Consider the following 106,658-nt stretch of genomic DNA (forward strand, 5'->3'; position numbering starts at 1 on the left):
CCAGCTCTAGCTTCCAGCTTGACCAGGGGTCAGGGTCTTGGGAGAAAGAGGAGGAAGCAGCTCCACAGAGTGGGTGGGGCTCCTGAAAATGTCCTGTTTTTGCATTTTGAAAAGGTGGTGCAAAACCATGCTCTGAAATGTTCCTAGTCTCTATTTACCAGCAGCTGGGAATGAGCGACAGGGGAAGGATCACTTGATGATTACCTGTTCTGTTCATTCCCTCTGAATCACCTGGCATTGGCCACTGTCAGAATACAGGATACCGGGCTAGATGGACCTTTGATCTGACCCAGTATGGCTGTCCTTACGTTTTTATGTGATCACCCTAGGTCAGAGCCTGATGGAGTGGGTGGGCTCGGGCTCCCCTACCATTGCCCCAAGAGTGAACAGACATTAACCACTAGGAAGCTTTGCCCTCCAAGGACCCCCATTATGGGTGAGTTCCTCAGTGGGCAGTGCAGATCCTTTGCAAACTCTGTCGTTAGTGGTGATGTTGGGAAAGGCACCTCGCTAGCTGGCCCCGCCCTCATTTTATCTCCTCCATTTAGATTTGTGTCCTGACAAGACCCTGGCCTTGAAAAGAAGGCAACCTTTGTTACCCAAATAAGAAGATCCCAGGAATGTCACTCTGTGAGTCACTCTGAAGCCTAGGATGTGTGCTGAGTCAGCGTGAAATGCTGCGACAAGCTACAAGCCTGGCTGAGAGTTCCTCTGGTTCAAAATATCACTAGGTTCAGTCATCACTGGGATTTGTGGACACTTACCACCCAACTTTTAAGTTATAAGCCACTTCCAACTCTTAGAGTTTCCCTTATTCCAAATTGCGCCATCTCCTGTCACTGTCACTGGGGCTGAAGCCAGTGAGATGCCGCCATCTCCCTACAGTCTGTCGGCATGTGGGAGTGAGGCCGCCCTGAGTAAAGTTGGCTGCCCCACTGTTTTCAAGGAGACTGAAGCCCACAGGGAACATGGCTGTTCCTGTATGGCTCAGGGGGCTGGAGAGGACCCAGGGAGTCTGAGTGGCAGCAGAGTCCCTGTGAAAGGATGATGGGGAGAGTGCGGTGAGCAGGATACTGGGGGCAAGAGGCAGATTTAGGAATTACAGGGGAATGAGGTGTAGGAGGATATGGGGTCCAAACAGGAGGCTGAAGGGGGTGCAGAGCACAGTGATGGGGGTGGGCGAGATATGGAATTAGGTGGCATCTCCCCAACCTGGAAGTGATGGTGGGAGATGGAGGTCCCCTCCAAGCAGCACAAAAAGTCAGTGTTCCAGTGTTTCCAGTTGTTGCAAGCTGATCACATGTCATGGGATTTTGGTAGATTTTGGAAGAGCAGGTGTGATGACACGAGAAGCTCCTCTGATCCTCCAGTTTTCAGGGCTGGACTGAGCTCTGTGCAGGATCCTTGGGACTGAGGACACAGACCTTCCCTGACACTGAGCCCTGCCTTCATGTATGTCCCTAGAGCAGAGAGAGGGTCCCGGGGCAGCAAGAGGCAAGGGAGGATGAAGTTGGGAAAGTGTTCCTGCTGGGAACCAGACAGAGGACAAGCCGCTGGCTCCAGGAGGCGGGGGAGTGGGGAGTCAGGGAAGTGATGTAGCTGGGTTCTAGGTGGTGTCCCAGGGCAGCAGGAGGCAGGGAAGTCTTGCGATGGGTGAAGAGGGAATGAAGGGCAGTTCCCTCTTCTCAGGGGTGAGAGGAGGGAAAGTGCAGTCTCCAGCTGAGCAGCCAGGGAGAGGGGTGTTTTGTGTGTGCATTACAGGGTTGACTTTCCAACCTGCAATTATCACACACTCACACTGGCAGGGGAATAGAGGGCAGTTAAAAATTCCAAGACAGAGTAGGGTGAAAACATACTTTAGCAATAAATACAGTATTGGTACAGTGATAGACTCAGCATGATTAAAGGCACCTTCATAATAAGTAAGTTTCACATTCAAATAAAACAAGTTGTCAACCATTTGTCTTTCAACATTAATGAAACGTGTGGTTCCAAATTTTGTGAAAACATCGACAAAGTAATTCAAAAAACAACTGGGAGGGAGGTGGGTATATCTGAGTTAGATGATATGAGCAAAAGCTGTCATATACATACACTAGACTTTGACAATGTACATGTTTTGCATTCATATTCTTTCTGGTTCTTTTGCTTAATATTTTCTTCCAGCAATCACTGTTGCTTCACAGGACTTTACAAATTACACCCATGCAATAGCATGAGCTTCCAGCTAGTCTGTAATAATCAGATCCCTAATAATGGGTGGCACAAAGCCAACCCCCACTGCAGGGCAATAACGTAAAAGTAGCCACAACTGCTACAATTCTTTCAAGTATGTTTTAAAATAACACCACCTGGCCCCTACATAGCACTATGCATTTAAGTGCCTGAAAGCACTTTACACTAATGAAGTTAAGCCTCACACCCACTCGCTGAGGTAGCAGTTTATTGTTATCTCCATTTTACAGATGGGAAACTGAGGCACAAGGCATTATTGAATACAGAACCAGACCTGGAAATAAAACCCATGCCTCCTGGTTTATGGTTCTGTGCTCTGATCACTAAACCCTGCCTCTTCCCCTTACAGATGTATCTGAGTGGGGAGGAGAGTGCTCAGCACTGGAGAACATGGATCCCTAGTGGAGGATAAGGGAAATCAGAGCTCTGCTGCGACCCTATCCTTATAGCAGGAGAAAGGTAAATAGAACTATCCCCATTTATTGGAGATACTTGAAATAGAGTAAGGAATATGAGACAGATAATGGGATTCACACCATCTCTTCTTGGTTCCCCCTGGGTGGTAGGAAAGTGGAGCCACCCTTTGCAGCAGACAGGAATCCTTTGGAGCAACTTGGAAACATGTAAAGTTTTCTGGGACATGGGTTCACGTGAGGGATATGTGGATGTGGGAGAAAAGAGACTGAGAGGCCCAGCTGTAGGGTCTATGGTAGTGGTTCATCAGTTTGAATTCTTACCTGACCACAATACGCCAATCATTAGCGTGGGAGCATGTGTCATTGGGACGGGACATCCTGGGACATTTCTGAAGGAGAGACTCATTCCCCACACAGTGGAACTCTTCCTTCCAGATCAGATCATGTCCTTTTCCAAAGTGAGCTGTTCCCAAGGTGGCTACAGCCTGTCCACACCCTAATTCATTGCAGATAACAGAAGCGGTGTTGAAATCCAAGTGTGAATCACAGACAGTCTCCCATGTATTTCCATGTTTAACTTCAATACGTCCTGATCAGGCAGTGTCCCCTCCAACCAGATCAATGAGACCGAGAGAGTCAATACATCCATCAGAGAGTGTTGGCTGTGCTCCTAACAGTAAAGACTGTTAAATAAGCAGCAGCCCTTTACCCCGTATGCCAGTTCCTGTGTTCCAGTGGTGAGAGAAAGTTTGAATAAAAGGGCAAAGTGTGACACTGCTGGGGCGTGGGGGTGGCCAACAACATAATTCTCAGGAGTGAACAGGTTGACACAAAGCAGAGTGTGTGACTGTGTCTGCAAGTGGGACTGAATAGGGCTGATGAGTGTTTACATGGTCTTAGTACATCCTCCGCTGGAATATTGTATTTCTGTCCCTTTAGTATAGGAAGACTATTGAAAAACTGGAGAAAGGTCAAAGAAAGGAAACTATTCAATGATGAGGCCTGGAGGCTTGAACATGAGACTGGGGAGTAAAGGAGAATAAGGGGCAAGGGATGGCAAAGGCAGGTGTCTCCACAGGGGTGAGAACCAGGAGGGTAGGTGCTTATTCATATAATCTGAAAATACAAAAATAATGGCTGAGAGTTCAGAAGGGAAAAGCAAATGGCAGAGAGGAGGAATAATTCCCCAGCAGTGGAAAGAGTAGAGCGTGGGATAGACACAAATGGGAAGTAACCGAGTCACTGTGATTGAAGATAGTCTAGAACAGACCAGATACAATACTAGTGGGAATGAAGCAGGGGAATGTGCTGTACAGTGCCAGAGACCAGAGCTGCTCTGACTGCTTGGAATTAGGATCTCGTGTGTTGGCCTCATGCCAACAGAGCCTGATACCTGGAACACCAGTTCCAGTGTGAAGCCCTTCTCAATTACCCTTATGGCTTGTCTACAGGGGTTGTTACATCACATTAACTGTAATTAGCGCGCCTTAAATTCTTTGTGTCACATGAACCCTGTTCTCAGAGCAATTTATTTGGTGTCTTAGGTTGCCGTAACCATAACTAACCTTCATTGGAGAAGGAATAGCTCCACTTCACAATCAGTTTGCCCACTGTAAGATTCCTGTGAAATAATTCCTAATGCTAATGCTGCTGACAGTCCTCCAGCTAGTGTCCCACCCTGCATTGCTCCATACCTGCATGAATCTGCTTGTGTGTGCTCTACTGCTCTGAGGTCATCTTGACCAGAGATACCCTCTCTGGTTAAATGCTGGCAGGCAGCCAAGAGAGGTCTTCTCATTACCAGGTAGTGGTGAGTTCACATACCCATAGCAAACATGGCCCCTCTGCTTCCACCTGGACCCATGTAGAGGCCCTGGACTTGATTGGCCTGTCTGGAGACAAGCATGTCCAGTTCCCTCTAGATAAGAGTCGCCAGAATGCAGATGTCTACAGGGCACTGTCAGAGAAAATGAAGGTGAGGGGGCGCTGGATTCAGTGCCAAGTCAGCGAAGGCGCTCCATCAGGTTAGTAACTGCACGTGCATGTCTGCAAGCTCTCCCAAGTACAGCTGAGTTTATTACTAAAATTTCTCCTGGCCCTGCCCCAAATTGGTTCTTTCTGAAATGTCTTTTCAAAAATCACATTTCAAATCCTTCATTAGAGGACAAAGAATTTTTTAAATATTTTGTTTCTACAAGAAACAAAAACATGCAGTTCTGGCCCTAAATGAATCAGTTCTTTTTCAGATTTTGTTGGTTTGGCCACTGAACTGAAAAATCAAGTATTCACTGAGCTGTAGTCAGAAAAGCCTGCAGAAGGGCACATGTAGTCACTAACCTGCTCCTGCCACTCCTCCACCCACCCTAGAAAAGAAAAGAGTCATCCATCCACCCTCCTACAGCTCCAAACCAGACAAATTTTAAAAACACTCAGACACCCATAAAACCCACACCAAGGGAATAAAATACAGAGGATCTGTAGCATAGGTGTAAGGAGTTGAGATCTAGGACCCAAGTCTGCAGAACCTGGGTGTGACGGGTTGGATCACAGAAACCCCCTTGGGGCTGCCAACTGATGTGGCAAGACTACTTCTGCCCCTGCCTTCCTTGCCAGCTTGGGACTCCAGCACCTTGCCTGATTGTGCCAGACACACTTGCCGGCCACAAACACAGACCCAGGCCTGAACCATGTCCCACAAACTGCAAGCTTAACTGAAAGCAGCTTAAGAAGTGTTCCTGTCTTTAACACTCAGATGCCCAACTCCCAGTGGGGTCCAAACCCCAAATAAATCCATTTTACCCTGTATAAAGTTTATACAGGGTAAACTCATAAATTGTTGGCCCTCTATAACACTGATAGAGAGATATGCACAGCTGGTTCCCCCCCGCAGATATTAATGCATACTCTGGGTTAAATAATAAGTAAAAAGTGATTTTATTAAATGCAGAAAGTAGGATTTAAGTGGTTCCAAGTAGTAACAGACAGAACAAAGTGAATTACCAAGCAAAATAAAATAGAACATGCAAGTCTATGTCTAATACAGTAAGAAAACTGAATACAGATAAAACCTCACCCTCAGAGGTGTTCCAGTAAGCTTCCTTTTACAGACTAGTCTCCTTCTAGTCTGGGTCTAGCAATCACTCACACCCCCTGTAGTAACGGTCCTTTGTCCCAGTTTCTTTCAGGTATCCTTTGGGGGTGGAGAGGCTATCTCTTGAGCCAGCTGAAGACAAAATGGAGGGGTCTGCCAGGGGGTTAAATAGACTCTCTCTTGTGGGTGGATACCCCTCCCTCCCCCTGTGTAGAATCCCAGCTACAAGATGGAGTTTTGGAGTCACATGGGCAAGTCACATGTCCATGCATGACTCAGAACTTACAGGTAGCAGCCATGGTTCACATGCTACCTTGAATGTCCTCAAGTAGACTTCTTATATGGACTGGAGCCTTCCAAGATCCATTGTCTGTTAAGTGTTTCTTGACTGGGCACTTAATTTGCACATTCCTTTCTCAAGAAGCTGACCAAATGCTTTACTAAGGTTACTTAAAATCAAGAAAGTACACAGCCAATATTCCTAATTTCGAGTACAAAAAATGGCATATGCATACAAATAGGATGAATAAATTCAGTAGATCATAACCTTTACAGAGATATGTTACATGGCACATGTAGCATAAAACACATTCCAGTTATGTCATATATACAGTCATATATAAGGTGGGTAGAAAGCACTATAAGGTGGGTAGAAAGCTGGCTAAATTGTCGGGCTCAACGGGTAGTGATCAATGGCTCCATGTCTAGTTGGCAGCCGGTATCAAGTGGAGTGCCCCAAGGGTCGGTCCTGGGGCCGGTTTTATTCAATATCTTCATAAATGATCTGGAGGATGGTGTGGATTGCACTCTCAGCAAATTTGCGGATGATACTAAACTGGGAGGAGTGGTAGATACGCTGGAGGGGAGGGATAGGATACAGAAGGACCTAGACCAATTGGAAGATTGGGCCAAAAGGAATCTGATGAGGTTCAATAAGGATAAGTGCAGGGTCCTGCACTTAGGACGGAAGAACCCAATGCACAGCTACAGACTAGGGACCGAATGGCTAGGCAGCAGTTCTGCAGAAAAGGACCTAGGGGTGACAGTGGACGAGAAGCTGGATATGAGTCAGCAGTGTGCCCTTGTTGCCAAGAAGGCCAATGGCATTTTGGGATGTATAAGTAGGGGCATAGCGAGCAGATCGAGGGACGTGATCGTTCCCCTCTATTCGACATTGGTGAGGCCTCATCTGGAGTATTGTGTCCAGTTTTGGGCCCCACACTTCAAGAAGGATGTGGATAAATTGGAGAGAGTCCAGCGAAGGGCAACAAAAATGATTACGGGACTGGAACACATGAGTTATGAGGAGAGGCTGAGGGAGCTGGGATTGTTTAGCCTGCAGAAGAGAAGAATGAGGGGGGATTTGATAGCTGCTTTCAACTACCTGAAAGGGGGTTCCAAAGAGGATGGCTCTAGACTGTTCTCAATGGTAGCAGATGACAGAACGAGGAGTAATGGTCTCAAGTTGCAGTGGGGGAGGTTTAGATTGGATATTAGGAAAAACTTTTTCACTAAGAGGGTGGTGAAACACTGGAATGCGTTACCTAGGGAGGTGGTAGAATCTCCTTCCTTAGAGGTTTTTAAGGTCAGGCTTGACAAAGCCCTGGCTGGGATGATTTAACTGGGAATTGGTCCTGCTTTGAGCAGGGGGTTGGACTAGATGACCTTCTGGGGTCCCTTCCAACCCTGATATTCTATGATTCTATGATTCTATGATAAGCATATTTCCACAAGGCATTATGGGATGCAACATCATACCAGGACAGTTGATATTCCTACAGTACTGTAAGGAGGCCATTCACTGGGATATCCAGGGAGCACTATGGAGAGCAGGCACCATAGGAACTGCAGCCCAAGAGACCAAGAGTAACAGTACCCTGTGGGCCTCTGATTGTCAAAGTCCCCTATTTAATCCCCCAGGGTTTCCTCAGGAAGTTGTCTGGGCAGCCATGCAGACTCCTGCCTGCTGCAGTGCTAGACTCTACTTGATTGCCAGCCCCTGATTCTGACCCTGATTCCTGCCTTTGATTCTAACCTGGTATTGCCTCTGACCGCTGGTCTTTGACCCTGGCTTGACTCTGACTCTTGGTTCTAGAACCTGATTCTTGCAATTCCTTCATTCCTGCCCAGTGACCACCTTTCCCTGCTGGGCAGACCTCAGCCTAGGTGTGACTGGTAGGCAAGACTGCCTATGCCTTGGTCCATTACAATGGGAAAATGAACTGTGTAACATATTACTGTCACAAAGGAAACCACAGAGTGGTAAGAGAAGATGGGAATGACATTCTGAAATTGTGGGAAAAGGAACATTTTATCATTGTTGGCATGGATACTATGAGGAGTGGGACAATAAATTATTTCTTTTTTTTATTTCCCTGCACATGTGTAACTGTGTGAAGAAGGGAGTTTTAGCCTGCCGAGAGGCTGTCAGATCTCAAGCCAAAAAGAAAAGCTAAAGATGATCTGTTTCATGGAGTACACAGTTAATCCCCAGAGAGGGCCCTGAAGGCAGACATGTGGAGGGAAGTTTTCCTGAATGCATAAAAGGTCGAAATGGAGTGAAAGGCCCTTGGGAGGGGCTTTATGCAGTCAATGCAGAGACAAACAGCTATGATAAAGCACCTTTTGCTGCAAAAGCACCTGGGAGCCCTTCTTATAGTCCAGGACTCCATTGTGCTAGGCGCTGTATAAACACAGAAGAGAAAGACAGTTACTGCCCCAAGGAACTTACAATCTAAGGGTAGGTCTTCACTACCCACTGGATCAGCAGGTAGTGATCGATCTATCAGGGATCGATTTATTGCATCTCATCTAGACGCGATAAAATTGATCCCTGAACGCACTCCCCGTCGACTCTGGAACTCCAGCTCGCGAGAGGCAGAAGCGGAGTCGATCGGGGACCAGCAGTGGTCAACTTGCTGCCGTCCTCATGGCCAGGTAAGCTGACCTAAGATATGCCGACTTCAGCTATGCATATCTTAGGTCGACCCTCCCCACCCAAGTGTAGACCAGAGCTAAGTAGAAGACAAGAAACAACAGATGGATACAAACAGACAGAGGAGTACATGGTCAGCATGGCAGATTGTGGTCTCAGCACATCAGCAACCTAACCATTGTCAAGTTTTCACCTGGGTCAAATTTCAACTGTTGTCACCTCTGATGACATTTGTCCCAACCCTGACCCTCCCTTCATCCCCACTGTGATGAATTGGGGGTGCAATCCAAACCAGTGAGAGGTTGTGTCTGTTTGCCCTGCAACCCTGGGTGACTTACAATTCTTTGCTGCTGTAGCTCCCAGCCTGGGACTCTCCTGCCAGCCCACAAGCATATAGGTCACATCCTGAGTGTCTGTGCACTTGACAGCCCTGGTTCAGCAGCTCTGACCCTAGCAGTTCTGTGTACAACCCCACCACCCCACTCTAGCTTCCACCAGAATTGGTTACAAACAGCAAGGTGACCCCAACACACTCCCAGGCTCAGATTTCTACAAAACTGTCTCCCCTGAAATGTCCAGCTCTCCCCTGGAACATTCAGAGATGTATAAAGGTTTGTTGCTCCCATAAAGAGTGGAGTCAGCAGTCACTTCAAGTCAAACACAGCACTGAGTTGGTTTATAGTAAAAATAAAGCACATTTATTAACAGGACATAAGTGATGCCAAGTAAAAGGAATAATGTTAGAAAAGGTTACATGCAAATAAATGTGAAAACACACACCTAAAAGTCTAAACCTTAATTTAGCAAGGTACAGGCTTTGTTCAAGATGGTTTCTTGAACTTATATTCAGTTCCCAGAGACTTCAACTACCCCTTGGTTTGAAGGACCCGTCTTTATCAGCTTGCAAGAGCTCTGGCCTCTTGTGTCTCTCTAGTGATGAATGCCAAATATGGCTTCTGCCCTTGCTTATAAGTTCCAAAGTTCAATGACCTTGTTTCCAGAGGCAGGATGACCTTATGCTGTTCTTCCCTTCCTGTGGATTTTCAATCCCTCTGCTGATTTTCATGTAAATGGGGCTTCCATTGTTTTGATCACAACTTGCTTAATTTAATTGGGGACAGGTAGATAGCTGCCTTCCCTCCTGTCTGGAAGAGAGCTGTTTCTCCGTGTGTTTGGACAAACACTTTAAACCATGTTACCAATGAGAATCTACAATTCCTTATAGTGTTAATACAGACATTTCATTATTATATTAATCACCAGCATGTCATAGACTTTCATAAAATATTTCACTCAATACACTTTCAGAATATAGTAATATTGTGTAGACTCAGTTCATTCAATTGCTTATTGCTTGAGATTCAGCTCCCCTATCTTTATAGTCCAGTAAACCTTTTCAATGTACTCTTTGAGAAGTAAAACCCAAACCAAGCTTCTCTCACCTGCTGGGTGTAAATGCCATTCTATCTCCTCCTTCACTTGTTAGATTAATAGTTTTGTTTACCTAATATGTAAATGGACTTTTGTTGTCTCTGCCTCAGGACCTGGCTAGTCAGAGAGGCAAACAAATTCCTTTGTGTGGGGTAGACTCTAACTTTAACTCTCTATTTCATGCCTGGTTTAAACACATTTTAGTCATAATTCCAGCCTATTATGTACACACTTCACACATGCAAGAATATCAATGATCAGTGAATTATTAGTTTTCCAATATTGTGCATACCACCTAGCAGAGAAAGGTTATGACAGCTGTAAATTGGGGTACACTGAACTGATCAGGGCAGCTGAAACATTACTTGTGAGCCTCCTGCCCTTTGGCATTGGGATTCTCTTAGTGTCACACAACCCTCTCCACCTCCACACCCATCCTCACCACCGCCTCTGTCCCTCTCGTGTCACCACTCCTAGCTACAGCCAGGCCAGTAATTGTTGTTTCGGTTCAGACAACAAACTGAGAAATCAGAAAAAAAAATTGGTTCGGCCCTGAAACTGTTTGAGACTTGTCAGCAAATCAGAAGTGTCCATTGTGGGTCATACAGAAACAGTGTGTGCTCCCCCTTGTAACCGTTAGCCCCGTGATTAGGACACTTGTCTGGGGCATGGGAGATCCTGGTTTGAGTCCCTGCTCAGAAGCAGGGGCTTGAATTCAGGTAGTCCATCCCTGTGCCACAGGCAAGTGCACTAATCACCAGACCGTGAACTATTCCAGGTGGGAATGCTCTCAGTGTCTCCTGTTGAAGCTGTTCCACTTTACATGTTCCAATTCTGAAATCATGGAAATGACTAGTGAAGGTACATGCCACTATTGGGTGGGGGGTGGGGGGCAGCAGTTTGTAGGGGGATGGACTGAGTTGACCTGGGGCATGGCTGGGGAAGCGTGGCTGAAGCAGGGGCAGGAGTCCCAACTGGGAGTGGGTAGTGGGAGTGAGGGGCCAAGCTCAGTGTGCAGCTTGAGTTTCATAACCAAGGTACGGTGCAGCCCTCCAGTGATATTTATGCAGCAGCATAGGGTAGGAGACAGCAAGGAGCAACTTCTTACATGCTCGAGTCTGAACATTTCTCCATCTATGATGGCTATGCCCTCCTCAGAGACACTTCAGAAGGAATCCTCCCTTTGCTGTTTGACCTGCAAGTTGGATGACCCCCAATAGCTTCCCCACACCTGTCAGCTCTTGTTTGGAGTCCTAGGGGTACATGTCTCAGCAGGGTCATTCGCTTTACATAGGCAACAATCCTGACTCCCCCCACCCCTATGTAAGTCTCATCTCCCGTGTCCCATTTCTCTACGATAAGAACAGACCTTCATCCTCAAAAAGAAAGAGGTCCTGTCATAAATATAAAGGGAAGGCTAACCATCTTTAAATCCCTCCTGGCCAGAGGAAAAAAAACCCTTTCACCTGTAAAGGGTTAAGAAGCTAGGAGAACTTCACTGGCACCTGACCAAAATGACCAATGAGGAGACAAGATACTTTCAAAAGCTGGGAAGAGGGAGAACATCAAAGGGTGTGTGTCTGTCTGGGTGAGGCTTTTGCCAGGGACAGAACAGGAATGGAGTCTTAGAACTTAGTGATTAATCTAGCTAGATATGCGTTAGATTATGATTTATTTAAATGGCTGAGAAAATAAGTTGTGCTGAATAGAATGAATATTCCTGTCTGTGTGTCTTTTTGTAACCTAAGGTTTTGCCTAGAGGGATTCTCTATGTTTTGAATCTAATTACCCTGTAAGGTATTTACCATCCTGATCTTACAGAGGCAATCCTTTTCTTTTTATTATTTCTTCTATTAAAATGTTTCTTTTCAAGAACTGAACGCTTTTTTTCATTGTTCTAAGATCCAAGGGCTTGGGTCTGTGGTCACCTATGCAAATTGGTGAGGATTTTTACCAAACCTTCCCCAAGAAGTAGGGTGAAAGGGTTGCGAGGATTTTGGGGGGGAAAGATGTTTCCAAACAACGCTTTCTCAGGAACCCAGAGAAACGTTTGGCGGTGGCAGTGGAAAACCAAGGGCAAAGGGTAAAATAGTTTGTGCCTTGGGGAAATTTTAACCTAAGCTGGTAAAAGTAAGCTTAGGAGGTTTTCATGCAGGTCCCCACATTTGTACCCTAGAGTTAAAAGTGGGGAAGGAACCTTGACAGGTCCCCTAGGGTCTGTTCAGCTCCTCTAGTTGCCTCGATTTGGCCCTTCAACAGGGCCTTCAGCAGTGTCTTAAAGTGGGGACAGGCCAGCTATAACAGAACTGGATACGGCAATTTACATGCTAGATGTACTGTGATGTGGTCTGTTGGTCCACCTGCTGTCAGACAGACCTTCACAAAGGGATAGCCCTTCACATCCCCATGGAGGCACGTCAGGGGCATGGTGCCTTACAAACGAACCTTTGCCTCCCTCAGCAGGTCTTCTCTCACTAGGGTCTGCTCGCATCCTGAGTCCACCAAGGCTGGCTCCTCCTGGTCATTGATGTGCACCACGGTGGTCAATTTGGGTTGTCTGGCATTTTAATTGAGTCTGGGGAAGGTCAAGCTGCCCCCATAATTACACTTTATGGTCTCACAATCCCTCCTGATATGTTCTTCTTGCCCACATACGAAACAGATCACTCTCACCAGTGGGCCCAGTAATGGTGTATTATTCAGGGTTTTGGCCTTCCCGGATTTTCTTGTCTTGGCCTTCAGAGAATGGGATGGGTAGTAAGTTGGGTCCAATCTCTGGCATGAGGACTTATCTCCTGGAGGTGAGGCTGCCATCCACCCTGTGGCCTCAGAATGACTGTTCCCTCTCTCTCCTACTCTACTTGACTTCGGGGAGGCAAGCTCTGCCCTCCCAGGTCGAATCAGTGGGATGTCAGCTTGAGATAGGTCTTTGCTAGTCTCACTGCTTCTTCCAGCGCCTCTGGATGGTGCTCTGTACCCATTCATGCATGGGCTTGGGCAGGGCGCCGGGGGCAGTGCAGAGGAACTAGGTCAGCTACTTGCCTGCTTGTCCTGGCCTCAGGCCTTAACCACTTGCAGCTGACATCCTTGAGCCTCAGCAACAGGGTGTGAGGCCACATAGACAGGCTTAATCATTCTCGAAATGGTAGTGGTAAGTCTCTTCAATTAATTGCAGTCTGTTGAATATGGCTGCCTTCACCGTTGGCTAGTTCAGGGCAGATGGGTGGTTGAAGGCCCTATAATGGGCTTGCACCTACCCAGTCAAGACAGGCATGAGGTGGATGTCCAGCATTCACTAGCCCGATTGTTGAGTTGTGGCCTGGACCTCCTGCTGTTGCTGCTGGGTGGCTGCTGGCAGCTCATTTTGCTGTTGCTGGGCCTGCAACAGCTGTAGTGTCTAGGCTTATGTCAGGGTTCCCTCCCCACTCTGAACACTAGGGTACTAACATGGGGACCCGCATGAAAGACCCCCTAAGCTTATTTTTACCAGCTTAGGTTAAAAACTCCCCAGGAACAAATTTTCCCTTGTACCTTGGGTTTAAGTAACGCTGCCATCACCAAGTGATTTAACAAAGAACTATGGAAAAGGACCACTTGGAGTTCCTTTTCCCACAGCAATCCCCCCAAGCCCTTACACCCCCTTTCCTGGGGAGGCTTGAGAATAATATCCTAACCAATTGGTTACAAAATGATCAAAGACCCAAACCCCTGGGTCTTGGAACAATGGAAAAAATCAGTCAGCTTCTTAAAAGAAGGATTTTATTTAAAGGAAAGGTAAAAGAATCACCTCTGTAAAATCAGGATGGTAAATACTTTACAGAGTCATCAGATTCAAAACACAGAGGATTCCCCTCTGGGCAAAACCTTGAAGTTACGGAAAACAGGAATAAACCTCCCTCTTAGCACAGGGAAAATTCACAAGCAAAACAAAAGATAAACTAATCCGCCTTGCCTGGCTTACCTATACTGGTTGCGATATTGGAGACTTGGATGAGAATGGGTTGGAGAAGATGGATTTCTGTCTAGCCCGTCTCAGTCCCAAGAGAGAACACACACACAAATAAAAAGCACAAAAAAACCCTTTCTCCCCCCCGCCAAGATTTGAAAGTATCTTCTTTCCCCATTGGTCCTGTTGGTCAGGTGCTAACCCGGTTATCTGAGCTACTTAACCCCTTACAGGTAAGGAGGAATTCTAGGCTACCCTTAGCTGTATGTTTATGACAGCTTTTATCTGCTGCAGCTGATCATGGGCAATGGGTTGCTGGTCTAAGACAGTGGCCTGCTGCTGGCCAAGTAACCATACAGCCTCCTCCATCTTGGGCCCTATTGGGTTTCAATATATATGTTTCAGTTCTGTGGGGCTGGGATACAGTGAGAAATCCCACTTCTTATATCACATGTGAGTCGGTGCACCAGTCCAACAGTGCCCCTCCTGGCCAAGCAGGGCATGGCACTAGCTCCCTCAGCTCAGCAGGGCCATCAATCTATTCCTGCTACCCAGAAATCTGAAAAACCCTCTCTGATCTCAGGTCTGTAAGGGGGTTGGTAGGGAAACCCAGACCCACTCACTCCACTGGGTCCCAGCTCAGGACCCTCAAGCTAGACATGCCGGATGTGGATTTGCCGACTCTGACAGTGCCCTGAGCACCTTCCTACCTTCCCCAAGGCCTCTGCAGGCTCATCAGTCTGTTGGTCCTTTTGTCCCTTGCTGGGGTGTTGTCCCTGGGCTGCTCTTTAGCAGTTTGCTGACAGGAATTACTTTCTCCAGTCTGCTCACTCCTCTGGTAGCCTGCCCACCCCTCTGCTTGCCAGCCCTTTTATCCTACCAGCTGCTGTGAGACTGCCAATCAGCAGTGGCTGGCAGTGTCTGTATTAACCTTTTGGTTGCTGGGTGAGTGTGGAGTACATACACCTGATGACAGGCACCTAGGATTCTACTGGAGTCCATTTGGATGTGCCCACTCTTCCAAAGACTGCAAAACGTAATCAGCCCCCATGGGGTTCAGAGAACCTGGTCTCGCTGCTTCTGAACATGAGCTTGAAAAGATGAACTCAGACTGCCCATGGGGCAAACTGAACTGGGCTAAGGGCACCCCAAACTGTGCCCCTGAGGCTCCAGAATTTTCCCTAGACAAGGGAGCCCCAAATGACACCTAAATTTAGCTCATGCCATGTGAACAAGATAGACATGCCTAGGCCCACTGGCCTCTTCATGGATCCAGTGGTAGTCAGGAGCCAAGGCTCCATGGGAATCTCAGCCTCCAGATGGGATCCTGTGTTTACAGCAGATCACATCAGATTGGTCAGAAACCTGATTGAAAGTTGTTGGGACAGGGACTTAGAAAGTGCTCTGACACTTATTACTCTGCCCAGGATTTCAGCTGAGTTATGGATGTCTGAGCTCTTAGCTCTGCCTTAAAGCTTGTTTATTGCCCATGAAATGTTGGTCATCCCTGATTAGGATGTCACGGTCACTGAGTTTTGTGTCCATTCTCATTACTTGACTCTGGCCTATTAACTGTCCTCTGTTCCTGGTGACTAAAAATCACATTAAAAAGGGAAAGAAAATGTGTTTGGTGAATGTGACACATGTCAGACAAAGAAAAAGTTATTTAATAAATTGATTCAAACAAGAATATTGAATGGGTGGGGAAATGCCATATTTCCTCCCTTGCTCAGAGTCGCTGTGTGCAGTTGATTGTTCCTTCCTAAATGGAGCACTTTGCATTTGTCCTTCTTGAATTCAAATTTTAACAAAAATAACAAAAATAACAAAAATTGAAAACTTTAAAATTTCCCCCTGCCCTATCTTCCTTGACACTTGGGGATCTCTGTGGAAGGAGAGAATGGAGCCATTTCAAGGCAGCACCCTGCACCCCAGCCATAGCATGTAGACCAGCCACAAAACAAATGTCAAGGATGACAGAAGCTGATGGCAGATCTAAGAGAGCCAGCACAGCTAGGAGGAGATCATCAACAAATGAAATCAGATCAGTTTCCGTGCCATGCCCAGGATTTGTCCTGACCAAGACAACTCAGGTACAGCAGGAGACCTCAGGTGACATCAGAGTAGCTTCCTTGCAACCTGCTCAATGAAATTATCAGAACATGGAGAGTAAAGGCAGGGCAATGAGAACTTGAAGTCATGGCTTCTTGTGCATTGACCTAACAATGGATCATTTGAGTGAGGATGGCTCTGTGCTCTTCCATACCAAGGCGTTAATGGTCTTAGCCAGTAGTGGACACAATGACCCCACCCTTGCATAATAGGTTTTGGTCTAACATGGAAGTTGCAGGCTATAGATCCCCATAACAGCCAGTGCCATCATGAGCTGTAGTAATCAAAACCCATGGGGATCTGTGCCATGTCAGGGGCTTTTGCCCCCTGCTGACATGGCATAGATCCCCATGGATTCAGCCAAACAAGTCTGGAGCCCATCAGCCATGTCTCTGAAGTACTAGGTGGATGTTTCTCATTATGAGAACCATCCAAATCTGCTGCTGAGGGCAAATAGTCTGGGTTCACGTGGATCCACCACCCCGAGCAATTCCTCAGGCAAGGATATCTCAGAAATGGTGGTGGAAAAAATTACAGATTTTGTCTCCTTAGTCCCAGCCTTGGCATAACAGGGTATCAAATGCTCCTCACTTCCCTACAGCCACAGAAGACTGTACAACTCTCAGTTGGGAAAGATAAGAGGTTTTCTTCCCACGGCTATGGGGAATGTAGGTCAGTGCCTAATTTGTAGAGTGCAGTCATTGATTAGACATGCTCGTAGGTGCCACACTTGGTTTTGTCTTGCTTGGGGCAACCAAGTCTCCTCCTCAACGCTTAGCCAGACCGTCAGCAGTTGTGATCATTTACCATTTGGAAAAACAAGAGCAAATGATTATCCCAGGAACTACCTCTTCCCACTGGGACGAGACGGAGGCGCAGTAATGCGACCCTTTCCCTGGTCTACCAGTAATGGCTTCATGCTGTGCGACCTGAGCCATTGAGTCTTTGTCGGCGACTTCCTTTGCCTTGGGTAGCGAGGTGCAGCTGCTGCCCTGCATCTTCATCACCTGTGTCAGCCATCATTGGATTTGCCCACCTCGCATAATGCCCAAGGTGATATTTCAGACAAGTCTTCATTGCTGATGGCATAGCTCCAACGAGCAGTCCCTTACTTCAGATTTTACACGCGCTCCACCACAATGAGGTACATGTCAGACTCGGTCTGCTCTAAGATATTAGGTATTTGGGACCAAGCAGGCTGGCTGGGAGTGCTAACAAGCCTTTCTACCAAAGCAGCAGCTGGTGTGCATTGTGGGCAGCATTTCTAACCATCACACGGAAATGTGGTCTGATTCCATTTACAGCAGAAGCTTTGCTCTCTCCACCCAAAATCCACTTGAAGTCTGGAGGGTATGTGTCACTGGCCATTGGGATTGTGCAAATCCTGTTTGGTGGCTACCTTCCTACCATTATCTGTTGTGCAGCAGTGGATTCTATTGCAGCACTGATTGACAAGTGATCTCCTACACACAGGGAGAGGTTACTTGGCTTCAATCTGCTTTTGAAACTGTCTGTTGTTAGCAGGAATGAATTGGAGAGATCTTTGGCTCTAGGGTCAATCACATGGAGAAGGTGCTGATAGGGCTGTGTCGTCACCCACAGATACTTGGTTTATTTGATTTTTCTATCCTTCACACAGTCACGCGTATGCTAAAGTCTGTGTTAGTCTCATTGGTCCTTCAACATACATACCCTGGGACATCTCACTTGCTATAGTGCAGTGCCTATACCTAGACTAGAAGCACGCAATTACCCATGTGCTTACAAAACTGCATCAGGTACATTAAACCATGTGCTTGTGAAGCCTTTGAATATTATTGCAAGTCTGCAGTGATTTGGCTGGATTTCATCTGCAAAGCACAGGATCCAGGTAAAAGCTGATCAGTCAGAGCAGTCTCAGCCATTCTACAGAGACACATGACCTCCACAGCTGCCTTTTTGAAAGTGCCTCCAGTGATGTGGGTCACGTTGGGATATTGTACCTGGCAGGACAGAATAGGAGTGTTTGGGATGAACCCCAGTTACATCCTAGGCACGATGCAGGCCCCTGTCGTGTGTCTGCTGGGCTCCTGCAAACAGAACTCTAGGGTGGGTTCCAAGAATATGTTGTGTCTGTTCATTACCGGTGTCCTCACTGCTGTGTGGGGGAATCTTGGGGTGTTTGTCTGCTAGCGGACTTCGGCCATGTCTTCTCTTTCTGCCCTCCCCACCCCCAACAGATTCTGTGCCAATGCCTCAGACACCCCTGGGGAAATGTGCTTGCAGTTATATGGGGTGACACACAGGCCCCTTGGTGGTTCACATCTCTGTTTTAACAACTCTTGTCAGGTCTGACACACTCACTACACCTGACACACTGTTATAATTTGGATCTGAAGGTGTCATGTAAGATATCATATACAAGCTGGTAACATTCTGGTTCCAAAAATAATTGTGTGATATATGTATGGGCTGCGTATACAGAGTTATGGATATGTGCTAGTGATCTAGTCTTTTGTTCTTAACGTGTTTGGCAAGCAATACATAAGCCCAGTCTGCCCTAGACAAAGGAATGTGTATTTGCTTGTCTGACAAGCCTGGTTGTCAGGCTGAGACAATGGAGGTACATTTCATAGAATATCAGGGTTGGAAGGGACCTCGGGAGGTCATCTAGTCCAACCCCCTGCTCAAAGCAGGACCAATCCCCAACTGAATCATCCCAGCCAGGGCTTTGTCAAGCCTGACCTTAAAAACCTCTAAGGAAGGAGATTCCACCACCTCCCTAGGTAACCTATTCCAGTGCTTCACCACCCTCCTAGTGGAAAAAGTTTTTCCTAATATCCAACCTAAACCTCCCCCACTGCAACTTGAGACCATTACTCCTCGTTCTGTCATCTGCTACCACTGAGAACAGTCTAGATCCATCCTCTTTGGAACCCCCTTTCAGGTAATTGAAAGCAGCTATCAAATCCCCCCTCATTCTTCTCTTCCGTAGACTAAACATCCCCAGTTCCCTCAACCTCTCCTCATAAGTCATGTGTTCCAGTCCCCTAATCATTTTTGTTGCCCTCCGCTGGACTCTCTCCAATTTATCCACATCCTTCTTGTAGTGCGGGGCTCAAAACTGGACACAGTACTGCAGATGAGGCCTCACCAATGTCGAATAGAGGGGAATGATCATGTCCCTTGATCTGCTGGCAATGCCCCTACTTATACATCCCAAAATGCCATTGGCCTTCTTGGCAACAAGGGCACACTGTTGACTCATATCCAGCTTCTTGTCCACTGTAACCCCTAGGTCCTTTTCTGCAGAACTGCTGCCAAGCCATTCGGTCCCTAATCTGTAGTGGTGCATGGGATTCTTCCGTCCTAAGTGCAGGACTCTGCACTTGTCCTTGTTGAACCTCATCAGATTTCTTTTGGCCCAATCCTCCAATTTGTCTAGGTCCCTCTGTATCCTATCCCTACCCTCCAGCATATCTACCTCTCCTCCCAGTTTAGTGTCATCTGCAAACTTGCTGAGGGTGCAATCCACACCATCCTCCAGATCATTTATAAGATATTGAACAAAACCGGCCCCAGGACCGACCCTTGGGGCACTCCACTTGATACCGGCTGCCAACTAGACATGGAGCCATTGATCACTACCCGTTGAGCCTGATAATCTAGCTAGCTTTCTATCCACCTTAGAGTCCATTCATCCAGCCCATACTTCTTTAACTTGCTGGCAAGAATACTGTGGGAGACCGTGTCAAAAGCTTTGCTAAAGTCAAGGAACAACACGTCCACTGCTTTCTCTTCATCGACAGAACCAGTTATCTCGTCATAGAAGGCAATTAGATTAGTCAGGCATGACTTGCCCTTGGTGAATCCATCTAAATCCATTTACATGTAAGATAAACAAAGCTAGAAGTAAGGATCAGCATGACTTGAAGTCTGGGCGGTAGGGCTAGCAGGCAACCAACATCCCATGCTCCCACCCAGCAGCAGCAGCTGTAATTGGGCTACTTCCTGTGATCCACAATCTGCAGAGGCTGAACACCACAGGAAATTCCACCTTAAGTGATCTGACTGACGGTGGTTTTAGCAATCCCTTATTAGGGCATTGATCCTATATAAACCCCTGGGATAGAGAATAAGACGGAGAATATCTTATTGCCCTATATAAATCCATGGTACGCCCACATCTTGAATACTGCGTATAGATGTGGTCTCCTCATCTAAAAAAAGATATACTGGCATTAGAAGAGGTTCAGAGATGGGCAACTAAAATGATTAGGGGTTTGGAATAGGTCCCATATGAGGAGAGATTAAAGAGGCGAGGACTTTTCAGCTTGGAAAAGAGGAGACTAAGGGGGGATATGATAGAGGTATATAAAATCATGAGTGGTGTGGAGAAAGTGAATAAGGAAAAGTTATTTACTTGTTCCCATAATATAAGAACTAGGGGCCACCAAATGAAATTAATGGGCAGCAGGTTTAGAACAAATAAAAGGAAGTTCTTCTTCACACAGCGCACAATCAACCTGTGGAACTCCTTGCCTGAGGAGGTTGTGAAGGCTAGAACTTTAACAGGGTTTAAAAGAGAACTAGATAATTTCATAGAGGTTAAGTCCATTAATGGCTATTAGCCAGGATAGGTAAGGAATGGTGTCCCTAGCATCTGTTTGTCAGAGGATGGAGATGGATGGCAGGAGAGAGATCACTTGATCATTACCTGTTAGGTTCACTCCCTCTGAGGCACCTGGCATTGGCCACTGTCAGCAGACAGAATACTGGGCTGGATGGACCTTTGGTCTGACCCAGTATGGCCATTCTTACGTTCTTGTGTTCTTATGGCATACCAGGAAGTGTCCAGGCAGGAAGGTGGAGATTTAGCTAGCTGTCATAACTTGCTTCTCTGTTCCTCAACCCGTGGAACTGACCTTGACTCTGAATTGGATTCTGACTCCTAATTGACCCATGGGTTCCCAACCTGGGCCCTGATACCTGGTATTGACCCTCAGCATGATTCCTGACTCTGACTCCAGTTTGACTCTTGACACCGATACTGGCTCTGACCCCTGGCTTCAGTTCTGAGATCCCAAGCTCCTGTCATTAGTCCTGTCTATCTTTGCCCAGGATCCTGAGACTATCAAGCTAACCAGTATATCGTCTACAACCAGCAGGGGAAATTAACTCTATTTGGGGATATACTTCAGATGAATACATATCAAAGGCTTATTAGACTATAAAGAGAAGAGGAGAGAACCCCTAAGTTATTCGAGAGTGCTCATCCGAGAGTGCTGAAGGAATTGGCGGCTGTGATTGCAGAGCCACTGGCCATTATCTTTGAAAACTCGTGGCGAACCGGGGAAGTCCCGGATGACTGGAAAAAGGCTAATGTAGTGCCAATCTTTAAAAAAGGGAAGAAGGAAGATCCTGGGAACTACAGGCCAGTCAGCCTCACCTCAGTCCCTGGAAAAATCATGGAGCAGGTCCTCAAAGAATCAATCCTGAAGCACTTGCATGAGAGGAAAGTGATCAGGAACAGCCAGCATGGATTCACCAAGGGAAGGTCATGCCTGACTAATCTAATCGCCTTTTATGATGAGATTACTGGTTCTGTGGATGAAGGGAAAGCAGTGGATGTATTGTTTCTTGACTTTAGCAAAGCTTTTGACACGGTCTCCCATAGTATTCTTGTCAGCAAGTTAAGGAAGTATGGGCTGGATGAATGCACTATAAGGTGGGTAGAAAGCTGGCTAGATTGTCGGGCTCAACGGGTAGTGATCAATGGCTCCATGTCTAGTTGGCAGCCGGTATCAAGTGGAGTGCCCCAAGGGTCGGTCCTGGGGCCGGTTTTATTCAATATCTTCATAAATGATCTGGAGGATGGTGTGGATTGCACTCTCAGCAAATTTGCGGATGATACTAAACTGGGAGGAGTGGTAGATACGCTGGAGGGGAGGGATAGGATACAGAAGGACCTAGACCAATTGGAAGATTGGGCCAAAAGGAATCTGATGAGGTTCAATAAGGATAAGTGCAGGGTCCTGCACTTAGGACGGAAGAACCCAATGCACAGCTACAGACTAGGGACCGAATGGCTAGGCAGCAGTTCTGCGGAAAAGGACCTAGGGGTGACAGTGGACGAGAAGCTGGATATGAGTCAGCAGTGTGCCCTTGTTGCCAAGAAGGCCAATGGCATTTTGGGATGTATAAGTAGGGGCATAGCGAGCAGATCGAGGGACGTGATCGTTCCCCTCTATTCGACATTGGTGAGGCCTCATCTGGAGTACTGTGTCCAGTTTTGGGCCCCACACTTCAAGAAGGATGTGGATAAATTGGAGAGAGTCCAGCGAAGGGCAACAAAAATGATTAGGGGACTGGAACACGAGTTATGAGGAGAGGCTGAGGGAGCTGGGATTGTTTAGCCTGCAGAAGAGAAGAATGAGGGGGGATTTGATAGCTGCTTTCAACTACCTGAAAGGGGGTTCCAAAGAGGATGGCTCTAGACTGTTCTCAATGGTAGCAGATGACAGAACGAGGAGTAATGGTCTCAAGTTGCAGTGGGGGAGGTTTAGATTGGATATTAGGAAAAACTTTTTCACTAAGAGGGTGGTGAAACACTGGAATGCGTTACCTAGGGAGGTGGTAGAATCTCCTTCCTTAGAGGTTTTTAAGGTCAGGCTTGACAAAGCCCTGGCTGGGATGATTTAACTGGGAATTGGTCCTGCTTTGAGCAGGGGGTTGGACTAGATGACCTTCTGGGGTCCCTTCCAACCCTGATATTCTTATGATTCTATGATTCTATTCCTCACCTGAACAGTCAAAGAAACCAAGCACTTTCAGCTCTGTGTGTTGGACCCTGGCTAAAGAATGAGTCAGTCATACTGGAGGAGTGTGGTGAGAAAAACTTCTTTGAACAAGACACTCAAGTTTCTTAAGATAAGTTTTAGTCTTCGAAGTGTCTTTCTACTTTCATTTGCTTGTAACTGTTTCTCTCCTTATTCCTTATACTTGGTATCACTTAAACCTATGTCATTTTGTTATTTTACTCTGCCCATAAACCATCTCAGTGCTTTGATTGAAGGGGAGAGTTTGTCAAGCCCAGTTAACTTGATAAGCTCTTGTGTACTGTCTCTTTAAAAGGAACAGCAAACCTGACAAGGTTTTGTAGGTGCTCCAGTAAGAGGGGCTGAGCAGTACATAGAGAAAGGTTTTATGGGGAGAACTGGGGGCTGGGAGCATTGTTGAGGTCACCCTGCAAAGAGTAACTGGGTGGAGCAAGGCAGGGTGTGAACTTCAGGCTTGTCTGCTGGCTGTTGGTTTCAGGGCTGTGAGCCAAAGCAGCAAACATTTAAGGAACCCAGAGATGCAAGGCAGGTGTTGATTGAACCCCTTACTGGCCTGGGTGAACCCTGAAGCATCACATATGGCTAAGTTACCCATTTCTCTGTGGCTCAGCTCGTCACCTGTACACTGGGGATAGTGACATTTATGTGACTCACAGGGTTGTTGTGAGGGAAAACTGATGAATGTCTGGGAGGTGCTCAGATATTACAGTGACGGTGGCCATAAGAGTACCTAGATAGTTCAGTTGCTTGATATTTTAAAATGTAGCCAGGATGCTTATTTACTTGTGTATATTTCTGTTGAGGGTGTGTGTACCTTGATGGGTTATCTCACAAGAGAGATTCATATTTGACTTTCAAGGCTTAGAAAGGACGATTATGATCATCTAGTCTGACCTCCTGAATAGCACAGATTTCACCCAGTAATTCTGACATCAAGCCCATCATTTCTGGCCCAGCTAAAGCGTATCTTTTAGAAAGAGAACCAGGAAAGCTAGTTGCATTTTTTTCCAATGGAATGGTTTTTTTTCCCCATCAGAAAATTGAAACACTTTGAAGGAAGTATTGATTTTGTGAACATTTCTGAGAGGAAATTATTAAAATGTTTCATTTTACATTTTTTACTTTTAAATTGCACCACACAACATATCATATCCACAGTCACACATAGACACCCAACACAATCCTTTACCACACATCATCCACATCACACCAAACACATACACAACATACAAACACCTCACCATCAGACACATGCACCATCACATGCAACACCCCACCATCACAGATCCCATACAAAACACATAACACACCACCACCACGCAGATACCAACACACACCACCACGATGTGCCACACCCACAATGCACCATGCAACATAAGAGTGAAAATGGTACAAAGATGCCTTCTTTAAACAAAGGTGAGAAAATCTAACCTTATCTAAAACAAAGCATTTCAAACTTCTCTTAGAATATCACGTCTCAGTCCTTAACTTCAAGGCACTTAGGCCCAGGTCTGCAGAGGTATTTAAGTTCCATTGAAATCAATGGACGTTAGGGCGCCTAAATGCCTCTGAAGATCTGAGCCTTTAGGATTTGGGCCTGTGACAAAGGAAAGAAAGATTGTCCCTCAGGCATAGTGGAGCTGTCTCCTGCCAGAGGAAGCTCATTTGTTCAGGAGACAGTTTTCTCGGTGGTTGATCCGAGACTCTGGACCCAACTCCGACAGGATCACAAAATCACCTGAACCCTCTTTCTGTTCCACGTGAAAATGACCTTCTAAAACCTGCCTTCACTAATGTAAGCTCATAGCAGGTCATAAAATAAAACCACAAATAACCCTCCATAAAAATCCATATGCACATTTTTCCCAGGGGGAGGGATGGAGAACGAACCACATGTGATGGAAGAAAATTATGCCACTTAATGCATCTCTTTAAGACGCTCTGGTGCCACAGTGATGGGTATAGTATCAGAATTTGTAGGGCAGAGAAGAGGTTAGGAGCTCTTTTCACTAATCGTGCGTACTTGTGTGTGTGTGCGCGTGCACGTGCATTAAGGTACCTGTAAATAACCTCCCATTTATCCTCCTGGATTTCAGAGGAAAGTCTGGAGTCTGGATTGGGGGTTAGGGCCCTCTCTGGAGTTAGGAATATTTTGTTGCTGGGTTTCTCACTGTTACCGCACCCCTGACAGAACATTCACTCTCAGTGCAGTGCCCCATCCTAGAGCCCGCGATACCTGAGAAGTGACATTTTAACATTATTACGTTTTGGTGATTCAGTCTCCATCCTCTCTCCCTGCTGGTCCCCATGGAGCCACCCAACAGATCTCACGAGAGAAACATCAGCCCTGGAACAGATCTTCAAAAAGGGTTTAATAAGAAAAAGCAAAAATTCACAATGAAGAAATGTTAGGAACAAAAAAGCAGGGAAGTTCCAGACTGACTGATCAATGGGAAGTTACAGGGGAAATCACAGCCCCTGTCTCAGTCACACTTACATGTCTTGCATCTAAACCAAATGCAATAAAAAAAGCTGATTGAAGTAGTTCCCAGGCAGGGATTTTCTCTGATACCCCCCATGGGTGAATGAACATTTGGGACAGAAAGAGTCTAACCATACAGCATTTACATCCTCACAGGATATTTGATCTGAACTCAGCCATTCTTATATTCATGTCCCAGAGGTGCCAATATCAACGTCATCATAACCCAGGTCATGAGGAGGTGGGGACAGGGCATCCCTCTCAGCCCCAGAGGCCCCTTCACTTCTTAGCGAGTGCAGACTCCAGCCTGAAAATAGCAAAGAGGTCACATTATAGTCAATGTATCCATTCTCCACCCATGTGCATTCACATAATGGGTGGGCAACGTACAGTATGGGCTGTGAATCAGCCCCTGCCCCCAGTTCCTCTGAGTGGGCCTCTGACAAGTTTAATCCATTATCTCTCTCTCTGTTCTTCAAAGAAAACACGTGGGAACAGATTCTCTCTGTGCTGAGACCTCCCCGGTGCAGGAGAAGTGTGGGGATGGCAGTGAGCTGGTGACAACTCCCTGATAGACCAGTAGGTGCTGCTGTAACTGCTGACAGCTGATATAGTCCCTAAGGGACCACACGCCAGCAGAGACCTCGTGGCTGGAGTAGGTTGGGGGCCCTATCCCAAAGGACATGCCTGGACCTCATAGATCTCATCTTCCCACACAATGCTTGTTTGCATGTTATTGCCATCAAGACCAAATAAATGCACATTTCATCCCTGGGCCCCAGGTCTGATCCTATCCTAAAAGGAATATTTACATATAGAAGAAAGTGATTTCAAACCTGAAGCTGGGCCAGTAACCAACCCCACAGCAGGGCCCTGCTCTTCCCATTTCTATCCAGGGCACTGATACCTGGTTTGGGGAAAGGAACTTTGGTTGTGATCCTGCCAGTGGTCACATGTAACTCTGCTGATTTGGACAGTCCCACTAAAGTCAGTGAGACTATTCATATGAGTAGAGTAACAGATGGGATCTAGTATTTGTAGGATTAGGGACCTTATCTAGGAAATCTTCTCTCTTTCTTGGTTTAAGTCCATTTAACTCTGCTTAGTAAAGGTCAGGGTGGGGATACACCTGGGAGTTTACCAATAACTGTATTTCAGTGCAGTGACAGTGACCTCTAGTGGCCAGTAGAGGCTCTTCCAGGTGAGTAACCACAACAGAGATCCCAATACACAGGCCCAACAATCCCATCTGGAATTTCTATCTCAAACGTGTCTGCTTACAGAGACAGGGAGAAGAGACTCCTCACAACCATCGCTTTGGCCAGGGTCGCTTCCTTGCTGCATAACACACATTCCCACCTGGAGATTGTTCCTGTGGATCAATCACTGGGAAACATAGACCTTTCCAGCATTGCCAACCCCAAGTGTTCAGAAATGAGTGGTCAGGCCTCAAATATCTTGAGTTTGGCTTACAAATAATGAGATTTAAACAATTTTTTGGTTCGTTTCTCAGTTTTGTCTTGTGGTTTCTGAGTCTTTAAGTTAAACTCTAGAAACTGAAACTTTTAGAAAAACAAACATCATGGGGCTAATGAAAAAAATTGTGACAATTGGCAACATTGCATTTCCCCACTCACCAGTCTGATCATCTCTGTTCCTGTCACTGTCCTCATGGGCCCCAGTGACTTCCTGGGCACTCGGTCCAGAAGCAGGGTCATCTTCAGTGTTAGAAACTTCTCTGGCTTCATCATAACCGTCCCATGGGGCACCTCCAGGCAGGGCAGGGACCTCTAAAATAAAGATGGTAATTAATCATAATGAAAAGGGGCTTTCCACTGAATAGAGAAATAAACTAGATGCGAGGTGTGGAGAACAAGGGATTTATGTATATTATTTCTTATGAATGTAATATACACCTCAGTTTACCTGTTTGATATTATCCTGCCAGACTGCTTAGAGTTAAAAGAGTGCAAGGGACTATTTCATCAGGCCCTGGTGACTGGAAGACATCTAACTTGTCTAAGTAATTTTTTACTTGTACTTTCCCTATTTTAGCCTCTCATCCTACCTCATTTTCACTGGCATTTACTATTCATAGAATCATAGAATATCAGGATTGGAAGGGACCTCAGGAGATCATCTAGTCCAACCCCCTGCTCAAAGCAGGACCAATCCCCAATTTATGCCACAAATCCCTAAATGGCCCCCTTAGGGATTGAACTCACAACCCTGGGTTTAGCAGGCCAATACTCAAACCACTGAGCTATGTTAGATGTCCATTTGGAACTAAACTTTTTGGTGAAAACTGAAACAAAAAAGTCATTTAGCACTTCAGCCATTTCCACATTTTCTATTATTGTCCCCCCCCCGCCCCCATTGAGTAATGGGCCTACCCTGTCCTTGGTCTTCCTCTTGTTCCTAATATATTTGTATAACATTGTCTTGTTACCCTTTATGTCTCTAGTTAATTTAATCTCATTTTGTGCCTTGGGCTCTCTAATTTTGCCCCTACATACTTGTGTTATTTGAGGGGAGCTGTTAATTGTGGAATGCCCATCTCTGGCTCCAGCCAGGCTAGTCTGGTTAATTCTTCCCAGCCCTGAGCTCAGGATCAAAGAGCAGACTAGAAAATGAAGGGGGGTGGAGCAGCAGTAGCCATGGAGTAATGTTTTCAGGAGCTGGATTCACTGCTCACCTTGACCGTCTGGAGTCCGGGGAATGTCGCTTAATGCAGGTTCCTCCACATTATCGTAATCCAACTGAGAACCACCAGGGAAAGCTCCCTCTGGAACAGCAAACAGCACACTCAGCATCTCCTGAACACACCCATTTCCCCAGTAGGTTTTTAGTTCCCCATTAAAGACCTGTTGCCTTGGAGTTTGGGCTGTTTATCATGGAGTTTGTAGGAGAAGTCACAGGGTGAGCCAGGGTCAAAGTCATGGACAGTGTATGAAACAGGAATTTTGCCACCTTTAGTTCCTCATAAATAAGAAGGGCCCAGCCCTGTCCTACTGTATCCAATAGCAACTTTGTCATGCGCTTCAATGGGATCCAGATCTGTGCTGGTGAGGCACTAACCCTGGACATATTGGAAGACAGAAGCTGCCACACCAGACACAACAGTTGTGAATCAAACTGAACTCTATAAAGACATGCTTTAAAGTCTCTGCTCCTGGGGTAATTCTGTGCTCCTGCGAGCGTGCAGAAAAACACCCCCACAGATTCTCTTTACTTTCTGCAGAAAATGGTTTCTGTGGGGAAGCAATGAGAAACTGCACCAGTGTTCACTCACTTCTCCGCAGCAGAGCTCAGGCTTGTCTCTTCAGTCAGCTGTCAGAGAGGCAAATCACTTTGGGGGTGGGGGGTGTGTCTGGGGATTCCACGGCCGACCAGGGATGTTAGTCCCAGCTGGGTGGCGGGGAGAGGAGGAGGAGGACGAAGGAGATGGAGTTCTACCTCCCTTTCCCCTACATGGAGCAGCTGGAGCTGGGTCAGATCAACCCCCAGAAACTTCCCCTGGCTGCAGAAAACTGCACCGTGGTTGGAGGTGGGACTTGGAGGGGAGGGGTCTAGATGCAGGAGATGAAGCTGGGTGGGGTGGGGGGTCCAGGTGTGGGGGGGAATGAGGTTCAGTGTGTGTGTTGGGGTATTGGTTGCAGGGGGGATGGGCAGATGAGTGGGATGGGAGGACGGGGGAGCAACTCCCTGTATAGTGACCCCTCCCCCCTGCACCCAGAACCCCCCAACCAAGCCCCTGAAAGCAAATCCACACCCCCCAAGCCTCACCCCCTGCATCAAGAGCCCCCCCTCACACAGACCTCCCTTCACCCAGAATCCCCCATTGAGCCCCCTCTGCACCCAAATCCCCACCCCCTCTGAGCCTCATCCCCTGCACTGGGAGCCCATTGCTTCTTGTCCTATCCACACCCGGACCCTCATCCCACTGAGCCCCAACCAGTTGCACCTGGACCCCCCCACCCCACCAAGCCCCACTCCCCCATCACCCAGACCCCCGCTCCACTGAGCCCTAACCATCTTCATTGGGACTCCCCTGCAGAGTCCCATTACCCCTACACCCAGAACCCCACACCAAGCCTCTGTGCATCTAGATCGCACTCAGACCCCCCACCAAGCTGCTTGCATCCAGATTGCGCAACACAGAACCCTGATACTCTTGAGGGAACTATGCACCAAAAAAAAAATTAAAATTGTGTAAAGTTCATATTTTATTTGTCAAAATAACACAGTAACACAATAACAATATAATCACATGCTTTTCAATTACTTTGGTAATTTATTTCGAAATATTTGTCAGCATATAATTTAAATGGTGTGATTATATTGTGTTACTTTGACAAATAAAATATGCAGAATTTTGCAGAATTTTAAAATATTGTGTGCATAATTTTTAATCTTTTGGCGCAGAATTCCCACAGGAGTAAGTCTCTTACCTTATAAGGGGCAGAATGTGACATGGGCTACATGCTCATGCTGGAGAGGCAGAGGGCTAAGATCATGGGGCACAGATCAGGAACTGTTTAGTGATAGGTGCCAGCTGTTAAATTCAGATTCTTACATGCCAAGTGAATATTTCTCTGTCCTATTCTCTTCAGTTTCTACCCTGGGGGAGGGCACCATGAGCTATGCAGAGAAAGGGTCAGGATTTGATCATACATTTCCATTAAGAGTTTGGACACAAATCTTTGATGTGGAATTTAAATTCCCCACCTAGATGTGGGTGTCTGTCTTTGTATTCACCCCCCTCCCTTGTTACCTTCTTCTGATGCAGAATCTTTTTCCCCCTCACTATCCCCGGTGTAATACTGCAGCTTCGCCACTGAATCATCTGAAAAGGAGACTGGAGAGATGGTAAATGGGATGTTATCACAGTGACAGCAGAGAAATTGGCTGATGGGCAATGCTTCCAGGTCCTGGAGCAGGATTTATGGTCTTGGTATTTTGCTCCTTCTAGAGAAGATGTTGAATTCACAGCAACTGGTGCTGACTTTCCAAGAGAAATATCCATTTTTTTTGTGGGAAATGTGGCTTTGGGGTGGATAAAATCAGACTGGGAAGATGCTGGGAACAGCCATATTGACCTCATGAGGCGAGGGAGGGACTGAGTGAGCGCTTTAACATGGGATCCTCAACTGCTGTGGGTTTCATTTGAATCACTCTCATTAACTGGGGAGCCTGTTTTCATTCACACTCAGGCTGTAAGAATCTGTTTAGAGAGGAATGTTTTTTTCCCTCCTCCTGAATGTTGCTACTTCATGGCCTGGTCCAGCAGAAAATCATGGCTGAGGCTGCTGGTCTTTGGAAGGTCCAGACCTCCACAGCCATGGACGTGACTCCCACTTTGTTAAGCAAGATATTTCCCCTCCCCTGCCTTGCTGCCAGAGTAGACCATGTCCCTCCAAGGGTCAAAGCCTGTGGTCTACTCCCGCTCTTAGTAAATAGAAGAATATGGATCTCAGAAGTAGCCTCAAGGAGACACACTGACCATGCTCAGAGAGCCTGACAATGTGCTAAACTAAGAGCAGAATCTTCCCAATTGATTGATATTGAGTCAAAATGGTGTAAACAGACAGGTTGCTGACCCATAACTAGTTACCCTTCAAGGCTATAGGATGTACAGATGGGACCGACTGTCCTCAGAATGGGGCTAGAAGAGTCTGCTTGGGAGGAAACTCATTCGAGTCCAGTAACTGGCAGATCTCTCCACAGACTCAGTGCCTGCAGCCATCCAGGACTCACAGGGTGGAAGGCTGCAGATATTTATCTCTGAGTCAAGAGTATTAGGATGGAAAGTGCATTGGAGATTTGCTCCCTGTTAGGAATGACACACAGACCTGAGCGACCGAATATCTGCTTCTTTCTCATCAGGTTATAATCAATTTCCTCATACACAGCCTCAGAGAAAGGGTCCAGGGATCTTCTGGAGTCTGAAAACAAAGGGCAGGGTCCACACAGAGTTAGAAACTAGGGATGGGAAACCCTATGAGATCATCCAGCCCCTCCTCCTGGGCCCAGCGCAGGACTGGTCCCTACAGCACATTCCCACTGCTCTGTCCAATCTAGATTTGAACTTCCCAGATGACAGGGACTATGCCCCTTTGATGTTTGTTCCATTGGGTATTTCACTGTCATTAATTTTATTTTGATATTCAGCCTTTATGGTCCCTTGATAAATTTGTCCTGCAACTCCTAGTACCACCCAAAATCATACCTCTTCCATCCTGGTGCTTACACCTATGGGCAAAACAGTACTTACATATTTATGTACTGCCTAGAGACTATCTGGGGAATAATTAGCTACTATTGTGCAGTGCTTTAACAATGCAAAGTGCTATCTACATAAGGGTTCATCCACACTGCAATCTGGAGGTGTGATTGCAGCACTGCATGAGTAAACACACCTGAGCAAGCAGCTTTCACTGCTAATTGTTATGCCACCTAGGTTTCAGGTACTAGCATGACTGGCTACAGAGCTTCCCTTCCAGAGAGATACTCGCTGCTTGTGTACATCATAAGATCTTTTAATACTCTGACAGATATAGCTGATGATAGCTGAAACAACTTATGTTACACACAGTGCCACCTAGTGTTTGAACAGTATAATACAGTTAAATATACCTTTAAGTATTCCACTTTAAGCCCTGGTCTACACTAGAGGGCAGGATCGATCTAAGTTACACAACTTCAGCTATGTGAATAAGGTAGCTGAAGACGACATACTTAGATTGACTTACCGTGGTGTCTTCACCGCGGTGAGTCGACTGCTGCTGCTCCCCCATCGACTCTGCCTGTGCCTCTCGCGGCAGTGGAGTACAGGAGTTAATGGGAGAGCGCTTGGGAGTTGATTTATCACGTCTAGTCTAGACCCGATAAATTGATCCCTACTGGATCAATCGCTGCCCGCCGATCCGGTGGGTAGTGTAGACATACCCTAAGTTCTACATTCCTACCATTTACAAAATTTAAACTGTCATGCTATCATTGTAGGTCAGTATGAATCAGTCTATTAAGTGTCTCTCAATCGTACTTGTTTTCTAATTACCCGACCCAAGCACATAACAGCATGGTCATCCGGCTGTACATTAGTTGCAATAACTGGCTACAGTTGGCTTGGAATCCTTGAATCTTCTTCTTGTTATGCATCCACCATCTGTAGAGTTTGGTTTGTTGATTGTTGTTTCTGAAGAATAAACTGTAGGTATTGATGGTTTCTGTTGAACTCTCCACTGTTGGTCACAATCACATGTGATTTGGGTACCAAATTATTTTTCTTTGAGACAGCTGGAGTTGTCCATTCTTTTCCTCCACCCAATTTGGCATGAACACAGTCACCAGATTCTAGACTCCACAATTCTCTAACATCTGTTTTAAGAGTGTTCCTAAGCTCTTTTTGTCTTTTTATCCAATTTGGCTACTCTCTTCATGGCTGAACACTTTGGAGATAGATTCTTTTCTAAAGTTGGAACTGTAGCTCTGAGTTTTCTTCCCATCATGAGTTGTACTGGACCACATCCAACAGCTGCTATCCCCATATTGACTGGGTAAATGCCACCATAGGCTGGGATGCAGAGACAAAGTTTCTTAACACTTTAAATGACTGCTTCTTGGAGCAGCTAGTCCTGGAACCCACAAGGGGAGGGGCACTTTTTTATTTAGCCCTAAGTGGAGCACTGGTCCAAGAGGTGAATATAGCTGGACTGCTTGGTCCATAGTGACCATAATATAATTAAATTAAATATCCCTTTGGTGGAGAAAACATCACAGCAGCCCAGCATGGTAGCATTTATTTTCAGAAAGCGGGATTATACAAAAATGAGGAAGTTAGTTAAGCAGAAATTAAAAGGTACGGCACCAAAAGTGAAATCCCTGCAAGCTGCATGGCAACTTTTTAAAGACACCATAATAGAGGCTCAATTTAAATGCATACCCCAAATTAAGAAACAAAGTAAGAGAACCAAAAAAATGCCACCATGGCTAAACAAAGTAAAAGAAGCAGTGAGAGGCGAAAAGGCATCCTTGAGAAAGTAGAAGTTAAATTCTAGTGAGAAAAATAGAAAGGAGCATAAACTCTGCAAGTGAAATGTAAAAATACAAGTAGGCAGGCCAAAAAAGAATGTGAAGAACAGGTAGCCAAAGACTCAAAAAGTAACAGCAACATTTTTTTAAAGTACATCAGAAGCAGGAAGCCTGCTGAACAACCAGTGGGGGCCACTGAACAATTGAGATGCTAGAGGAACACTCAAGGATGATAAGGCCATTGTGGAGAAACTAAATAAAATCTTTGCGTCGGTCTTCATGGCTGAGGATGTGAGGGAGATTCCCAAACCTGAGCCATTCTTTTTAGGTGACAAATCTGAGGAACTGTCCCAGGTTGAGGTGTCATTAGAGGAGGTTTTGGAACAAATTGATAAACTAAACAGTAATAAATCACCAGGACCAGGTAGTATTCACCCAAGAGTTCTAAAGAAACTCAAATGTGAAATTGTGAACTGTTAACAGGGCTATGTAACCTATCATTTAAATCAGCTTCTGCACCAGATGACTGAAGGATAGCTAATGTGAGACCAATTTTTTTGAAAGGCTCCAGAGGTGATCCTGGCAATTACAGGCCTAACTTCAGTACTGGGCAAACTGGTTGAAATGTTAGTAAAGAACAGAATTATCAGACACAGATGATTTGTTGGGGAAGAGTCAAAATGTTTTTTCTAAAGGGCAATCATGCCTCACGAATCTACTAGAATTCTTTGAGAGCGTCAACAAGCATGTGGACAAGGTGGATTCAGTGGTTATAGTGTACTTAGATTTTCAGAAAGCCTTTGACAAGGTCCCTCACCAAAGGCTCATAAGCAAAGTAAGCTGTCATGACATAAGAGGGAAGGTCCTCTCGTGGATCGGTAACTGGTTAAAAGAAACGAAACAAAAAGGTAGGAATAAATGGTCAGTTTTCAGAATGGAGAGAGGTAAATAGTGCTGTCCCCAGGGGTCTGTACTGGGACTAGTACTATTCAACATATTCATAAATGATTTGGAAAAAGGGGTAAATGGTGAGGTGGCAAAATTTGAGGAGGATACAAAACTATTCAAGATAGTTAAGTCCAAAGAGGACTGCGAAGAGCTCACAAAACTGGGTGACTGGGCAACAAAATGGCAGATGAAATTCAATGTTGATAAATGCAAAGTAAGGCACATTGGAAAACATACTCCCCACTATACGTATACAATGATGGGGTCTAAATTAGCTGATAGCACACAAGAAAGATCTTGGATTCATTGTGGATAGTTCTCTGAAAACATCCACCCAATGTGCAGTGGCAGTCAAAAAAGCAAACAGAATTTTAGGAATTATTAAGAAAGGGGTAGATAATAAGACAGAAAATATCATATTGCCTCTATATAAATCCATGGTATCCCCACATCTTGACTACGGTGTGCAGATGCGGTCACCCCATCTCAAAAAGGATATATTGGAATTGGAAAAGGTACAGAAAAGGGTAACAAAAATTATTATGGCTACGGAACAGCTGCCATATGAAGAGAGATTAATAAGACTGGGACTTTTCAGCTTGGAAAAGAGATAACTAAGTGGGAGATATGATTGAGGTCTATAAAATCATGACTGGTGTGGAGAAAGTAAATAAGGAAGTGTTACTTAGTTCTTCTCATAACTCAAGAACTTGGGGTCATCAAATGAAGTTTATAGGCAGCAGGTTTAAAACAAACAAAGGGAAGTATTTCTTCACACAACTCACAGTCAACCTGTGGAACTCTTTGCCAGAGGATGTTGTGAAGGCCAAGTCTATAACAGGGTTCCAAAAAGAACTAGATAAATTCCATGGGCAAGGATGGTGTCCCTAGCCTCTGTTTGCCAGAGGCTGGGAGTGCGCATCAGGGGATTGATCACTTGGTTGCCTGTTCCGTTCATTCCCTCTGGGGCACCTAGCATTGGACACTGTTGGAAGACAGGATACTGGACTAGATGGACCTTTGGTTGATCCATTATAGCCATTCTTATGTTCTTATGGCACAAAATTGTCACCAGTTTCTAGACACAGTAGTTCTCTTACTGAGTGACAACTGTTGTAAAAGTGTTGTTAAGCTCTTTTTTTACTTTTTTAATCCAATTGGCTATGCTGTTCACGTCTGGCCACTTTGGAGATAGATTCCTTTCTAAACTTGAAACAGTAGTTCTGAGTTGTCTTCCAATCAGGAGTTGTTCTGGACCAGATCCAGTAGCTGCTATTTATGCTGATCTGTAACTCAGAAGAGCAAGGAATGGCTCTTCCTATTGCAGGATTTTTTGGCTGTCTGTACAGCTCTTTCAGCCTCTGTATTTGCTTGTGGGTAATGTGGACTGCTAGTAATATGATCATACTCATATTTTGTTTAGAATGAATTTTCCTGAAGTGAATTGTGGTCCATTGTTTATCACTAGTTGTTCTGGAATACCGAAATAAACAAAAGTGAATTGTAGTTTTTCGATAACACTGTGAAATGTTTTGTCTTTCAAGTACATTATTTCTATATACTGGGAAAAATAGTCCACTACAATCAAGGAATGATGTCCTTTGAATTTGCATAAACCTGCAGCTAGCTTCTTCCAAGTTCTGTCTGATATTTGTACACTGTATAGTTCAGCATTGTCTCCTGAGTTTATTTCTACTGGATCGCCTTTCAAAAATCCAGTATCAACAAATCCTTTGTGAAGCTCTTCCACCTTTCTCACTAGGCCCATCATGGCTGCCACACTGAGGCGGAGATGGTTGTTGACCTTTGATACTTTGATCACATGCACTCTGAATGCAAAGCTTTTGTATTGGTAAGTTGTTTCTGTGGTAAACTGTCCCATGCAATCAGAATGCCTCCAAGGCTAGTCAGAGCTGTGTCAGGTTACTTCAGCTCTGGGATGGGCTGAAGGTTATTTTAAGTTCCTTCTGAGATGACTGTGGCATTTGCTCTTGAGTCAATTTTAAAGTCAACAGCCTTTCTCTGAATATTCAGTTTCACTCTCCAGACAGGCTCCATATCTTCACACATGATTAGGGCCCTACCAAATTCAAGGTCTATTTTGATAAATTTCATGGCCACAGGGTTTTCAAATTGGTCAATTTCTCATTTTCAGCTGTTTACATCTGAAATTTTATGGTGTTGTAATCATGGGGGACCGAACCCAAAAGATACCTTGAAGTGGGTCTGATCTCCCTTGCTCCCCCCAGCCCCAGAGCTGCCATGCAAGGGAAGGACAAGTCCTGTCCCTCCCCAGCCTAGCATGGACTTGCAGCTAGGAGTCCCCCGATTGGGGCACTCTCAGGAGCAGGGGGATATTGGATCCACCTCTACAAGTCTCCTCCAGCTGCAGGAACCTCCAGAACTGGAGCTTCCTGCAGTAGGAGGAAACACTCCGAGGTGGGTCTGATCTGCCCCTGAGAGAGAGAGAGCGGATGTGCAGGGGAAGGACAAGTCGTCTCCCTCCCAGCCCAGCGAGGGTGCTGGGGTGCTCTCAGCTGCAAGGGGGAGATCAGATTTCATGGGGAAGGGTTTATTTCACGGTCTGTGACACATTTTTCACAGCCGTGAAATTGGTAGGGCCCTACACATTATAGATCTCAGAAACAATGGCTCTTGATTGTAATACGAATCAACTCCCTGACTACTTTGATGCAGCAAACAACAGCAAAATGTGCATGTTTTGTGCATTTATTATACCCTGAGCCTTTGGGTGGACATTCCTCATCTCTTGGGATATGAATTTGTCCTTATCTCATGCATTTGGGCTATAAGGCTTTTGTAATTGCTTAGATTTCAACCTTCTTAGCCTGGGAGTTCTGTCTCCTTACCTAAGCAGTCTTATGGTAATTACTTGCATTTATTAACAGCTTCTAAGCTAGTTTCTTGTTTTTCAAGTTTGGCAAGTTGCTCTGGGTTTTGCTGTCTAATCAGCTCAGACTGCTTTTCTTTTTGAATAGCAGTGTGTAGGGTGAAGTCTGTTTTTAACTGTAGCTGCTGTGAAAGATTTTTATCTGTTAACCCAATAACCACTACTAGCCTGTCTCTGATATTTTCATATTTTGCTGTTCCAAAATCACAGTTTTCAGCCAATGCATGCAGAGCTCTAATAAACCATTCAACATTTTCCCCTAGTCCTTGAATTCTCTGGTGAAAACATGCACTTTCATAAACCACATTTCTCTGAGGTATAAAGTATGCATTAAACTTATCCAAAACCCTTTCATGGTTGTCTTCATGGCTGTCTTGATTAAAATCATAGGATTTAAAGTTATGCTCTGCCTGCTTCCTCATAGCATAAATTAAAGAGTATACTTGTATACCTTCAGTTTCCTTACAGAATTTTGTAGCAATTTGAAATCTTGCAAAATGCTGCTTCTCATCTGTCCACTGTGAAGGTTTATCTAAGCTGAAGTTGTCTGGGGCAATGAAGAGAGGGATATTGATGAGATCCTGCAACCTCTGTTCTTTTTTTTTTTTCTGTCTGCAACTTTTGTTGCTGTTCCTTCTGCATGTAACTTCTGTTGCTGTTTTCCATCTGTTCTTGTTCTACTCTGGAACTGCTGAACTTTGGACACCATGTCATGTACACCCTTTACAAGTAGGTGGCAGGGCTGCTATTAGCTGGTCAGGCTTCTGTACCACTGATGGACCGGCTATAGAGCTTCCTTCCTAGATAGATTCACGCCAGATGTGTTCTCTATAAGATCCCTTTAATTCTCTTCATGGCATGGCTGAGGTTAGTTTAAATAAATTGCGACACACAGCGCCACCTTGTAGCCGAACAGTATAATACAGTTTAGCCTTCCATTACACTGCCAACGCCCCACCCCCCATAGGCACAGCTCCGCCTGCTATTTCAGAGGCATTTCACACAGTGACACCAAGCAGGACCCACCTCTGCGCTCTGCCCTGGCACTTCGCACCTGCGCCCCCAGGATGATTAAGACCAGGCAGAGCAGGGCCCCCAGGATAATGCAGATGACCACGGGCACCGTGACTCTCCCACTGTTGGTTGGAGGGCGGCGCGGGGGAGCTGGATGGAAATGAACATGCAACAGAGAGAGATTATCATGAGAGTCAGGGGAGGCCCCAGGGAGCTCCCCAGTCACTCATTGCATGGCTCATGAGACCAGGGTAACAGGCTGGGATACAGTCTGTGTGCCATGGGGGCAGCTCACAGACTGCTGTTTAAATCATGGGCTCTGCCCTGTCAGCTGGAGTCCTGCCCAGCACCCGGGTATCATTCACCCATAGATTTCACAGGCCGTGGAAAGGAACTCCTTTCCTCAGGCTGCAGCTTGCAGTTCCTCCTCTGTGACCCAGCACCAGGTAAATTTAACCCTTGATAAGGAAGGGGATAGATGTTTTACCTGTTCTAGTCAGTGAATCTGTCGTCTCTGTCACACCTGTAAAGGAAAAGGGAGGAGAGTTAGAGTCTGGAGTAAGGGGGAGGTGACGTGTTTGTTACCAGGAGAATGGGCCCTCTGAGAGTCCCTGGGGGGTCTCCAGCTGTGACCTGTTCTGATTCCCAGAAACTCCTGCACAGGAGCATAGGGCCTGTATGACAGAGATTTTGGGCCCAACTTAAGTCCCCTGTGCTGAGAACACTAGTAACAAACCAGCACATTGGGACCTATGATGGATACAAGGGCTATGTGGGCTGATGCCTTAGCCAATCTTACCCAACAAAGATTCCACCTCACAGAATCCATGATGCTCCTGCACACAGGAGATGGGAGGGCCTGCCCTGTGACCAAGGCGGGGAGGCAGTTGTATCCATCCCTTCTGCGAAAATTACAGCATGAAGCAGAACCATCTCCTGTCACTCACCTGAACAATTAACAGCAGCATCTTCCTTATGATCACAGTTACTCTCACCCCAGGGCTTGGCAGGACAGTCCCAGAGAGATGACTCTGTCCCTCTGCAATTCAACTTCTCCACCCAGATGGGACCAGTCCCCTCACCGAATGCAGCCTCGCCCAGGGCAGATACAGCAGATCCACAGCCCAGTTGTTCACACACAACTTTAGCATCTGCCATGTCCCAGGAGTCATCACAAACTGTTCCCCAGGAGCCATGGTACCAAACCTCCACTCTCCCTGAGCATCTGTCCTCTCCTCCCACGACGTGTAACTTCTCCTGGTCTGGAAATGCAGAAACCTCACATGTTACTGGGACAGCTGGGAAAGTCCTTCGGGACCAAGAGTGAGACAGTGAGAAGCAGAGATACCTGTGCAGCTTGTAGAGTTCGGGCATTCGCTAAACAGGGTCTGAGGTGATTTTTCTTTTATTCCTATGGATAGAAAATTATGACATGAACAGACTGAGAAGTGTGTGGGATGTAGGAGAGAGTAGGGTTATCGGTATATTAAACCTCTAAATTACAGCAATTTCATAAGCTTAAATCTAAATCCCCAGGAGGAGGTAGTGGGAAAGCTGGTCGACACAGAGAACAAAGAGATAGCAAGAATATTAGGCAAGTGCTTAGGGAAATGCAGCAAAGTACGGAATGACTGCTGACTAGAGGGTCCCTCAGCCAGAGCCCAGAGTAGAGCCGGGGCCCAGATTCCCCAACCAGCCACTGGGGAAGTGGCACCATAGGAAGACTGGCTAAGCCTGTTTGGGAGAAGAGACTCCCCTCGCCCAGAAGTGCAAACCACAATAGTGACCCAGCTGGAGGGCTGAGTCACAAAGAGACCACAGCGGCTCCTGGATCAAGAGAGCAGCTGCAGACAGAGAGACAAGATGGAGGGATGGTTTGCAAGCATGGGGAGAGGCGCTGACCTGGCAAGCAGGACAACCAGGAGGAGGCACCATATTGTGGTGAATAGAGCACCCCCATCATACCTACACACAGACACACTTTTGGGGAATTCTGATCCTGACCCAGATGTCACAGGCAGAGTTTCAGGAATCAGCACCTGAAGCAGAGCAGTCTCCAGGCAGCCTAACAAGTGCAGCTGGCCTGTAGTGGGTTGCCTGATTGGTGGGAAGGGTCTGCAGCGCAGCTCTTGAATCCAGCAGCCACAGTAGCCATTCAGTGACTGCTCAAAGCATTTCCCACAGCTGCAATACCTTGTGCTCCTGCCTTGGTCCCAGCCTTGCTCTTGCTCTCACTGCAGACTTATCCCGGCCTTGCCTTGCTCCAGGTAACCCAGTCCTGACTCTCACCTCTGATTCCTGACTTCTGACTTTGGCTCTGACCCTTGGCTCCGAGTTCCGACTACCAGCTCCTGCTCTACCCATTGTACCTGACTCCTGCTCCAACCACTCACCACAACCGCCTATGTCCTGGTCACTGACACTGGGCCCATCTCTGATTCTTTAGCCCCAAAGGATAACCACAGAGATTACCAAATGATGCTAGCTAATAGGAGGCATTTGTGAGCTCTCACTAGGTGATTACACTGTGTACCACACAGCTTGTATAAATAACTAATTCCCCAGTTTGTTTTCCATGGGCCTCATTCTCATTCCTAGAATGGACAATGAAAATATGTCTGTGTCACTGCTGAGAATGTAAAACTGTCTATTCTGAAAAGTAATCACACACTTTCAATGAATTAAACACGTAGAGGGTGCATGTGTGCGTGCGTGCAGACAGTTTCAAAATTACCACTGCAAGAAATATGGGTCTCTTCTGCTCGGTTATCACAGGAGTGCTGTTTCCACAGGCCTGACGGGCACTGCCAAAGGGACCTGTGCTGCTCACTGCATGAAACATGGTCCAGCCATGTGGGACCAGAACCTGCTCCATATGCCAAGTCTCTTGCAAGCTGCCCTTCATCCCCACAGTTCAGCTGTTTGCAGACAATTGCTGGGGTGACTCTAGACATTTGATTGGAGCAAACACTGCCCCACGTCCCATTGTAGAAAACCTCCAGTCGCCCAGCACAGTCACTGTCGCTCACCAGCCTCAAATCCGTGAATTCTAGAAGGAAATGCACAAAAAGGGAATTTAAATAATCTGTTTCTGAAAAGAACTGGGGTGTAAAGAGTGAAATCCCAGAGATTCCTAACAATCCTGTGCATTATTTTGCAGATTCAAGTGCCAGAAACAATCACTCCAAGAATCAGAAACTCTTCTGGACACCACAAGCCCATTAGAAATAGAAGATCCCCTCTTGAAAGTCACCATTTCCCAGCAGTTACACACACAGATGCCTGCAATACAGCAGTGACTGCCCTCCCACCACTAGAGAAATGTTTTGATATTTCCAATACCCCTGGGTGGGAACCGATGGGAAATGGTGACTTTTTAATCATGATCCCTGTAGGTTGGGAGGAGAGACAGCAAGGGAGAGTCTCAATCATTCTCAGCTCTCTCCTCAAATATCTTCCCCCTCCATTAAATAGCCTGGTAACCAGGTTCACAAGAGCATTCCCAGACCAGACCTGAACAGAGAATTCCCGCATCCTCTTTGTGTCTGCAGTTGTGCTGGCCCCAGCCTCTGGAAGGACATGCCCAGAGATCGGATTCATTCCCAGAGCAGTTCACATCATCCAGCCAGATCTGCCCGGATCCTTCCCCATAATGAGCAGAGACAGTTGCATTGATGGCATGTCCACATCCCAGTTGTTTGCAAATGACATTGGAGTCTGACAGATCCCAGGCATCATCACAGACCGTCCCCCAGCTGCCACTGTAATAAATCTCCACTCTCCCAGCACAGCGACCTGCCCCATTCACCAGTCTGATCCGCCTGCTTCCTGCAAGGATGAATCCCAGTTGTTAACATGCAATATAATAATAGCTGAACAGCTTCCAGTCAAATTAATGATGATAGTGTAATGGCTGAGATACTGAAATACATTTAAAAATCTGTCTTTGCAAGAAACACAGAAAAGAAAAGAAGCCTGTAATGTAAGGAAATGAGGAAGATTTTTACAGAGCAGTTTTGATAAACACCAAGTGAGTGTAAGGGCCTAATTCTGAACTCTTTACTCATCTGAGTAACCCTTATAGGTATTGACTTACCAAATTCAGGGTCTATTTTGGTCAATTACATGGTCATAGGATTTTAAAAATAATAAATTTCATTATTTCAGCTATTTAAATCTGAAATTTCACAGTGCTGTAACTACAGGGGTCCTGACCCAAAAAGGAGTTGGGGCGGAGGGGGGGGTGGTGGTGGTGGTTTGCAAGTACTGCTACCCTTACTTTTGCACTGCTGCTGGCGGCGGCGCTGCCTTCAGAGCTGGGTGGCTGGAGAGCGGCGGCTGCTGGCCGGGAGCCCAGCTCTGAAGGCAGAGCCGCCGCCAGCAGCAGCGCAGAAGTAAGGATGTCATGGTGTGGTTTTGCCACCCTTATTTCTGCGCTGCTGCCTGCAGAGCTGAGCCCTCAGTCAGCAGCCACTCTCCAGCCACCCAGCTTTGAAGGCAGCAGCACAGAAGTAATGGTGGCCTGGTCTGGTATTGCCAGTCTTACTTCTGCACTGCTGCTGGTGGGGTGCTGCCTTCAGAGCTGGGCACACGGCCAACAGCTGCTGCTCTGGGGCTGCCCAGCTCTGACGGCAGCACAGAAATAAGGGGAGCGATACCACCCTCCCCCCCAAAATAACCTTGAGCCCCCCCTGCAACTCCCTTTTGGTTCAGGACCCCCAATTTGAAAAACGCTGGTCTCCCCCATGAAAGCTGTATAGTATTGGGTAAACACACACAAAAAGACCAGATTTTACAGGGGGAGACCAGATTTCACAATCCGTGACACGTTTTTCATAGCTGTGAATTTGGTAGGGCCTATCTTATGGGACTCATCACATGGGTAAGAGGTACTAGTGAAACTAAGGGTATGCAGAATCACCCCTTACTGGAAAGTTTGAATATTTTCAAACTGCTCTTAAAGGATAAGCATCAAGTTGTTCAAGGAATTATTAGGCAATAAATTTAACAAAAAACAAATAGTCTTTTAAATTGTTATAGAATTGGGGAGACACCAGAGGATTAAAAAAAGCAGACATCATAACAATTTATTTCAGAAATACAGGGAAAGAAAGGCAATTGGATGCATGAGTCTACAATAAAGTCCCCGACACTTAGGGCCCAAATCTACCCTGCTGAAATTAACTGTGAAGTCCCCACTGACACAATTGGAGCAGGAATGGACCCTTAATGTGCCATAGTTACCCTGCAGTTGGAATGGGCATGAAAAATGATTTCAGTGCAGTAACATACAGTACATGATATAGGGATATGTTACTTGAAGGATACCAGGGATACCAGTGGTATGGTCCTATGTTTACTTTTATTGTGGAGTCTTTAAATAATATACCATCAAAAATAATAATAGAATTCTCTTGTACAATTGTCATCTACAACCAAGAACAATGAAAAAATCCCATCACAGATTCCTTTTTTCCCCTTTTAAATGAAGGAAAATTGCACAGTTATAAGATTAGGACTTAACAATGTCACATTATAACAGCAACTTTGATGTACTTCCTAAGTGACAGAGGCTTAGATCCACAAAGGTACATAGATACCTAACTGCCTCTTTATAAATACATAATGTATAAATCGTTACGTATTTATTGAAGCAGGGAATTGAGTCTCCCCCATTCCAGGCAAGTGCCCTGGCCACCAGGCTAGAGTCACTCTCTTGCTTTTTCTCTGATTCAGTGACCAATTATTTGTACAAAGTGGAACATTTCCAACAGGAGAGACCCACCCCAGCATACCCTATAGTCTGTCGTAACTAGAGCACTCACCTGTGTTCATGTCCCTGCTCCAAATCAGGAAGAGCAGGGATTTGAACATGGATTTCCCACATTGAGTGCTTTCCCACCAGTTGAGTGCTTTAACCACTGGGTTATGGATAAAATTGGGAGATGAGAGAGCTGACCTGACTTACATGAGTGAGTTTGTGGTTGAGAGTCCTGAGCAAAGATGGGTGCCTATCTCTGACCTGTATGTCAGGTGCCTAAGGCTTAGATCAATGGCAGTTAGGCATCTAAATAACTCTGTGTATCTAGGCCCTACTCCTTTCCTTGGCATCTCACAGCTGGCAAATTTAGGTGGTTCCCTGTTCAGCTTTCTGGCTTCTGAGGTGTCTAACTCTCCCCATGCTTGTACGGGAAGCTGGGCGCGTGACTCATGGCTGAGGATCTCATTGGGTAGAAAGACACCTAGGAGTCAGGCCTTGCAACGCTCAAGTCCTTTGGGGATCTAGCCCAGAGCTACTATCCATGGCACTCTTGGTCAAAACAGGTTGCATATGACTTCCTTTTCTTACTATTGTTTTCTGATTCAAGACAGCATGTTTTTTTAAGACTTTAACATAAAGAAGCCACTAGATACACTAGAACTGCTTGGGAAATTCATTCTTTATTCCCCACAAAATATTTAGATGACTATGAATATTTTTTTCTTTTCTGCAACTAAATTTAGATTTTTCAAACAAAAATCTGAACATTTTCAATGAAATCAGACATTCTGTGAAAATCAGTAATCTTATTGTGAAGATTTTTCATCAAAATTTTTTTATTAGCTCCAATACATAAAAATATACAACAGAGAGACAGGACTGGGGGAGCTCGCTGCATTTTATTAAACCTATAATGTGGCTATGCTTTTTCTGTATATAATATGATATTTTTACTATAAATCGGCGAAAGTTTGAACCTCAGATCCACATCGCTTCAAGGACTGCTGAGATCACAGCACAGGTGGGGTGGAGGCAGGCCCTGGGGTGCGTTATGTTCCCATTGAACAAGGACAGGATATTTATAAGATTTTCACACTAAGTCACCTGAGCAAACAACACCGACATCCTCAGCAATTCCTGCCTGGGCTGTCTCAGACGTGGAGTTGTCACAGAGAGTCAGACGAGTCTCATTTCCTGCACACTGCACCCTTCTCAGCCCCACGGGGCCCCTTCCTCGCTGAGACTTAGCGGGGTTATAAGCTTTCTCAGCGACTCCGCACTGGAGCTGTCTGCACACCACGCTGGCATCGTCCATGTCCCACTGGTCATCCAACACTCTGCCCCACACACCATGGAGGGAAATCTCAACTCTGCCATCACACCGGCTCTCTCCATTCAACAGCCTGAGCGACTCAGAATGACCTGGGCTCGGAGAGATAGGAAATACACTGAATAAAACTCCCCGCTGGTACTGCATTATAAATAATGCACAGGTGTGTTGTGAAACACAGTTTTCTCTGGCAAGTGGAAGGTAACCCTCACTGCTATGCAGTGATACAGGGAACAACCTATCTCAAGGGCTCCATTTATTTCTCTACTCAGAAATGCAGGGGGTGATGGTGGGAAAGGCTTCCCGAGCTCTGAGGCCATATCCTGTGAGGAGCTGGGCCCCTTCTGTACAATGCAGAGTGCTCTCACTTCTCTCTGGAGTTAATGTGAGTAGAAGGTGCTCAGGAACACCTGGCAGATCAGGTCCCTGGTTATCAAAGTGCCCAGTGCAAAAGGCCCCCATGCCCACACAATGCACTGATATCGGCAGCACTTTGAGATAGCTGTGATTTACAACAGGAGTCTGGGTATTGGCCTATGTCACTGCTACAATTCCCAGATCCAGCACTGCCAGGACATGTGGTTCCTTTAAAGAAAGCCCTGCCCTGTTTTCACTGTTCAATGTACATTGGTGAACTGTGATCACTGCATCAACTCCAAACTCATAAGCAGCTGTCAAGGTTCCTTCCCCACTCTGAACTCTATTCTTACCAGCTTAGGTTAAAACGTCCCCAAGGTACAAACTTTCCCTTGTCCTTGAACCGTATGCCGCCACCACCAAGTGTGTTAAACAAAGAATAGGGAAAGAGCCCACTTGGAGACATCTTCCCCCAAAATATCCTCTCAAGCCCTACACCCCCTTTCCTGGGGAAGGCTTGATAAGAATCCTCACCAAATTGTACAGGTGAACACAGATCCAAGCCCTTGGATCTTAAGAACAATGAAAAATCAATCAGGTTCTTAAAAGAAGAATTTTAATTAAAGAAAAGGTAAAAGAATCACCTATGTAAAATCAGAATGGTAAATGCCTTACAGGGTAATCAGATTAAAAACACAGAGAAACCTTCTAGGCAAGACCTTAAGTTACAAAAAGACACAAAAACAGGAATATACATTCCATCCAGCACAGCTTATTTTATCAGCCATTAAACAAAAGGAAATTGAATGCATTTCTAGCTAGATTACTTACTAACTTTACAGGAGTTGGAAGGCTGCATTCCTGATCTGTTCCTGGCAAAAGCATCACACAGACAGCCCAAACCCTTTGTCCCCCCCATCTCCAGATTTGAAAAAATCTTGTCCCCTCATTGGCCATTTTGGGTCAGGTGCCAGCAGGGTTACCTTAGCTTCTTAACCCTTTACATATGAAAGGGTTGTGCCTCTGGCCAGGAGGGATTTTACAGCACTGTATACAGAAAGGTGGTTACCCTTCCCTTTATATTTATGACAGGAGCTAACACAATAAAGGTTTTTCTGCACCCGGCAGGCCAGGTCTGCAACTCTCAACTCTAGCTATTGGCTTGGCTGGAGATGATGCTTGGAGGGGTGAGTGACCTCTGGGCAATGGGGAAAAATGTCCCATTTTTTTCTAAACATATATGTATACATATATATTTCATTTTAAAAGTTTGTTCACTGTGAGCACATAAAGTTGTTGAAGTTCCTTGTGGGAGAAGCCAAAACCCTTTCAGGTGTTTACTGCCATTGGAGATTTTTTTTATACAGTGTATATGGCACCTTGCATTTCAAAGGAGCCAATGTGCTCCCAAAACATGATTTGTAAGCCAGTTAAAACTTCCTAAATAAATATATATATACACACAGGTCAGTAGTGATTCATAGCTCAGGATTGGCTTAAAGTTGCACATAAGACAGGGAGTCAACTACTCTTTTCTATTAAAGTTACATAGAATCATAGAATATTAGGGTTGGAAGAGACCTCAGGAGGTCACCTACTGCAAACCCCTGCTCAAAACAGGACCAACATCAACTAAATCATCCTAGCCAAGGCTTTGTCAAGCCAGGCCTTAAAAACCTCCACCACCTTCCAAGGTTACCCATTCCAGTGCTTCACCACCCTCCTAGTGAAATAGTGTTTCCTAATATCCAACCTAGACCTCCCCCACTGCAACTTGAGACCATTGCTTCTTGTTCTGTCATCTGCCTCCACTGAGAACAGCCGAGCTCCATCCTCTTTGGAACCCCCCTTCAGGTAGTTGAAGGCTGCTATCAAATCCCGTCTCACTCTTCTCTTCTGCAGACTAAATCTTCTCTTCTGCAGTCTAAGTTACGTATGGTCTGATTCTCCCACTAAGGCTCCTTTATATTGAGTAGCTGGGGTTAGTGAGAACTGGACCCAGTGTACTCTCCCCTCACTTACAGCACAGAATCTCTGGGTCAATGTGACCCACATGCTTTGCACTGCAGCATTTGACTTTTTTTCTCCATCAGGAAGGGAGAGACGCATTGGGGAGGGGACATGGATTGTAGCTGGATACTCTGCGCCTCTGTTACATTGTGGGCAATCAACCTGGCAGGTCACACCCTAGTCACCCTCTGAGGGCTGAGCCAATAGAGTGTAGGAGAAGAGTTATAAATAGCGGAATTAAAGGGCTTGTCCTCACTTGAAAGGTTACAGCGGCACAGCTGCAACTATACCTCTGTAGTCCTTCAGTGTAGACACTACCTAGGCCAACAGCAGGGGTTCTCGCATTGTTGTAGTTAATCCACTTTCCCAAGACACAGTAGCTAGCTTTATGGAAGAATTCTTTTGTCAACCTAGTGCTCTCTTTACCAAGGGTTAGGTCGGCTTAACCTATGTAAGATTTTTCACACCCCTGAGAGATGTAGCTTGGTCAACCTCATTTTTTGGTATCAAATGCAGCCCTGTGGACTCAGCAGCTGATAGATGAAGGACTGAGAGATCTGTCTGCTGTGAGAGCTGTTTCCAATCCCTGTACCACATTGAATACAGGCTACAGATTTCTGTTTCACCAGCAACTGAGAGCCAGTGAGCTCTTAACCCAAGGGCTGGAACTCTGCTAGCTGCTGAGATCCCTAGACTGATTGGTTGCTGACCAAGTTCTGAAGTGTTTGAAACGGAGGTGCTGCCATTTGTCAAACTCAGAAGAATGCAGGTGACACATACAACATGTTATGACTGCACTGCGAAGCCTGAGAAATCACCTCTGAGAGAAGATCAGTGAGGAATGTGTTTGGATGTGTGGGCTGAAGTACAGAACATGATGATAAGTTGAAACCTTATACTTGAATGTTTGTAACAGAAACAAAAGGGGGGAAGGCTGTACAAGGAAAACCAGTAGACTTACTGTCTAATAGATTTTTTTTAAAGTTATTCATAGTACTCCAAATACTATTTACAATATTTTCGGTGGGCATTAAATGTTTGGTTTACTAAGGCCATGTCCGTACTACAGGTGCTACAGTGACACAGCTACAGCATGCCACCTATGACGCTGTATCACCGCACTGCGGATGCTTCTTGGAGTGACAGAAGGGGTTTTACTATTGCTGTGGGTAATCCGCCTCTCTGAGAGGTGCTAGCTTGGTCAATGGAAGAATTCTTCTATTGCTGTCTACACTGGGGGTTAGGTTGACACAGCTACAATGCTCAGGGATGTGAAGCCTATGGATCCTATTGATTAAGGCTGGTCAGTGCCTAAATCCTTTTAGAAAATGAGAGTTAGGCTCCTAAATCAGTGCAGCAATGCCTAAATACATTTAAAAATCTTGGCCTATGCCACTCTGGGTAGCCCTCAGATAACTTGCCATCTATCAGCCACGGTCGTTCTCCGATGTGTCATGAGGAAGTTTTTGAAGTTGGATGAGGGAAAATCTTTGGAGAAGCCTGCAGGAAAAAGGACCCCTGCAGTATTTGTATTGCATTGTAGAGGAGGATCTTCATCAAAGCACCAGCTGCTCTCATGAAGAGCAGGATCTTTGTGAAAATTCCCAGCTGGTTCAGGAGCCAAGCTCTGGAGCCATCTGAACACTTTCCTGAAAACTGGGATCTTTGGCAAAGAAATGACTATTTCTATGAAGTGTTGTGAGGAATTAAAGATTTATCAATCTACACACCCACTGAGCAAGCTCTGTAGGTGAGGGCTGCAGCCCACCAGCACACAACCGGGGTGGGCAATGGAGGGCATTTTGGCCAGGAACACGAGGGCAAACACCTACTTTCCCAGAGTGAAGTGGGATTGTAATGGCCCCACAGTTTGGATGAGATCTCTGCATATAAGTTGCTTCTGCAACACCAACCTCAACCTGATGAAGGGCTGAGTCAGCCCGGCTGGGACTGAGGGAATCTGTGAATCACAAACCCCAGGTTTATAGAACAGAGCCATTCTCTTTGGTTCACTCTAGTGTAGAGGTAGGATCCACCTCGCCACCCCTCACTGCACCTGGAGATTCTCTGATCTGGGGAACTTAAACAAAGAGAGCAACACTCCAATACCCCTACTTACCTTGAGTACTGTAGTCAATGGGACTACTCATGATGATCCTAAGCTGGGCAGTACACTGCACTGTAACTGACATATACATGTCTATATTAAACTTACCTGAGCAAATAACACTGGCCGAGTCTCTGGGGGAGCAGGCTGGGTTGCCCAGGGCCATGCGAAAACAATCCCACAGACAGGGTTCAGTCCCTTCACAATGAAAAATGTCGCTCCATACGGTTCCGTTCCCTTCCCCGAAATGGGCTCCTCCCAGGATCGACTCGGCGTATCCACAATTCAGCTGATGGCAGAGGACGTTGGCATCTTGCAAATCCCAGTGGGAGGCACAGAGGCTTCCCCATGTGTCTCCATGTCGGATCTCCACTCTCCCGGAGCACTCGGTGCCGTTCACTAACCTGCCACCCGGGCACCCTGAGCACAAGAGAAAGTGAGTGTCGAGGTGGCGCAGTGATCAGTGTTAATGGCAATGGCAGGGCGGGGAGTGGGGAACAGGAAGGGATTCTTACTCTTATTCAATGCTCGCAGTTACCCTGTGGGGGCTGTGGGACTATTCTGCACCTGCATATTCACAAACTGATACTCAATCCACGTCAGTTAGTGCGAAGGGAGGACCAGGGACCAGAATTTGGTTTCTTTGATACATTCCATACTCAAGGCACCACAAGCATTTCACAGAGGGATCAGTTCCAGCAGACTTGGCTGGTGCAGGGACAGGGGGCCAAATTATGGGCCAGGTCCCCACCTGGTGTAAATCGGCATAGCCTCACTGAACCCAATGGAGCTTGGCAGATTGCCACACTGTGAAGATCTGGCTGAGGATGTTCCCCAATCCCCAATTTTTTTCTTTCCCCCTGCAGCTGCTCACCTGAACACACCACATTGGCTTCGCTCCCAGGGGGACACTCAGCTGTGCCCAGTGCAGTAACAGGACAGTCCCTCAGGCGGGATTCATTCCTCTCACAGCCAAACGTGCCGTTCCAGACAGGCCCCTCTCCTGTGCCAAAGAGCTGCCCTGCTGGCATCGACAGGGCAAATCCACAGTCAAGCTGCTGGCAGAGGGCGTGGGCAGCCTGTAAATCCCACTGGGAGTCACAGAGGGTTCCCCAGGCGCCTCCGTGGAGAAGCTCCACTCTCCCCGAACACGCTGTGCTGCCGTTTGTCAGCCTGTACCCACCGTACCCTGAGAAGAAGGAGAAGGGAGATCAGAGGAGAGAGTGCTTTCCTATGGAAATAATAGTAAGTGAGCACATAATTGAAAACTGTATTGTAATCTACACACACATAGGGATTGCCCAGGCCACATTAACTCTGGCATTTCCTAATTTTCAAGTGCTCAACTTGTAACCTAAGTTAATTTCTTTTAACACAGTATTTGGGGGGAGAGGCTGTTTGTAAATAGAATATACAGGACACCAACAAGGGTTAAAAAAAATAAATGTGGATCAAGAAGTCCAGTTAGCCACTGGGTCCCTGTGTGCACCCCTCCAGCTATGATTCTTCCGAAAAGCCTGAGCTTGAGGCTGACCACCATCTTCCTCCTCCCTCCCAGGGCAAGGCAACACATCCTGGCTGCACGGGGTTTGAAAGTGAACTTTCACTGCCCGATCTAACTCTCTGGCTGGTGTCACTTCACTTTTGTTTTTTCTCCAGATCTGCACCATCTAACTTGCCTTCTCTCCCATTGGATGCCCCTTCTCCTGTGTCACCTGACTGAGCTCACAGCCTGGTCTACCTACCCTGGCCCAGTAACTGAACTCACCCTCCTCACTTCAGTCCTTCTCTTGATGTTCCAAAGCCCTGCAGAGCTGCTGCCATCTTCCCCTGACTCCTGCAGCTAAATCCTTCAACACCTTCTGTGACTGTGAAGATCATCCAGCTCCTGCTTTTGCTTAACAGCCACATGAGTGTCTCAGGGCAACAGCTCTGACTGTGTACTGGCTGCTACTGTCCCACTCGCCTGACTGTTCACTACGTCTTCACTTTCAATCTAAATAAACAATTTCCATGTTCCCAAACTGAAATGTTTCCTTTCAGTTTGTCAAACTGACCCCAAGTGTTTTGTTTTGAGTCAGTTCAACATTAAACTTCATTTCTCTCTGATGCCTCTGTTTTACCTTATGGGCCAGATTCCCTGACCAGACTAAATCTCCCACCATGCACCTACAGACATGTGGCTATCATGAGGCAATTGTGCCACCAGTTAGAGGGAAGACTGCACTTTATAAGGGGAGATGTTGTCTGGCCAGGGAGCCCAGCCCTTAGAAGAGAACAGGAGCCTGAACTACAACTCCCATAAGGCAATGTGCCACAACAGGGAAATGAAGATTAATGTTGAACTGACTGGAAATGAAACGTTTTGGGTCAGTTCTACAATCTGAAATATTCCTACCAGGGTTGAACCCAGCCCAAATGAAACATTTCATTTCTATTTTCCCAAAACAAAATTGAAAAAAAAAAATTAGCAAAATTGAAAGTTTCCCAGGGAAAGTTTTGATTTTGAGGAAACAGCATTTTCAGTTAAACAAAAATTCTGATGAAAAATTCCTGACCATCTCTAGGAATAACTAACTCACTACTAACTAACTCACCTCACATTTCATCTCATTGCTTATTGATTCACTACTACTGATTTAACTGGATTCCATTTATTATTTCACTGTTCACTTGCTCACTAACCATGTTCATCTGTCTCTTGCCCATAGCTCTTATCACACCTTTTTGTGCATCACAGATCTTCCCTCTTCCTCCCCCAACCCTAAACTCCCCCCACTGGCTCCATTTCCCCATTCTATTACCTTCACCCCTCACAGGTCCCACCAGCTCTACCCGCTTCTCTTCCATTCTGATCTCTATCCCCTTCCCAGCTAGATCCCACATCCTCCTCTGCCTCCTCCTCTTGGTTTCTGGTTACAACTTCTCCAAACCTGGACCCCCCTTCATTCCCATGGTCTCCAACTTCCACGCTCATCCCCATCATCCCCTCTCATGCCATCATTCCTAACCTCATGTCCAGCCCCCCTCCTCCTCTTGCTGTCCCTAGAATGCACACTGCATCACTAAAAAGATCACAGACATCCACAACCTTTTCATCACTCACTCCCTCCAGCTCCTGTCTCTCATGGAGACCTGCATCCCTTCATCTGACATTGTTGCTGCAGCTGCTCTGTCTTACAGAGGCCTCTCCTCCTCTCACAATCCCGGCCCTGAATCATCCGCAAAGGAACAAGCTGAGTGTGTTGGACTTCTCTGCTCTCACATTTTCTCCTCCTTTGAGAAGCACTCCAACCTATTCTTCTCTCCTCTCCCCCTCTATGTTACTGCCAGCTACTGCCAACCCAGCTTCTCCCTGTCAGCCTTCCTCTGTGATTTCAGCTCCTGGATCTCTCTCTTCCTCTTATCACAATCTTCTACACTCATCCCTGGAGACTTTATCACCCATGTTAATGGCCCATCTGACTAGAGCTTGAAGGGAAACAATTTTCCTGTTGTGCACAAATGTTTGAGATTTTGATAAATTTTCCCATACTGAACTGGAATGCAACGCTGATATTTCAAAAAAATTCACAAACTGAAAATCCATAATTTTTTTGGATCAGGTCAATTGAAACATTTTTTGGATCAGTTTTCATAATGTCTAAATGTTTAGTTATGATTTACACATTTTAAATTTAAAAAGGCACTATAAATTCACTTTCAAAACAAAAAATCATTTGACACAAAAACTTGAATTTTCCATTTCAAAAATATCAAAATGGGACATTTCAACAATTTTGAAACTTTTTTCAAAAAATTTGCCAAAACCAACTTTTCCCGCAGTTTGAGTTTTGACAAATTAGTATTTTCCAATGAAAGAAGGATATGTTAAAAAATTTGAAACAAGCTCAATTTCTAACCTCTTAGCTACCCGTCTCCTCGCCCTCCCCTCTGCATTGACCTACAGGCCTGGATCAGCTCTCCCACTCCCCTAATGTGACGTTCACTCGACCCGGTCTTCAACTAGCATAGCTCTCTTTTGCATATTGCTGTTGCTGACTTCCCCTGCTTTGGCCATCACCTGGTCATTTCTAGCATTGCCCATCAGTTTCCTCCCTCTTGCCACATTGTCTGGTCCTTCCTTGATTTCCAGTCCATCAATGTCAATGACCTGCTTAGTTTCTCCTCTCTTTTCTTTCCTGCAGCGACATGGTGGCTGTTTCCTGCACCTTTGACTCTTTAGCCCCACTCTCCCACTGCAAGGTCCGGCCTGCCAACCCCAGCCCAGCCTCACCCCAAACACTCCTAGTCACCTGCAGTAGAGTGTCTCTGGTGGAAATCCTATAGCCAGTCTGACTTCCTTCACTACACATTCATGCTCTGCTCCTTCAAATCTGCCATTTTCTTAGCCAAGCAACTCTCCTTCTCCACTTTGATTAATTCCCCCACCTGCAATCCCAGCAACCTTTTTGCCATCTTTCACTCACTGCTCAAAGCCTTACAGTCCTGTCTGCACAGGAACTTGCTGATTTGCATTTGGTCAATAGTTTCAGCAAAAAGAAAAAGAAAAAGTCCAAATGGTTCATTTCATCCATTTTGAAATGAAAAAAAAATTGACTTCTCACTTCAAAATGACATTTTGCTTAGAAATTTAGCTACATTTGTTTTAAAAACCCACAAAAGGGTGAAAAAATTGAAAAATGAAACTAAACCAAAAACTGAAATAAAATTATTTGGGGACGAACAAAATGTTTCATTTGACCAAAAACAATTTTTTTAAATTTGACTTTGTTTAGTTTTCAGGTGTTTATTTTTGGTCTTTGAACTGAACAAATCAATTATCTGCTTAACTCTACTTATCAAGCTGTTAACTCCCACCATTGCTCTGCCAGTGAAGGCAGCCTTCATTGCTTGCTTCTCCCTTAAACATCTCTGTATGTTCCTCCCTTGCGTAGGAAGAACTCCCAGTCAAAAGCCATAACAGCATCATCTAATCCTCCTTCAAGTCCCTCCTCAAAACTCACCTCTTCCATAAATTCATAGAGCAACAGGCAACCTGACAATGGTAAGGCAGCTGGTGAGTTGTCATCACTGTCCTATAACACGGGCTGCAGAATGCCATTAAAGTGTGTGTGCAGGAAACACAGATTTGCCCGCTTCCCCACCTGACCCTTCTCTTCCACTGTCTAATGCCCCTCACCTATCAGCAGACTGGCCCATGAGCCCCTATACTCACACCCTCCTAATGTGAGTGAATGGCATTGCAACCTGCCACGCAGGGTCACAGCACCACTCAGGTATGGCCTGGCCAAAAAGTGGTCAGATCATGGCCTGGGTGGTCCCCCTGGCTCCACAGCCTATGAATAATGGTAAAAAATTGTGCACACACTATTTTTATTAGCATCTCCTCCCACTCCTACCTTGACCAGTTTGCTTGTCTCATCCCCCTGTTATGTCTTGGAGTGTGAGCTCTTTGTGCCAGGGATTGTTATTTTCTCTATGTCTTTGTAGTGTCTAGCACAATGGGGCCTCGACCTGGTTGTGGCTTCTAGATATTACTGCAACATAACTAGGGCCCTACCAAACTCACGGTCCATTTTGGTCAATGTCACAGTCACAGGATTTTAAAAATCATAAATGTCATGACTTCAGCTATTTAAATCTGAAGTTTCACAGTGTTGTAATTGTAGGGATCCTGACCCAAAAAGGAGTTGTGTGGGTGGGGTGGGGGGTCGCAAGGTTATTGTAGCAGTACTGCTACCCTTATTTCTGCGCTGCTGCTGGCGGCGGCGCTGCCTTCGGAGCTGGGCGGCTGGAGAGCGGTGGCTGCTGGCTGGGATCTCAGCTCTGAAGGCAGAGCCGCTGCCAGCAGCAGCGCAGAAGTAAGGATGGCCTGGTGTGGTATTGTCACCCTTACTTCTGCGCTGCTTCCTGCAGAGCTGCGCCCTCAGTCAGCAGCCGCCACTCTCCAGCCGCTCAGCTCTGAAGGCAGCAGTGCAGAAGCAAGGTTGGCTTGGTATAGTATTGCCACCCTTACTTCTATGCTACTGCTGGCGGGGTGCTGACTTTAGAGCTGGGCGCCTGGCAAACAGCCACTGCTCTCTGGCCTCCCAGCTCTGAAGGCAGCACAGAAGTAAGGGTGGCTATACCATGACACTCCTCAAATGACCTTGCCACCCCCACTGCAAGTCCCTTTTGGGTCAATATAGTATAGTATAGGTTAAAAGCACACAAAAGACCAGATTTCACAGGGAGAGACCAGATTTTATGGTCTGTGACATGTTTTTCATGGCTGTGAATTTGGTAGGGCCCTAAACCTAACTGTTAAATAACAATAATAATATGGGAATGTTATAGGAGCCAGGTGAGTTTATAAAGCACAAAGGTGTGAGAGAAAGGAACAAGACGCACAATAGATGAGGCAAGATAGCATGGGAAATAGCAGCATGTGATCATGTAATTAAAGATTATATGATAAAGCATAAGGGGCCAGAGTTGAGATTGCACGAGCAACCCTACTGTTAGCATTTCCTGCAATTTTGGATGCAAAAATCTTAATTTTTGGTAGACTTTTTGTACACAATTATTCCTAATATTTACATCAGTATCAATCGGTAGTACAGACAGTTACATAGAATCATAGAATATCAGGGTTGGAAGGGACTTCAGGAGGTCATCGAGTCCAACCCCCTGCTCAAAGCAGGAGCAATCCCCAATTTTTGCCCCAGATCCCTAAATGGCCCCTTCAAGGATTGAACTCACAAGCCTGGGTTTAGCAGGCCAATGCTCAAACCACTGAGCTATAGCAAATAAAGGTGACTGCAACTAGGAACTCTATCATGCAAGTTCTAAAAATAATAATACTTTGTGCTTCTCTGGCACCTTATGTCCAAGGATTTCAAAGCTCTTTATAAACATTAATGGATTAAAACTTACAACGGGGTAGAGAGGGGGAAGTGTTATTATCCCCATTTTACATATGAGTAAACTGCAACAAAGATTGAGTGACAGAGTCAGTGTCAGAGTGGGAAATAAATCAGGTTTCCCAATTCTTGGTTTTCTGTTTTGACCTTTACACGATACCACTCCCTTTAGAAACATGTCAGAGTAGGGCATGCTTAGCATCCAAGAAGCCCTGAATAACATGCAAATTGTGGCAGGGGGGAGGGGACAGGAAGAGAGAGTGTGAGTGAGAGTGCTACTGGAGAGCAGAACTGTTCCACTTCAACACAAGGACAAGGGATCGAGACAATAATGCTCTTCTTGATCCTCTCCTGGTAACTAGAGCACTGGGAGAGGAAGAGAGAGTGGAGTCATCTCTCCTAGCAGTCAGGAACCTGTTGAAGTATCACTGTAACCAGTAGTGCAAAGGCTTGTAGGTTCACAGGGGAAAAATGTGGATGAATATGGTGATCTGTGTAGAGAGATGCTGAGCAACCCAGCTGTAAGACACATTATAAATATTTTAAAGTTATCACTTTGAATCCTTACCAGAGCATACAATGCTGGCATCACTTGAGTGTGAACATGTCTCATTAGGATGCAATGTTCTGGGACAGTACACAAGCTGTGATTCATTCCCCAAGCAATGGATCTTCTCAGACCAGATTGACCCATATCCTTCACTGAAGTGTGATCCTCCTGGGGTGGATACAACTGTTCCACAGTCTAATTCATTACAGATAACACTGGCGGCTTGAAGGTCCAAGTGTGAATCACAGACTGTGGTCCATGTGTCTCCATGTCTTATTTCAACACGTCCTGAGCAGGCAGTATTCCCTCCAATCAGCTGGGGCTCAAGGCGTCCTAGACCGTCAGTAAATCCATCAGTGTTAGTTACATTGACATCCCATAATCTCCCTCGCACTTGACTAAAATTAAGTTGACTTTCTTGTACCAGCACTAAGATATTTTCAAACAGGCAGGAGACCTTTATCTGCTATGGCAGTTCCTGTTTTTCTGTGAAGGTACAGCTGTATAGGTGGGTAGAGTTCACTGCTGGGGTAGCAGCCATTGGCATTCTTAACAGTGTGTATAACTTGTGCCTCTAGTTATACCCAATGTTGACTAAGCATTTTGCATCCTAAAGCCCTTGTTCTGTTGCTTATAGTGTTGTTAAACTTTTGACCTGAAATTTTCCAGGTCTGTCCTCTGTCAAATGTGAATCTTTAAAAAAAGATGGAGCTAGGTATTTCAACCACTTTTGGGAAAGACAGCAGTGAAATAAGTACATTTTTGAGCGTGTCGAACAGTTCTAGCATCTCAGTGGAATAGGACAAACACTTGAAATTTGGAGAGAAGATACTTGCTATATAGGGTGATGATCCACTCTGATTTGGCTGAGTTATAAGGCTATGGAAATGTATTTTGCTCATGTGCACTGTCATAAATATAAAGGGAAGGGTAAACCTCTTTAAAATCCCTCCTGGCCAGAGGAAAAATCCTCTTACCTGTAAAGGGTTAAGAAGCTAAAGGTAACCTCGCTGGCACCTGATCAAAATGACCAATGAGGAGACAAGATACTTTCAAAAGCTGGGAGGAGGGAGAAAAACAAAGGGTCTGTGTCTGTCTGGGTGATGCTTTGGCCGGGAACAGAACAGGAATGGAGTCTTAGAACTTAGTAAGTAATCTAACTAGGTATGTGTTAGATTATGATTTCTTTAAATGGCTGAGAAAATAGCTGTGCTGAATAGAATGACTATTCCTGTCTGTGTGTCTTTTTTGTAACTTAAGGTTTTGCCTAGAGGGATTCTCTATGTTTTGAATCTAATTACCCTGTAAGGAATCTACCATCTTGATTTTACAGAGGTGATTCCTTTACTTCTATTAAAAGTCTTGTAAGAAAACTGAATGCTTTTTCATTGTTCTAAGATCCAAGGGTTTGGGTCTGTGGTCACCTATGCAAATTGGTGAGGATTTTTACTAAACCTTCCCCAGGAAGTGGGGTGCAAGGGTTGGGAGGATTTTGGGGGGAAAGACGTGTCCAAACTACGTTTCCCAGTAAACCCAGATAAAGTTTGGTGGTGGCAGTGGAAATCCAAGGGCAAAGGGTAAAATTAATTTGTACCTTGGGGAAGTTTTAACCTAAGCTGGTAAAAGTAAGCTTAGGAGGTTTTCATGCAGGTCCCCACATCTGTACCCTAGAGTTCAGAGTGGGGAAGGAACCTTGACATGCACTAATATTTTAATAATGATAAAGATGTTTTTAATAATCTCCAATATTTTATCATCACTGTATCTGCATATGTAACAACATGGAACTGTACTAATCATTTTTTAAAAACTCCATCTAATTCAATGTATAGATGCATTTGGAATGGGGCAGGGCTCTGAAGGAATCCTTGCTCCATTGACAGAAATTTATTCAAGCAAACTATGTTAAAAGAACTCTTTCTTTTCAAGCGTCCTCTGTGGTTGGACCATAAGGGACCAATGGACCTCCCTTCTCCACAGAGATCACATATGCTATCCCGCTGCAGCGGTTGTGGGTTAGCGCTGTCACTCTTGCTCTTCAACCGGGTCAAACCCATTGCCTCTGATGCTGCTACCCTAAAGCTCTTTGGGGAGAAGCAGGGATTAGAATGGAGGGAGCCTCCAGCCTGCCATTACTCTTCCACTTACTGGAGTAGAGGGCCCGGTGTATGGCACCTCCCATGTCCCAGAGCAAAGGGCTGTGTCAGGTGACTGTGTGTGGTTCACACACACAGAGTCCTGTCCCGGATTGGTGGGGACCTGAGACCACCTTCGTCCTGGACCAGACCCCAGCCTACCTGAAGAGAGGGAGCAGGGAATGAGGGAGGTTCTGGCCAGCCTGATGCCCTGGTGGCAATGGCAGGGGCCCACAGTCTCTTTAGAAAGCTCTTGCATACTTGACTCTTTCTACTACCACCACACACAGAGAGTGGTACTGCTTCAGAGGCAGATGAGCCTAGGCTCCTGTATTAGGTTAATCCAGCCCTAGCAAGGAGGGAACCCCTGAGGGGAACAGCAGGGCAGCAAAGGGCAATTGCTCAGTACTTCATCTCTGCCTGTGTGAGCGGCAGCTGAGCTCTTCCTTGATTACTTGCTCACACTGACAGAGGAATGCTTAGCTCTCCCGGATCCAGGCCTCCTATGGAGCCTGCAAATGGACTGTTTTACCTGTGTACACCCAATATGAGTCAAGTGGCTTAAACTTCAGTCAATCAAATGGAAATGTAGGACAAACAGCTTATCCAGATAAAGGAGAATGATTTGACTCCATTCTTCTTTCCCTGCATTTCTACTTTCCTCCTACTTTCTACTCTTTCATCTGTCTTCCACTCTCCCCCTCCCTTGGTACCCTCCTCTTTCATACTTCCTTCCTTCCTGATGTGTCCATTAATCTCACTCCTCGGGGCAGGGAGTAGTCCCATATAATTTCTACAAGGAGTTCTCATCTCTATTCCTCTGTGCTCTGAAGAGAGATGAAGAACATGTGTGGGGTGGGGGAAGAGAAAACAAGACCTTCAGGGCAGGGAGAGCAGTCAGAGGGAGGGACTTGAAGAGACAGAGATATATATCCCATACACAGGAAGAGGAGAAGAGGGAGAACAGAATAGGGAGGCACAAATGAGGACACCTAGGGGAAAGAGTAGAGCTGCTCAAAATTTTTATGATGGAACAGATTTCCATCTGAAAAAGCTGGTTTTGACAAAATCAAAACGTTCTGCAGAAATAGACTAATTTTGTCAAACTTCAGATGCAAAGTTATCAAAAAGATTTGATAAAATCAAAATATTTCATTTCAGCCTTAGAACATTTAACTTAAACTTTTTATTTTATGTATAATACAGAATAGTTGAACATATAAAGTCCAAACAAATATGTTTCCATAAGGTTGAAATTAAATTTCAGCATTCTTGTTACACAGAAATTCTGAAATTCTAAATTCTTGTTCCAAATCAGAATTATTTATTATTTATTATTATTACTACTACTACTTTTGTAATTTCCCTTGCAACAGGAGTTTCAGGTTTTGACATGCTCAAGGAAGGAGAGCAGGGAGGGGAAGTATAGTACCAGGTGGGCATCTGTTGAAGAAGGTAAAGATGGGGATTCCAATGCGAGGGAGAATAAAAGGGGAAGGGAGAGAGGGGGGACACTATTAAGGGGGTAGAGGGAAGTCCTACTTTCTTATATTTTTCCTCCAGTTCCCATCAATGGAGCTTAATGGGAAATAGGGGAAATCTGATCCTGCAGCTATAAATATGTGGGGGTAGGGAGAGGGCCATTAGCTGCCCCTTCACCCCAAGATCATGTGGTTGCCTTTCATCCTGTCCCTGCTCTCAGTTTCTAGGAATCAGTCACAGTGCCCTGTAGAGCAGGCAGCACTGGACCTGACTAAGTGAACTGCATCACAAAGATGTTCAGCCCTGCAGAGCAGAGAAGTTGCCAGACAGATCAGGGTCTTCTCCTTGTGAGGACCCCCAGGTCCATGGTTCAGCCTCCTGCAGTTGGACTAAACACCCCTCTGCCACCATTAAAAGGAAAATGAAAGACATGGTACTGAAACTATGAAGACTGGGATAATGAAAACCCTTCAGAGATAGGAATTCTCATTTGATAGGAATCCCCCAAGGTTTTTATACTATCCAGTAAGATGGATAATAATTACAGAATTTACTCTCGTTTTTATTCATTTCTCATTAGGGTCACAGGCCCATGATGCCTCTGGGTTCAAGCCTTTTTCTCTCAAAGGATTTGCTTGTAGGACTGAATTGGCCAATTCCTTACCTGAACAGGTCACTCCAGCGTCCTCTCCATGCCTGCAGTCATGCTCACCCCAACTGTTGTGTTCACATTCCCAGACAGCAGACTCGGTACCACGACAGACAGTGTTATCCAGCCATATCTGTCCAGATCCTTCTCCAAAATGAGCATAATGATGGGCACTGAGAGCAACTCCACATCCCAACTGCTTACAGACAACCCCAGCAGCTGCCATGTCCCAGTTATCATCACACACCGTCCCCCACTGATCCTGGTGTTTAACCTCCACTCTCCCGGCACAGGGGCTGCTTCCATTGACCAGCCTCAGCTCATCAGCACCTATGAGAGACAGAACAGAATTACAAAGAGCACTGAGCTCCACCCCCATTGCTATTACCAGCAGAGTCAGTGCCCAGCAGCAGAGGATCTGCATTGAGAGCAATGACTGGACAGTCTCAAAGTAGCCCAATCACACAACATTATCATGAGTCTCGCAAACCTATGTGCTTTTTTTTTTTTAAAGCTGCTGTGTTCCCAGGAAAATCTGGGGCCCTCTCATGGCTTTTGCTTTTATGAAAAAATGGCCACTATCTCCCATTTTCCTCTGCAGGACAGAAGCTACCAGCTGATCTCAGCCAAAATGCCTTTGCATGTAGACACAAGACTGTTCCCAGTGGGATGGAAGCCAGGCTGCCCACAGTGAGGATGGGAATCCCCTTATCCAGCAGATGTGATCCAAGCAGGAGACGGCTATGGCATGCTGTATGTGGCTAATAGGAAATGCAAGAAATGGTAAGAGGAGGGGGAGTGGCTTGGACAGACACAAAACCAAAGAATTTAGGGACTGTAATAAGGATTGGCTGCCTCCTGAGTGCCCCCTCATGGCTAGAGGTCAGTCTGCTGTACCTTGCCTCTGTTCCCCTCTTCAGATCCCTTTAATAACTCACTCAGTCCAAAGGTAATTAAAACATTTGACTCCTAGGGTCCTTACATACTAGCCCTCTGGGCCTAAACCCCAGTTCAGTCTCTCTCACTACTTAGGTAGGGAGTTCCCAGCCCTTTTCCCCAAAGTTGGGAAAGTGTTTCAGCTCCCTCTATTCCCCCCTCCCCAACTCAAGCAGAAGTTTGGCCTTGCAGGCCCCAAGCCTCATTCACCTTATGATCTGCTTAATGTCGTCTATTGGCAATCTCCCAAAAGAAGAAGGAATCCATCTATGACTTAGACTCTGCACACAGATCAGTTGCAGTCAGGTTGGAAGGCAAGAGTGGTAGAAAGATGGCAATCCCCAATTTACCCAAATACCTTCACAAATCCTTTTCTCTTGACCGCACAGTTGTATCCTCAAACAAGCGGCAAGTCTAAGGCTTCAGGCCTTTCATTTAACCATTATATTAACAAAATAACAGCAGGAACTGGATTAAGAGATTCCTTGAAACAGGGTGGCTTGCCTTTAAGGGCTGGAGGCCTGGGGCCAGCCAATCCTGATTAGTGAGGGAGCCACCCATGCTGCCTTAACAGCCTTAATGGGGCCTGATGGAAGACAGATGATTCCCCAGTAAAGTGCAGCAGGAAGCTGGAGATAGTGGGGGGAAACTCAAGAAGCTGTGGCAGAGACTGAGGAAAGAATCCTGCAGGGAAGACCCTGATATCAGGGGACTTACCTGGCTAGGAGGATTGGGAGTAGCCTGCTAAGGCAGGAGGAGAAGTCAGAACCAGGCTGAATTCCAACCAAGTCAAGCCTGGGAGTAACTGTTGAATTTGGACCTACTGCTTGGAAGGAGGTGCCTTTAGATGGTTATGCTATTCCATATAAAACATAGTATATGAACTGTGCAAATTCAGACAGAGAATGCAAATGGCTGTCAAATCCATCCACCCCTATGTAAATATATTGAGGGAATTAGCGAAGTCTTGTCATTTTTGACACATTTGAATCAGATGTAATTAGAGATTAACTCGCTGGGAAGTGTGCTCGCAAAACATTACAGGGAAAATTCTAGCAACGGTTGAGTTTAAACATAGAAAATAGTAGTGGCAATGGCAGGACTGTCTGAGTCAGCACCTGCAGAATCTAGAATTCTTTCTCTTGTGTCTGCAGATCAGAGCATTTACACAGTGCAGGCTCACAGCTAACAGTTGTTTTAATAAACAAAATAAATCTTCAGCATATGCACAAAATGCACGGTACACGATAATGGCATTTGTTAGTATCGTGGCCAGTCTATGCATTCACAAGATAAATGTGGGAAAAGGAGTGCTAAATGTACAGACAGTAAAAAAACATAGTGGGACACCGTGCTAAAGTTCGCAGAAAGGAATAAAATAAAGAAACTCTTAAGTAAAAGAGTCCCCAGATTGATGTGGGAAAGTGTGAGCTCTCTTATAGCATTGACTCAGAGGCAGAGGAGCTTATTTTATGAGCTCAGATGTAGGAGGGTGTGACAGAATGTACCCGTGTCCGCACCCTACACACTTTTGTAATAATCTCTGTACAAAGTATGTCTTGTATGGTATCATCTGAAAATTCATAATTTGTTGGTCAATATTTCCTGGTAAAATGGGTGTGTCAACATTGTAAGTGAAGTTATAAGATTCCACTGCATGGTGATCTTAATACATGTTCCAAACTGAGGTTGGCAAACATCTGTTTCAAACAAAGGAATATGTGCTTTGCTTAATTTGCATTTAAGCAGTAAACAGAGTCATCAAGCAGGAAGGGTGGACAAAGAAACCTCAAATAGGTGAGGAAAAATAGCAGGAAACATCCTTTCCTGGAGACTTTCTGTTTCCTGAATCTCAGCTGGAAATAGAAAAGGAGGACTTGTGGCACCTTAGAGACTAACCAATTTATTAGAGCATAAGCTTTCGGGAGCTACAGCTCACTTCATCGGATGCATTCAGTGGAAAATACAGTGGGGAGATTTATATACACAGAGAACATGAAACAATGGTGTTACCATACACACTGTAATGAGAGTGATCAGGTAAGGTGAGCTATTACCAGCAGGAGAGCCGGGGGGGGGGGCCTTTTGTAGTGATAATCAAGGTGGGCTATTTCCAGCAGTTGACAAGAACGTCTCAGGAACAGTGGGGGGAGGGGGATGGATAAACATGGGGAAATAGTTTTACTTTGTGTAATGACCCATCCATTCCCAGTCTTTATTCAAGCCTAAGTTAATTGTATCCAGTTTGCAAATTAATTCCAATTCAGCAGTCTCTCGTTGGAGTCTGTTTTTGAAGTTTTTTTGTTGAAGAATTGCCACTTTTAGGTCTGTAATCGAGTGACCAAAGAGATTAAAGTGTTCTCCAACTGGTTTTTGAACTATATTATTCTTGACGTCTGATTTGTGTCCATTTATTCTTTTACGTAGAGACTGGAAATGTTTTCCAAGAGGGGGACTGATACTATAAAAATGAGCGACAAGCACTCCATGCCCCCCCTCCTCCTGTCTTACTCTCTCTGCCCACTGATTCACTGCACCAGAAGGAACAAAGGAAGCAGCCATTAAACAGAAGAAAGGGTCCTGGCCTAAGAAGTTTGGCCAGTAAGACTGTTAGAGCCTTTGATGAGAAAAACTTGGCTTTGAATTTAACATAGTTTGTTAAGTTAGGCAGTAGTTGTGTTTTATCTTTATTTGTCTTGTAACCATTTCTGACTGTTCTGCCTCATTACTTGTATTTACTTAAAATCTATCTCTTTGTAATTAATTAACTTGTTTTATTATGTGAATGGAAGTTTGTTTTGGAAACAAGATTTGTGCATATCATTTCTATTAATAAAATTGACTTTTTATCAGTTTGTATTGTTCAGGAGAGGGCTGGGCAGTACCGGACATACCTTCAGTCTGGGATCTTCCCCCAGAAATGTATGTTGGAGTCACCCGGCAATATACCCAATGCTGGTGAGAGCCAAGGTATGTCTGACTGGCAGCAGCCCACACACAGACATATAGGGTTGCCAACTTTCTAATCACAAAAACCTGAACACCCTTTCCCCACCCCTTGCCCTGCCTTTTCCCCGAGACAACGCCCCTGCCCCGCTCCTTCTCTGAGGCCATACCACCACTCACTCCATCCCCCCTCCCTCTGTCTCTTGCTCTCCCGCATCCTCACTCACTGTCACCGGGCTGGGGTAGGGGGTTGGGGTGCAGGAGGGGCTGAGGCTCTGGTTGGGGATGCGGGCTCTGGGGTGTGGCTGGGGATGAGGGGTTTGTGGTGCAGAAGGCGGTGAGGGGTGCGGGCTCCGGCCAGGCGGTGCTTACCTCGAGCGGCTCCCGGAAGCAACCAACATGTCTGGCTCCTAGGCTCAGGGTTTGGCCAGGCAACTCTGTGCACTGCCCTTGCCTGCAGGCAGCAACCCCGCAGCTCCCCATAGGAAGGGGACAGAATGGGCATCAGAAATGATAATGAAGAGATCAGACTTTGAGAAGACCAAATTTAAGAAAACTTAATAAACTTGTGGTTAGAGAGCATCACTCTGTACTTACAAAAGATAAATAATGTTCCATGCCATGAACCACTGAAACGTTTTTGTTAAACTTGATGCTGGGAAGGCGTCTGGCAAGTTGTGTAATGACCTGACTCCAGGAATCCACCATTTTAATTCACTGTGTTTGTTACAGAGTCTTTAAAATTCATTTTGGACCTTACAGTGCTCCTGAGGCCTATATAAAGGATTCAGTACTGTAGTAGGAAGAAGGCCTGAAACATAAGCCCTTGTATCAGAAGACTGGTATGAGGCCTGAGGCCAGGGCTAAATTAGTGGTCAAAGCTTTGCTGATATAAAGCAAAGTTAAATTGTGAGCAAGAGGCAAGCCCTGCTCACAGAATCTGTGAAGAACAGGGCTGATATGCAAAATGCAAAAATGCATATTTCTAAGAGGATGATTGTATCTCGATTCAAAATGCCAGGCTTCTGAGACATGTTCCCTCAGGTCCTAGCTGACACCTCAGAAGTGAACCCCTAATTCCAAGGCAAAAGAAGAGAACACAGAGGTGAAAGGAAATTCATTCTGTCACTAATTCTGAAGCTACGTCTCAAGTTCCAGGTACAGAAGAAGATACTCATTTTTGGGCTACTGCTAAAAGTGGAAGAGTTGTGAAAAGGTATGTTAGAGTTAATGACACTGTGTAAAAAGGAGGTGGGCCCCACAGCTCACTTGTGTTGGAGCTGCTGAGGGAGACAGACGCTTCTCCCCCACTGCGCTGCCAGAGCAGGATGCCAAAGAGGACCTCTGCCACCCTGAAGACTTGCCTGAGTTTCCAGAGCTGCCAGTCACTCCAGAGACTGAGGAGCTGCTGGGACTACCACTGGCCATATATCCCGGTGAGATGAAGTACAGGATCCAGGGACAGCCTAAGGGGAGGGGAGGAAGAAGCCCAGGGACAACTGACTGTAGTCTGGCTGTGTTGCTGCCTGAAGCCAGGTCAGCATGTTGTGGCTGGATCCCTGCTGCCCCAGTGGTGGATTGATCCACCACTGTTAGGGCCCTGGACTGGGACCCGGTGGAGTAGGGTGGATCCAGGTCTCCCTACCCCACTTCTACCAACCCCACCCCTCGGGTGGCAGCCTCCCCACCTTAGGCTAGGAGGCCTGCATTTATCTGCCATCTGTCAGAGCCAGGATGTCAGAGCCCCTTTGACTATTTGGTGTCCCATCCTGCTTGAGGGCCTGGGTTCCTAGACCCTTTTCTGATCTGCCCCAACCAAAAGGCAGAGCCCCTAAGACTGTTGGGCGCTCTGCCCTACCTGAGGGCCTGGGTTCCTAGACCCTTTGCTGTCCTTCCCTGAACAAAGGCCAGAGCCCTATAGGCTTTTTGCAGCAAAGTTAAAGCTACAAAGCGTCAGTGTAGACGCTGCCCTTCATTATGTCACCATAACTGGCCTATCCCAGTATCCCATAATGCCTGCCCTGACCACTCTTCTCACAGTTTTGAAGTCTGCTGCCCTGCATCTCGCTACGCGGGCATGCACCGCTCCCCTTTCAAAGCTCTGGGAAGCTTTGACATTCCTCAGCGTGGAAAGCTGACAGAGCTGCTGAGGATGCTGCTCCTGGCAGTTGAGGAGGCTGTGGGAGAACTCAGAAGGAACCATTAATGTGGAATCCTGCTCTCCCTGGCACTAGGAACACAGCGGCAGGCAGAGAAGACAGGCACAGTGGCCTTCTGTTGCGGGGAGGAAGGGGGAAAGACAGCTGTCCTTTGCAGAGCCCGGGGACTGATGTGTGGCAGGGTGTCCCTCTCCCTCTACCTCAGAATTGGTTGCTCAAGCTGCTGCCTGAACTTAAAGAGACAGTATGCTGACACACTCTCCCCCAACACACACACTCCCCCAACACACACACTGTCTCTCTCACATATACAATCCCCCTCACACAATCTCTCACAAACTTCCACACACAGACTCTGTCTCTGTCTCCTGCCAAACACTCTCCCCTATTCCCCTGACACACTTCAGTTGAAAAGTGATTGGAAGTCTAGTAGGATGCCCATGGAACAATGGGATTGAGAAACCTGCATCATGTGAGTCTGTATCTGCCCCATGAGGCACTGCAAACCCTTCCCAAAGCACCCTGCAGCCAGTTGCACAGTGGGATAGCTACTCACAGTGCACTGCTCTGTGTCTCTGCAAGAGCTGGTAGTGTGGATTCACTCTGCCAACACAAGGAGCATAGTGTAGATGTAACCCTTCTGCCAGGTGGAGCCAGCAGCAACAAGGGCTGGGTTCAGTATCTAGGGGTTCCTTTTCAATAACACAACACAAAACCGGCTCAAGCCCCGACCCAGTGACCTGGGTCAATTACACACCACCCCCTGGGCACCTCTAAGAGGCAATACTTCCCCTCTTGCCAGCACAGAGTCTGAGTGTAGCAAAAACACTTTAATGAAAGGAGGGAATTAACTCAGCATTAATTTGGGAAAACACTGCAACTAGGGTTCGTAAACAAAAAACATAAGCAAAAGACCCACCCCCAAGGAAGTGGGGCAGTGTCCTTTTCCCCTCAAGATCTTAAGTCCAGCAACCCAAAAGTCCCTTTAACGTGCCCGTCCCTTCTGTGTACCACACTCACAGTTGCTGTCCTTGGCCAGTGCAGCCCCAGGGTTCAGAGGTTCATCCTCAGAGTTCACCTCCCACCCTGTGTCTAAGGCAGGGGTGGGGGTAAGGAGGCACCTTACACGCTACACTGCTCGGGTACTCGCTCATTGCCTCAATGGCCAATTGCCATGCCCCTGTGGAGCTCTGCTCTGGCAGTCTCCACCAGCCTCTCTGCCACCCGCCCTGCTAGCCGCTTGCCACACCCCTTGCCACACCAGTTTGCCAAGATGTCTTCATCCCCCTCCCCCCGCAACCTTAACACAGCTCTCAGTGATTTCAGCTGTTAGTGGGGAGCCTCACTGCTGGTGCATGCTGGGCAGTCTCTTGCAATAGAGACACTGTCCGAAAATAGGTCTAATACTTAGACCTAGGTATTTAGAAATACTATGGTACAGTTTGATTCATTAAAGGTTTTCTTCTGTACTACTCTATACTGTCTTTTACATATAGTGCCACTCCCCCACCATCATGATTTACTCTGTCATTTGGGTATGTTTTGTACCCTGGGATTACCGTGTCCCATGATTATCATTGTTCCACCAAGTTTCTGTGATGCCTGTTACATCAATATCCCCATTTAACACCAGGCTCTCAAGTTTACCCATCTTAGTATTCAGACTTCAAGCATTCATATACAAGCACTTATAAAATGTGTCACTTTTTTGCTGTCTGTCATTACGTGATGCAATTGACTGGGACTCTTTTTCATTTGACTGTTTCTCTTCTGTTCCTACCTGTACTGTATCACCTTCTATCTATGGTCATCGGTTTTCCCAGATTACTGAGTGGGGACTTGAGCAGGTTCTGTTCTGTATTATTAAGAGGAACCCGTAGATGTTGCTGCTGACTCGAGGGTTACATATGCATAACATTTTAAACTCAATCCTAATATACAAAATGGGCAATTCCGGTGAAAGTTTAATTTCTCTGCCTAAAGAAAAACTCTGGTGCAACCTTAACTATCATGCTACTGCCATTTCAAATTAATAGGCAGCAGATTTAAAACAAACAAAAGGAAGTATTTCTTCACTCAGTCCACAGTCAACCCGTGAAACTTGTTGAGAAGGCCAAAAGTATAACTGGCTGAGAATTAGCTATATTCAAGGAGGACAGGTCCATCAAAGGCTATTAGCCAAAATGGTCAAAGATGCAATTCCATGCTCTGGGTTTCCTTAAACCTCCAACTGCCAGAAGCTGGATTGAACAACAGGTGATGGATCACTGGAAATTGCCCTGTGCTGTTCATTCCCTCTGAAACATCTGGCTCTGTCCACTATCAGAGACAGGATACTGGGCTACATAGACCATTGATCTGACCCAGTATGGCTGTTCTTATGTTCTAATGGTGTTTATGTAAGAGATGGAGCTAACAGCGTTTACACTGGGGAGAGGAAAGAATGACATTGCCTGAGATAAAAAGAGTAGTGGGAGAATAATCCCGTCCTTCCTCACTCAGGCCCTGCTGAAGGGAGTTTGAGTCTCATATAGTTAAGCTGCTGTTAGGGGAGAGATGGTTGAAAATTTTCTAATGAAAAAAATACGACTCACAATTGCTGGTTTGAATGAAGTGAATTTGAAAGAAATTTCCTTTCTGTGACAAAAATTTCAGATACAAAAATGTTGCTGTCCTTTTTTAATTTTTATTTAAAAATATTGTTGGGTTTTGTTTAATATTTCAATCTTTTTTGGTCTCCCTGTTCCTTCTGTTTGTTGACTGAATTTTGTCCCATGTTGCCAGGTAGTGTTCCATGATTGGTAAAAATTCCTGTACATACCAGGAAAGTGTGGGATCGGCTAAGCTGACCTGCATGTCACACCAGGGTGAACTGTTGCTCTGTGATGAAGATTGGGGCTAGACCAACACACAGTACATGCCTGGCTATCTGTTTTTGGGATTCCAGCAAAGCAGAATCCCTCTCTTCCTACAATCTTTGGGCAGAAGGAAAAAAAAATTGGGCTGGTGATTGTCTCACTGACCATTGCAAGCTGCAACTGCTTGCCTGGACTTTACATTACGTAGGGGTACTGGGCAGGCCTTATTCACTGGGGAGCAGAGCGTCTGATAGCAAGGTTCCTTGCAGGGCTGATGGGCCAGACCCCAACATCCTCTCCTCGTCTTCCTCTCCCTACTCCCCTTTCTTCTCTCCCACTCTTCCTCCTTCCTCCCACTCTTTCACAACCATGGGGGCTATGTTGGTAATATTTGTTTTGTAGGTTTTGTTGTTCTTATGTCTATAAACATATACACGCATTGAGCAAGCTCTGCAGCTGTGGGCTTCAGCCTACTAGCACACAACCCGTGGTGGGCAACGGGCAGGGAGGGGAATGGGGAGAGGCATTTTGGCCAGGAACACCAGGGCAAACACCTACTTTTCCAGAGAGTGAAATGGGATTGTAATGGCCCCACAGCATGGATGAGATCTCTGCGTATAGGTTGCTTCTGCAACACCAACCTCAACCTGATGAAGGGCTGAGTCAGCCCTGCTGAGACTGAGGGAATCTGTGAATCACAAACCCCAGGTTTATAGCACAGAGCCATTCTCTCCGGTTCACTCTAGCGTAGTGCTAGGATCCACCTCACCACCCCTCACGGTGTCTCTGATCTGGGGAACTTAAACCAAGACAGCAACACTCTGATACCCCTACTTACTTTGAGGACTGTAGTCAATGGGAGTACTCATGAAAATCCTAATCTGGGCAGCACACTGCACTGTAACTAACATATTCATGTCTGTACTAAACTTACCTGAGCAAATAACCCTGGCCATTCCTCTTGCGAAGCAGGCTGGGTTGGGCCAGACCCGCACCTGGTGTAAATCAGCATAGCCTCACTGATCCGACAGGATGTTCCCCAATCCCCAATTTTTTTCTTTCCCCCTGCAGCTGCTCACCTGAACACACCACGCTGGCTTCGCTCCCAGGGGGACACTCAGTTGTACCCAGCGCAGTAACAGGACAGTCTCTCAGGCGGGATTCGTTCCTCTCACAGCCAAACGTGCCGTTCCAGACAGGCCCCTCTCCTGTGCCAAAGAGCTGCCCTGCTGGCATCGACAGGGCGAATCCACAGTCAAGCTGCTGGCAGAGGGCGTGGGCAGCCTGTAAATCCCACTGGGAGTCACAGAGGGTTCCCCAGGCGCCTCCGTGGAGAAGCTCCACTCTCCCCAAACACCCTGTGCTGCCATTTGCCAGCCTGTACCCGCCGTACCCTGAGAAGAAGGAGAAGGGAGATAGAAGGACATTTCTCTTGCACAGTTGTATCTAAAGACGTGACGAAGGAGCCCTAGTGACATCAGATAATTAATTAATAATTATTTCCTAGTTTACTGGGCACTTTGTTTAATCAGGATGTTCAGACGTGATGATCAGGCTCTTACAGTGCAGGTGCTATTGCTCATGTCTGCCTTGTGTGAGGGGTCACACAGCACCCACCAAACTCTGCACCAGCATGTGCCGCTCTTGGGTCAGTGTCGTTCCTGGGATGGATTATCACGGGGCAGGGGCAATCTCCTCTCTGGTGGTTTCAAAGGAGACTGCAGGGGCTGGCATTCAAGAAGCGGGTCTTTACATGTCATGGTTGTTGTGTCCTAGGTTATTAGGAGCTCACTGAATCAGAACAGTAGCATTGAGGGATCTGATTGGGAAAAAACTACAGAGTAGTGATATTAAAACCAAGACTTAACTTTAGCCAGAGCTGCCCGGAGCTCTGCACTGGTAAATATTTTCAAAACTGAAGGGAGTGTGCTGCAGGGTAGAAGCTCCTAGCCGCAGCACGCTCTGTGGGACTGAAGCCCCAAGACCCCACCCCGCCCTGGAGCCTCAAATGGAGAGAAATTGGGGGGTCTGGGAAATACTATATGATAATTTAAGCCCTGATTATAGCATAATGACAGCTCTGAAATAGTTACATTTGAGACCAGTTTCTCTTTAAAGCTGAACTGTTCCATAGTTGATTGGATTGCCTTGAAAATTGGCATGTCACCTAGGAGCACAGGGTTGTAGTAGTGATCCAAACTTGGGGCCATTTGCCCAGGGGACTCTTGAGCTAGAGCTCCCAGAAAAAAAAACACATCCAGTTGCCTTAAAGTTGACAGATGCTGGCAATTTATTTTTGCTCACAGATAGAGATCAAACCAGTGCTCTGAACATTGCACCAGGGTCTCAGACACTCGAGGGTTACCCCCAACAGAGAATATGGCACCCACCAGCCCTTTGGAGGAAATCCAATTAAAATGTTATTTCAAAAAGAGATTGCTTCTCCAGTTAGGTGCTTGTGAAGGCTTGTGCGCCTACATGCACACTTGATGGACTACAATGAGCATGTGCAGTGAAAGAAGCTAGCTATCTGGAAAAGTGCCACTCAGGTATGAGATGTGGGTGGTTTTGAGGGTAAATTGTAGTCCTTACAGTTAGGCACCCCCACCCCTGTCACTGTGAGTGCAACTCCAGCCCAGAAAAGGAAAGTGGTGTTAAAAAAGGAGGTTAATTGCTCCAATTTGCCTGTCTCCAAGGGGGATTTTGTTTTGGGGGAATTATAACCTGAGTGCAGCAGAAAACTCAGAAGATGCTGAAACTGCTTTTGGAAAGAAAACAACTTCCATATGTGAATGCTCAGGGGAGGGATGAATCAGGGGTGCAAGAGTAGGTGGTAACAGGAGAAGATGGGTTTCGGTTTGCAGCCAGGGAAGTGTTTGTTATGGAGAGGAAGACAAATGGGAATGGCTGGTAGTGGAGAGAAGTGTCCGGCGGGCTGAGCCAAGGGGGGGAGAGTGAGGATTGAGAGAGGAGGAGGGGAGAAGACAGGAGGGCTTGGAGACTGAAAGGGGTAGCTGAGGAAATTGGAGGGTTGAGAGTGGGCACATAAACCATGAATTCTCCCCTTCCATGTGTGTGCTGCAATCTAGGGGAAGCCCACCCCTTTGCAGGCCCTGGAAACAACTATACAACAGCCATTATTCCCATGACATTGTAACAAAATGTATAGGATGGGGAGGAGCACTGAGGAATCACATAGCAACCTTGTGGCCTAGTGGAAACACCACTGGACTGGGACTATCCCCAGCTCTGCCACTGGCCTGCTGGCTGACCTTGGGCAAGTCTGAGGTTCTGAGCCCCAGAAGGGGGTCAGAGGCAGACCAGCGGAAAGCCTCTGGGCAAAGATCAAAGTAGGAAAAACAGGGGTGATGTCATGGTAGGGGTCTACTATAGATCACCCAATCAGGGTGGCATTATTAGAACATATAATAGAAATATTCAAAACACAAGACCTGAGAGTAACAGGGCACTTTATCTACCCAGACATCTGTTGGAAAAGTAATATGGCAAAATATCCAATAATTTCTTGGAATGTGTTGGGGATAACTTTTTGTTCCAGAAAGTGGAAGAAGTAACCAAGGGGACCATGAAAAAATAGCTTTTATGATTCTGAGGAGAGAAAGGAGTGAGAGCAGCAGAATGAAGACAATGGACTTAAAAAAAAAAAGCAGACTTTAACAAACATGGGAACTGGTTTGTAAGGTGCCAAGGGAAGAAAATCTTAGGGAAAAAAGGAGATCAGAAGACCTGGCAGTTTCTGGAGTAGACACTATTAAAGACACAACTGCAAACTATGCTGATGCAAAAGAAAGACAGAATCGCAAGAGACTAATATGTGTCCATCAGGAGCTCTTTAATGACCCAAAAATCTAAAAGGAATCCTACAGAAAGTGGAAATGTGAACCGCTTGCTAAGGAAGAGTACAAAACCTCAACACCAGCATGTAGGGACTAAATCAGTGAGGCTAAGGCACAAAATGAGTTACACTCAGAAAGAGACATAAAAGGGAATAAGAAGTTGTTTTATAAATACTTTAGGGAGCAAGAGGAAGACAAAGGAAAGTGCAGGTCCTCTGCTTAGTGCAAAGAAGAGCTAATAGGGATGATATCAAGAAGGCTGAGGTGTTTAATGCCTATTTTGCTTTAGTCTTCACTAAATAGGTTAATGGTGAGCAGATACTCAACACAATTAATAGTAACAACATGGGGGAAGGAACACAAGCCAAAACTAGGGAAGAACATATTAAAGAATATTTAGATAAGTTAGATGTATTTGAGTCCCAGGTCCTGATAAAAAGAAAAGGAATACTTGTGGTACCTTAGAGACTAACAAATTTATAAAAGCATAAGTTTTCGTGAGCTACAGCTCACTCTGAAACCAGGTCCTGATGAAATTCATCTGAGTTGTGATGCTCTCTCGGAGCATCCAGTACCAGAAGCCTCTGTGTTACCCCTCTGACTCAGCTAGAGTGAGCTTTGCTGGAGCTTAAACTGTGTGTCGGCTCCCTGCCCCACCAATCTGTCTGCCTCACCAGCAAACTCCTTGAAATTCTGCCTCTCTACACCATCTTGCCTTGAAGGTAATGGTCAATGAACCCAGAGGTCCCAAGTTCCCCTGAGATGTCTCCCTGTAGTTTCCAATGCCTCTCACTCATCACTCACAGAAATTATTAACTCCACTGTCTCCAAAGAGACAGTACACGCACACATACTAACCTGTTTGCCCAGCAGAGGACACACTCTTTACCTTAACAAACAGCACTGAGCTGAGTAAGAATACATTTATTAATAAAGAACATAGATCATACTAAGCAGTGATAACAGAAGCAGAAAATGCTTACAAACAAAACAAAATATTGCACACTTTCTAGTGTCTAAGGCTTAACTTTAGCAAGCCACAATCTTTGCTTCAACAGCTTTCTCTCTTACATCAAGCTACCAGCATTTCCATATCTTCTAGCAGGAGGATCCAACATTCACAGAATCCTCTTTGCCCCTTAAATGATAGATAACTAAGGCATTTTCTGTCCTTGTTTTTATAGTTCAGTAAATTTTTGAAACATGCTTGTCTAAAGTGCATCCCCAGATAAACTTCTTCTCCCCTGCATTTTGACGCTACCTGTTGACTTCCCATCCCCCTGGTGAATCATATGTAATGTAACTTCCACTCTCTCTGGCATCATCATGCCCAGTTTACATTGGAGACACAGGCAAAATGATATGCTTTTCCCCAGGAAAAACTTGTTTATCAAGTCTGTTCCCAAAACATATTTTAGGAACATATTTCCATCACACAGACATAACTCTTTACTCACAATCTGTATATTCCTTGCACAACAATTTCCATAACCAACATGTCACCAGTGTTTATATGATATCTTACTCCATACACTGTTATAGTACAATAATACTGTAGACAAACTGTTGTTTCCCTGAGCTCAAACACTGAGCCCACCCCATGAGACCACACCACACTTGCAAATTCAACAACCACTTCATACCCTTTTACAGCCCTGTAACTGATCCACACAAGGTATCACCTAAACCTACTTTCCCCCATCCATCATTAAATCCACAGACAGCTCTCATGTCCCAGCTCACAATACCCATTGCAAGATGAATCCAGTGCCCTGCTCCTGACACAGCCTACACAAATGATGCCGACTGGAACCTCAAGGTCCATATGCACATCTTCCCTTTGATAACACGCATGGGGGCGTTCAGGCCCAGATCTCCTCGTATCACATTCACAGCTCTCTGATGCTCCTCAAACTAATCCCCAGATCTCCTCATATTACAACCACAGCTCTCCCAAGCTGCTCCAGCGTATTCTTCCACCATTCAGTACAGCTACACCCAATGCAGTGACTGTAGATGGAGAGCAGATAAGCCCTGTGGTTATTGCCATCTCCAGGGGGATCATTTCCCTTGGTGAAGAGCTGCTTGGGGCTTCCATTGATGTAAATGAAACAGTAGCTCTAAGAGTTGTGAACTACCTCAGTCAATCCAACAGTGCTCAATATGCGACTTTCTGATGACAATTAAAAAGCAAATACTGGTGACTATCTCCCTGCCTCAAGCTGTAGCGCTGTTCTGAGATTGTGGGTAGAATTGGGGATTCAAAGCAGATTTTTAGTAGAATTAAATGGTAAAAACTTAATTAATGCAGAGTTAAGGTTGCCTGCGGATAGCCTGGGACATTACAGAACATGGAGTTCAGCAAGGGACAGCCCCTCAAGTACAGGACACAATCCCACAAGGTGCTGAGAGGATCCTGTGAGGGGCTGAGTGCCCTCAGCTGCCACTGCTGGATCAGGACCAAAGTGAGTCAAACACACCATTGAAGGGAAAAAGAAGGGAAGAGCAGATGAAGGTATTGTTATCACTAGAAGCTCACACCAAGAAATGTGTAGGAATGAGCACCATGGGGCTGAGGTCTCTTTCTCTCCTCGCCAACAGTCTTATACTACCTGACTGGTTTGTGAGGGGCCTGGCCAGTTTTTCTATGGCCTTGCCAGTTGCTGGTCCAAAGGTGTTATTGGCTGGGGGTGGGGGAGGGGTTGGTGTTGCACAAACACACCTGGGCATGAAGTGATCTCGGAACCCTAGTTGCAGATATCACGGCTGGGAGCATTCAACGGCCTTTCAGCTGGCACCCTCATCCTGCTCTGCATGTGTGCAGTGTGCCAGGGCAGACACCAGTGAAAGTGAGAGCAGTGCCCTACTCCCAGCCCCGAATCCCACCAAGCCTCCCATAAATTTTCAAGACCTGGGCCCCTCCCCATGGTTTCCCCCAGCCCTGGAACCTTCCCTCTCCCACCCCCACCCCCCAGCCCTGGGACCTGGCCAGCTCACAGGCCAGCCCCACTCCCCTGGGCCCTGGGCCTGCCCATGGACTGCTAGTTTTACAGTGCCTTGGAGGTGGCAACTGCGCCTTACACAGAAGTACGCCCCTTCTCTAATCCTGGCTTCCTCTCTCCAGGACTTCACCTTTCAGGACAAATATCCCCCGTTTTCCATTTTTACCTGCACATCCCAGTACCATACCTGGCAGTCAGACCATGGCCAGACAGCAAGGACTCCTCATGGATACAGTGACAGGCTAGCCAGATGGCTGCCATGGACTGGGATTTCGGCCAGTGGTGTGTTTCACAGCCAGGTTAGTGGGCAGTGCAGATCCTTTCCAGGCTCTGCTGTTAGCGGTGATGTTGGGAAAGGCACTTGACTAAGTGGCTCCGCTCTTCTTTTAGCTCATCCATTTAGATCTGTGTCCTGACAAGACCCTGGCCCTGACAAGAAGGCGACCTTTGTTACCTATATAAGAAAATCCCAGGAATGTCACTCTGTGAGTCACTTGACATGGAGGATGTGTGCTGAGTCAGTGTGAAATGCTGGGGCAAGCTACAAGCCTGGCTGAGAGCTCCTCTGGTTCAGAATATCACCAGGCTCAGTCATCACTAGGATTCACAGTCACTTGCCATCCAACTTTTAAGTTATAAGCCACTTCCAACTCTCGGAGTTTCCCTTATTCCATATGGCGCCATCTCCTGTAGCTGTCACTGGGGCTGAAGCCAGCGAGATTCCACCATCTCCCTACAGTCTGTCGGCATGTGGGAGTGAGGCCGCCCTGAGTAAAGTTGGCTGCTGCCTCCCACTGTTTTCAATGAAACTGAAGCCCACAGGGAACATGGCTGCTCCTGTATGGCTCAGGGGGCTGGAGAGGATGCAGGGAGTGTGAGTGGCCCCAGAGACCTGATGAAAGGAGGGTGGGGAGAGTGAGGAGAGCAGGACACTGAGGGCAAGAGGCAGATCTAAGGGATTCAGGGGAATGGGGTGTTGGAGGATGTGAGGGCAGAAGAGAGGCTGAGAGGGGCAGGAGGATGTGGCTGAAGCGGAATGTGGGGGCATAAAGGAGGCAGAGGGGGCTGCAGAGGACAGCAATAGGGGTGAGAGATGAAGGGGATCAGATGGCAGCTTTCCAGCCTGGGGTTGGTGGCGGGAAACAGGGTTCCCTCCATGCAGCCAGGGGAAGGCACTGTTGCAGTGTTTCCAGTTGTTGCAAGCTGATCACAAGTCACAGGATTTCAGTTCCTATAGGAGGAGCTGGTGTGAAGATGCGAGAAGCTCCTCTGATACGCCAGTTTTCAGGGCTGGGCCAACCTGTGTGTGAGACCTTTTGGACTGAGGACACAGACCTGCCCTGTCCCTTAGCCCTGCCTTCATGTATGTCCCTAGAGACGAGAGAGGGTCCTGGGGCAGCAAGAGGCAGGGCAGGGTGAAGTTGTGAAAGTTGTGGTGTAGCGGAGTCCCAGACAGAGAAGTCCCAGGGATGCAGGAGGCAAGAGGTGGGTTGCTATGGTGAAGATAGTAAGAGGGAATGAAGGGCAGATCCCCCATCTCAGGGGTGAGGAGAGGGCAAGTGCAGACTCCAGCTGAGCAGCCAGGGAGAGAGGTGCTTTTTGTGTCCATTACAAGGCTGACGTTTCAACCTAAAATTGGCAGGGGAATAGAGGGCGGTGAAAAACTCCATTGACAAACTTTGGTGAAACATGCTTTAGCAATAAATACAGTATTGGTACAATGGTATACTTAGATTGGTGAAATGCACCTTGGTAATAAGTAAGTTTCATGGTCAAGTAATTTACCAAACAACTGGGAGGGAGGTGAGTATATGAGCTAGGTGTTATGCGCCAAAGCTGTCACACGTGCGGACATTTCAGATTGACAGTGTACATGTTTTGCATTCATATTCTTTCTGTTTTTTTGCTTAATATTTGCTTCCAGCAGTCACTGTTTCTTCACATGACTTTATGAATTACACCCATGTGAAACTTTACGAATTACACCCATGCAACAGCACGGGCTTTCAGCTAGTCTCTAATAATTAGATCCCTATGAATGGGTGGCACAAAGCCACCCCCCACTGCAGGGCAATAAGGTAAAAGTGGCCACAACCACTCCAATTCTTCCAGTTAAGTTTTAAAATAACAACACCTGGCCCTACATAGCACTATGCATTCAAGTGCCTGAAAGCACTTTACACTAATGAAGGTAAGCCGCACAACCACTCACTGAGGTAGGTAATTAATTGTTGTTTCCATTTCACAGATGGGCGAACTCAAGCATGGAGCATTAATTAATACAGCAGCAGAGCTGGAAAGAAAACCCAGGTCTTGAGATTTCTGGTTCTGTGCTCTGACCACTAGACCCTGCCCTCTCCCTTGACAGATGTATCTGAGTAGGGAAGAGTCTTCTTAGCAGTGGAGAACATGCAGCCATTACCTCCATCACCACCTGAAATAAGATTTAATGGCTGCCAATTAAACAACATCAAGTCCTTCTGCTACCTAAGTAGTACACTTACCGACGACACCAGCATTGATAAAGAACTTTCAGCATGTTAAAATCAGCTGCCAAATATCCACAAAATGCCAAGTTTACAGAGCTGTTGTGCTCCCTTGTTTTCTATACTCATTAGAGACCTGCCCCTTTATCGTTGCCAAATCCAAAAACTTAACTGCCTGCAACAGCGCCACATATACAGCATAATGGGATTCAAATGGTCTGACAAAATCTGCTGGACTCAACGACCTGGGAGGGTACGGCCCATGACAGGCAAGCCTGACACTCTGCTACAAGGGAACCAGAATGTATAACAAAATATCGTCGCACCACCTTGCCCAACAGTAGGAGGGAACATAGACACCAACTTGCCGTGGCACGTTTCCTGAACCCTACTTGTGGAAACAGACTTCAAGTCACAGTCATACTCGAATATGAGTGACAGTCATTATTATTAGTGGAGGATAAGGGGGATCAGAGCTCTGCTAGGACCCTATCCTTGTAGCTGGAGAAAAAAATTAATAGAACTGTCCCAATCTATTGAAGACACTAAAAATGGAGTTAGGAATGTGAGAGAGATAATGGGGTTTCCCTCCATTCTTGGATCCCTTCTTGGTTCCCTATGGGTAGAGGGAGAGTGGAGCCACCCTTTCTAACAGACAGGAATCCTTTGTAGCAACATGGAAACATATAAAGTCTTCTGGGATGTGGGTTCACAGGTGGAATACATGGATGTGAGAGAAAAGAGACTGAGGGGCCCAGCTATAGGGCCCATGTTAGTGGTTCATCAATATGAGTTCTTACCTGAGCAGAATATGCCAATATCATTAGCGTGAGAGCATGTGTGGTTGGGACGGGACATCCTGGGACATTTCTCAAGGACAGACTCATTCCCCACACACTGGAACTCTTCCTTCCAGATCAGATCATGTCCTTCTTCAAAGTGAGCTGTTCCCAAGGTGGCTACAGCCTGTCCACACTGTAATTCATTGCAGATAATAGAGGCCGCGTTGAAACCCAAGTGTGAATCACAGACTGTCTCCCAGGTATTTCCATGTTTTACTTCAACACGTCCTGAGCAGGCAGTGTCCCCTCCAACCAGCTGGACGTCAATGCGACCTAGAGAGTAAATACATCCATCGGAGAGTGTTGGTTATGCTGTTATCTCTCCTCTCAACAGCAACAACATTGTTAAATAAGCAGCAGCCCTTTACCCCGTATGCCAGTTCCTGTGTTCCAGCGATGAGAGAGAGTTTGAATAAAAGGGCAAAGTGTGACACTGCTGGGGCATGGGGGTAGCCAACAACATAATTCTCAGGTGTGAACAGGTTGACACAAAGCAGAGTGTGTGACTGTGTCTGCATGTGGGACTGGATGTAACTGATGAATGTTTGCATGGTCTTAGTACATCCTCCCCTGGAATATTGTATTTCTGTCCCTTCATTATAGGAAGGATATTGAAAAACTGGAGAAAGTTCAAAGAAAGAAAACTATTCAATGATGAGGCCTGGAGGCATGGACATGAGACTGGGGAATAAAGGAGAATAAGGGGCAAGGGACAGCAAGGGCAGGTGCCTCCACAGGGGTGAGATTCAGGAGGGGAGGCACTTATTCATATCATCTGAAAATACTAAAATAATGGCTAAGAGTTTAGAAAGAAAAAGCAGCAGGAAGAGAGAAGGAATAATTCCCCAGCAGTGGAAGGAGTAGAGAGTGGGATAGGCACAACGGGAAGTGACTGAGTCACTGTGATTAAAGTTAGTCTAGAACAAACCAGACACAATACTAGTTGTCACCTCTGATGACATTTGCCCTGACCCTGGCCCTCCTTTTATTCCCACTGTGATGTTCTGGGGGTACAATCCAAACCAGTGAGAGGTTGTGTCACCACTTTCCCTGCAACCCTGGGTGCCTTAAAATGCTTTACTGCTGTAGCTCCCAACCTGGGAGTCTCATAGCCAGACCACAACCTGACACCCCAAGTTTTTGTGCACTTGACAGCCCTGGTTCAGCAGTTCTGACCCTAGAAGCCTGTGTACAACCCCACCGCCCCACTCTGGCTTCCACCAGAATTGGTTACAACGAACGAAGTGACTCCAACATGCTCTCAGGCCCAAATTTCCACAAAGCTGTCTGCCCTGAAATGTTCAACCCTCCCCTGGAACATTCAGAGATATATAAAGGTTCACTGCTCCTGTAAGGAGACAACAGCTTAACACTTAAACTGTTAGTCACTTCAAGTGAAACACAGCACTGAGGCTGTCTATAGTAAAAATAAAACAAATTTATTAACACTACAACATAACTTAAGTGATGCCAAGTAAAAGGAATAAAGTTAGAAAGGGTTGTAAACAAATAAAAGTGAAAACACACATCTAAAAGTCTAAAACCTAATCTAGTAAGGTACAGGCTTTGTTCAAGATGGTTTCTCGAACTTATGGTCAGTTCCCAGAGACATGGTGGCCAGGTTTGTATAATTTTTGGTGGTGCTGAATGCCCATAGGACAGACTGGGGCAACTGCCCTGGGCCCCGCACTATGGGGGGCCCTGCGCTTCAGGGGGACGCGGGGTCTAGGGTGGCCGAGGGGGTTATCCAGGGGCCTGGTGCTGGCAGCAGCGAGCGACCCGGCACCAGCCCACCCTGCCCCACTGGCTCCTGGCGTCGCTCAGGGGATGGGGCAGAAGCCAGAAAGAGGTGGGGCGGGGGTTTGGGGGAAGGGGTTGAATGGGACCGGGGCAGGAGTGGAGCGGGGCGGGCTGGGGCTGGTTGACTTGCTGCTGCTGGTGTCAGGCCCCGCTTACCCCTCAGGCTGCCCTGGACCCCACATCCCCATGAAGTGTGGTGCTCCCCAAAGTCTGGGGCCTGGGACAGTTGCCCCGATCCATCCTATGGACAGGACTGCTTTGGGTCCAGGGCGGCCTAGGGGGTTAGCAGGGGGCCTGGCATTAGCAGCAGCGAGCGACCTGGACCCAGCCTGCCCCTGCTCCTCCCGCTCCCTGTCCCCATTCCATCCCTTCCCGCAGGCTCCCGCCCCGCCTTTTTCCGGCATCTGCCCCCTTCCCATAGTGACACCGGGAGCTGGCAGGGTGGAGCAGAGCAGGGTGGTCTGGGGCCGGGTTGCTCACTGTTGCCGGCGCCAGGCTCCCCACTAACCCCTCAGGCCGCCCTGCACCCTGCATCCCCCTGAAGCACAGGGCCCCCCAAAGCATGGTAAACCCAAACATTGGTGGGGCCAGGCCCACATTCCTAAATATTGATGGAGCATGGGCACCATGGGCCCATATAACTCGCCATCTAAGCCCAGAGACTTCAACCCTGCCCCCTTGGTTGAAGGACCCATCTTTCTCAGCTTGCAAGAACTCTGGCCTCTTGCGTCTCTCTAGTGATGGGTGACAAAGATGGCTTCTGCCCTTGTTATTATCTTCCAAGGTTCAATGACCTTGTTTCCAGAGGCAGGATGACCTCATACTGTTCTTCCCTTCCTGTGGATTTTCAATCTCCCTGCTGATTTCCATGTAAATGGGGCTTCCATTGTTTTGATCACACCTTGCTTAATTTAATTGGGGACAGGTAGATAGCTGCCTTCCCTCCTGTCTGGAAGAGAGCTGTTTCTCCGTTTGTTTGGACAAACACTTTAAACCATAATATCAATGAGGATCCATAATTGCTTAAATAGTGTTAATACAGACATTAAATGATTATAATAATGATAATAATAATATAGGCTTTTATAAAAGATCTCACTCAATACACTTTCATAATACAGTAATATTGTATAAAATCAGTTGATTTAATTGCTTATCTCTTGAGGTTCAGCTCCCCTGTCTTTATAGCCCAGTAAACCATTGCAATGTATTCTTTGAAAAGTAAAACCCAGACCAAGCTTCTCTCTCCTGCTGGGTGTATACACCATGCTGTCTCCTCTCCCATTTGTTGTCTTGATAGCTTGGTTTATCTAACATGTAACTAGACCGTCCTTATCTCTGCCTGAGGACTGGCTGGTCAGAGAAGCAAACACATTCCTTTGTCTAGGGCAGACTTGTTTACCAACTCCCTGCAACATGCCTAGTTTAAATACATGTTAGTCACGATTCCAGCCTATGCCCATATCTCCTTATAACCACTTAGTGTATGCAGAGTACAAGAATATTAATAATCAGTGAGTTATTAGTTTTCCAATATTTTACATACCACCTATCAGATTAGGACATCAGTGAATTGGGGTTCATTGAACCAGCCAGGCCAGCTGAAACTCATGATCTGATACCAGTGAGCCCCTTGCCCTCTGGCATTGGGATGCTATGAATGTCACACCCACCCATCCACCCTGTCCACCTCCACACCCAATCTCACCACCGCCTCCATCCTTCTCGTGTCACCATTCCTAGCTACAGCTAGGCCAGGAATCAATGTTTTATTTCAGAGAACAAACCAAAACATCAGAAAAAATATTTGGTTCAGCCCTGAAACTGTTTGGAACTCATCAGCAAATCCGAGAAGTCCACTTAGGGTCCTACAGAAACAGCGTGTGCTCCCCCTTATAACCTTTAGCCCCATGATTAGGGCACTTGCCTGGGATATGAGAGACCCTAAGTTAAATTCCCACTCAGAAGCAGGGACCTGAACTCTGATAATTCATCCCTGCCCTACAGGTGAGTGCAGTAACCCAGGCAATTAACTATTCTGGGCTGGAATGCTCTCACTGTCTCCTGGTGAAGCTTCTCCACTTTGAATGTTTCACCTCTGAAACCCAGGAAATGATTGGTGAAGTACGTGTCACTATTGTGTGGGTCTGAGGGAGGCAGTTTGGAGGGAGGTGAACTGGGGCATGGCTGAAGCAGGGGCAGGAGTCCCAGCTGGGGGTGGGTTGTGGGAGTGGGGGGCACAGCTCATTGTGCGGGTCAGGCTCCATAACCAAGGTAGCATGCAGCCCTGCAGAGATTTGCTACTGTGAAATACGTATACAGCTGCACAAGGTAGGAGACAGCAAGGAGCAACCTCTTACATGTTAGTGACCCACCTGCCATTCACTACTGCTTCCCTCCCTCCTCTGCCTGGTCACTGGTCCTCCCCCACCCCCCGCTACAATCTTTAAATGTTTCTTATAGGGAATTTGAGAAAATGTTTTTCTCCCATCTGCATTTACCTGCTGGTCAAAAAGTGTAACTGCAGATTTATCTGTGATGAGTATTTTATGTTCAGTTTTTATACAGCACATTCCCTCTCCAGTAACAGGGGCTGTAACTCCTTCTTAGGGGTCGGGGACATCAGAACCCTCAGAGCAGAGAGCTCCTGGTAGCTGCAATTACAGCTATATATTGATGGGGAGGGGGAGCACTGTTCTATATTATGTCATGGTGAAAACAAATCCCCTCCCCAAGGGACAGTGACTATTATGGGGAGTCCAGGAGCTCTGGCTCCACCTCCATGTCTCTCTTCTTGAGGGGATTCATTCTCTGGCACTGAGTCAGAATAAGAACCTTAGTGTCTCTTCTGACACTTCGCCTCTCTGTGGGAACCCACGTGTTGGACTTGAGATAAAAGAGTTTACTTTAGTTTTCTTTTAATTTATTTAAAGCCTTTTTCTGTCTGATGAATTGTATCCCCACATTCTCTCTCCACCCCTCCCCCTTCAATCACACAGGTAGGTATTGTCCCATTTCACAGAAAGGGAACCTGAGGCACTGAGAAATTATGTGAGATGCCCCAAGGTCAGACAGTAATCTGTGTCAGAGTCAAGAATGGACTCTCATTGCCGGATTCCCAGTGCAGGGCTTTCAGCATACAGCCATCTGTAAGTACACAGGGGGCACAGGCTGTGTGCTCATGTATTCCATGGTGTCCTCACAACAGCACTGACTGGGCACTGATTATTATGATTTGTTCTTCATGCCATTCCCAGTAGGGCATATCTGCTGCAGCATGTTTGCTCTCTGGTTTCAGCAGCCACCATCATATTACACCTGCCCCTTGCTCTTTATGGCCCTGAACCAGCAAAGGCACTTAGTCATGGGGACTAACTCACATGCTTAATATTAAGCCCGTGCTTAAGTGCTTGTTGAAAGGGAGCCCACATTAGCTCGTATTGAGTAATGTGTTGATTTAAAGCTGGCCCTGTTGTTTATAAATCCTTTTGTGCTGTAGTCCCTGGCTGTATTTGAGTCCCCTCCCTCCTTTAACCTCATTTTTATATAAGTCTAGATTGTGTAACACTGGTGGGACTCTTACTCCCAGGATTTGTCTTGCAGACTGCACTGGATTCACTGGGACTGTTCCTGTCACAGAGGGCTCAGCAATGGCAGGAAGAAAGATGGGCAACAATTTCACAAAACCATTTCTGTTCTGCTGCATTTTTTTTCTAAATTTTTGACGAAGAGGAAAACATGTGCCTGCTGAGAGTGTCGGTTTCAGCACTGTGAAACTTTTCGGTGGAACCAGAATCCAGCCCGTACATAGGTGTCCATTTGCAGATTTGTAAAGTGCCCCATTATTGAGGGAGGGTGGTAGAGAACTCAGCAGCCATTCTAAGATGCATTTAAATCAAGCTGATACACTTGCTCAGGGTCTGGTGGGTTATGAAATTTTAACTGGACACAAGTGTGAGGGGAACATTCCTGTTCCACATGGACTCAAATTTAAAGACAAGAAAAGGAAGCTTGTAACCAGCTTCTATTATTAATCTGACCAGACTGTTGACCAGTGGAGTATATGGCTGCCTTCTCTCCCTGCAGAGTGCGAGCTCCACCCATTGTAAGTAATGGGAGTCACTCCACCCTGCTAGGAGAATAGGTCCCCCTGGTTTCACATGACCCAGGCCATAGCAATTTGGTTACCCAGGAATACAAGTGGAATTCTCTGTGGTTTCCCTGTGCTAAAGTTCAGTTTTATCATCAGATCAAACCCCAGCTTCTTCTGTGGGAATTTTTTGGGAAGTTCAGGTAAAACCCCCCACTTCAGAAAATGTCCTTGCTCTGGAATCCTCAGCACCTACCCTCCGAGGCACAGAGATGTTGCAGAGCTATCTGCGATCTCTACATACCAGCTGTGGTACCGCAGTTTGTCTCTAGCTAAATATTTGAGGTTTCTAAAATCTGACTTTCATCTTCAGCTTCACCTGTTCACACTGCAGCTACAGAACAGCAGCGTCTCAGACTGCAGCAACTCACAGAAACAGGCTGCTACTGAACAGTTCAGTGTCCTGACAAGTGCATCATTCAAACCCTGCTGAAGTTGGCCTGGCACATTTGACAAACACAGGACAATTATTCACAGGTTCCATACACAAGCACAGAGCTGGACAGGCGATGAAGCTGGAAGTCATAATACAGAAGCCCATTTTGCTTTTCTTGTGATTAGTTGACAGGAATTTCTAAGCACTGAAGCCATTAGTTCACTAAAAGCAACTCTGGGCTCACAGTGCTACAAGACTGATGTATTTTATAAAGCACACAGACTGTGACAGGGTCAAATCTATGATTATTGCAAATATATAAACCTCCTCTCTCAGAATAACCAATGGGAGAAAATCAGAAACACAAATTTATTTAACCCCAACTGCCTGTTTTCCATTTGCTTCCTTGACTTCTGGAATAAAACACTATTTCTAGTGGATTGAAACTTCCTACTTCTCTTCTGCCCAGCTCATCCAGTGAAATAAAGCAAGCACTTACCCATGGTGTCCTGAAGAAAGAGGAGAAGCCAAAGCAGCTGAGTGGAGAGATGTCCCTTCATTGCCAGACAGACCTGCCGTCCCCTCCTGACACTGCACAGCCAGCACAGAAACACTCTGCCAGGGCTCCTCTGTGTCTGACAAGTGACAACAAAGCAGTGGCAGGGAAATATGTAGATTCAGATGCTGGCATCAGCTGCCAGAAGGAACCAATAGAAACAATATTCACCTTTTTAGACATTATCAGAGAGTTTATCTAAAACTTCATGCAGCTAAAACATCCAATACAATTCTAAAATTCTGGTTGTTACCATATATGAGTGACGAGTCCGCTTCTGATGTCATGTTCGCTTCAGTCTCAGATCATAATGTAACCACCCTCCTTGGCGTAGGGCAGAACTCTGTGAAAAATGATTCTGTCTGATTAGTCAAATAACTGTAGAGCCTAGAATGCTGCTCATTTGACAAACTAATTAAGAAAACAAATGTAGGGAAAAAATAAACCTCTAAAATTGAACCCCACAGAGCTGTCTGTGTCCAGTTGTAGCCAGGCCACTAAAACCACAGAGTTGGGATGTTACCACTGTGGTTAGCTGTGTCCAAAGGAGAAGGGAACAACCCCTGCTCCCTTTCTGGGACCCAGACTGCTCAGGGCTTCCTGAACGGAGTGGGAATGGCAGTGGTACATTAGTGGTAGGAGTGTGTCATGGAGCTTCCTTCTTCAGAGGTGGCCACCAGTGGCAGCAGAGTCGCAGAGGGCTTCCTGTTCACCGTGTTAGAGCTTGTTCTTAACACTGACTGACTAGGTTCTGAGTGACCATCTTGCATACCGTAGTGTAGGTAGCAACCCACTCCAGGACTCTCTGTCCAGGCCAGTGCTAGGACTGCCCTGTGTGGTAACTCCAGGCAGCACAGGCTGCGTTAGTCAGTCTGGGAGCAAGAGAGAATCGCAGGGTCCTGGCCATTTCCATCCGTCTGAATAGAGAATCTCCACAATAGTCCGTGCAGCTGAAACCCGTCTCTTCTCTACAGTGAAGAGCAGCACATCGGCTGTAGGACACGAGCTTCCCAGGAGACAGCAGCAAGTTAACCAGGAAAACAACATAGCTGAAGTCCAGTGGAAAGTGGGTGGGAGAGGTCAATCAAAGGTAAAAACCAGCCTGAAAGAGCCGTGTGTAGGTGTGTGTCAGAACAGGCCTAACAGAGGCATTTAGAATGGAATTTGAAATCAGCCCATCGCAGCACTTGTGGTACCAAACAGAAAGGCGGCCTTGTAGGAAACAGCTCTAACGCAGGCATCTCTGGCACTTTGCCACCCCTACCTCATGAAGGCCAAAATGCCACAGCGTGAGCTCCTTGGCAATGAACAACAAGGTGTTTCCCCAGACAGACGCCATCTTGGTGAGTGGCGAGAACTCAGAATCAGCACAGGAAGTTCTCTCTCATCTGTCCAGAGAGTGGCAAAGACCAGGAACCATGCGGCAGCTACCCCAGCTCTGCCTTAACTACAGTCCTTGTCAGCGGGTCACCATGCCAGGGCCAGTACAGCACAGTGCAGCCCCTGACCCTGAATAACCAGAACACAGGTCAGAGAATTGAAGAACTGACTGATAATGGAAGAAGGTGCTGGCAATGTTACCGGGAGGGGGGGTGAGCTCTCCTTGACACAGCTCTGATTGGTTTTTCTGCCCCAGGAGGTGAACAAGTGGGGCAGGTAGCCAATCAAAGGCTCAAAGTCATTAGCTGGTTGGAGCTTCTCTTGTTATCTGGAGGCTGGGCCCCACCGCACCAAAATCCCATCACCAGGAGCAGTTTGCCAGAGCTGGCAGCGCTGTGACAGCTGCTCCAAGGCCGTCCCCTTCAGAACAGGTGTCCTGGGTGGGTCCTGCAGCTCCCTGGGGGTGACCATGTCACGTGGCTGATCCCACGAGCAAGACAGAAACAGCCAGGCAGGGATTGTTGCCCAGTGAGTGGCGGGGAAGGGGCTGGGAAAGTCCTGGGGCAGATCTTTGCTCAGAGTCTCGTGTCTGGAGTGGGGCCAGCAGAGCTCCCTGCCCAAGGGAAGCTGGAGCAGAAGCCCGAGGAGTGGGGCAGACGAGCCTGTGGCTGGGAGGTGAGAGGACGGGATCAGAAGTCTGGACATGAGGAGTAGCTGTGGAGACCTCAGAAAGGGCCGTGTGGGGTGGTGAGGTCCTGCCCCTGTGTAGCTGGGAGGGGCTTGATGAAGCAGGTGGGAGATCTCTGCTGTGAAGGTGAAGAAGGGGATACATTTAAGTGGTGTAATTGCCCCAAGGCAGGGGACCTTAACTGCCCCCTCTGGGGTGTGAGAACTTAGGGAACTGACAGAGGGGAAACAGAGGCAGGATGGCCACATTCCCACACCACGGGGGCCTGTGCCAGACTGCACCCTGTGACACTACTGATCTGTGGTTAGAAGTCTGGGGAGAAGTCCTGAGACCTCCTAAATCCCACTGCCAGAAAGCACAGAATATCCATAGGGTCCTGCGACTGGGCTTTCATGACTTACACTGAGTTTAGGGTATGACTTAATGTGTGTATGTTGGGGGTGGAGGGAGTAATAAAAATTTTGCTTCTGTCCCTGTGACTAGGTGCTGTAACCATTTCCTGTTGTTTCAATTTCCTATTTACTCCTGTACTGTGATATATTTTACTACTTGCCTTGATTTGCTCCCCCCTGCCCTCCCCCAGATAGAGAAGAAGCTTTCCCAAAGGCCCTGTTAGTCTCGGTTTATTTCACAGTATGGAAAACACCAAAGGGATCAGTATGGAGTCCCCATGAGAGACAGGCACAGTGTGGGGTCCGTGCTTTGCTCCCAGCCTGCTCAATCTGTGAGGAAGGCAGGGAAACTCCTCCCATTTGAAGGTGCAGACCACAGAAAGGAGAACTGGACCATCTCCCCAACACTCACAGTGCAGGAGGGCCAGGGTGCAGGAGGCTGAGGGAATGCAGTAGCACCACCTTCATTGTGACCCCTGAGACGTTCCTATGCTTGACTCCTCGTTTTTGGTCTCTGCTGCTCATGGGGGAGTAACTGAGGCTGGAGGGGGCAGATCCTCTCCCTGTGTCACCATCACCCCGTAATCCTTCAGTGATTTCACTGCATAAGAAACTCCCACCAGGTGTAGGGCTCAGTACAAGAGCCGAGCTGGAACTTCTGAGTCCATCTCTTATTTGGTAGTTCCAAACTCCTGGCCAGGAATCTGGAGGGGGCTGGTCTCCAGGACTCGCACTTGTCAGCAGGGAGTCAGTCCCAGTTCTCTCAATCATGGCGTAGTGCAGGGAGGGGACATATGGTGCCAGTAGCTCTCAGTTTGGCTCAGGCCTGGCTGTGTTGTGCTCCCCAGCCCAGCTGGGAGGCTGAAGCAGCAGGATCTTTCCTGATGGAATGGAACTATCAACCTCAGTACAGTACAGGGGAACATGATCATGATCCTGTTCTCCCCCTCCGGGAACAGGGGCCATGACGAGAGGGCAATGTAGGAAAGCAGCCTCAGTGGCTTCCTGGGACACACACTCCCGTTGGTGCACTGCCTCTGCTCCTAAAGCCCAGAACAGCCTGACCCGCCTCTGAGTTGAGCATTCAGTATCAATGTGAGGCAATCCCACAGCCAGACCAAGGCTTCTCACTCAGCTGCACTGACTCACCGCAGGCCATTTCGTGCAGAGCAGGTTCACTGCTCTATCTGGGCATTTATCTTTCCCCCACTGATCCCTCCACACTTGAGAACAGGGTTGCTCTCAAAACCAGGGGGGCTGACAGTTTGCGGAGGTGTGGGGAGTTTTTCCGGTGCATTTCCCTACAGGAGAGGTCACTGGTGCTCAACCAGCTGATCCTGTCCATGCTCTGGAACAGGCTCAACATCCTTGACCCCGTCCTGGGCACCCTGGCTGGTCTGCAGAAAAAAATCTTGGAGTTCTTCTGGCCAGGGTTGCGCTGGGTCTCTCCACGTGTCTTGAGCCTCTCCCTGGAGAAGGGAAGACTGGGTCTGCTCTTCCTCCACAGTCAGGTCCATTTCTTCCACCTCAGGCCCTGCACAGATTCCCTTCTGGTGCAGGTAGTTCGGCATAGAGCATGCTAGTGCATGCCTTTGTCTGACCCCTCTGAGATCTCCCATACAATTGACAGCTCTTCTATCTCCACCTAAGGGTTCTCCCGCGAGATCTCTGAGCTGTTTGTCTTTTACCAGGACCTCCTCAGGACCTAGAAGCTATTCTTTGCAACCAGGTCCATGGCCGCCGCTGCTACAAAGTCACTACCTAGGTGTGCAGGTGGCAGAGTGCCCCTCAGGACACTAGAGGAGGGTCCCAGCTGGTGCAACCAGGATCCCCTGGACTATGACTGGATGGACTGGGTGGACCCCTAAGGTGCTCCACCACGCATGGGGTTCTCCACCCCACACATTTCTCATTGCATGCTCCATGAGGCGCCGGCAGCCCTACCACCCACCTCTTGTGTTTTCCTTGAGTGGGTCCTGTGGAAGGTTTCTCCATTTCTGCCCCTCACCCATGGCCCTTAGGACCTTACCACTGGCCTCCTGGCCTGCGAGCATCCCAGGCCACCCCCTATGTACCATGTGAGATGACCGTGAGATATGCAACTAATCTGTCTCTGAGCAGCACCCAGAAGACAACTATGCACTCATGCTCCTCACCCTTCATTTCCTCACCCTTGTGTCCTGCCTTGACACCAAGTGGTGGGTGTGACGGGTTCCCCACAGGGTTCCACCTGGAACTGGAGTATCACTGATCCCTCTGACCCACCAGCCTGGGCACCCTCTCACACTGTACTTCCATGACAAGGTGCAAAGCCTTCTTGCCTTCACTTTCACAAGCATACATACAGGTGGAGACACACACAGCTACAGTTACATGCAGGCTCTCTGACCAGCCCTGCATAGGAAGGCTACAGCTAAGGCAACTTCAAGCTCCTCACGCACACACCCTCTCTGGAGTATAAACCCAAAATTATACCTTCTTACCCTGCACTGGGAACTGTATAGCATAAGCTCATAAAATTCGCTCCCTCCCTCAAAGTGGAGAGGAATATGCAAGAGCCTTTGCCCCTGAGTTATGATTCCCAAACACTTCACTCCAACTCACTGGTTTCGATAATGCAAAAACAAATGTATTAACTACAAAAGATAGATTTTAAGTGATTATCAGCAATAGCAAATAAATTAAAGCAGATTACCTAGCAAATAAACAAAAAACACAGACTAAGCTTAATATGCCAAATAGATTGGATATGAATAGCAGATTCCCACCCTAAGAGATTATACAATCAGGCTGCAGTTTCTTAATGGGCAAGCTGCCCTTGCTTTACAGCTTGGAATCCCAGGTGTTTCATTCACAGGGTAAAAATCCCTTTAGCCTGGGTCCAGCACTTTCCACAGTTCAGCCTTTGTTCTTCAGGTGTTACCAGGAGTCTTCTTGTGTGGGGAATGAAGAACACCAGATGATGTCACTCCCTGCCTTATATAGCTTTTGTATATGGCAGGAACCCTGGGTTCCCAAACCAGTCTTGGAAAAATAATGACATCTCAAGATGGAGTCTAGATACTTGTGGTCCTTATAGAGTCATAGCAGCCATTACTTAAGTACAGGCTGTCTGTAGCACTCACAGGAAGGTTCACCAGGTGGGGGATAAGCTTCCCCTAAGGCCTATTGTTTTTTCCTAATGGCCCATCCCTAATCCTTCCCCACCCACTATCTAGATTGAAAGCATCTTGTCAAGTGGGCATTATTAAGGTGTAACTACATTTGAAATACAGATACATAGTCAATATACATGCATACAAATAGGATAATCATATTAGCAAATCATAACTTTTCCAATGACATCTCACATGACCTGTTTTGCATTAAATACATTATAATTATGTCATAATCATCTCCTAGCAATATCACTACAAAAATATGAGGTGGGGTGCAGTGTCACAATGGGTCCTCCTATCACCCAAGGAGGGTGGGGAACCCTGGTGGGTCAGTCTGTATTTCACCCTGGTCCCACAGCGAGGTGGGTATATTAGTTGGTGCCTCCTTCATGGAGCCATGAACACGGGCGAGTACCTGGCGCAGTTTATAACTACCCCCAAAATCTGCTTGTTTTCCCGTGAGGGAGACCCCGATTAACATTTATATTGAGTGTGCCAGTTCACAGCCCCTCTTCTGGCTCCTCCAGAACTTCCTCTTCTGATTCTGGCTGAATTTTCCCCCACACCTTGTTATTTACGCACCCCATTCTTGGCCCAAGAAAATCGTCAGACCTCCTTGTCAATCTCCGCCTGGCGCTGGCCAAGGTGGCCATTCACCAGGAAGCTGGACAGAAGGGGGTGCTCTGCTTCTGTGAGGCCTATTTGCAAACATCCCTCAAGACACGTCTCAGGGCAGAGTTCCTCTGGGAAGTGTCCACTGCTTCCCTGGATGCCTTTGAGGAGCAGTGGGCGCTGTCTGGGGTTCTCTGCTCAGTGTTCCCCTCTGGATCCCTGATCTTATATCTGTGACCCTCACTCCCATCCCTGATTTTCATTTGTTGTCCCCTGAAATTATTCGATGACTGGGTGCAATTATTCAATGTCTAGGCTGAGGGGAGCTGCCTTTAGATGTGGGTAGGCTTACACCCACCCATCCCTAGTGCATCAGTGATCCAGCCCTCAGGCATGCTGCAGCAGCCTATCCCTGAGCAGGCCATGGGTCAGATGATCCCCAGGCCCAAGTATTTCCCTGACCCTGCCAGAGCTGCAAGTTAGTCTGTGAAACAGCCCTACCTGGCCAGGAACCTCCTGATGCCTCATCGTGTCACAGATGGGTCCCTAGGCTTCCAGCCTGCCCTTGATCTGATTCCTGGTCATGTCCCAGCCTTGCTCCACCTCACTTGAGCCTTGTCTGCGCCTTATTCTGACCTTTTGCTCCAGCCTTGTTACTGACCTGCTCCAGCCCTGCTTCTGCCTTCAAACCCTGGGAGTGACTCCAATCTGGCTTCAGCCCTTGGCCTGCATCTGCACTCTGACTCCGACACTGATTTGGCTTGTCTATGGACTCTGACATGGGTTCTGACCCACAGCCTGTCCCCAGACCCTGGTTTCAAAAGCGCTGCCTTTAGCCCGGTGCCAACCCTACATCCAGCTTCGACCACCACTCCACCCAACAGGCCTGACTGCCTGCAACTAGAGTCTGACAATCGACACTAGAGCTTTGCGGGCATTGCAGGCTGTCAAATACCAGTGCCCACCCCAAGCTCTCATTACCAGTTACAGCAATGATCTCACTAGCCTGGAATGGTGTAAAAAAGGAAATATCACATGCCTGTGAGCTCTTGGGGCATAAATGTGGGATGCCCACACTAGGGTCTGAATGGAAACTGGGCACTGTGAGTCAGTGTGTCAGTCCAACAGTGCCCCACCTGGCCAAGCAGGGTGTGGCATCGGCTGCCTCAGCTCAGTGGGGCTGTCAGTCTGTTGCTGCTGCTCAGGAATCTGAAAAACCCTCTCGGATCTCAGGTCTGTCAGGGGGTTGGTAGGGGAACCCAGGCCCACCCACTTTCCTGGGTCCCAGCTCAGGGCCCTCAAGTTAGACCAGCTTGTCCTGGCCTCAGGACTCATCCACTTGCAGCTGATGTCCTTGAGCCTATCCAACAGAGTCTTCAGCCACATAGAAATGTGTTTTGTGTTTTGACTTTATGAAATGCTTGTAAAGTGATGCATGCACTTATAATCGCTGTATCCTATGCAATAAGCAGTTACTCATCTTGTGCAGTAAGGATGGTTCTTCGAGATGTGTCCCTTTGCGTGCTCCACTGTAGGTGTGCTTGCATCTCTGCGCTGCTGATCGGAGAACATCAGCAGCAGTGTCCATTGGGCCCGCACACATGCTGTCTCTCCTCGGCTGCACCATGAGGCTAGTCAGCGCGCGTGGGATAACTGTCCTCAGTTCCTTCTCAACCGCAGAGTCATTAACAAGAACTCTGAAATAGAGGGGAGGAGGGTGGGTTGTGGAGCACCCATAGGGACTGTGGCAGGGTGCTGCTAGAGAGGCCTTAATCAGCTCCTGCCACTCCAGGCCGAATCAGGGTTAATGGATTGGGGCTGGGTAGATAGCTTGATGCTTACCTGGTAACTGACCACACCTGCCAGCCTCGTTATCAAGAGCTATAAGGCTGGGGGGAAGTGAGAGCCGAATGGTCGAGACCAGGAGGGGAAGATCAGCCTCAGACTGAGGTGGGAGTCTCCTAGTCTGTTGCTGGCCAGGTCTGTGATGGGCCAAGCTGTTGTAAAAAGTCTGTATATAGTTGGAAAGAGGTGGTGGGGACATGATCACAAATAAAGATCACGGGTGTTGCACCAGCCTGAAGTGTCCCTGAATTCACGGCTGTCCTTAGGATTTATAAAAAGAAAAGGAGTACTTGTGGCACCTTAGCGACTAACCAATTTATTAGAGCATAAGCTTTCGTGAGCTACAGCTCACTTCCTCAGATGCATCTGAGGAAGTGAGCTGTAGCTCACGAAAGCTTATGCTCTAATAAATTGGTTAGTCGCTAAGGTGCCACAAGTACTCCTTTTCTTTTTGCGAATACAGACTAACACGGCTGTTACTCTGAAACTTAGGATTTATGGGGCCCTATGCAGTATTATTAAACTGGTGTCCCTATGCCCAACGGCAGCCTGGGCTCACAGCCCATGGTGGGGAGGAACGAGGCAGCAAAGGATACCAAGCCACTTGGCCCGCCTCAAAGCAGCAGAGAGTCACAGAGACCCCCGTACGCTCTCCCTCCTGCAGAATGCTGACGCATTCGGCTCTGTGAATACGGTCCCTGTCTAAGGAGACTGCAGTGCGCGCTGCGTGTGTGGGAGCCAACCCGCTCTTTCCTGCTGTCATGGGCAGTGAGTGAAGCTGCCACTTGGGGAGGCTAGCTCCCCAGCCCACCTCTTCTGCCTGTGGCCCCACCAATACTCCACCCCTGCTCTGCTCGAGGCCCTGCCCCGCCATTCCAGCCAGGCCTCACCCTCTCCCCACTGTCTCCCGCCTCTCTTCCCTCTCCCTCCCTGATATACCCTGCAGTTTGTCAGAGATTTATCTGCAAAAACTGTGTAGTAAGAGCAAGTCAGCTGCCCTGCTGAATACAGTATTAAATATTATGGAATACGTGATGCAGCTCTTCTCTGTTTTACATTTTCTTAATCAGTATTTCTAAGCTGATTTTATCATTTAAATGTACTCCTAAGCCTTCATACAGTAACCATTCCAGATTGCTACATATTTAACTCACTGAAACAAAGATATTGTTTTCAATTATTCAGTCAGAGAGGTTTAGTGTGTTCATAACAATGTTCATTGCTTTTAGAAAAAGGGAACACTAATTTACTTTGTGTGATCTCCATAACCATAGACATCTTTATAAAATGTCACCAACTTTAAAAAATATGTTTCCAAAGATTTTAGGCATAACAAAGGATTTTATATCTTACTAAGGTACTGATTTTGCTAGAGGGTTCTCTTAAAACTAGTTCATCAAATAATCAGAAGTAAAGAAAGGGAAACTTGGTTGTTCAGCTATCTGGCAGGAAAGGGGTCTTGTCCCTTTAAGGGCTCTCTTCAACAGGGGGCTGAAGGGAGAAGGGATGGACAGAAAGGACAGGAAGACTTGGGAAGCAGGCTTTTTGTACTACAGTCATTACAATTAAAGTGTATATTTTAGATAAGGGTGGTCTTTTGAAGAATTTATATTAAAAACTCTGTCTGAAGATCCAAGCATTTAAGCCTAAAGATGTATACTCAGACTGTGCATCTAAAAATCTATGCAAGGTTTTTTTTTATATATAGATGTGGTTTTCTCATCTTCAGCAACACACTAATAAAATATTTTTAAAGCAACTTTTAAACTAAGGTCCTGTAGACTAACATGTTCTGAGTAAATATTACAGTAATGCACAGCTGCTTTTGTCAGTAAATTCAGAAACTGACAGTACATACCTGGGGGTTGGCAAATGCCTGTTAAATGGCTTCATTACCACTTGAATGGCTCTTTAACAGTTTCAATATTGCGTTAATAGGTCTGGCAGGCTGGAAGACTTTTTCACCTTTAAGTACTAGATCCCCTCCTGAGGAAGACTCCCCAGGCTGCAGCAGCTGGCTGTGGGATACTGCAGGAAGGGTCAGAACAGCCATAGGAAGAGGTGGAAGGGTGGACACTAAGATCGAAGGGTGCCCCAAATTTTCGGGTGCCCTACTCAGCTGCATATGGTGCATAAGCCTAAGGACAGCCCTGCCTGCGTCTCTGAGAAGAGGGAGAGAAGGGCTGAACTGGAGGGGCACAGCATGCGCCTGTGACACGGGGAGGTTTGTCCGGGATCCAAGGATGGAGTGAACCATGCAGTGACTAGCTAAACAGCAAGAAGTGCTTCAGAAAACCCTGCAGGTCTTCCAGCAGTCCCACCAGGCAGAGCAGCTGGCCTTACTTGTCTGGCAGGCTGAACAACAGAAAACCCTCCAGGACTTCATCAGGGAGCAGGCCAGTGTGCAGCAGCAGCTCCTGCACTGATGGATGAGTCCCCCGGGAGGTGATGTCAGCCGTGCACCAGGCTTGGGACTCTATCAGATGCCTTCCTGTGTACATTTGAGCAGGTGGCAATGGGCGCCAGATGGGACAAGCCAACCTGGGCCCTAAGACTGGCTGCCTATCTGGCTGGTGAGGCGCAGGCTGCCTACATGGCCTTAAGTGATGAACAGGCCAAAGATTAAGACATGGTGAAGGTGGCTGTCCTAGACCGGATGGGAATGTCCACGGAAAAATACAGACAGACGTTTTGGGCGGCCCAGTGAACAGGAGCCTTGTGGCAATGAGATTTTGCCCAGAAACTCATGGATTGGGCCACTCGGTGGTTGAGGCCGGACACCCAGGCGGTGGGAGAAATTATGGACAGGGTGATCCTGGAACAATTTGTGCAGGGCCTCCTGGAAAACATGCGAGTCTGGGTCTGGTGGCACCAGCCAAATACGGTAGAGGCCGCTGTCAAATTCACTGAGGAATACGCAGAGGCAGACATTCCCCGAAAGGAGGGCCAGACAGGCCGTGACCTGGACTGGAGGAAGAATCCCTGAGAACCCCCCTCCCCACTGAGAGAAGCATGGAGAAAAGAAAGGAGGAGAACAAGGGAGCCACAGTCACCCGGGACACTTGGTCTGCTGGTGATGTGGGCGGCCAGGATACAAATGCAGAGATTGCCCAGAAATGGAGTTGGGCTAGCCAAGATTTGCAATTAGATGAATGGTGGAGGGAGGAAGCAGGGACAGGGACTAGCCACCATCCCCATGCGGGTGGGGAGGAAGCCCCAGAGGGACTTGGCCTTTGCCCGCTCCCTCATTCAGCGAGAGCTTGTGAAGCCCCAGTGGTTTATCCCTGGGGTGAGAATGACACTCAAGTGCATCCATGGGGATTGGAGGCCCTGCCCTGTGGCCCAGGTGCCCCTGGAGGTTGGTGGCTGGCTTGCCTGGCAACTGGTGGGGGTGGTAGAGGGGTTGCCATACCCCATGTTACTGGGGACAGATTGGGCCCATCACAAAGTGGAAAGGAGGCTGTGGGAGGGGGCCCCCCAGCAAGAAGGAAGAAAGAAGGAGACCCTGATACGGGAGGGGAGACCACTTTGCCGAGTGGCCCCAGGGATGGGGAGGACCCAGGTCCCCAGAGGACAAGAGAGAAAGACCCTAGACAACAGAGCTAGAGTGAAGACGGGAGAGAAGTAGAGGGCGAGGGACTGAAGGAGTGTCCCGTTATTGAACCCCGGGGAAGGGACCCAAGGCCAAGAGGAGGCAGGGCCCCAAGGAATGCCTGAAGGTGGAGCCTCCAGGCAGGGAGAACCAGAACCCCCTGGGCCGGGTAACTGCACCTGTGGCCTCAGGCAGCCGGAGTGAGGTACAGAAGCATACGGCTCCCCTGCCGGCCAAAAACGGGGAGCAGCAGGGAGGGTGACCGCGAGGCTGCGACTGGTGTGAGGACCTGTGGGTAGCAGTAGACCTGTGGGGAGGACTGCCCCCTGATCCAGTGCACCTTTTGTGCCCTGAGGATGGGCTAACCCTGCTTGGAGGACCCTAGGGATCACCCAGTGGGTGGCAGCGGGACTCCCTGGAGCAGCCTCCCAGGAGGGCTAACCCCCCCATTAGTTCCTTAAGGAGGGTGGTGTGTGGCAGGGTGCTACTAGAGAGGCCTTAATCAACTCCTGTCACTCCAGCCCTAATGAGGGAAATTGGATTGGGGCTGGGTAGATAGCCTGATGCTTGCCTGGGAACTGACCACACCTGCCAGCCTCATGACAGAATAAGGAGTTCTGAACAAGGACAGATAGCAGATGACAGAACAAGGAGTAATGGTCTCAAGTTGCAGTGAGGGAGGTTTAGGTTGGATATTAGGAAAAACTTTTTCACTAGGAGGGTGGTGAAACATTGGAATGCGTTACCTAGGGAGGTGGTGGAATCTCCTTCCTTAAAAGTTTTTAAGGTCAGGCTTGACAAAGCCCTGGCTAGGATGATTTAATTGGGGATTGGTCCTGCTTTGAGCAGGGGGTTGGACTAGATGGCTTCCTGAGGTCTCTTCCAACCCTGATATTCTATGATTCTATGATTAGCTGGAGCTATAAGGATGGGAGGAAGCGAGAGCAGAAGGGAGGTGGAGACCAAGAGGCTTAGGCTCCGGCTCCGGCTCAGGCTCAGAGGGAGGTGGGAGTCTCCTAGTCTGTTGCTGGCCAGGCCTGTGGTAGGGCAAGCTGTTGTAAAACCCTGTATATAGTTGGAAACTGGTGATGGGGATGTGATCACAAATAAAGAGCACGGGTGTTGCACCAGCCTGAAGTGTCCCTGAGTCTCTAAGAAGATGGGAAGAAGAGCTGAACCGGAGGGGCACGGCGTGCGTCCTGTTACATGGACACACGTCTCAAAGAGACATTGTTACTGCACAAGGTGAGTAACTTCGTCTTCTTCTTTCAATAGTCTCCCTATGAGTGTTTCACTGTAGGTGACTCCCAAACAGTACCCATGTCGGGGGCTGAAACTTCAGAGTCGGGTCAGTTACAGACGATAGTACTGTGAAGCCGAAAATGGCATCCGAGGCAGACACTCCAGCGATCGCATGGAGTTCTGCGAAGGTGTGGATTTGACCAATTGTTGCCACTCTACAGATCTCTAAGATAGGGACATTCTTGAAGAAGGAGAGAGATGAGAAGATAAACCTTGTGGAGTGTGTATGAATAGTATCCAGAGGGATCCTATTGCAAACTTGGTAGTGAATAGGGGACTGCAAACAGGGGAGTTTGAGAGGGAGTTAGTGGGAGGGAGATGTAATGTCATCGTTATGATTAGGAAGGGCCGTATCACCAGTTCTAATGCTGCTCCTATCTCCTCCACCTGCGCCTGTATCCAGACAGACAACCTAACCATGGGAGCTTCTACCCAGATCCTGGGGTGGATTTGCAGAGACTGTGGCCTGCATTTCCCACTCACAGAAAGCCAGGCTGGAGAGACCATCCAGTGTGAAAGGTGCCTGCTGGTGCAATCTCTCAGGAAGCAGGTGGGAGAGCTACAAGAGGAGACGGCTAGGCTGAGGAGCATCCGAGCCCACGAGGATTTCCTTGAGAGTATTCACATGGAAACATCCAAGGCTGAGGAAGCTATCCAGATACAGAGGACTGCTGTCACACCACCGGGGGACAAGGATATGACTCAGTCACAGGGAGGACACTGGCTGCTGATTACTTCTGCCAGCAGGCAGTGCTCCACCCCTACTCCCAACCCACCCACCATGCTGATGGAAAACCAATATGCTGCCCTGGCAACGAGCGATGAGGAATCACCCCCAAAGGTGGAGGAGCAGAAGCCATGTACCCCCAAGGCTGGGAGGATCACAGCCACCACTCCCAGGAGGAAATGTAGGGTAGTGGTGGTTGGTGATTCTCTTCTGAGGGGGCAGCACCCATCTGTTGCCCTGACATGGCATCCCGGGAGGAATGCTGCCTGCCAGGGGCCCATATCCAAGTTGCTATGGAGGGATTGTTGAGGATCATCCAGCCCTCTGACTACTACCCCATGCTACTCATCCATGTGAGCACTAATGATATGACTCTCAGCATATCAGAAGTGACTACAGGGCTCTGGGAGTAAGGGTGAAGGAATTGGGAGTGCAGGTGGTGTTCTCTTCGACATTTCTGGTCAAGGGGAGAGCCCCAGGCACAGACAGATACATCCTGGAGGTGAATGCCTGGCTGCGAGGATGGTGTCGCCAGGAGGGCTTCGGCTTCCTTGACCACAGGACGCTGTTCCAGGAAGAAGGACTGCTAAGCAGAGATGGGGTCCACCTATCGAGGGAGGGGAAGAGCATATTTGAATACAGGCAGGCTAACCTAGTGAGGAGGGCTTTAAATTAGGTTCAAAGAGGGGAGGTGACCAAAACTCACAGATAAGTCAAAAACAAGGACACCTGGGGGAACAGTTGGAATTTAGAGGAAACTTGGGCTGTTATAGCAGGGATAAGGGAGACACAAGACAGAACTCGGGGGGCGGGAGGGGGATCAAATCAGTATCTCAGATGTCTGCATACTATTGTGAGCATTATGAGGAATAGGCAGGAAGAACTCGAATTGCTAGTAAAGTAACACAACTATGACACGCATGGCTGGAATATTGGTGTGGAAGGGTACAGCTGGCTCAGGAAGGACAGAGAGGGGAAAAAGGCAGGAGCTGCTGCTTTATACATTAAAAATGGAAGAAGAGGTTGATGAGGCATTTTTTAAACAACGAACAAAATCATCCAAAGCGCAGGACTTGGTGCTGATGGGGACTTCAACTACTCAGACATGTTGGGGAAAAAAACCCAGCAGAGCACAGATTATCCAACAAGTTCTTGCAATGTATTGGAGACAATTCTTTATTTCAGAAGGTGGAGAAAACTACTAGGGGAGAGGCTGTTCTAAATTTGCTTTTGACAAATAGGGAGGACCTGGCTGAGAATTTGAATGTGGAAGGCAGCTTGGGTGAAAGTGATCATGAAATGGTAGAGTTCATGATTCTAAGGAATGGTAGGTGGGAGAACAGCAAAATAAAGACAATGGATTTCAAGAAGGCCAGACTTTAGCAAACTCAGGGAGTTGGTAGGGAAGATACCATGGGAAACATGTCTAAGGGGAAAACAACTGAAGACAGTTGGCAGTATTTCAAAGAGACGTTAGTAAGGGCCCAAGAGCAAACTATCCCACTGCGTAGGAAGGATAGGAAGTAAGGCAAGAGCCCACCATGACTTAACCAGCACATCTTGAATGATCTAAAAATCAAAAAAGAGTCCTACAAAAAGTAGAAATTAGGTCAAATTACAAAGGATGAATGTAACTAAATAACACAAGTATGTAGGGACAAAATTAGAAAGGCCAAGGCACAAAAATGAGATCAAACCTGCTAGAGACATAAAGGGTAACAACAAAACATTCTACAAATACATTAGAAGCAAGAAGATGACCAAGGACAGGGTAGGCCCATTACTCAATGAGGGGGAAAAAACAAACAATCTCAGAAAAAGTGGCAATGGCAGAAGTGCTTAATGACTTCTTTGTTTCAGTTTTCATCAAGGTTGGTAGTGATTGGACATCTAACATAGTGAATGGCAGTGAAAATGAGGTAGGATCAGAGGCTAAAATAGGGAAAGAACAAGTTAAAAATTACTTAGACACATGAGATGTCTTTCAAGTAACCAGGGCCTGATGACATGCATCCTATACTACTCAAGGGGCTGACTGAGGAGATATCTGAGCCATTAGCGATTATCTTCCAAAATATGTGGAAGACAGGAGACATTCCAGAAGACTGGAAAAGGGCAAATAAAGTGCCAATCTATAAAAAGGAAAAAAGGACAACCTGTGGAATTACAGATCAGTCACCTTAACTTCTGTACCCGGAAAGATAATAGAGGAAATAATTAAGCAATCAGTTTGAAAACATCTAGAAGACAGTAAGTTGATAAGTAACAGTCAGTTTGCATTTGTCAAGAATAAAACTTATTAAACCAACCTGATTGCTTTCTTTGACAGAGTAGCAAGCCTTGTGAATAGGGGGGAAATGGTAGATGTGGTATATCTTGACTTTAGTAAAGCTTTTGATACTGTCTAGCATGACCTTCTCATAAACAAACTAGTGAAATGCAACCTAGATGCAGCTACTATAAGGTAGGTGCATAACTTGTTGGAAAAGCATTCCCAGATAGTAGTTATCATTGGTTCACAGTCATGCTGGAAGGGCATAATGAGTGGGGTCCCACAGGGATCAGTTCTGGGTCGGTTTCTGCTCAATATCTTTATCAATTATTTAGATAATAGCATAGAGAGTACACTTATTAATTTTTTAGATGATACCAACCTGGAAGGGGTTGCAAGAGCTTTGGAGGAGAGGATTATAATTCAAAATGATCTCGACAAAGTGGAGAAATGGTCTGAAGTAAATAGGATGAAATTCAATAAGGAGAAATGCAAAGTACTCCACTTAGGAGGGAATAATCCTTTGCACACATACAACATGGGAAATGACTGCTTCGGAAGGAGTACTGTGGAAAGGGATCTGGGTGTCATAGTGGACCACAAGCTAAATATGAGTCAACAGTGTAACACTGTTGCAAAAAAAGCAAACATCATTCTGGGATGTATTAGCAGGAGTGTTGTAAGCAAGACATGAGAAGAAATTCTTCCACTCTACTCCACACTGATTAAGCCTCAACTGGAATACTGTGTCCAATTCTGGGCTCCACATTTCAGGAAAGATGTAGACAAATTGGAGAAAGTCCAGAGAAGAGCAACAAAAATGATGAAAGGTCTAGAAAACATGATCTGAGGGAAGATTGAAAAAATTGGGTTTGTTTAGTCTGGAAAAGAGAAGACTGAGAGGGGACATGATAGTTTTCAAGTTGAGAAAAGGTTGTTACAAGGAGGAGAAACATTGTTCTTCTTAACCTCTGAGGATAGGACAAGAAGCAATGGGCTTAAATTGCAGCAAGGGAGGTTTAGGTTGGACATTAAGGAAAAATTAATTTATTCCAGTTATTAATTCCAAAAAATAATTTATTCCAGAAAAATTAATTTATTCCAGTGCTTACCCACCCTGTCAGGGTGGGTAAGCACTGGAATAAATTGCCTATGGAGGTTGTGGAGTCTCCATCTTTGGAGATTTTTAAGGGCAGGTTAGACAAACACCTGTAGGGATGGTCTAGATAATACTTAGTCCTGCCAAGAGTGCAGGGGACTGGACTAGATGATCTCTTGAGGTCCTTTCTAGTCCTATGAAACTGTGATTGCCAGATACAGTTTGAGACCGACTTGAAAAGTCTTTTGGCCGGTATTTCTGAGCCCTTGGATCTTTCTGAAATGGAGAGGATTTCCTGAAGGCCTTTATTCTGTCTGGGTAGAAGGCATCTATGGTATGTAATATAGCCTCTCTGTTATCTCTGTGAGGTTTGATGTAGAAGGTTGGAAGGTGAATCAATCAGTTCATGTGAAATGGGGACGTTACCTTCTGAATGAATTTTGCATATTGTCTGAGTGTATCCTTATCCTGAAAGAATACCATACAGGGGAGATGTGCCATCAGAGCTGCAGTTTCTCTTATTCTCCTAGCCAAAGTAATCCCTATCAGAAAGCCCGTTTTCACTGAGAGATAAGTCAACAAACAGGGGGGCACAGGTTCAAAGGGAAGACTGGTCAGTCCTTTTAGTGGCCATTTTAAGTCCCATATGGGAGAGGGAAGCCAGGTTTGTGGAAAGAGATTTAAAATATCCTTGAGGAACCGTCTGGTGGTCGGGTGTGAGAGCACTGAGAACATAAGAACGGCCATACTGGGTCAGACCAAAGGTCCATCTAGCCCAGTATCCTATCTTACAAAACATGGCTAATGCCAGGGGCTCCAGAGCAAATGAACAGAACACGGAATCATCAAGTGATCCATCCCCCGACCCTATTCACAGGTTCTGGCAAACAAAGGATTGGGGTACCATCCCTGCCCATCCTGGATAATAGCCATTAATGGACCTATCCACCATGAATTTATCTAGTTCTTTTTTGAACTCTGTTGTAGTCTTGGCCTTCACAACATCCTCTGGCAAAGAGTTCCACAGGTTGACTGTGTGTTGTGTGAAGAAATATTTTCTTTTGTTTGCTTTAAACCTGCTGCCAGTTAATTTCATTTGGTGATACCTCGCTCTTGTGTTATCAGTAGGAGTAAATAACACTTTCTTATTTACTTTCTCCACACAAGTCATGATTTTATAGCCCTCTATCATATCCTCCCTTAGTCATCTCTTTTCCAAGCTGAAAAGTCCCAATCTTAGTAATTTCTCCTCATACGGAAGTTGTTCCATAACCCTAATAATTTTTGCTGCCCTTTTCTGAACTTTTTCCAATTCCAATATATCTTTTTTGAAATGGGGTGAACACATCTGCATGCAGTATTCAAGATGCAGGCATATCATGGATTTATATAGAGTCAAGATGATATTTCTTTATTATCTATCCCTTTCTTATTGAATCCCAACATCCTGTTCACTTTTTTGACTATTGCTGCATGTTGAGTGGGTATTTTTCAGAGAACTATCCACAATGACTCCAAGATCTCTTTCTTGAGTGGTAACAGCCATTTAGACCCCATCATTTTATTTGTATAGTTGGGATTATGTTTTCCAATGTGCATTACTTTGCATTTATAAACATTGAATTTCATCTGCATTTTGTTTTTAAGTCATCCAGTTTTGTGAGATCCCTTTGTAGCTCTTCGCAGTCTGCTTTGGACTTAACAATCTTAAGTAGTTTTGTATCGTCTGCAAACTTTGCCACCTCACTGTTTACCCCTTTTTCCAGTTCATTTCTGAATATTTTGAATAGGACTGGTCCCAGTACTGACCCATGGAGGACAGCACTATTTACCTCCCTTCATTCTGAAAACTGGCCATCTATTCCTACCCTTTGTTTCCTATCTTTTAACCAGTTATCAATCCATGAAAGTACCTTCCCTCTTATCCCATGACAGCTTACTTAGCTTACGAGCCTTTGGTGAGG

The 106,658-nt window shown here is 46.7% G+C and overlaps 1 protein-coding gene across 1 annotated transcript; it reads right to left on the reverse strand.

Annotated features, from left to right (window-relative positions):
• Positions 1–25,412: 25,412 nt before the first annotated feature.
• Positions 25,413–80,761, reverse strand: LOC140907196 (antigen WC1.1-like). The gene is made up of 18 exons (XM_073332616.1): positions 80,704–80,761; positions 71,638–71,952; positions 61,675–61,989; positions 57,412–57,726; positions 50,813–51,127; positions 50,047–50,358; positions 45,239–45,556; positions 41,887–42,201; positions 41,108–41,422; positions 39,722–39,784; positions 39,321–39,635; positions 38,861–38,896; positions 38,386–38,523; positions 31,319–31,411; positions 30,241–30,312; positions 28,162–28,251; positions 27,104–27,256; positions 25,413–25,773 (listed from the first exon to the last, which is right to left on the reverse strand). Exons 1-18 carry the CDS (start codon positions 80,759–80,761, stop codon positions 25,655–25,657), a joined length of 3,657 nt encoding a protein of 1,218 aa, XP_073188717.1. The 3' UTR covers positions 25,413–25,654.
• Between the last annotated feature and the right edge of the window lie 25,897 nt (positions 80,762–106,658).

This window comes from Lepidochelys kempii, chromosome 1 (genome assembly GCF_965140265.1).
Source record: "Lepidochelys kempii isolate rLepKem1 chromosome 1, rLepKem1.hap2, whole genome shotgun sequence".
Lineage (NCBI taxonomy): Eukaryota > Metazoa > Chordata > Testudines > Cheloniidae > Lepidochelys > Lepidochelys kempii.

Coding starts and splice junctions, on each gene's coding strand:
- LOC140907196 (XM_073332616.1), bottom strand. CDS start 80,761: ATGTCCCGTCCCAACCACACATGCTCTCACGCTAATGATATTGGCATA. Junction 50,359..50,812: donor AGCCAATGTGGTGTGTTCAG/GTGAGCAGCTGC, acceptor TCTTGTGCTCAG/GGTGCCCGGGTGGCAGGTTA. Junction 41,423..41,886: donor TGCGGGAATTCTCTGTTCAG/GTCTGGTCTGGG, acceptor ATTTCCTTCTAG/AATTCACGGATTTGAGGCTG.